The 144,179-nt window shown below is 32.5% G+C and overlaps 1 protein-coding gene and 1 pseudogene across 1 annotated transcript; both read left to right on the forward strand.

Annotated features, from left to right (window-relative positions):
• The first annotated feature begins 4,258 nt into the window (after positions 1-4,258).
• LOC123228794 lies at positions 4,259-90,013 on the forward strand (annotated as a pseudogene).
• A 52,694-nt stretch (positions 90,014-142,707) lies between these two features.
• On the forward strand, positions 142,708-143,625 carry LOC123229097 (ethylene-responsive transcription factor ERF023-like). The gene has a single exon (XM_044654677.1). It carries the CDS (start codon positions 142,828-142,830, stop codon positions 143,371-143,373), a length of 546 nt encoding a protein of 181 aa, XP_044510612.1. The 5' UTR covers positions 142,708-142,827; the 3' UTR covers positions 143,374-143,625.
• Positions 143,626-144,179: the final 554 nt, after the last annotated feature.

Consider the following 144,179-nt stretch of genomic DNA (forward strand, 5'->3'; position numbering starts at 1 on the left):
AAACACATGGATAACCAAGTCTTTACTGATTGCAAGTTAGGTATGTCATTTCCAATAATCAAGATGATATTGACATACAATACCAAAAATGCAATCACACTCCTACTAACCATTTTGTACACACATGGTTCATCTTCATTTTTTATGAATTCAAACTCACAAACAACTTTATTAAAATGACTATTCCAGCTTCTTGAAGACTACTTAAGTCCACAAATGGATTTTTCTAGCTTGCATACTTTGTCAATCTATCTAACAAGAACAAAACCATTAGGTTACTTTATATAGACGTCCTCTACAAGGTTTCCATTCAAGAAGGTAATCTTGACATCGATGTGAAAGATGTCATATTCATAGTATGTGGCTATAGCAAGCAAAATCCTAATAGACTTAAGCATAATGATTGACAAAAAGATTTCATCATAGTCATTGCTATACTTCTGAGTAAAACACTTGGCAACCAATTGTGCTTTATAGGTAACATGTTACCTTTCATATCAATTTTCTTTTTGAAACGTCATTATTGAAGACTAGTACATCAACGTGTTGAGTCAAGGGAAAACTAATTCTCTCTAGTTTGTGATATTCTCATATAGTACTTGTATACATTGAAGTTGTTTCATCTGAAATGCAAGAACTTCCTCATCATGATCAACCATTTATAATGACACATCATCCTGTCTAACATCTATTGTATCTTGTGGTTCAATTCTTGATTGAGTTTCATTCTTTCTTGAGAATAAATTCTTTCTTAAGGAATACATCAGTGGAGTAACAAAGACTTTTTGTTTTTTGGGTACCCTACAAAGATATACTTTTTAAACTTAGTGTTCAGCTTATTCGAAGTCAATTTTTTAACATAAACTTTATAGCCCCATATCATCAAGTAATCTAGATTAGGTTCTCACTTAGTCCATAACTCATATAAAGTTTTATCTATAAATTTAGATGGGACACAGTTCAATGTATAGGTAGTAGTTTTTAAGGTGTGACCTAGAAAGACATAAGTAGATCGGTAAAACTTATCATAGACTTGACTATTACCATCAAGGTCCTATTCCTTATTTCAGATACATTATTATGTTGTAGAGTATTAGAAGGAGTGAGTTGAGATATTATCTCATTTTCCTTCAAGTATTGTCTTGAATTTAGCACTCAGGTGTTCACCTCATTAATCATTTTGAAGGACTTTAATCTGTTTCCCAAATTGTCTTTCTACTTCGTTCTTGAATTCTTTGAATTTATTAAAGCATTCAGACTTATGTTTCGTTAAAAACATATAGCTATATCTACTGAAGTCATCAGTAAATATGACGAAGTAGGCTTCCCCATATCTCTATGCACTATCATAGGCCCACATATATCGTTGTGTATGATCTCTAACAGTTCAATCACCTTTTCATTATGTCTAGTGAAAAGTGCTTTGGTCGTCTTACCCAATAGGCACAATTTGCATTTATTATAAGAGTAGAAGTCAAATGATTGCAAGATTCTTTGTTTAAGAAGTCTTTATATATGTTTCAATCCTAGCCTAGTCTGCAATGCCACATATATGTGTTATTTAAATAATTCAATTTTAATCGTTTATTATTTTGAATGTAACACCCACAGGTAAGCCCAAAGACATTTCAATCTTCCGTAGTATTTTTTTTAACGATAAATGATTTCAAGCCCATGTATAGAGGTATACATGGTTGTGTATGATCAAAAGAAAGTCAATAAGTGGATCAAATAAGAAGTTGCCCTAGTTGTGCAACTAGGCGTACAATAGTGTATGATTCATACACGCCCATCTATTATGTCTTGAAGATAAAAATAAAATGTGATCAACCATATTTTTCTTAGATTTGTTTGCTTCCCAGCCACTCAAAAAGTAAAAGAGTGTGAGAGAAGAGTTTGTGGTTACCTAAGGAGTCGCGACCGATCACTAGAATTGTAATTGTTGTGCAAAAGAGACTTTGTTATCGAAATCCAAGTAAGTGGAATGACTTCCCTTGCTTGATCATTTTACAAAGTTCTTTTTGTTTATATACACAATCTAAGGTCTTTTAGATGTGATTGTGATGTTCGAACTAATGAAATGGATGCCATATGTGAATAGAACGAGTTACAAGCATGCCTAGTTTCTAGATTGTATGATGGTTATATGTTTTGGCTTAAAAGATCTTTGTTCTTAGATTTGATGCTATGAGATTTTGTGTAGGTGTGTTATGGTTAAAAAGATAGTGAAAATATTATGTCTAGGATGCTTAGAGATTGTTTTTATGTATTGACTTTATGTGTATCATCGAGATCATAATTGAAAAGGCATAAAGACCTTAAAGTGCAATTTCCACTTGTGTGTTATTCTAGAATTTTGAAAACCCAAAGATTCTATGCTTATTCTAAGGGGATAAATGCCTGGTTGTGCGATATGGGACATACACCCATGTATAGCTTTCCAAAAAATGGATGACGTGTGTTAGAGGACATGTGGCTCGTACATGTGTGTCCAAATGCATGGGATTATGCCTAAGTCACCTCCTGTGTGCACTTGCTCTATACATGACCGTGTGCCAAGTGTCATATGCTTGTGTTTATGGTTTAGGAGGCACTCGGGCGAGGCTTGAGATGCACACGACTATGTACCCTTAAACAAAGACAAAAGACGTTCATACCTCTAGGCTATGTGCATAAAAGGTAAGGGTTATGTAAGAAGGATACTAACCTAATAGAGGATGGGGAATTTAGGAAAGACATAGATGAGATGCCAGACTATATGAATTACAACACAAACTTAATTTAAGTTGAGAAGTTAGCAACCTTAAGGCTAATGTTACATAACTAGATAGTCACTAGCTATGCATGTAGTGATATTATTTGTTAAAGCAATAAGGCTGAATACCTATAAGATGCATCATGCACTTGACACTAAGGCTTATAGCCACTTAGTTTAGTTTAGGTGTGCATGGTAAAGATGTGGCTTTTAGATATTCCTCACATGATTAACATGAGACACCACATATGTACTTGAGGTAAAACCATCTTCGAATAGTCAATTGGCAGTTTCGATTAGCGTATATGGTAAGGGAATGAGCTACTATCAGAAATTTTCTTGTGTGATTAGGGTATCCTAGTTAGATAGACTATTAGGTTGTTTGGTATGTACACAAGGCACCATAATAGTTTTCTCCATGATATCAAATATGTCGACTCCAACTTGGGTCACCGTAGTTTTCGTGGATGACCTATGTTAGGGCACCAAGGTGTCGTAGTGTGACAATATTTAGATTACAAACGAAACACGAGTTTTACTACTAGATAGTTTAATAGCCATAGATGCTGAAAAGTCTCTACTTATTGAGTTTTACTCGTATGTTTCCTTTGTATGTTTTGTAAGTAGAGGAAAGTAACGGGGCATATGGGTATCTAGTGATCCAATGCATAACTACACGAGGAGAGAAGCTTTTATTATTTAGTTTATCAAACTCATATTTTTCATTATACTATTATAGTTTTATTATCATTATTATTACTGTTAGTATTTCCAAACATTTGGGGTTTTATAAACATTGATTTTATTACATCACCTTTTTGCATGTTTTAGAGTTTTGATCATGCATTAAAGTTTTGATGTGGCCCAATTGTGCACTTTTTTTTTTGTATATTCCCATCTAGGATATTTATCTGGAGAGAGATGTTACATTTATGGTATTAGAGCATGATCTTGGTACCCAAAAAGGTAATAAGTTTTATGTGTTTTAAAAATGCATAAAAAGTTAAGCAAAAAAGTAGCCCTTCATATAACGTTGACCACCTTTACATGTCTACCACTATAAGTATATTATGCCTGCTTTCAAACTAAAAGTGATATATGCCTAAAGGTTGTTTTGATTTCAAGATAAAGAGATCCAGGAGATAAATCAGAGATGCCCTAAAGGTCCCTAGTCAGGAGAAGAGTCGAGTTAAGGCCCAGGAAAAGACATTTGACGTGCCAATTGCACTTTCATTGATAGTGCTGCCATCCATCAAATTATGGAAGAAGTGTATGCCAGTATGGGGAATCTAGTCCAGGCCTATCGATGCTAGAGTAGTATTCAGAAATAGAGGCAACCTCTTAATAAAGTAAGAGGAGTGTAGAAACACCTCGAGTAAAGATGATGGTAACAGTTGAGGTTAGACACATTCTATTTACAACCTATCTAGTTGTCATCAGCCTATAAATTTTAAAACTAGTACAATATTAGAAGGACTGCAATTTGAAGAATGGTTTGAGGCAATGGAGGATGACAAGAATTTACTTGATAAAATCCAATATGTTAATCTATTACTGAAGGATGATGCTAAGGTTTGGTAACAGACACTGTATAGGACATATTGAGTTTTAGAGATGTCATAGGCAAATTTCAGACACGCTTTTGAGTTATAGTATGTTTTAGCTAATGTCATGTATATGAAGGCCCCAGAGTTCCTTTATCTAAGGTACAAGAACATGTCTGTCAGGGAATTGTCAAATAAAATAAACTCGTTAGCCAAGTATGCTCCTAGTGTGGCTGTTCTAAGAAAGGCAAACTATATGTATTCATGTGAGAACTAAGGCCATACATAGCCAAAAATGTTACGATAGGATATAATCCTCCTAAGACTTTTTCAAAAGGCCCTCGGTCGAGTACTAAGATCTAAGACTATGAGGCAGTACATGACCAGGAATAAAGAGTTATTAGTAGAGCTTGCACTACTAATCCTGGTAAAGAGATAGAGTTAATTGCCTATTAGTGACAGTTGAGAGAGAGGTAGTTGAGATGGTCTTAGTAGAGACGGTAAAGGTAAAAGACCCTTCCAGCCTAAGAATAAGAAAAACTGGACGAGTAAAAGACCAAAAAAAAAGGAGCAACCTAGACACAATGATTCCCTTATATCTTATAGGTATGGTAGGAAGCACACTAGCTAGTGTTTAGCTAGACAAAGAGTGTGTTATAGATGTAAATAGCCATGACATTTTGCTAGGCAGTACACAACCCTATCAAAGCAGACAATTGGGAAACGATACGCTCGAGTATTCATAGCTACTCAAACACAAGTAGATTCTAGCCTTACAATTGTGATGGGTCAATTACTATTTCATACTTGTCCTTTATATGCTTTAATTGACTTTGGTGCCACACATTGTTTTATTGCTAGTGGCATAGTTGAAAGATTAAGACTGAAGCCTTCAATTGTTCCCCAAATTAGAACAAAGATGTCAGATGGGGATCAAGTTCATAGTAGTTTAATACTGGTAAGAGAGACAGTCTTCCTAAGAGACTATACAATAGTTGTGGACCTGATAATCATAGACATGCTAGACTTTGATGTGATACTGAGCATAGACTTTCTGAGCAGATATGAAGTTGAAATAGACTATAAGAAACAAAAAGATTCAGTATGGATGATGGTAAGCAATCTTCTATAAAAGTGTTCCTATCATAGATTATTGCTCATCATGAGTTACAATAAGAGTTACTGAGAGAGTAAATTAAGATTATCATAGGACAGTTGGTAGGTCTCCAAATTTAGTTAGCCTTTTTGGATGAGATTCGTGTATCATAGGTTTCAGATGAGGAATGTCTACAAATCAGGTAAAAGATGACTAGAAATGTTAGGACTGAGTTCAGTATGGTAAAAGAAATCTTAAGGTTTTGAGGAAGAATACATGTCCCTTAAGAGCAGAGTTTAAGAGATAAGATTTTAGCAGACGGATACAATTCCCTTTACATGACCTATCTTAGGACTGTAAAGATGTATTAGAATCTAAAGAGGATGTTTTGATGGCCAGGAATAAATAATGACATTGCAAACTTTGTGCCTAAGTGCTTTGTGTGTCAGCAGGTTAAGGCTAAACATCATAAGCTATCTGGACTTTTACAAGCCTTTAATATCTTTAAGTGGAAATAGGAACACATTTCAATGGATTTCTTGGTTGGATTGTTGAAGGTTAGATATGGCTATAATGCATTATAGGTTATAATTGATCAGTTGACCCAGTCAACATATTTCATAGCAGTCAGGGACACTATGAGTATAAATCAATTAGGTGAGATCTATGTGAGAGAGATTGTTAGACTTTATGAAGTACTTAAGATGATAATATCAGATTGAGACACCAAATTTGTCTTAGCATTTTGACAGAGTATGCAGAAGTCCTTAGGTACAAGATTGGCATTCATTATAACATATCATCCCCAGACTAATAGATAGACTGAGAGAGTCAACTAGATCATCGAAGACATGTTAAGAACTTGTTGCCTAGATAGAAGCGTAGGTTGGATGGATGTGTTGCTGTTAATGTAGTTTACTTATAATAATAGCTACTAGACAACCATCAAAATGACTCTTTATAAGGCTTTTTGTGGTAGGAGATGTAGATCACTATTGCATTGGGATGAGATAAAAGAGAGAGATGTTTTAGCTCAATCATTAGAGCCCAAGCTGACCTAAAGGATGATTGAGGCTGTGAGGATAACCAAAGAGAGAATGAGGCAAGCCTAAGACTATTAGAAGAATTATGTAGATAAGAGGAGAAGTGATCTTGAGTTTTAGGTGGGTGATAAGGTATTCGTCAAAGTAGCCCCCTATAAACATGTTATAAGATTTGATAGGAAAGGCAAGTTAGCTCCGAGATTTATGGGACCTTTTGAGGTATTAAAGCACATAGGTAAGGTTGCCTACTAGCTTGCACTATCAATAAGCATGGATCACATTCATAATATGTTCCATGTATCACTGTTACACAAATATACAGTGATCCCATCCATGTGCTCAGTGTTTAGGATGTTAAGCTTGAAGATAATTTGGTCTGTGAGGAATAGCTAGTTCAGGTACTAGATAGGTAAGTTAAAAAGCTTAAACATTTGCTTATTCCCCTGGTAAAAATTTTTTAGAGGAATCACCAAGTTGAGGAGCCACATGGGAGGTTGAGCAGGATATGCAGTATAGATTCTCATATATGTTCAAGTGAATTTCATGGATGAAATTCATATTAAAGGGGAGGATTGTAACACCCACAGGTAATCTTAAAGGCATTATGGTATTTTCTTAGTTTTTTTAAATATGATGATAAATGATTTCAAGGATACATACCCATGTATGAAGGCATACATGACCATGCATGGTCAGCAGAAAGTCAATAAATGGATCAAATTGTGATCGCGACAAAATAGAAAGTTGCCTTAGTTGTGCAACTAGACACACAACTATGTATGATTCATACACGCTCGTGTATCATGTCTTGGAGATAAAAATAAAATGTGATCAACCCTAATTTTCTCAGATTTGTCTACTTCCCAGCCGTTCAAAAAGTGAGAAAGTGTGAAAGAGGAATCTGTGGAATTGTAATTATAGTGCAAGAAAGACTTTGTGGTTAATATCCAAGTAAGTGGAATGACTTCCCTTGCTTGATCATGACTTTTACAAAGTTCCTTTTTTGTTATATACACAATCTAAGGTAATTTAGCGTGATTGTGATGATTGAACTAGTGAAATGGATACCATATATTAATAGAATGAGTTATAAGCATGTCTGGTTTCTGGATTGTATGATGGTTATATATTCTGACTTGAAAGATTTTTACTCTTTGATTTGATGCCATGAGATTTCATATATGTGCGTTAGGGATAAAAAGATAGTGAAAATATTATGTCTAGGATACTTATAGACAGTTGTTATGCATTAACATTGTGTGTATCATCGAGATCGTAATCGAAAAGGCATAGAAACCCTAAGGTATGATTTTTAGATCATGACACACGGTCGTGTATGGCCCTATACATGCCCATGTCTCGTTCTAGAATTTTGAAAATTAATGATTCTACATTCTTTCTGAGGGGAGAAATGTATAGTCGTGTGGTATGGGACACACACATGTATATAGCTTTCCAAAATGGACGACATGTGTTAGAAGACATGTGGTTAGTACACGTGGATCCAAATGAAAGGGAATATGCCTAAGTCATTATGTGTATTGTGTGTATCATGTCTAGGATACTTATAGACAGTTGTTATGCATTAACATTGTGTGTATTATCGAGATCGTAATAAAAAAGACATAGAAACCCTAAGGTATGATTTTTAGATCATGACACATGATCGTGTATGGCCCTATACATGCCCATGTCTCGCTCTAGAATTTTGAAATTTAATGATTCTACACTCTTTCTTAGGGGAGAAATGTATAGCTGTATGGTATGGGACACACACATGTATATAGCTTTCCAAAATGGACAACATGTGTTAGAAGACATGTGGTTAGTACACGTGGATCCAAATGAATGGGAATATGCCTAAGTCATCTCCTTTTGTGCACTTGCTCTATACACGACTGTGTGTCGAGTGTCACACACCCGTGTATATGATTCAGGAGGCACATGAATGAGGTTTGAGAGGCACACGATCATGTACCATTAGACAAAGGCAAAAGATGTTCATACCCCTAAACTATGTGTACAAAGGGTTGAAAGTTATGTAAGAAGGATAATAACCTAATAGTGGATGAGGAATTCAAGAAAGATATAAATGTGTCAAACTATATAAATGATGGCACAAGCTCAGATTGAGTTGAATCTAAGTCGAAAAGTTAGCAACTTTAAGGCTAGTGTCACACAATAGGGTTGGATACCTATGAGATGCATCATACACTCAATGTCAAGCTGCATAGCCACCCAATTCAGTTTAGGTATACATAGTAAGGATATGGCTTTTAGATATTATTCACACGATCAGAGGGATGCATCGCATATGTACCCTAAGTAGGGGTCATCTTTGCATGGTTAATTAACAGTTTCAATCAACTTAAATGGTAAGGGAAAGTGATGCTATCTAAGTTTTAGAATATATAAACTATTTAGTTGTTTCATAAAGAATATCATTTAGCTAATGGTTACAACACCACCAACAATCCAAAATAAATATTCTTTTTGTCTAAAATAGACATTGAAACTAAGTTTCTAAAAACAGAAAGAACATAATAAACACCAATAACTAATGCAATAACACATGTTCCATTTCTAACTTATAGGTCAACCTCTTATTTGGCGAGCAAGCTACTTTGCCATAGTCCTTACATATCAAAACAAATATGAGAATCACATCCTGTGTCCACAACCCATGATGAATAAAAAAAATAGTTTATCTCAATGACAAACATACATGAAGTAGAATCTTTAACTGTCTTCTTCTTCTTGTTCTCTAGAAAGGCTTTATAATGTATCATCTAATGACCTACCTTGCCACAGTAAAAGCAGATAGCCTTGCCTTTCCCTATATCACCTATAGGCTGAGTAGTAATATCAGGTTATTTCTTTGCTTTGGGCTTGGGCTTAGCTTTGGCCTTGTCTTTGCCCTTAGCCGTGACTTTTGATACTTAGGCTTCAACCACAAGTAGATTAGTCAAAGTTACCTTTCGTACCTCTTGTTCAGCCTATTTAAGCACATACAACAACTCTTTAAAGGTTTTCTCCTTTTTTTTAAGGTTAAAATTCATAATGAAATTAACCCATGATTTAGGGAGAGATTTCAGCACTAAGGTAATGGCAAGCTCATTATCCATGATGAAATCCAAACTTGCCAATTGTTTAATGTAACTGATCATCTTGACAACATGAGGGTTAACTTGTCCTTCTTCAGAGAGTTTGCAATCAAACGGTACACTTGACACCTTATATCATTCATCTGTCACAGAAGTGACATATAACTCTTGAAAATGTGTAAGTATAGATTGGGCATCCATTTCCTCATGTTGTTTCTAAAGCTTAGGTGACATGAAAGTCGATATAAGACATTGAACTTCCACAAAGCCATCAAGATACTTATTAAAAGTATTTTTTCTTCTTGAGTGGCATTAAGACTTGGGTTAAGGGGCAATAACCCCTCAAGGATATACAACCTATTTTCTTGATGCAAAATAATTTGAAAATTTATGTACCAATTAATGAATTTGCTTCCAGTGAGTCTATTTTCTTTTTTGAGAATTGATCGATACATTAGGTTTGAGATGGTGATTATATGATGTATAATTTACAGATAAAAGAATCGATAATTTTATTTAATTATTAATATTCATTTTAATTATGGATTTAACAATTAAAATGCTCTAATTATTTTCCTCAAACCAATAGCCCTCACTATTGAACTTGGGAAGTTCCGATGAACTTTCTAGTAGATCAAGACCCTATCGTATTAATTCTTCTCTTCGCTTTGGCAAACAAGTTAAAATTAATCAAATGTGTAAATTTCAAATTAATCACCAAAGGACCACAATCTCAAGTCAGATGATACCCCAACAAATCATGTAACCTTAAATATGACTCTAGGTATAAGTACATTGGATACTATATATCTATTTACATCGACAAATGCATTCCCAACTTATGCCTTTAATATTCTATAGAATTTTAGAGTGTTATTAATCGACAGCGCAGCAGAATTAAAAATTTTGAAAATGATCAAAGATCCTAAAACTCATCCAGATACCTGTTTTAATGCATAGATTCAAAAACATGTTAAACACATATAGGGTGTTTTGAAATTATACCTGCTTTGTTGGCTCCTTCAAGATTTCATATGGCTATATAAAGATTGCTATCCAACCCTCTTGAGGTGGTGTCTTGGTATTCACATGGAGTACAAATGGGAGGCAATTCAAAAAGAAAGCTGTTAGGGCTTTTGTCGACTCATCTTGGAAATTGGATAACAACAAAGTGAGAAAAAGGTCACAACAATGGAAGTTTGTCCCAACAAGGTTCTAGGCATGAAAAATTTTGACTCAAACTAAACACTTTTATTTATAAGGTGTGCATAAATCTTAAGTTAGTTAGGATTCTAACTACTTAGATGATAAGGTGTCTAAAAGTTCTTATTAAATTAAGACTTTTAAGTAAGATTCTAACTCAACCTAAACATTTTATCAAATAAGGACTCTAAAGAATCCTTATTGAATTAAAACACCTTACCTACAAGTTAACTCAGCCAGTTGACTTACATCCATCATTTGGCCTTGCTCGGTTAGACTCCTAAGTAGGTCTAACTGAAACCATGCAGTGTATTTGTATGATGCCATGTGACACTGTGCAACCAAATGATTCCACTTAAAACATATCTATACATTTCTCTTTTTCCATGATCTAAAGATTGTCACCAAATGATTCTTGCCTCTTAGTTCATAATAACCCCTTAATGCATATGACCTATAAGTTCTCTATCAAACTGGTAGTGTCTAAATTCATATTAAATTCAAATAGAGACCAAAATTAGCCTCTAGCAAAATGTCATGGCCACCTATATGATAAAGTGTTAGTGAACATCTTTATAAGTTTTTACAACATCATAGTTACGTGCAATTCAATCCTTTCCATAACCGATATCTCTCGAAGTTGAGACATAAAAGTGTGTCATCTCAAAAGTTCCTCAATATGAGCTAATACACATTAATGTCTTATATAGATTAAGCTATAACTTCATCCCACTGTGGTCACAAATTTAATCAATCATGAATACCTTTTAGTATTTGCATATGAGATATCTTCCTCTATGCTCAAAAGTGATGAATCTTTTATTGATTAACCATAGCCTCCATGCATCTCATGATAAAACTAATCACTATCTTTATAATACCCTTATTATGACAATACGTTAGATAGTGTCAAACCATATGAATCCTTACACAAGATACTACAACAACCATCTATATGGATATCCTCCGGTATAGTCAATATGATGTACATGTTTACAACATGCACCCATATGCTACAATAAGCCTTTAACGAACAGCTTTGACAAGTTAGAAGTGTCACTAATTTTTAGTGAGGTCGCTCAACACTATAATAATCCTATCATCATTATATGTGCCCTTGGTCATTATAATGTTAGGATTATGGACATTTTTAGAATAGCTACTTAATGTGTGCATAGGGTTTACATGATCAATCTTTTGATCCCCTTGTCACAGTTTTACCATTCCAAGGGCATGTTATTCACACAATCATATAATAGGTAAACATATGAACTGAATAACTTTAATTCTTTTTATTAATTAATGAGATAAATTACAATTACAAATATCAAATCGATTGGCTCTAGGACATTTACCCTAACAATCTCCTACTTGCACTATAGCCAATCAGTCATGTATCTAATACCCTTCATAAACCAAAAAAGCATCTTTAGTCCTTCTCAGGTACTTTAGGATATTCTTGATAGTCATCCAGTGTCTTTCACTTAGATTAGACTGATATTTACTACAAACACTCAAGGTATTTAAGACATAAATCCTTGTACATAGTATGACATACATGATGCATCTTATAGTCGAGGCATATGAAATCCTACTTATCCTATCTCTGTCAGATTGTGAAGATGGTTACATCTTTTTCGAAAGATATACACCATGAGACATGGCTAAAATCCTTTTTTGGATTCTTTCATACAAAATCTCTTCAACACTTTGTCTATGTATATGCTTTGACTTAGGTCAAATAGTTTACGCTCTCTATCTCGGTAAATTTTAATCCCAAGAACATAGACTACTTCTCTTAAGTCTTTCATTGAGAAACACTTGGATAATCATGTTTTTACTAATTGCATGTTTGGTATGTCATTTCCAATAATTAAGATGTTATTAACATATAATACTAGAAATGTAGTTATGCTCCCACTAACCTTCTTATACACATATGTCTCGTCTCAATTTTTGACAAAACCAAACTCTCATACAACTTCATCAAAATGAATGTTCTAACTTTTGGAAGCTTGTTTAAGCTTGTTAAAGGAGTTTAGTAACTTGAATACTTTATTAGTTTGTTTAGCAAGAATGAAGCCATCTGTTACGCCATATAGACATCCTCTACAACACTACCATTCAAGAAGACAGTTTTGATGTTTATCTAAAAGATTTTATAGTCATGGTATACAACAATAGTAAGCATAATCCTAATAAACTTTAGCATAGTGACTAACGAAAAGATTTCATCATAGTCAATGCCATATTTTTGTGTATAACCTTTGGTAACCAGTCTTACTTTATAGGTATATACGTTACATTCCATATTAGTTTTCTTTTTGAAAACTCATTTGCACCCTATGGGTTTTACTCTTTTAAAAGCATCCACCAGAGTCCACACTTGGCTCTAGTACATAGAGTTTATTTTGGATTTTATGACATCCAACCATTTATCAGAATCTAGACTCGAGATAGCATTATCATAAGTTTTAAGTTCATTATCTGAGATGACCAATACATTGATATGCTGAGTCTACAACCCAAGATGAACAAGGAGAATAGTTTATCTCAACGATAAACATACTGAAGTAAAGGTTCTAGCTGCCTTCTTATTCTTGTTCTCTAGAAAGGCCTTGCAATATTTGCTCCATTAACTAGCTTTGCCATAATAGGAGTAGACAACCTTCCCATTTCTCACACCCCTCGTTGGTTGAGTAGCAATATCAAGTTGTTTCTTTGCCTTAGGTTTAGCTCTAGCCTTGGCTTTTCGTTTGCCCTTAACTTTGGTTTTAGGTACTTAGGCTTCAACCATAAGCACGTTATTTGAAACTATTGTTTGTACCTCTTGTTCAGCTTTTCTGAGTATGTATAGCTATTCCTTCAAAGATTTTTCCTTCATATGTAGGTTAGAATTCATAATGAAATTAGCCCATGATTTAGGGAGGGTTTTTAGCATAATGCCAATGTCAAGCTCATTGTCATTGATAAAGCCCAAACTTTCAAACCTCTCAATATAGCTAATCATCTTAACCATATGAGGGCTAACTTGTCGTCCCTCAGAGAGGTTACAATCAAACAAAGAACTTGTCATCTCATATCATTCAACCCTTGCACGAGTGTCATATAACACTCGAAGATGAGCAAGTATTGATGGAATATCCATTTCCTTATGTTGTTTTTGAAGCTTAGATGTCATGGAAGTCAGTATGAGGCACTGAACTTATACTGAGTCATCAAAATATTTGTTGAAAATATCTTTCTCTATCTAGGTGGCATTGGTAGCAAGCTCTTTGGGCAACGACTCTTCAAGGATATACAACCTCTTTTCTTGACACATAATGATCTAATGATTTTTGTATCAATCAATGAAGCTACTTCTATGAAGCCTATTTTCTTTTTCAAGAATTAATCGATACGTTGAATTTGACATGATGATTATTTGATTTACAATTTACAGATAAAGATAATTAGTAATTTTATTTATAATTAATATTTATTTTAATTATGAATTTAATTAAAATGCTTCCACTATTTTTCTCAAGCCAATAATCTTCACTACTGTACTCGAAAAATTTTGATGAATTTCTAGTGGATCGAGACTCAATAACATTAATTATCTGTTCACTTTGGCATAAAAATTTGAATAATCAAATAGGTAAATTTCAAATTAATTACTAAAGCCATGATTTCAAGTTAGGTTTTGGCCTAATAAATCATGTAACCACAAATGTGACTCCCGATTAGGGTTGGATTCAAACCGAACTGGGCTCTACTCGGCTCGATCGAGCTCGAGCCGAGCCCGAGCTGACTCGGGTTGACTCGGTATATTTTTTAAAAATTTTTTTATACAAAACGATGTTGTTTTGATCCTTATATATACACAAAACGGTGCGTTTTGATATGAAAAACGAGTCGAGCCGTTACTGAGCCGAACCGAAAATGAGCTGAGCCGAATTCGGCTCGAGTCGAGCTCGAGCCGAACTCGAGCCGGTTATTAAAAAACCGAGCCGAGCCCAAGCTGGCTGCGAGCCGAGCGGAGCTCGGCTCGAATCCAGCCCTACTCCCGATATTAGTAAGGTGGATAATACATATCTCCTTACATTAAAAAATGCATTCCCTACTCGTGTCTTTAATATACTTCACCTTTGCTTCGGTGAACAAGCAAAATGCACTAGTTAAGTTGCACCCAATGTGAACATCTTTTAATTTTCCACTTAGTAGAAGTGTAGCCTTTACTTTAGCGAACAAAGTTCCAACAAACAGGGGCTTAATTAGGGTATCATATTAAAAGACACCAATTTAATCTTAGACTTAATACTTAAATTGAGGGTTTCTGATTAATTGGTCTCATCAAATTTCATGTCGTATGTTAGGTGATATTTAAAAAAATATTGTAATTCACATCCATCCAACAACGTAAAATTAAAACGTTTTGGTACACAACCATAACTACTGTCAAACCTCTTGAGCTAAGAGAAGTCTGACTGGTCAACCTAGGTGAATATTTTATCTTCGAGTCTTTGTCTTCATGCTTGTCCTTTTTGCCTCCAATCTTCAATAATTACATGGCTTTTTCTCCTAGTTACATTATTCTAAAAAAATAAAATAACAACGTAATCTAAAAAAAGGGAAATAAGGCAAGACGCATAAACACTATTTAAGAATTACAACCCAAATAAAATAAAATAGTCATTCACATTGGTTCGTTGGCTGCGTACTAGGCACTTTGCATACATATATCCATACATACATATCCAATTAAAATTAAATTATAATTATTAATTAGTCAAGTGTTAAATTACATTTTTATCCCTAAAACTTTTCAAAATAATCGTTCAACCCCAAGACTCAAGGAAATTTTAGTTTTGGTTCCAATTCAATGAAACTTGAACCAAAAGCTAATTCCTAATCTCGAAGGGCATGCATACATCTTAGGAGGCATGTCGAGGGCATGATGGAAGACCATTGTACATGGTTTGCACAAAAAACAATTACAGCTTAGACAGAAAAAACTACTTAGCCATATGCAAGTTCAAGATATAGCAAGTGCACCAACGACAGCACACAACCTAGACAAAACTGCCCAGACGAGTGCCATTCAACTATGCACCAACTCATACCTTAGGAATGGGATAGGGTAGAGGCTACCCTACCACGTCACAATGGCTAGAGCTTAGGTCACCACCCGCATTGCCTATTGGATAGTTTCTATCCAACTGCACATTACAACATAGAGTAGTCTTGTTGTGCATGACACCACCCTATTTGGTTTTCATTCTAGCCGTGTAATATGGTGTTTCTAACCTCGATTTTTAGACCTTCTAGTGATAGGAAATTTAGGAGCCGTTATGTAAAAGCAAGCCAATCATCGTGTCTGCAATGGTGGCATGTAAACCATGCTTACATGACAAACCGACTACCAACCTTGAATTTAATTCTATATCAACAATTAAACTCAAGAAAATTTTAGGAATAATCACTCAATAGATTTAACACATCTTTACATTGTTCTTGAACTCAACAAATCGTGTGGCAACATGATTGCAAATTAAGTTTACCAATTTAAGGGTTTTGATTATTTATCAATTACATGCAATAACATATAAATATAATCAAAACTTACAAGTATATTTCGTGAAAATATGCCTAAACGGTTGCTCTGGTACTACTGTAGAGTTTTAGGGTGTTATTAACTGGTAGCACAATGAAATTAAAAATTTTAAAAATTTTCAAAGACATTAAAACCCATCTAAGATACCCATTTTAATGCATAGATTCATGAATAAGTTAAACACATATAGGGTGTTTGGAAATTATACCTACATTATTGGCTCCTTTAAGACTTCACATGGCTATGTAAAGATTGTTATCCAACCCTCTTAAGGCGATGCTTTGGCATTTATGCTAAGCATAAATAGGAGGTGATCTAGAAAGAAGGGTGTTAAGACTTCTGTCAATTGGATCTTGAAATTGGATCATGACCAAGTGAAAAGAAGGTCACGACAATGAAAGCTTGTGTCAATAACATTCTAGGTGTCAAGATGTGTGTTTAGAATGTATGTGTTGGTTTGTTCTTAAAAATTTTGACTTAAACTAAACATCTTAATTTATAAGGCGTGCATGAATCATAAGTTAGTTAGGATTCTAACTACTTAAGTGATAAAGTGTCTAAGAGTTCTTATTAAATTAAGAGTCTTAATTTAATGAAAGTTTTAATGCATATGAATCCTAATGATTAGGATTCTAACTCACCCAAAACTTTCTATCAAACAGGGACTCTGAAGAATGCTTGCTTAACTAAAACACGTAGCCCTCAAGTTAACTCAATCAGTTGACTCACATCCATCATTTGACCTTGCTAAGTTTAGCGGAAACCATGTAGTGCATTTGCGTGATGCCATATGGCACCGTGCACACCAACTATATCTAGTCAAAACACACTCATGATCTCAAGATGGTTGTCAAACAACTATTGCCTCTTGGTTCATGTCAACTCCTTAATATGTGTGAACCATAAACTCTCTATCGAATCAATAATGTCTGAATTCGAGTTAAATTTAGACACATACTAAGATTGGCTTCTAGCAAAGTTTCATGACCAATCGAACAATAAAGTGTCAACGAACATCTCTATAAGCTTTTACAACATCATATTTACGTGCAATTCAATTCTTTCCTTAACTGATATCTCTGGAGGCTAAAACATAGAAGTGTGTCATCTCAGCAATATAAGCTGATATACATTAATGACTTGTACAAATTAAACTACATACACATCCCACTATGGCCATAGATTCAAGTAGTTATGAATGTCTTTCAACATTTGCATTATTAGATATCTTCTTTTATGCTCAGAAGTAATGAATCTTTTATTGATCAATCATAACTTTTATGCATCGCACTATATGGCCAATCATTTCTTTTATGATAACTTTATTACAATGATACATTGAATAATGTTAAACTATACCGATCTTTACATGAGACGGTCTGGCAACCTAAAGTCGAAGGATCACATGCACCCATGGTGTTAAGAGGATTTGTTCCATAAACACTAGAGCAATCATCCATATGGATATCCTCAAGTGAGGTTAGTCCAATGAATACGTCTACAATGTGCATCCATGCATTGCACCAAACCATTAGTAAATATCTTTGATATGTGAGAATTGTTACCACCTTTTGGCATGGTCATTCAACAATCTGATAATCTCATTACTATTACATATGCCTTTGGTTATTGTAATGTCAGGATTATGGACATTTTTAGAATGACCACTTAATATATGCATAGGGTTCTCACGATCAATCTTTTGATCCTTTTATCATAGTTATACCATTCTAAAGACATGTTATTTACACAATCATATAATAGGCAAGCATATAAACTGAATAACTATAAATCCTTTTATCAATTAATGAGTAAAATTGTAATTACAAATGTCAAATCAATTAGCTCTAGGGCATCTTCCCTAACATATACATCACTTTTACTTTGGTAAGCAAGCAAAATACATTAGTTAAGTCGAACCCAATATGATCATCACCTAATTTTCTACCTTGTAGAGGTATACCTTTCGCTTTGATGAACAAGTTTCCAACAAACAAAGGCTTAATTAAGGTGTCATATTAGAAGGCATTAATTAAATCTTAGACGTAATATTTAAGTTAAGGGTTTTATTATTTAGTTTCATTAGATACATCTTGCATATACATTCTACAATGTAAAATAAAACGTGTCAACATACAGTCATAACTAATGTCAAACCCCTCAAGTAAAAAGGAGTTTGACTAGTTAATCTAGGTGAAACTTTATCTTCAAGTTTTCGCGTTTGTCCCTTTGTTAGTAGTTTTTAATTATTACATGATTTTGTTTCCTAGTTATTGAATTCTTAAAAAATAAAAACATCCTGTTCTAAAAGAAGAAATGAGATAAAGGTAGGACGCACAGTCCCTATTTAAGAATTACAACTAAAAAAATGAAAAATAAAATAAAATATAAAACATCAACAAAGTTCTTTGGTTGTGTACAGTGCACCATGCATACATACATCCATATATATACACACAAACTAAAAATGAAAATTTTAATTATTATCCCAAGTGTGAAATTATTTGTGGTCCCTAAAGTTTTACAAAATTACAATCCAAACCCAAAGCTCAAGAAAATCTCATTTGGACAAAATTTCAAAAAACAAGATTAAATCATAATTTTAAATTTTGTCACGCGTGCAAGTATGACATCCAATTATATATTTGGAATTTACCAAAATTCTAAAATGTTGCACAACTGTAGTCACAATTTGCGTATGGTTGGAAAAACCAATATGGATAACACTAAGGATAGATCATGGTTGGACAAAAATTGGTCCATCATGCGAAGCACCAAGAGAGAGGCATGGTTGGACAATTTGTGTAACCACGCAAATAACATGTGCCACTACACCAAGAGACAAGTATGGCTAGACAAAAACTTGTCCAACCATGCCACACACATGGTGCCAAGGCACCATGAAATAGTCACGGTTGAACTAAAAATTGGTCCAATCATGCATCATGCTTTAATCTCTAGTTGTGGCTTTTAAGGTTTCCAATGATGAAAAATCTAGAAAAACTCCCAGTTTTTGGTGAGCCAATCACTGAGGTAAGAAAATACAATATGTAAACCATACTTACTCTAACGACAAACCTTAGATCATGCAATTAACAAGATTCAAAGGTGATTTCATGTAATAACACAAAACCTATTGCATTCAACCAATAATTAAACTTGTATATGTCAACAAAACTTAAAACAAAAATCCAAGAATCATAACTCGATAATTTAACATAGTTTACATTGTACATGATACTCAAGAAATCATATTACAACACAATCACAAATCATCTTTACCAATTTTAGTAGTCTTGATTAATTCGATTACATGCAATCAATGTAGAAAATTAATCAAAATAATCAACAGGTATAATTTTCATGAATATATGTTAAATAGTGGCTTTGATACCATTGTAGAGTTTTCAAGGCACTAATAATAAAAAATGCAGTGGAATTCTAAATTTTAAAAATCATACAAACATAAAAACCTTGACTAGGATACCTTTTTTAAACATACATTCATAAGCAAGCAAAGAACTTATAAAGTATTTTAAGTTTTTACCTATGTTGATGGCTTTTTCAACTTTACATGACAAGAGAAATCACGTTATCTAACCCTTACGAGGCGGCGTCTTGGTATCCATATAGAGCACAAATGTGACAAAGGAAATCTAAGCAAAAAGGTTGGTATGGCTCTTGACTGGATTTACTATTCAAGTAGGAGGAGAGAAAAAATGAGTGAGTTATGGCTAAGGTTTCACTACTTTTTCGATCTTTCTTTATACTCAAATAATTGTGCCTTATATATATATATGCAAATGTCCAAGCTTTATTAAAATTTTAAGCATGTAGGATATCTTTCAACATATACACGGGTGGACATTCTTTTGTCCAACTATGTATGCCTTTATTTATTTATTATTTCTCTTTTCATGGTATTGGTTGTGCTATGCATTTGCATGGCTGGTACCATGACCACTATTTACCCAATCAGCACATTAAGTTATATAATCACGCACTTTTATCAAGGCATAGTCAAATCGAGTCCTCTCAATCCATTGGGAACCTAATCTATTCATAGTATTTCTCTTTCTCTCCTAAACACCAAGATTATCAATAAACAATTTACTCTTTTGAGTTTGATTTAACTCCTATATGTGTGTGACCCTTAAGCTCTATATTGAACCAGTAGTGTCTGAATTTTGGGTAAATCTAGACACAAACCAAAATTGGCCTCTAGTAAAGCATCATTGCCACTTTGATGATAAAGTGTCAATGAACATTTTTTAAGCTTTTATAACATCACAGTTATGTGCAATTCAATCCTTCGTCAACCAATATCTTTTAAGACTAAGATATAAAAATGTGTCTATCTCAGTGATTCCTCGATATGAACTGATAAACATCAATGACTAACACAAATTAGGCTATAACCTCATTCTACTATGGTTACAGATTTAAGTTGTCATAGATGTCATTCAATATTCTTATTTGAGATATCTTCCCTTATGTTTAAGAGTGATTAATCATTTATCGATCAACCATAATCTTCATGTATCTCATGATATAGTTGATTAATACCTTTATAGTTATCCCAATTATGGTGGCATGTTAGATATCAACAAACTATACCGATCCTCACACGAGACTATTTGGCAACCTTAAGTCAAATGATCACATGCACCCGTAGTATTTAGAAGATTTAATCCATAAACACTAGAGCAAATATCTATATGGATATCTTTTGGTTAGGTTAGTCCGATGAACACATCTACAATATGCATCTATGTGTTGCACCAAATTGTCTACAACAGCTTTGATGCGTGAGAACTGTCGCCATTTTTGGTGGGGTAGATCAACACTATGATAATCACATCATCATTACATATGTATTTATTCATTGCAATGTTGGGATTACAAATGTTTCTAGAATGACCACTAAATGTGCATATAGGATTCTCATGATCAGTCGTTTAATCCCTTTGTCATAGTTCTACCATACAAAAGGCATTTTATTTGCATGATCATATAAATAGTCAACATATGAATTGAATAACAAGCAATCATTTTATTAATTAATAATATAAAATTATATCCACAAATGCCAAATTCAATTGCTCTAGGGTACTTACCCTAACAATCAACACATTTCATTCCTATCAAGAATGACACAAGTACCAATCAATTTGGTCAAATTTATGTTAGAAAAATTGTGAGACTTCATGGTATACCAAGGATGATCATGTTAGATATGGACACAAGGTTTGTTTCAACATTTTGGCGAAGTTTATAGAGATCTATAGGTACCAAATTAGCATTCAACACCGCTTATCATCCTTAGACTGACAAGCAAAATGAGAAAATGAACCAAGTGATCGAGAATATGTTAAGGGCATGTTATCTGGATTAGAGCGCGAGTTAGATTGATGTATTATCGCTGATGGAGTTTACTTATAAGAATAACTATTAGAGGACCATTTAGATGGCTCTACATAAGACACTTTATGGGAAAAAGTGTAGATCGCTACTTTATTGGGATGAGATAGGTGAGAGAAATACCTTGGTGCAGGCTTTGGGCTAAAAATGACTAAGAAAATGATCAAAGATATGGGTTGATTAGGGAAGGATGAAACAAAACCATGATTAACAGAAAAATTTTGTTGATCAAAGAAGGCAAAACTTGGAATTCGATATGGGTGATAAAGTTTTTGTTAGAGTTACTTGCTACTGTCATGTAATAAGGTTTAGATGAAAAGGTAAATTGACTCCAAGATTTGTGGGACCTTTCAAGATTCTAGAACGTGTAGGCAAGGTTGCATATCAACTTGTGTTGCAAGTGAGCATAAACTAGAATAATAATATTTTCCATGCGTCATTGTTGTAAAAGTATATCAATAACCCAATGCATGTGTTGAAAGTTAATAAAGTGGAGCTTGAGTATAATTTAGTCTATAAGGAGTGCCCGATTCAAATTCTAGATAGATAGGTGATACAACTTAGAAATAAGTAGGTCCCTTTGGCTAAGGTTCTTTGAAAGAACCATCGAATTAAGGTGGCCACTTAGAAGGTAGAACATGACATGAGGTAGAGGTTCCCCCAGCTGTTCTAGTTAATTTTGGGGACAAAATTCCTTTAAGAGGGAGAAATGTAACACCCATAAGTAAGCCTAAGGTTATTTTCATCTTTTGGTTATGTGTCTATTGTTTTGCTTAAATAATTGCATATGTATGGAATTCATAACACACGGTCATGTGGGGAGGCCATATGCCCTTGAGTTTTGTAAGAAATAAGCAAATCATCTTTTCTTATTCGTTATTTTATCTTTGGCTAAGTCTGGGAGATATGCACACTTGTGTATAGGGTATGCATGCATGCATCGTCAGCATATTTGAAATTGAGACAAAGATACATTCCGCTTAGATTTTAGAACGTGGCTTTAATCATGCAATGGTATGCACGCTTGTGTACTACTGACTGGAGAGAAAATAAAAAGGGTTGCAAACACGTTTGGTTGAACTTTTATGCTAATTTAAAAAAAAAAATCAAAGCGTGTGAGAGGACTTTGGGTTCATGGAAAATGTAACATCTCTCTCCAGAAGTATTATCCTTCAGAGGAAAAATGTTACTAATTAATATCTAGGAGCGCAAAAAAAAAAAAACTTTAAAATAAACTCGTCACTAAAAAAGTTCAGAAATTGTTTTGTGAAAACTGAAAATTTGGAAGTGAACAAAACATGTGTATATCACATATAAAACTCATATGAAAGCATCTGAACACATGGAGTAATCATGTACATATCCTTAGATACAACTGTACAACTATTTGAAAATTATAATTGAAACAGGCCAGAAGTCAACAATATCATACGGCCATACACATGTAACATAAAACATAAATAGACTGTTCCAGCCCGGATCTACCCTCCTTGACCGAACTCTGCCTCGCAGCGATCCCAATCACCTGTACCTATAATCATGAAAGAAAACGAAGTGAGGGATGAAAACACTCGGTAAAAGGGGAAGGAATAAGTAAATTATCTCTTTTCCTATTCTTAATCACTCATAAGACTCAATCTTATGTAATAACCTCCTTAGGGAATTAAAGGAATAATTTGGCTCATCTTTTACTATTTGGGTCACATTTGTCCCATCTGGTGTCCATCTGATACTTTTGGAGGCTAACTATAGCGATTCAAAACTTTTCTAAGCTAGAGCTCTCTTTCTTTTTCTCACTACACCATCTCAAAATCTAAACTATGCTCTATTACGAACGGACCCTACTGTAAGTCTACGTCCTACTACGGACATGTCTTACTGTGGACATGCCCTACAACGGGTGGTGTAGTGTAAAGTGGCTCCTTATAGTTCATAGCAAGCATGCATTATCTCTTACTAGTTTTACTTTTATCTAAAACTGAAACTCATGCCTATTCCCCTCTTTCTTTTTAGGCACATAGGATACTATTGAGTATTCATAACCCACCAAACCATACTTTTGGGGTAACCTTTGAATCCTGAGCACCAAATTTTCTTTCTTTCTTGTCTTTATTTTCTTTTTCCTTCCTTTTTTTCCTTTCCTTTCTTTCTTTTCTTCCTTTTCTTTCTCTCTTCCCTTTTTTTCCAAAAACTGTAATTACTATTTATTTGATAGGGCAGTCTTTTTTATCAAACAATTTAATAGTTCAAACAGTCTCCAAATCATACAAACTATACACTATTGAAAAGAGGATTTATAGAGCTTTCCAAAGAGCTATAACAACACATAATTCATCAGACAAAGTAGTCAAAATGAGCTTTCTTTCTCTCTTTTTTTCTAAAAACTATAATTATTGCTCATTTGGTAAAACAATCTTTTTATTTAAGCAATTTAATAGTCTAAATGGTCTCCAAATCATATAAACTATATATCATTAGAAAGAGGATTTCAAGAATTTCTAACAAGCTATAGCAACACTCATGATTCATCAAATATAGTCAAAATGTAGGATGAAATCAATGGCAAAACTGTAAATATTTCTCAACTCTCTGCCATGAACCAAAATCACACACATAGATACTTCAAATGACAAAACAACATCTCGCAACTTCGAAACTCCTTAACCATTTCATTTAACTCAACTCAATCAAATATAAATGTCTATTCATAACTATATATGTATCTCTATGTTCCTTGTCATGGCCTTATCATTTATATATATAAAAACCTTTCTTTTTTGCTTCTAACCATGATCAATACATCTATATAACACAAAATCATCATCTATGGCATAAAACATGAGACGTAGAGTTTATTTAGCAAATTTAGGGGACACCAAGAATGATTCCACTTACCTTGCCTAAAGCCAACACTTGGAAACTTGCTCCCTCCTTTTTGCTTTACTTATTTTCTCACCAAGAACCACCTTAAATCACTATCAAAACACACTAACATATTCATATAACATACTCCAATATATAAACATAGGTAAAGGAAAAAGAAGAAGATCTTTTGGTTATCAAGGCCTCCAAAGTTCTTCCTGTCCTTTCTTTTCTTAATTTTTCTTCCAAAACCCCTTCAAATCCTTTACTTTCCTTTAAAAACAAAGAAAAAACATGTCTTTCTCACCAAGCTTTTGGAAGGGATGGGAAAAGGAAATGAAAAATGCATAAAATCCTTTTTTTTTTTTTTTTGTCCTTTATACTTTATATATATACATACATTTAGGCTTCTCTTGTATATGCATTTTTGGTTTTATGTCCTTTGTCTTTTTGTAGTTTTAGTTATATATATATATACATGCACACACACATATATCTGAACATATATATTTGAGATTGGAAATGTATCAAAGCAAAGCCATAAATGCCTTTGGAACATACCTAATGGTATTACAACTTTTCCCCCTCAAAAGAATTTCATCCCCGAAATTCATAAAAAATTGTCTGGGTACTTCTTCCTCATGGTCTGCTCTATTTCCCAAGTGGTATGCTCTATTTTCTGGTTTCTCTATAAGACCTTTACCAAAGGAATCTACCGATTCCTTAGCTGCTTAATCCTCTCGTCAAGTATCTGAATCAGTCTTTTCTTTATAACTAAAGTCTTCTAATAACTGAATGTCATCTGTATTCACAACCCTAGAATGATCACCAAGGCACTTCCTTAAAGATAAGACATGAAATACATCATGAATTCGATCTATACTGGCTAGTAAGGCCAATCTATAAGCTACTTTACTAACTCTCTAAACTATCTCATATGAGCCAATATATCTAAGAGCGAGCTTTCCTTTCTTTCCAAATCTTATCAAATGCTTTAATAGAGCAACCTTTATAAATACAAACTCACCCACATTGAATTCCAAGTTTTAGCGTCAATGGTCTACATAACTTTTCTATCGATCCTAAGCCTGTTTCATTCTCTGCCAAATGAGCTGGACATCATCGATCATTTTTTAGGTCAATTCGGGCCCAAGGGATCAGGATAACACATTTATCTCTCCTATCTCAGCCCAGTGGAAAGGAGAACGACACCTCTTACCATATAATGCCTCATAAGGTGTCATCTGAATAGTCACCTGGTAGCTATTATTATAAGTAAACTCTACCAATGGCAATATTTCTACCCACGTATCCAAGGATCTTTTGAGACTCTTCCAAAAAGCTCTCAATATGTCCTCTAAAATCTGATTAACCATCTCTATCTGCTTACTTGTCTAAGGATGATAAGTTGTACTAAATGCCAAATTAGTATCCAAAGATCTTTTGAGACTCTTCCAAAAAGCTAATACAAATTTCATATCACAATCAGATACTATAGTCCTGAGTACCCTATATAATTTGACAATCTCCCTAACATATAGTCTCCCTAACTGTTCTATAGTAGTAGTATCTTTGATAGGCAGAAAATAAACTAACTTGGTTAATCTATCAATAATCACCTAGATAACATTGCATCCATTATGAACTATGGGGATCCTACTGATGAAATCCGTGGAGATATTCTCCCATTTCCATTCTATAATATATAAAGGCTAGTAACCCTGAAGGTCTCTGGTATTCAGCCTTAATCTGCTGACTGGTGAGACATCTGGTAGAAAACTCACCTATATCCCTTTTCATGTCTAACCACCAAAAATGTCTCTTTAAATCCTGATACATCTTTACACCTCCAGGGTGGGCAGTATAAAGAGAACTATGAGCCTCTGCAAGAATCCTCTATCTCAATTTGGTTATCTAGAGAATACATACTTGGTCTCTAAATCTGAGAACTTCATTCAATACTTGGAAATCTGTCTCAAGACCTTCTTGGACTTTCTGAATTTTTATTAACACCACTTATCTCGTGTCTAAGCTTCTCGAATCTAATTTATGAGAGTATGTTGAATCTCTAATCTAGCGAAGGCTTCAATCATAAGCTCAATATGCTATCAGTCCATATCTCTCTGAATTTCTCTCTAGACTGTCAATTGTGATATCATTACTTTTCTATTGAGGGCATTTGTAACCATATTTGCCTTGCCCATATGGTATTTAATATCACAATCATAGTTTTTACTAACTCAAGTCGTCGACTCTATCTCATATTTAACTTTTTCTGAGTGAAGAAATATTTGAGGCTTTTATGGTTAGTATAAATATTACATCTTACCCCATACAAATACTGTCTCTAGATTTTCAAAGCAAAAATCACTGCTGCTAACTCCAATTCATGAGTGGGGTATTGGGTTTTGAATTCTTTCAACTGTCCTAAGTTTTATGCTATCACCTTGCCTCGTTGCATTAACACTAGTCCTAAACCACTATGTGAGGCTTTAATGTACAAATCGTACTTAACTCCCTTCTCTGGAAGTGCTAACATAAGAGTAGTAGTCAATCTTCTTTTCAATTCTTGAAATTTTGCCTCACAAGCATATAACCACTGAAATGGTATTGTTTTCCTTGTGAGAGCTATAAGAGGTTTGGCTAATCTAGTAAATCCCTCTGCAAACCTCCTGTAATACCCTGCCAAACTCAGGAAACTATGAACCTCCTTAACTGTCTTTGGTCTCTACCACTCGACTACAACCTCAATCTTACTAGTATCCATAGATATACCCTTACTGAAATCAGATGCCCTAAAAAGGTAACTTTATCTAGCCAAAATTTATATTTCAAAAATTTGGCATATAACAATTTCTCTTTTAGCCTTTGAAGGGTAAACCTCAAGTACTGCTCGTGCTTCTCTTAACTACGAGAATACACTAAGATGTCATCAATGAATACCACAACAAATTTATCCAAGCAATTGTGAAATACCTTGTTCATCAAATCCATAAATATCGTAGAGGCATTCGTCAATCCAAATGACATCATTACAAACTCAAAGTGGCCACACCTTATTCAGAAAGTTTTTTTTAGGTATATCTTGTTCTGCCATTCTTACTTGGTGATAACTAGATCTCAAATCCTTCTTGGAGAAGACCATGAATCCCCTTAACTGATCAAATAAGTCATCAATCTTGGGTAGTGGGTATTTGTTCTTAACTATGACTATATTTAGCTCTTTGTAATCAATGTACATCTTCATCGACCTATCTTTCTTTTTCACAAAAAGAATAGGAGCTCCTTAAAGAGAATGGCTGGGTCTAATAAAACCATGTTCTAACAACTCTTAGAGTTACTTTTTCAGTCCTTACAATTTGGTAGGGGTCATCTAGTAGGGTGCTCTTGAAATAAGCGTTATGCTTGATGTTAGCTTTATACTAAACTTAACCTTTCTCTCGAGAGCTAATCTTAGTAGCTCACTTAGTAACATATTTGGAAACTTCTGTACCATTGTTGTCTTATCAATACTCGAGCCTAACTCGATCTTGCTCATTAGATGAGCTAAATATCCAGTACACCTTTTTTTCAACATTTTACTAGCATTTAACATACTGATCATCAAACTTTTGATATGACCTTTATCAAACTCAAACTGATCTCTAAATTTCAGGCTGAATCTCATTTTCTTCTTTTTACAATCAATTTCAGCTTTGTATCTCCCTAAGAAGTCTATCCTTAAAATCATGTCAAAATCTAGCATTTTAAACACAATCAAGTCCACCAGTAGCTATCTACCCTGAATCACAACACTTTGTCTCAACAACATCATCTCACTAATAACTAACCTCTCATTAGACAACTCTATCATAATCCTTTAGGCTATTCTCACGGGTTGTACCTCTAACCTCTTAAGTAAACTCTTGGCTATAAAACAATGAGTAGCCCCATAATCAACTAAAACATAAGTAGAAGTATCAAGATAAAGAATTTGACCCGTGACTGCTGACAAGTTGGCCTCTGTTGGGCCTTAGGTGATCGTATAAACTCTGGTTATGGTCTTTCCTACTGGTTGCTGTTACTCTACTCTCACTAGGGTAGTTGTACAAAAACAGGTGATATGTCCAAGCTGATGACATCTGAAACAAACTGTCTGACTCATCAAACACACTCTTTTATGCTACTTCCTACACTTCCAACAAGTTGTTCTCTCAAGTCCTTTTTGTTTCTTCCCCTTTCTAGTTCTTTTTAATGCCTATAAATTAGAGAGGTCATTTACCCTTCCTATCTTTATCTAAAGGAATGCCTCTTTATGATAAAACTAAACCATTGCTCATCAGAGGAGCTACCATAGTAGTAAGGGGTATAACCATTTGCCCTGTGGTCTAATTAAACCTCCTCTTCACAAAAACCTTTGTCTTTAAAGCTCTATCGAAAGCTTTTGTATAAGTCCTAGGTGGTTGTGCCCTAGTCATAACATCTCGGGCCATCTCTAGTCTAGTCTATATACGAACTTCTGCATATGTCTCGCCTCTGTACTAGCTATCTCGAATGCATACTAGGACAACTGATTGAATTTCGTGGAATATTCTTTTACTGAATCTGTCTCTTAAATTAGATTAATAAGCTCTTAGGCCTTAAAGCAAGTAACATTAGTGCCTCTATACTTTGCCTTAAATTGACACCTGAACTCAGACCAAGTTATCTTTGAGACATTAGTCGTCTCTTTGACTAAGTTCCACTATATTATTGCCTCTGACTTGAAAAGATAAATGATATATCTCACTCTCTTTTGGTCAGTTATGTCAAATAGGGTCATGACACTCTTTACTGATTCTAACCACTCTTCAGTTGTTACTAGGTCATATGCACCATCAAATTTTTTAGGTTGGTACATACAAGGTAGGTTAAAAATAGGATATAGTTGAGTCCTCACTAGGGGTGTTGTAGATGCTAAAGTAACCTTCATTGTATCATATCCTTATGCTAGTAGTATGTGCGCCGTCTCACTTCCCTATGTAGGAGTACCTTTATTCTCTCTTATCATCTCTCTGAAAATCTCTCACACATCATGTGTACTATGTCCCCCCTTGGGTACCTAAGGAGTTGCTCCCTCACAATGACTCATTTGAGAGGGATCTATTGATGTTCGGATCATGGTTCCTGAAAATAAACTCATTAGTCCCATAAAACTCAACAGGTATAAGTAAAAACTTAACTTATGGTGATCAGCTACGAGGGTGGTCAGTATGGCTAGACGGTATTCCATCTCTGTTTTACTTGGACTACTTCATTTTATTTTAGAAAACATCTTTTGGGTTCCAAAATCAAGCTCTGATACCAACTTGTAACATCTCTCTAAAAGTACTACCCTCAAAAGGAAAAATGTTACTAATTAATATTTAGGAGCGTAAAAAAATATTTTAAATAAACTCGTCACTAAAAGAGTTCAAAAATTATTCTCTAAAAACTAAAAATCTGAAAGCGAACAAAAAACGTGTATATCACACATAAAAAATCATTTAAAAGCATATGAATACATGGAGTAATCATGTATATATCCCTAGATACAATTATACAATTATCAAAAAACTATATCTAAAGAAGGCTAGAAGTCAACAATATCATATAGTTATACGCATGTAACATAAAACATAGATAGACTGCTCCAGCCTAGATCTATCCTTACTAACCCGACCCTACCTCACAGTGACCCCGATCACCTATACCTACAATCGTAAAAAGAAAGGAAGTGAGGGATAAGAATACTCAATAAAAGGGGAAGAAATAAGTAGACTATCTCCCTTCTTGTTTTTAATCACTTACGTAACTCAATCTCACGTAATAACCTCTTAAGGGAATCATAGGAATAATCTGGCTCATTTCTTACTATATAGGTCACACTTTGTCCTATCCAGTGTCTATCGGATATTTTCTAGAAGCTGACTATAGGAATTTAGCATTTTTAAGGCTCAAGCTCTCTTTCTTTTTCGCACAACACCATCTCAGAATCTGAAATATGCTATACTATAAACATGTCATACTACAAGTAAACCCTACTATGGGTTTATGTCCTACTGCAGACGTGTCCTACTATCAATGGTGTAGCGTAAAGTTCCCCCTCATAGTTTGTAGTATATATTATCTTTTACTGGTTTTGCTTCCATCTAAAATTGAAACTCGTGGCTAGGCCATTTCTTTCTCTTTAGGCACGTGGGATACCATTGAGTATCCATAACCCACCAAACCATTTTATTGGGATGGCCCCTGAATCTTGAGCCCTAAATTTCCTCTCTTTCTTGCCTTCTTTTCTTTATCTTTTCTTTTTCCCTCATTTCTTTCCTTTCCTTTCTTTCTTTTCTTCATTTTCTTTCTCTATTCCCTTTCTTTCTTTCTTTCTTTCTAGAAACTGTTATTATTGTTCATTTAATAGGGCAGTCTTTTTATTCAAGTAATTTAACAGACCAAATGATCTCCAAATCATACAAACTGTATATCATCGAAAAGAGGATTTACAAAGCTTTCCAACGAGTTATAGTAGCACTCATGATTCATTAGATATAGTCAAAATAAGCTTTCTTTATCTCTTTCTTTCTAAAAACAGTAATTACTATTTATTTGATAGAGCTATCTTTTTGTTTTAGCAATTTAACAATCCAAACGATCTCCAAATCATACAAACTATATATCATTGAAAAAAGGATTTACAAAGCTTTCCAACGAGTTATAGAAGCACTCATGATTCATCAGATATAGTCAAAATAAGCTTTCTTTTTCTCTTTCTTTCTAAAAACTGTAATTACTATTTATTTGATAGAGCTATCTTTTTGTTTTAGCAATTTAACAATCTAAACGGTCTCCAAATCATACAAACTATATATCATTGGAAAGAGGATTTAAAGAGCTTTCCAATGAGCTATTGCAACACTCATGATGCATTAGATAAAGTAGTCACAATATGGAAAGAAATTAGTGGTAAAATTGTAAATATTTTTCAACTCTCTACCATGAACCAAAATCACACACATAGATACCTCAAATGGCAAAACAACATCTCTCAACTTCAAAACTCCTCAACCATGTAATTTAACTTAACTCAATCAAATATATATGCCTATTCATAACTATGCAAGTATCCCTATGTCCCTTATTATGGCCTTATCGTTTGTATATATATATATGTCCCTTATTATGGCCTTATCATTTGTGTATATATATATATATAAACCTTTCTCTTTTGCTTCCAACCATGACCAATGCATCCATATAACACAAAATCATCATTTATAACATAGAGTTTATTTAGCAAATTTAGGAGAGACTAAGAATGATTCCACTTTCTTTGCTTAAAGCCAACACTTGGAAACTTGCTCCCTCATCTTTGCCTTACTTATTTTCTCACCAAAAACCATCTTAAATCACTACCAAAACACAATAACATATTCATATAACATACTCCAATATATAAACATAGGTAAAAGAAAAAGAAAGAGATATTTTGGTTATCAAAGCCTTCAAAGTGCTTTCTTTCATTTTTTTTCCTTAATTTTTCTTCCAAAACCCCTTCAAATCCTCCACTTTCAAAAACAAAGAAAAAGCATGCCTTTCTCACCAAGCTTCTGGAAGAGATGGAAAAGGAAATGAAAAATGCATAAAATCCTTTTTTTTTTGTCTTTTATCCCTTTATATATATACATTCATTTTGGCTTCTCTCATATATACATTTTTGGCTTTATGTCCTTTGTCTTTTTGTAGTTTTAGTTTCTATACACACACACACACATATGAACATATATATTTGAGATTGGAAATGTATCAAAGCAAGGCTAAAAGACATAAATGGCCATAGAACTTACCTAAGGGTATTACAGGAGGTAGAAGGTGCAAGGAAAGGTTACAAAGAATTAAGCAAGGCCACATTAATTTTAGATTGCATCACCAAAGAAGGTAAACGTGCAATTCTATCCTAAACTTTATATATTTTAGAAGATTAATGATCGATTGATTTTTTGATAATGACATTTATGCTATATACTCATAATGGATGTATGTCTTTAATGAATTTTAAGGTTAGTCATTGTTAAACATGTAGCATATATTCTATTCTTGAATTTTGAATGTGTTGATGATGTGTGGGAAGGATTTTGTTGTTAAAGTTAATCTTGTGGCATGAGACATGTTGATTTTATATATATATATATATATATATATATATAATATGATGAAGAGATCATAGGAATAAAGGTGAGGATGTTATGTAGACTATTATCAAATTAATTCAGGATTTTTATTGTGATTGTGTGATTTGAAAGTCTTGAATTTTCTTCTGGCATGATAAATTTTACTGTACGTAGCTTAGTTTGGTTGTTTTATTGAGGGAGTACTATTGTCGATTTAGTGTGGTGAAGAAAGGATTAGGAACCAAGTGTATGGGATTAGGTATTGAGTTTGAATGTTAGTTTTGAAATAATACTTTAATGCATGCTTTTGAGTTTGGTAATGTGTTAGACTGTAGTGGGTGTGTGTTTAAGTGCTTTTGGTATATTCTTTGAAATATTGGCATAGGAGAAAAAGATTGGAAAACGTAGAAGTGTCATTGCCAAATTATGGAGAAAAAGATGCCACACACCTATGTGTCACACGGGTGTGTATATCTAGGAGAAATTCCCTATGTAGAATAATGCCACGAGAATGTGTATTTGGGAATAATTATAGGCCTATGTGGTATGAGACACACGGTCGTGTGCCCTACCTTAAGAATACACACATGTGTGCCTAGGGTTCACCTTATAGATTGGATAACACATCCCTTATGTGTAAGAGATACACATCCATGTACTTTTGGAAAAAATTGGAGAATAAAGATATGAAAGGTTAACAAGGAAATTAATAAGTAATGATATGAGTATGAGAGTATCATTATGGGTATGCTCAATTGTGTGGTGGACAACAGGTACCCTAACTAGAGCATATCTAAGTAGAAAACCGGAAATAATATACTATGCAATATGAACCATTGAATTATGTGTAGTGTGGTAATGAAAACAACAAGACTAATATATATATGATCTTGATACGCTTGGATAATTATCACCAACGATAGGTGTTATAGCATTTGGATGAATATGCGATGGTAAGGGAGGCTCGGGGTCTCACTACTTTTTGTTATGGTATCTTTAGCCCAAGCCTGGTCGGTATATATATAGGTTACACCTTATGGAAGACATTGGAGATGTTAGCTACTTTCACTAGACATCGAGGGCATCAACATACATAGTTTTGCACTAATTTCTAAGATGAAACTGTCATTGAGTAATAAGTGCTAGGCATCGAGATAATTCAGATAAACATATAGGATGCTAAGAAAACATCCGTAAGACCACAAATTGAGAATTAAAAGACATGTAAATATTATCATATAATGATTGAATTATATAGATTACGTACTTATTGTGTATCACTTACATGTGTTATTTATGTGGTTTTGTAGGCAGGGTTACGAAGCAACAAGCCAACAACAGGAGAGCTAGTAGGTCAGGTTATGGTAGTGCATGAAAATTGGGGTGATCTTTTCATTTTACCATAATATTGATAATTTATGTATTTTGAGTTAACTACCTTTGTTTATGCACGTTTTTTAAGATTGGACTTCTTAATATTGATTTTACCATGCACACAGATTTTATAATTTTATTCAGACTTTGTTATTTTGATTGGTAAAATAATAAGTGCACTTTTATGGGATTTTATTTGATGAGATATATTTGATTTGGATTCCTTACATTGAAAATTTTATTTAGACACGTATCTTCATATGTGTGTTCCGTATAGGAATATGTATCCAGAGAGAGGTATTATAGTTCGATCCAAAAGTTAAGACATATACTTTAAACATTCCCTAGAGTCAGTATGAGTAGAGAGATTTCAGGATAAGACGCACCAGTATCTCTAAGGAGTTTAATGTCAACTCTACATGATTGATATTAAGGGTTAAGATTAAGGACATTTTGAGGTATTCAGTAAAATTTAATAATAAAGTCTCCTACCTATTAAGTATTTTATCACTCACTCTCTTACTTTTGTGTGTGTAGGCACAGGTAACCGTGACAATTATGAGACAAGCGGTGGTCAGTGGATGTAAAGTAGGAAAGGCATTACCATCATTCTAATTTTTATCTGTTTTACTCCATGATGATATTTATTTCAGTTTTTTTTTATGTGTTTGACTACATATTATGACTTTCAGTTTATGTTTTATGGTTTAGACATCTTTTAAGAGCTTTTAACAAATTTTTTTATAAGGGTATTTTAGTTATTTAGCAAAGTTTAATAAAAAAAGTTTTATTTCATTTATCATATGAGTTATTACATGTTTTGAATTAAATGTATGCTCAAAATTGTCAATTGAGTGACATCGTCCTCCAAAAGGCATTAATTCAAGAGAGGGTTTACAAGTTGATATCAGAGCATGATTTTGTACCCAAAAGATGTTTTAAAATATATGTGTAGGCAAATAAAGTAGGAATGTAAGTCCCTCAAGTGCTACTAACCGCACTCACAATCAATCACTATAAATAAAGTTTTTATTATACTTGCTAAGCTTTTATAAAGATTCATAGTTATGGGTTTTTAAGGAAAAATAAGCGTGAACGAGAGCTATCACCAGAAATAACCAACTTGAAAACCAAATAAGTCAGAGTGAATGGGTAGTACCCTAGTTCTCTAAGCAAGTTTAAGTGCTCAAGATATCATAGACATATTTAAAGAAATGTTGAAGGAGTAAGGAGGTGTTCTAACTCAAGCTAATAAGTCGACATAGGTGATCTGGACATAAAATTAAGGCTCAATTGAGGTGACTTTTGCACTAATAGTAGTACCAACAGCAATACCAGTCAAGACTTAGTTGCATCCCATCTTTAACCTACCTAATGTGCACCAACCTAAAAAGTATTATAGTGCTAAGGACCTGATTGTAATTAAAGAATGGCTAGAGTTGGTAGAGAGTGGTATGACTTTACTTAGCATGACACATTAGGAAAAGATTAGATATTTCACCTATTTCTTCAAATCCAGTGTTAGGACATGGTGAAACCTAGTTTAAGAGACGATTAAGACTTCAGAGATGTCTTAGTCCGAGTTTAGAAAGAGGTTCAAGGCAAAATACAAAAGGGCAGATGTGACATGCATAAAAGCTTAGGAGTTCCTCACTTTGACTCAAGGAACAGACTCAATGAAAGAATACTTTAACAAATTCAATCATTTAGTAAGATAAGCCCTTGAGATAGCTAATACACAGATTTAGTGGATGAAGAAATTTGTATACCAGTTCGACCCAACTATAACCCAAGATGTGATAATAGACACATAGTTGCCTTTGACTTATAGTGAAGCCCTAACTAGAGCCTTGAGAGCAGAGGTATTTGGGAAAAGGATGTATGGCTAAACTTTGACTCAGTCAACCCCAATATCAGTACCAACCATAGTGCCATAATCAAACAGTAGTAATACCTCGACATAAAGTGATCCTCCTCTGGACAGGAAAAGGAAGAAACTATTCCAACCCAAGGGAAACAAGAAGGTTTGGAAGAGCAACAAAAAATAAAGAGGGTCTAAAATTCTAGGTTGTCAAAAGTATGGTAGGCACTACATGGGGAAGTCTTTAATTAGGTAAGTAGTATACTATAGGTGTCGTCAGCTAAGGCACATGGCTTGATCTTGTCTTTGGGCTCCAATCAAATTTCTTACTTTGGTACTCTTGTTTACATTTTGATTAATTGTAGTGCTACTCATTGCTTTGTAACTAAGAGTCTAGTTGAAAGCTTAGGAGTATAACTAATTAGGATGGCCTAGAAAGTCAGGATAGAGTTACCTAATAGTAGATCAATAATAAGTGATGAAATGTTGATAAGTCAAATTATAGAGATTCAAGATAAACACTTCTAGTAGACCTAATAGTGTTTGAGATGTCATATTTTGACATGATTCTAAGGATATATTTCTCAGGGAGAAATAGAGCTAAGATTGATTACTGACATAAGAAAGTCCAGTTTAGCCTTGAGGATAAAGACTAGTTAAAGTTCAGTGAGGGGCATATCATGAGCATGTTGATCAACACTAAAAGGCAAGAAAAATGTTGAGTAAAAGGTGTATAGGTTTCATAGCTCACGTGGCAAGTAAAAAAGAGATAGGCACAAGTATTGATCAAATGTTAATCGTTCAAAAGTTTTGGATGTTTTCTCAAAAAAGTTATCGAAATTAGCTCTTAAGCAAGATAAAGAGTTCATATAGAATTAGCGTCAGGTACAATATCTATTTTTAAGGCATCCTACAAAATGGCCCTACCCAAGCTACATGAACTTAAGAATGGATTATCAGATCGTGTTACTATCCCTAGGGAGCACCTATCTTGTTTGTTAAAAAGAAAGATAGGTTCATTAGAATATTCATTGATTATACAAAGCTAAATAAAGTAATAGTTAAGAATGAGTATTCATTACCCAGAATAGATGATTTATTCGATCAATTAAGAGGATCAATAGTGTTCTCTAAAATTGATCTGAGGTAGGGTTACTATTAGGTAGGGGTGGCTAAGTAGGATATGCTCTAGACAACCTTTAAGATGAGGTATGGTTACTTTAAATTTATGGTGATGCCATTTGGATTAACCAATTCCTTTATAGTTTTTATGGATTTGATGAAAATTGTATTCTATGACTGCTTGGACAAGTTTATAATAGTCTTCATCCATGACATTTTAGTGTACTCTAGGAGCCAAGAAGAGCATGAGTTATACTTGAAGTTTACTTTACACAGGTTAAGATAAAAGAAATTGTATACAAAGTCTCCAAATGTGAATTTTGGCTAGATAAAGTGACATTCTTAGAGCATGTAGTCTTAGCTGAGAGTATATCAGTTTACCTAAGTAAGACTGAGGCAATGCTAGATTGATAGAGATCAAAGATTGTCAAAGAGGTTCATAGCTTTTTAGGTTTAATTGGGTACTATAAAAGGTTTTTTGAGGGCTTCTCCAAGCTAGCAAGACCTCTTGCAGCTCTCATTAAGAAAGAAACTCAATTTCAATGGTCTAATTCTTGTAAGGAGAGTTTCCAAGAGTTGAAGAAGAAACTGACTTCTGTTGTCGTAATCGTCCTACTAGAGGATCAAATTGAGTATGATTTATATACCGATGGATCTCATGGTGGTTTGGGAGTAGTATTAATACAACAATATAGGGTGATAGCATATGTTTTGAGATAATTAAAAGATTTTAAGACTAGAGACCTCATTCATGACTTAGAGTTAGCGACGATAGTGTTTGCCCTTAAGATTTGTAGGCATTAGCTATATGGGGTGAGGTGCAACTTTTACACTAATCATAAAAGCCTCAGGTATTTCTTCACTCAAAATGAGCTAAACATAAAAGAAAAAAGATGGCTTGAGTTAGTGAAAGACTACAACTATGATATTAAATATGACCCAAGCTAAACAAATGTAATTATAAATGCCCTGAGTAGAAAGGTGTTCTTGTCATCGTTGATGGTTTAGAGAGAAAATCAATCAGATCTAGACTGAGAGCAGATTGAGTTAGTGTTTAAGGCTCTTACTAGATTGTAGATCAAATCCATATTGGTAAAAGAGATCAAGATAGCCTAGTTTGAGGATTATTGGTGTAAGTAGAGAATTTAATTGGTGAGTGTGGCAAAGGATTCTTGCAAAAGCTCACAGTTTTGTAACACCCCAGATTCTAACCTCGCTCGAAAATGCTAAACTAATTTAATCCATGACTTTATTCTAAATAAAAATAATTCTATAGCATAACATACTCTTATTCTTCCCAAAATAGTCCTAAAAGTAATTAAACATAATCACGTCTTATAAATAATAATCCATAATTATAATATTCATATACAATAAAATCTAGACATCAAGACTCTTCAATCTCTCAACTCATCTTGAGTTCCTCCTAGCTAATCTATAAAACTTATTCTACAAAATAAAGGAGATGAGGAGTGAGCCATCAACTCGGTAAATAAAAACAAACATAATAGATAATTTTTTAATAAATAAACATTGTAAAACTTCATTATTTTCAAAATAATTAGTCAAAGAATAAAACTCTTGATATTCCTTAACCATAACAAAAATAAAACATTTCCATAAATTATAAGAAAAACAATGTAAACAAGTTCATATTCATTATCCTAAGTAAAAACAAACATAAATATTTTATATTCATCAATCATAAGGAGAAACAAGATTCATCATTTGTCATGAGATAATCTTAAAATAATTCATAAACATTACTCATAAATAGAAAACATAAAAATTGTACTTAGCCTTTGTCACATATTGTCACATATATTCATGGTGACTTGGTCCGATTCTTATTCATATTCATCATAAGTCCGCAGGCTTTTCATAATTAATACTCTTTTTCATATTGGTCTGCAAACCCTTCATCGTATTTATATTCGTAACAGGTCTGTAGACCTTTCATCATATTCATATTCATAATTGTCAGCAAACCCTTCATTTTATTCATATTCATAATTGGTCCGTAGACCTTTCATCATTCAACATTGTCCCTGAATGTTTTATAATCCTGTCATATTTATTGATTCATAAATCTGTCAATTCCTTATCTCACTATGGACATTTGGCAAAACAATCTTATAAAACTTGTTTTTCTAACAATCTTTATCTTTGAAAAATATTAAAAAATCTTTATTCAAGAAATTTATTCAAATAATTTCATCTTAACAACCATATAATATAACATAAGTTTTCTTCTATAAAAAAATATCAAAACAGTTTTGAAAAGTATTTTAGATAAAAAGATTATATACTTCTAACATATAATCATAATATAATTTATCAATCTTAGTAAAAAGAATTTTATAACATAAATAATCACATAAACATTTTCCATATAGAACAAAAATCATTACATATTATATAAGCTTTTACTTACCTCAACAATTTCCAACTACGCCCTTAATCACCCAACGAGATACCAATATCTTCATGTTGTCCTAGCAATCATAATTTAAACTTAATACTATCAAATCTTAATCTTAGAAGTATCCACTAATAGCCTGTAAACCTTACAAATCATCATCCTAGTGTTAAGTCATACTAAACTCCATTAAAACCAACTATGCATATACAAGCTCTTCACTGGATAGTTATGGTTACAAGATTTTTAATAAATTAATCACTCGTCGTAAATTCACAAAATTTGGATAAATTAAAGTAGACATGTAATAAAATATTCATAAAACGTTTCAAATGAAACAAAGTTAAATTTATTTTCAAAAAGTTTAATAAAGATAGTGCATTAACACTATCAAAGAAACCAAATCTTTACTAGACAACCACTATTACTCAATTTTTGAAAATTTCTATAGGCAGTGAAACTTTATGAAATTTGGGCATAAATGACTAGCCATATAATACAATTCGTAGAAAAATCTTCAGATAAAATTGAATTCAAATACTTTATTAAAACGTTCAAGAAATTCAAATCATCAAATTGCCCAAAATGTAGATTTTTCTATTGAACAATCATTGCTCTATGATTTTTAATAAATTCTATAATCATAAAATATTTATGAAAATTTGATATAATTGAAATTTCCATAAAAATTTTCGATTACAAATAAAATAAATTTCCTCACATTTAATAAAAATAGAATAACAAACTGTCCAGAATTTTCAATTTCTAATATGCACAAACACAATTATTGACCTAACTATGATGCTAACACAATTTAAATTTAAATAATCAATTATCAGATAGAAGAAATTAAAAAAAAAACCCAAAATTTAACTTAACTAAATAAAATGAAATTGAAATATTAAACTTACTGAAATCTCTAGCCCTTTTATTGATTCAAATAACTCTACACCTCCCTCTTTTCAATTGCCAAGTGTAAAAATAAAAACTAACATTATTGTTTTTTTTTTCTTGTGAGGTCTAAACGTTTGGAAAAACAATTTTATAGTCTATAAAAATCTATTAAAAGGGATAAAGGTTCTTTTAATTATAATCAATTAATATCTTCTTATCTCCAAATCAATCTAGTCATATCTCTTCTTTCTATTTAAAAAAAATTCATCAAATCCTAAAATCTTTTTTTTTTGGTCAAAGATAATAATTCTTCCAATATATAATTTCCTTAATCTTGCTTTGCAACCATGTCTATTTAATCTTAGTATATCCTCATATCTTCTTTATCAAATAGTGTACTTGTTTCCTTTTCTCATTGTACAAAAACCGTATATTACAAGTTCTCTTTACATTACATATCCCAAGGGTATGAAGATGTATCAAGATTTGAGGAGTTTTTGATGGTCCTACATGATAAATGATATTGGTGGGTACTTGGTTAAGTTTCTCACTTGTCAGCAGATTAAGGCTAAACATGAGTGACTGTTAGGATTATTTCAGCCTTTGAGTGTATCCAAGTAGAAATAGGAACATATCTCTATGGATTTCACTATTAGGCTCTTAAGGGTTCAGATCAGTTTTAATATACTATTAGTAATAGTAGACAGGTTGATGAAGTTGATGCATTTCCTACCTGTTAAAGGCACAACCTCTATAAATCAGTTGGAAAAATTATATGTTAGAGAGATTGTTAGATTGCATGTAGATAGAAACACGAAGTTTGTGTCAACATTTTAGAAGAGTTGGCATAAATCCTTAGGTAGAAATTTGGCATTTAGTACAGTATATCACCCACAAACAAATAGTCAGACTGAGAGGACCAAAAAGGTGCTAGAGAACATGTTGAGAACCTATTGTTTGGATCATAAGGCAAGTTAGGTAGAAATGTTATGCTTGGTGGATTTTGCCTATAATAACAGTTATCAAGAAACAATTCAGATGACACCTTATAAGACACTTTATGATAGAAGGTGTTGTTCTCATCTACAGTAAGATGAGTTGGGTGAGAGAGACACATTGGTTCACTTGCTTAGACCAGAGTTAACTCAAAAAATGGTTGAAGATGTCTAGCTTATGAGCAAAGAATGAAATAGGCCCAAGATTGATAAAAACTATTTCGATCAGAGGTGTCAAGGCTTTTCAATGTGGGTGACAAAGTTTTTATCAGAGTAGTCTTTTTTAAACATATGATGGGGTTTGGGAGAAAAGGTAAATTGGCTCCCAGGTATATCAGTCTATATGAGATTATGGAATAGGTCAACAAGATGGCTTACAGACTTGTGTTATCAACAAGCATGGACCTTATTCATGATGTGTCTCATGTCTTATTGTTACATAAGTATATTGGTAATCCTTTCCATGTGTTAAAGACTGAAGAAATTCAGTTGCCTAAGAACTTCAATTATAAGAAGAAATCAGTTCAGATCCTAGATAAAAGGATTAAGCAGCTAAGGAATCAACAAATTCCCTTGGTCAAGGTGTTTTGGAAGAATCACAAGGTTGAAAAGGCTGCATGGGATATAGAGCAAATTATGAGAGAGAAGCATCTTAAGTTGTTTCCAGTGAATTATGGGGATGAAATTCTATTAAGAAAAAGGAATTGTAATGTTTACATGTATGTCTTGAATAGTATTTATGTTTGAGCTTATCTAATGCATACATAAGTTAGTATGAGTTAAAAGGTAGTGAAACACAATAGTGTATGGAAAAGCCATACCCGTGTGTCAATGTCACAACAGTTGGATAACATGGATTCTACATAAAATTTAAATTACACAACACACAACTGTATATGGGTGGTACACGCCTATGTATGGTGCTATAAGTTTCTAGTTTATAAAAGGCACATTGCTACATGTTAAGAATTATTATTCATAATCCTTAAATGCATGAAACTTTTAAAAGAAGAGAGAGAGAGAGAGAGAGTTTGATCAACTAGTTTACATGTGGCAATTTTGACTATCATTTTTCAATGATATGGAGAAGAGAAAGCTAGAGAGAAGAAGGCCTACTTATGTGTTTGATTCATACAAATTAGAAGTAAGTAAAATATGTTTCTCTTGATCATTATTTTATTGAATTGATCTTAAAGATTGTATGAGTATATAAGGGTGTTTAATATTGAGATTGAAGCATGATAAATGCATGAAATCAATTTGCACCATAACAGTTTGGCATTCAGATGACTTTGTGATGAATAGTAAAGAATCAAATATTAATACTAGATGATTCATGTTTTGTCATGGTATCATACAAGCTTTGGTATCATGTTATTTTAATGGTCGTTGTTAGTGATGACAGATCGCTATAGTGTGATGATTTTAAGGTTGTCATGTACGCCTCTTTACTCTATAGTGGCATAGCTTATATTGATTGTATTCTTTGTCCTATATTGAGATGATTTATGTTCTGGTATTGATAAAATTGTTAGAACGCATTATGAATGGATTATAGATATATTCGATATGGCTGGAATTGAAAATAATATGTAGAGACCAAATTAGGGTGCATTTTTAAGACTGCTTTTCTAAATTCTAGAATCGGTACATGACTGTATAATATGGGACACACAACCGTGTATGCGATCTCCAGAGTTTGGGTTAAGTTTTTTGGTAATTTGGCAACTATTGGATATTATTGAGTAGTAAGTGATTAATTAGGACACATAAACTTCTTATGTGTAGCTTTAGCACTACCATATCTGAATGGGCACATGCCCATGTGTCTAAGGCATACCTTTGTATATATAGAAAAATTACCACACAGGGAAAGGCTAAGAGGAAACGGTCATGTGCCAAGAATAAAAGGAAACACCCCCATGTGTCTATAGACACACTCATGTATATAGAACAGAATAAAGAAAAAAAGAAAGGGAATTAGGCTAAGAACTAATAGATCGTCCTAAGTGATAATACAGAGATCTTGGGTGTGTAGTAGTATCGCACATGCCAAAGAAATAAGCTTAGTAAGACATAAGATATATAACTAGGTGAAAGCTAAGACGAGCCTAAGTTTAGTTAAGGCTCAAGATGCATGTATGCTAGACATCATTGGATCATTATGAGAGGGCACCATGAGTATACTTTCCTTACATCACCCATAGTTGGACATTAGACCCGCAGTAGGGTACTTGCTAATAATAAAGTTCAGTTAATATATAGTTTGGTGTAATGGGATAGCAAGACAACTCATGTGGCCAAGTTGCCAAATTCTTGTATTTGATTTGGTATGATCGGCCTAGTATACAATTTAAGTTACATTTTTCAAATATGGATGCTTTCACTAGGTTAAGTATAGTTATGCCAAATAGGAATATGGGGAGTGTTTGCTCACTAACTAAGCAGTATACAATTTGATTTGAAAGTTAAGACATATAACCTAAACATTCCCTAGAGTCATTATGTACACAACCTCTAAGCTTAGTAGGCTATGTCATAACTGACCCAGCTTGACCCACTAGCACTTTTAGCCAAGTTAGCTACCCTCCAATTGTTGTTGGTTGTTAATATGTATTGGGTTGGGTCAACCCATCATGGGTAGACCCAAAATCCAATATCTCCCATTTACACATAACTAGAGAGATCTAAACCAAATACTTAAACATATAAATCCTATACAATAGTGCATTTTATACTTGTAACTGTGTTGTGCGACCTCACAAGCAACCAACACTTGGGAGCTTATTATTATTCATCTATTAGGAATAATATAGTCACTTCAACTTGAAAAAAATATAATATGTATCATTAGTTTCACTATACCCTGGACTTGCTTTATTACACCAATCTCTAGCTCTAATCCCTTAAAATAATTAAGTTATTTCCTTATGTATTCATGATTAGTCATATTTCACATATGATCAACAAGATCAACTAGTCAATAGATACATGCAATAGATAAGTCTTCCTCTTCTAATCAAAATTTTCAATTTAAACTTAGTTCTTTTTCTGGCTATATTTTATAGATTGAATTATATGTATCATAGGTGTCAAGCTAAGATAGTAAACACTAAGAAGAAATATCAATTAACATTAAAGAGTCTAAGGATAAACCTCATAAACTCCCACACAATGAGAAAACAAGGATTTATTCACTCACTACTTTTATTAGTCGACTTACTTATGCACATATGGTATGAAACATATGTTATAGTGTATATTCTCCATAAATGTCATACATTAACGTTATATAGATCTTAGTTCAATTGTTACATCTAGTGTCTAACTTAAGTTTTTAAACATCTTTAAACTTATAGGTATCTCTTAAAAACCCATATATGACATTCATAAGTTATTTGGATGTGTGGAATTCAAAATGGTCATTATCAAATATGTCTATCAATGATCTCATCTTGATTAATCATCAAGGCGATATTTCAACTTTAATAATTCTTTTCTCAAGAAATATGTCTTATTTTTGATCGTTTTCTCAATGCCACTTTTCTCAAGAAATATGTCTTATCTTTGCATGCTCTCTCAACACCAAAGGCATTGCTCATGTGAGTGAGTCAATCTCTAACTTGTGTGACATTATAATCTTGTTGAGCTTTCAAACAAAACGATGTGTATACAGTCAAACATTCAGAATGAAAATTCAAAACACAATGAACCTGAATTCATGGTTTTCGATATTATGTGACAAGTACAATGTATAAGTTTAACAACTTATCAATCTTAATATACACAATCCAAGAGATTTAATATATGAAAGATATACATCTCTCGGAATAGATTTGATTAAAGGATTAGCAACCATATGATACATAGAAATATATTATATGTCTACTTCTCTCTTGGAAATGATGTCTCTTATAGAATTGTATCTAATGTCGATATGTTTGGTTCTACTATAAAATTTGGGATTTTTCTAAAAGCTATATTAGTTTGATAATGATAATAGACATCTATTGATCCAACAATATTGTCTTGTTTACACAAATTCATAAAGAATTTTTTAAAACCAAACAGTTTCTTGCATAATTACAGTTTCAACCTGACAAGAAAAACAAATGTCTCGGTATGTATACATTATAGCATACTTAAGGCTTCCAATGACATTTGAATTGGGTACTTTTGACATTTTTGTTCTTTCATCTTTAGTTTTAGGTCACATCTCTTGGCTCAACAATTTTCCTTTTGACACAAAAGTATCAATGGGTTTACAATTTATTATATTGAATCGTTCTAGAATATTTCAAATATAATACTCTTATGATAATAGTAAACGTTTCTTTGAACAATCCCTTTTGATTTTAATCCCTAATATGTCTTCCCCAACTCCTTCATGTCAAAAATTCATAGACAACCATCTTTTAATGGTAATCATATACTCTAAATCGTTTCCAACTATTAACACATCATTTACGTACAAAGATAAAATTACAAATTTGTCATCAAACTCTTTCATATAAACACAATCGTCTTGACCAATCATTTTAAAGTCATAAAATATTATAGCCTTATGAAATTTTAAGTACTATTATCCGGATGACTGTTTCAGGTCATATATTGATCTTTAAAGCTTGCACACTTTGTAATCCTAACCCTTAACAACGAAACCTACAAATTGTTCTATGTAGATTTCTTCGTCAAGCTCTCTATTAAGAAAAGTTATCTTGACATTTATCTAATGCAACTTTAAATCCAAATGTGCCACTATAGCTAGAATTAAAACGGATTGAAATAAATCTTACAATTGGCGAAACGGTTTCTTCATAATTTATGCTTTTTTGTTGGATATAGCCTTTCACCTCAAAACTAGCTTTGTATCTATCTATTGAGTCATCTGTCTTACATTTGATTTTAAGAATCCACTTGTTCCTAACAAGTATTCATCCTAGTGGTAAGTCAACAAAAATTTAGACTTGGTTTATTTATATGGATTTCATCTTTTCTTCTAATGCTTCCTGCCACGTTTTCTTATCAAGGGATGATAAAACTTCTTTTATTGTTTTAGGTTCTTTATCATCTTGAGGAGTGGTAATGAAAACCTTGTTTCAATTTCAAAACGTCATTTGGGTACCTTTGGACAATTACTCTTACACAATTAAGGGTCATGACTTTCACTATTTAAAATAGGTTGGAGTCTCAATCCTATTGCTCTCACGAGGTTAAGTTGAATAAGGTAGGTAATTGAGGATCATTGCTCTTACTATTTAGAATAGGTTAGAGTGCAATCTCATCTGCTCCTACTATATAGAATAAGTAAAGGTGCTACCCTTAGGACTTAACTAATGGTCGATGAGATGTATTTATTTCTTATTCTTCTTCCATCTCATATAGATGAAGACCTTTATCAATATCACCCATATGAGGAAAAACATCCTCTATGAATATAACATATCTTGATATAATTTCAATTAATCTTCCAGCAAAATCCTCCCCAATGAACATATACCCTTTGGAGTGTTAAGAGTTCAGAGTATCTTGTAAAAACATGGAAGAAGTCATGGATAAACACAGTAAACCCCAAAAATCACAATTGATTTAACTCAGGTTTTCTACATATTCATAACTCATAAAGAGTGGAAGCAACTAAATTAGAAGGTGTTTAGTTAAGTATATAGGCAAGAATTAATAGCGCATCACCCTAAAAATTTAATGGATGATTTGCCTATGTCATTATTAACCTAACCATTTCCAATAGAGCTTTATTTCTCCTTTCCTCTATACTATTTTGTTGTAAAGTTTTTGGGATTGTTAGTTGCCTTACTATTTCTTTTTCGTTATATAGTTCCTTGAACTTTTCAAACAAATACTCAAGATTTTGGTCAATTCTCAAAGATTTCTTTTGTCTAATTGAATCTCAACCTTATTTATATATAATGTTTTAACTGATAGGAGATCAAATAAAAGAGACCAAATTGATAGTATAGTCATTTATTAAAGTAATGAAATATGAGGCACCATTCCTTGCTTTAACATTCATTGGACCACAAATATCTAGATGTACAAGTTGCATAAGAAGTTCAGCTCTCAAAGTTTTGCCATATGGTTTTCTAGTAGTTTTTCTAGCTAGACAATGCTCACATATAAGTAGATCAAGTTTTGTGAGTTTATAATAAACCTTCACAGGTCAATCTATTCATTTTATCTTGGCCAATATACCCTAATCTAACATGTCATGTATTTGCATCTACATCTATACTTCTACAAGTTACAAATAAAAAAAAACCAACATTATCATTATCATAATAAAAGGTGTCCAACACCATAAAACCATTCAATGTAAATCCAACCCCATAAAAATCAGTACCATTAAAAATTTTAATAAAGTTCTCAGAGAAATTCAAATTATATTCTAGTTTAAGTAGAATAAGTAACGACCAGATTTTGTCAAATATCTAGAGCATTTGGGACTTCATGTAGATGTAGGGTTCAACAAACTCGAAAAACTAATTTGCATGTGTTTATCCCTTTTTCTTCAACTGCCTACACAAATCCATCTTGTGTCCTTCAGAATTCGACAAAATTTTCACAAAAGTTCCTTTGTCATAAATTACATGGCCTATGGCTTCTAAATCTACAATTCACATTGGATGACATTTAATTAATTGCACAATACTAGAAATAAAAAATTCATAGCTTAAGGTAGAATGAGACAATACTTTTTTTAACTTTATGCATTTATAAGTGAAATATCCCTTGTTGCCACAATTATAGTGTGTCACTTTACTATTGTCTCTTTTTTCCAACACGTTTACCTTTCTTTTGTTGGTACTGCTTGTATAGTACTAGAAATAAAAAATTCATAACTCAAGGTAGAATTAGACAATGCATTTTTTAACTTTGTGCATTCATAGGCAAAATGACCCTTGTTGCCATAATTGTAGCATGTCACCTTACTATTGTCTCTTTTTCAAACACATTTAACTTTCTTTTATCGGTACTACTTGTTCTTGTTCTAGGGACTTGTAGAACCTCTTTCCCCTTTCTAGGATTGTGCCACTTACATTTGAAGTTAGAAAACCTCTTGGAACTTAACTCTACAACATATGCATGAGCACTTAGTCTAGTTGTCTCAAGGCACTTGTTCTCTAGCACAATATGGTAAGAAATATTAGCAAAAGTCCTTATATTCTCATTGTGGGTCATATTCACCTTCTTATGTTCCTAAATTACAGTAACAGATCATATTATTGCGTTAACTTATTGTTCATCCGTCAAGTTATGCTCAGTTGACTTCAACTCCATAATTATATTTGACATATCCCTCAGATGTTGTTTAGTTGATTTGTTAGGGACCTTTTTATATGTGTCAAATTTGATGATTGACTGCCTCAGTTTAGGGATAGAATTTCTTCCAAACTTCTCTTTCAAAGTCATCCTTATGGCATGTGTAATTGGGTATTACTGGTACTCGTATATCAGATCATCATTCGTGGAGTTAGTTAAGATACCACACACAATAAAGTCTTTCTTCTTACAAGCGTGATATACATCCATATCATGTTTGTGCTAGGTATTATTCAAGTTAAGTCCCTCATCCAGCTTGGCTTTTCCATAATCTTATTTACGGCTTCCAAGGTCTTTTGCTCATCTAGGACATAATACATATTTAAATGTCATATGTTATAATTATTGTTATTCAATTTCTCACCCTTATTCAAATCAACTAGTATATTCTTGGATGCTATGATTAAATAGACTACCAAGACATATCAAACACAACATTAACAAATGCAATTAAATGCACATCAATGGTCGTAATTGCGCATTAAAATTTAGAATATCTCACAAAAGACATATAATTCTGAATCCAATTGTATCAATATTAATTTTGAATGAGAATTTTGTTAAATCCTACTAATATCAGAATTCTCACATTTAACATTTATAAAATGTGATACAACAAATTCATCACAACTATGACCAGAACCCTTTCATTATCCCATACAATTCTTAGAGTCATTTTATCTATGATAAATTGCTTATATTGTTTGTGATAGGCCACGTGTCTTGTACTTCATTGATTTAGGAAAATAATGAATTAGTGGATTTTCTTACATTCATTACTATGTGTTGCTCTTTAGTAAGTTGTAATGCATCCACACAATCCTAAAAAAAAATTAACATTCTTGTCCTAAACAAGATCATATATAGCGAGAGTCCAATAGTTAGACATGTACATAAGTAGACTATATATCATCTCTTTTCTAGTTAAGACTTAAGAATATGCGACTTACTTTTAAGGCTATATATTTATGATATATATATATATATAGTCCCAACATGTACCATTAGACTATTAGATGGTCACATCTTATACTTAATGTAATGGTCTTTAGTCATCAAATTTGCATGATTTAAAAAAAATGTCTTTTGAAACACTGTTACGTGTTTGCATGAACTAAAATGAGGTATTACACACTTTTACGCACTATATGACCCACAGGATTTATTCCAAGCATTGAGCTAAGTATAAAATCATTGTCACGTAGCACTAGATAGTTCAAAACACTCTAAAGCATCAGAAAAATTAAGCCATGCGTTGTCACATGCCAAAACATGAACCCACACATCAAAATAGTGTTGCACACACTGCCACACACCAGAATTGAGCTTTACACACCTCCACGCGTTGTCATGTATTAGGATTGACTTGTTGTTAATCAATCATTGACCATTGACCATTGTCTGGTCAACCAACTTATGGGTGTTGATCATTTTGGAACACCTAGTTTACATATAGGTTGACCCGTTGACCAACAAGTTTGGGCAACCTAGGTTAGACAACCGAGTTTTCCTAACTTGATTGTAACTCACATCGCCACGAAGAACCCTAATTTCGGTCAGTTCAATTAAACATCTTCCAACCCATCGACCAATGACGAAACGATAGGGCTTTAAAAAGGCAGAGGCCAATAGTCATACTTGTACCAACTTCCAACGTCAATGTCGTTAGAATCTAGTGAAATGAAAGCAAGAAAGTCACGACTATATATAATGTACAATCTCGATTTTTCGTTGAGTCCAACCATATTTTCAATCAATTCGAGTTCGAAATCATGGAACATAATTCTAGGTATCGTGCTAACATGTTTCTAAGTCCTAATTTCATGCAATTCATTCAAATTTAGTTCGAACCTAAAAGTTCGAATTTCAATTAATTTATTCAAACCAAAAACACATAATCCAAAAATCATGTTGCAATTTTAATTTACTAAACAATAGGCATATATATTAACCCTAAGCTATGATACCAATGTAGGAAAAAACCTATCAATTATGTAAATCAAACATAGTCCCTAGAATTTGCGTTGTATTTGAGATGAATGTGATCCAAATGTGCTCCAAGGTTTGATGATTAATCATTTCCACAACACATTTTGCTTTTATATACTTTGCTTTTTTGGATTATGCAAATTTGAGAGGTTCTATATTTGGTGTTCTTGGGAGGAGAAAAGAGTAGAACGCATAATCGAATGTTTTGTAATTCTTTTAGCTTAGAGTAGTAGAGGGAATGTAGTTTTAGTGTGTGTATATATATATATGTATGTATGTATGTATGTTCAACTGTCAAGTCAATTGTCCATTGGCGGACAATGTATATTAGGTCAGGTTAGCCCGTCATAGGTGGACCCAAAACCTAATTAGTATTGTTATTATTATTTGATTTTTTTTAAAGTAATCTTTTATATACTTTATAAAATATTTCAAATCAAAAAAACAAAAACAAAATTTCATTTTCAAGAGACTTGAAAGAAAATTTCTTATAAATAACTTGTTGAATCTATTATGTATATTTTTTTTAGAAAAAAATAATCAGATTATGACCAAACAAATGAATTATTTTTCCAATATTTCCCAATAATATAAACAGAGATACTTGGATTATTATATGGCTAATTTATTTGTTCATAATTAAAAAATTTAAAGCGTTAACTTCTTTGCATTCTAGCTGACAAATAAATTATACAATTTAATTCATAGAGTACATAAATAAGAGCATATTCGATAAATAATTAATACATGGAGAATTGAAAAGGAAATTAATCAATTATTTTTCATGTAGTACAGCCATAAAAACAAGAGACTTTTTCTCAATTTTTTAATTTATTTTCATAATTCCCTCTTTAGGGTTAGGCCTTGAAGCTTGACAATTCTCCATAAACAAAAGCATCAAGAAAATTATTCGTCAACAATTTCAACAAAAAGCCAATATATATATATATATTAGATAAACAATTTGTGGAGGCTTGGCGGCAACAACGTAGACCAAAATTGACAGCCATGAAGACCAAAACTAGAGAAGTAAGAAATTAGGTTGGCTTTTAGAGAAAATTATTCATTATTGGCCGAAAGCCAATAAAATGAAGGAAAGTTTGTATAAATTTCATTTTATTGATAAAGGGTTGGAATTCATTATAGGCTAACATACATACATGAGCATTAGATGGATTCAAAGTCTACACTTTTGAATTTTCATCCATAACAAAAGTCTCATACATAATTTTAAATAAACTTCAAGTGAAGAAGCTACCAACTGCACATGAATTTGAAAATTACATAATTCCTAATCCAAAATCAATACTATTAATTTTTTATAATATAATTAAACAGTATTAATATTTGTTTTTCAATAAGAGCTAACTGGTTGTTGCTATTACTAGAATGTCAGCTAGAGCTTCCTCGTTAGTTGAGTTGAGTTGAGCTTACATTAAAAATTTATTTCAATAAATGTCATAACTATATATATAAAATATTACTGTTTTTCTTTTCTAACTTCTTCTCCAATTATTCTTTCTCTTCATGATCTCTTATATCTTTTTTCTTCTTCTTTAATAGCTTCTTCGATAAACTTATTGTCAATCGAGTAAACTGAGTTTGATCTTAAACTGATTATTTTAGATTTGAGTTAAACCCAATTCAATTTAAATCTACATATTTGGTTCCTTGCAAAGCAAATTGCAGGGGACGTCCCCTGCATAATTGTACCATTTCATTTCCCCACCTTTTTTTTTATTTTTTCAAAATTTCTCTTATAAATATTCCCTTAATCTCTCAACTCTCTCTCTCAATCTTTCAAACTCTCTCATTTATTCTCATTTCTCATACTCTCAATTCTCAATACTCTTTCAATCTTTCAAAGTCTTTTTCTCAAATTTAATTAAATTCTTTCTTTATTTTTTATTAATTACAATTTTAATTTCTATTATACAATTCATAATTAATTATAGAATTTATCTCTATAATTAATTTTATTTATTATTTATTATTTTTCATTATCTTTCATAATTAATTATATAATTAATTTTATTTATTATCAAAAAAGACAAACAGTGGAAATTCTTCAAGTAATAGGAGATTCGGTCAATATTTATATATATCAAATGTAAACGAAAATCAATTTGTAGAAGATTTTTCAACACAAAAAAGTGGAAACCAATATGTAGAGGTGGAGCAATAGTTAAGATAGCGGAGGTAAATGATAAAGTAAGAGGGTACTGTCGGCTATCGGATACGCAAAGATAAGAGAACTACGTACGCTTTGATTCTTCTAAACCCCAAAAAGATACGTAGGAAGTTTAATTGAAAAATTAAGTCCAAGCTTTTTTTTTTAAAATTATTATAATTAATAATTTAAAAAATGAATCAGGATCGTGTATTAGAATTGACGGTTCAATATCGATTTCGAACCGGGGTCATGAACCGAAACCATCGGTTTCGAACCGGGGTCATGAACCAGAATCATCGGTTCTGAACCGGTTACAAATCATTCTGTAACGGTTTCGGTTTCAGTTTCAGGTTCTTATTTTTTTCAACCATGAACTGACGGTTTTGAACCGAAACTGCCGGTTCATAAACCGTGGCCAAGACTACCAAAGGGCTAATAGCCATTGCAAAAGGGTACAAAATGACTTGGGCAAGGTCTGGAAAGCCTACAGGCTTGGCACGACCCACTATAGTTGTAGGTCGTACCCTCATAGGCTAGTCCAAAAAAAGACGTATGGGTTGGATCAACCCGCCCCTTACCTAAATTTAAATTACTATAGAAACCATAGTAGGGATATATATAGAGGCATCAATGGGTCATGTTGGGTCAGCTCCGATGTGGCCTACTGTACCTAAGGGTTGCGTTGAGCCTAAGGCCTGCAAAGTTGTAGGCTTTTGGGTCGGGCCAACCCATCAAATATATAAAGCCTATGACTTGACCCTATGTATATAGTAATTACTTTAAAGACAAATAATTTTTTAATTATTAAAACTGAGGACAATACTTCAAATATTTTATTGATAATTCTTCACTTATAGTGGAGGAATACTGTAGTTATATCATGACAAATATTTTAACAAACAAATAAATTTTTTTTCAAACTATATAGTTATAAATATAAATATAATATACATACCATCCATTTACTCATCCTCAACATCCAAATTTTTGAATTCTTGAAAGATATCTTCTCCGAGCCGATTTTGTACTTTGAAATCAATTTTGACCTAATCTTTCATGCACATGATCGTCTCAACCATGTTTGAGTAAAAATAGAATCATCTATCATCTAACATACATTGACCTACACTAAAAACGGATTTCGATGCTACAGTCAACATTGAAAAGATTAGTAGATCTCAGGCCATGACAATAAGCACAAGAAAAGTTTTTGCCTTTTTTTTCCACCATACCAAAACATCTAGTTTTTCAACACCAAATTGTTAAACAAATTCTAAATAATGGTTAATATTAATATAATTGTAAAACTCACCATAATTTGTATTTTGATTAGCGATCTACTAACTTTTGTGTAGGAGCGACCATATACGCGACTTTTTTGTGTCTAAAATACTAAAACTTACCTCTAATTCTAAACTTTGTCCAACCCTTTCATATTTTTGTTCATAAATATTATACATTTCTAATAAAAATTGTTGAACATTGTCAATGCAATTAATAGTGTTGGTAATTAACAAATTTTCATTAATAGCATCAAATAAATTTTTAACTCCTAATATTTTTTCCCTAGAATCTAAGATAATGGCAACAACATAAAGTAAATGAATTTTGTTCCAATATTTTTTAAATTTCTATTCCATTTGCTTAGATATATTTTGAAAAGTATTATGATAGCTATATTCTTTGAATATATCATTGATTTCTATCATACAATACAAAATTGAACAAGTGGTTGGATAATATACATCTAAGCAGTGGTTTGTGGTTGTCTTTAATGACTCTAACATGTTCATTAGAAGCATATCTTCCAATCATGATTTGTCAAAAAAAAAAAATTTCAAATCTTTTAGTTGGGTATTAAAGAACCGTGTTGTAGGTACTTTATACCCTCTCATACTTTCAACAAAGGTATGTTGAATTCCACCTAATTTTAACATCTTTTTTTAATTTTTTTCATCTTAACCTTATTGATTTATATAACTCATGATATGTTTGTATTCATGATGGGGATGATGAAATGTATACAATGATATTTTTAATTGTTGATGTCTCATTTTTAGTCATACTCAAACCATCTTGGACTATTAAATTAATAATATGATATACACATCTGATATGAAATAATATTCCATTAAATGGAATAGGTATATGATCAAACTTTAATTCAATAACTATATTATTATTTTTTGTATTATTTAAAATCATTGTAAAAATAGAATTATTAATTTTATATTCATAAAAAATATTTGCTAATATTCAATAAATTGTAAGACCACTATGTAGATATTTTATATTTCTAAATACAATAACTTTTTTGCATAATTGTCAATCAGAATTAACATAATGAGCAATTGCGCATAGATATCCTATGTCTTAATTTGTAATTGTCTATAAATCTGAAGTAATTAAAGTGGATATTTCTCCACTATGTGTCCAGAACCACTTGGATTGTCTACAGCAGTAGTGTCAGGACTAACGAATTGTGATGAGGTGAATGCAATTTGTTTTAATCTTTTAATTTCATATAATTTGTTTTTACAATAAGTAGTAACATGTCTATGAAGATGACCTATACCACCTGAACTTGCACATGTAAAACATAGACCACAGTATTTACACATTGCTCGATGAATTTGTTTTCTTTTGATCGTTTCTATTATTTGATGAAAGTGCTCGCACACCATAAACTTTTGTTTTTCTTTTTTGTCTGTGTTGAACATGTAATTATTCCACTTTCACTTATTGGTACTTCATCTGTTTCATATTAATCATCAATAATATCATTAATATTAACATGATAATATTTAAATTGATTAAAATAATGAGACCCGAATCTATCCGTAAAATATTTTTTATAAATTAAATTATAATAAAAAATTATAATTGATTGACAAAATTAAAATAAAAACGAAACTATAAACATAAAAAATTATTATTTCCAAATTTAGAGAGTTGTCATGCCTTTTTGAGCCGAGCCATTTTGGCTTGCCTCTACCCGGCATTTGCAATCTCTAGATATATATTACTTTGATTTAATTATGAGTACACTTGAAATAAGTAATAAGATCCAAAGCTCTTTTGTGATAGGGTGACAAGTAAGAATGGTGAAGGACACAGCAACACAAGCTATGAGAATGAGATTATTACATTAGAAAAAAGGCATTAATTAAATTGAAATAATCACTCACTTGTGCTTCTGCACATGCTTTTAATTGCAGGCTAGCTTTTCTTCTTGGATCCAATTATGGACATGCTTCTCCTTCACCCTACCCTTAGTTGCGCTATCGCCTACTGGAGCAAACGGACTGATAATGAAGAAATAAGATAAACTTGTAAGGGTAAATTAGTGATTACAGAATTAAAGAGAAATCTTAAGAGGGGCCCTTCCTTGACAGGCCTGCCAGAACACAGCTCAATTTCACAATACCATTACCAAATAAATCAAATCCACAAAAGTGATTTGCCTTGTTACTACACCTCTAACGTTACCGGTCAGTTTCAACCATTAACTTGACACTATTAAAGTCCCCAAAATTTGATCCCATGAAATTAAAAACCTTGTATCATAAAAAATCAGCTTAACTCATGAAAATTCAAAATTGATTTTAATCATGTTTGATTTGGACAATAATATTTTATATACAAATGATTAAGTATTTATAAATACAAACAAAACAAAACGAAACGAAATATGATGTGTATGTCATTGATGTTTTGACAATTTAAAGGATGATGGCAATGGAGGGAAGCGATGAAAGGAGGAGGTACACACGAGGAGAATGCCAAGAAAACCCAAAAAGGAGGAGTTGGTGAGCTTATCTGGCAAGTTTAAGAATAAGGGAGGGGCAAAGGCAGCTGTAACCAACTTGCAAATTTTGACCAGAAGAAAGTGAGTAAAATTTCACAGCCACAGCAGCTTTAATTTTACAATACAACTCAATTGGCCTCCCCTCAGAGTTTGGCTTTAAGCAGGGGTAATTCCTTTTCTCTCCTCAGAGTTTGGGTCTCTCTGCAAATCCTACAATTTAAAACAACTAGATAGTTTCCCCTCACTCTTTCGGATATTAACCCACTCCCATCAAGTATAGATTAGGGAATTTGCTCGTATAAATAATATTATATATACAAATAAAAAATATTAATGTGTATAAACAAATTGGTTTCCCCTCATAGTTTGAACTTTTTTTTTTTAATTTTTTGCAAGTATTTAAGATACTTGGACCAAACAAACTAGAAATTCAGGGAGAATTGAAATTTAAGGCTTGACCCCACTGCCAGCTCTTCAATTTTACCCTCACATGCACTGTTGCACAACTACTGAACACGGTCACTCTTTTTCTTTCTTTTGCTACTTGTTTGCTACAAAAGCAAAGGCTATTATCTGAATTGACAGTTTTTTCAAAACAAACCAAAAAAATGATTTAAAAATTTTTTTAAATTAAATTAAAAAATATAGCTTAATCCAATTTATATTATAATTTAGACATATTAAAATTATTTAATTTTAAATATATATTATTTAATTTTAAATATATATTATTTAATAAAATTAGTTAAATTATAGTTTTCAAACATAATATAAATATTTAAAATAAATATAAAATATATATTTACTATACATATAAAGAAAAAGGTAAAATAAATATTAAAAAAAAATTATACACGTAATTTTTTTATTGAAAATTTTTGTCAAATATAGCTATATATGTATTTAAAAAAAAATAAAGTTTACGATTTGCTTTGATTTGAAAATCACCGAAACCACTACATAAATTAAGAATTATTTTTCAAAAATTTATCAACCCAAACAAAATAATTTTACAAATCAAATTAAACCAAACCATGAATTTAAAACAATTCGGTTTGACTTTACGGTTTAAACAAAATTATGCACACCCCTACTTCATACATAACAATATCCCTATTACTTATTAGAATAACTATGTGTATAGTCCATGAGATTTGTGTTTAACATGATTTTCTTCAAGAATGCGATATCTTCGTCGTTTAGTCTAGTAACAGCAATATTTTCGATTATATAGGCCAAATGACTATTTTTAAGTCAATGTTTGATAAAACGATATATTTCCATTTTTTAAGTTTAAAAAAATTATTTTTTTGCCTGTATATCAAAGTTAATTATTAATTTTAATAGTTAAATAATATATATCATTTTTTCTAACTATTATAATAGGGTTAATATCAATTAAACCTCTAATAGGGCAAAAAAATTAAATTTAATCTTAACTACTTTATTTTTTTCCCTTTCCATTAACATTTGCCTTAAATAAATTTAAAAAAATTTCATATTGTCGACGACATTCATCACTGGCAAAGTTAAGAATCCTATTGATCTATGCAATTTTCGATTGAAATCATAATAATTTAGTGCAATTTTGACTAAATTTTATGTGACTTCAATTGATAATTGCATTGATTTGTGTGAATTAATTTTTTATTATTTTTAAATGAAAATTATGCATATTATATATTAAAAAATATATGTAATAAAATTTCATAGATAAAATTTTATTTATTTTGTGAATATTTTTATTTTTCAATAATTTTATGAAATATTTAAGAGACCGATGAAAAAATAATTTCATCAACTTTAGAGGATAAATATTGTTGATCAGTCAAACCTTGGATACGTATGCATAATTTGATCTAAATTATAAAATATCATTTTAGTTTAAAGTTTTTAATTTAAAGTTATATCGAGTCACCTTTATTAAAAAAATTGATTTTATATATATATATATATTAATGAGTATAAATTTAGGTATAAATATCATTATTGATTGAATAATTTTAAATTAGAGATAAAATGACAACAAATAACATGATAATGTGTTATTATTTATAAATAAATTTTTACTTATTATTTATATATATATAATACTATTCGTATTATAAATTATTAATAACAATCAATAACATAATAATATATTATTGAACATGTATCAAATCCAGTCATATAAATATTTTAAAATTTTGCTTTCATTGTGTTGGGTTTAGACTTATCTTTAACAAATTTATTGTGGAAGAGAAATGTTTTCTTTTTCCTCAAAAAAGGTCAAATTTCAAATTAAATAATTTAAAATTCAAACTCTTCTTCTCCACGTGACCTTTGTGACCTCCCTTTCTTCAATATCATTTTCTAAAGAAATGCAATAAAATGTTTATTTAATAGAAAGAAAACACTCATTTAGTGAGGCGACAAACATAATAATATACGTGTCATGATACGATTAGCATTACTAGACAAGTGTATATATTTGTTCTTTAAAAATTTATCAAAAAGAAAGTATGTGTGTGTGTGTATATATATATATATATATCCTACGTTTTCTATTTCTATAACCTCTCTAATGTAAAAATTTCTACCATAGTTTTTTCCTATAAGTGTTGTCATAACCCTATTTACAACAGTGAGTGGTTCTTTATATAATTATATGAATGTCTAGGAGCTTTATCTTAAGAGATTAATTTTTAAGGAGGTCTTATCCCTACCAATCTTTTCTGAGAACTTTTTTGGTATATATTCAATTACACATACACTTACTACTTTTTCAGGTTCCATTACTCTTAGGAATCTATCATTATGGTTGATATTAGTCTTTAATCTATCCCAATTCTAGTGCTAATATTCATTAGTGAAAAATATAATTATTGGTGCATTAAGATGAGAACGTCTTTTTAATCCCAAAATTTATGAGATATAGTTAAATTTGGGTTTAGTATTGAGGAAGAAACTTCCAGCTTTTCAAAAGTTGAACATAAGGTGTTGGAGGACAATTAGATGAAGGATTCATGGGCTCTATTCTCTTTGCAGTAGGTGCTATCAAATGATACATCTCCTAGAATTAATAGAGCTTCAAGTGTCAAAGAAGCTTGAGATATCTTACATGAGGAGTTTCATTGTAATGAAAATGTACGCTCTTCAAAATTGCAAAGTCATAGAAGAGATTTCAAAAATATTAGGATGAATAAGTTAAGAATGTAAATATCTACTATTCTAAATTGAAAGAATTAGTAAATCAGCTAAGAATGGAGAAAATATCTACTATTCTAAATTGATTAGTATCATTGAAAAATATGATTCTATAGTGACTGTAATTAAAGAAACAAAAGATATATCTAAATTATTAGTGGCAAAATTAATGGGTTTTTAAAAGCTTATGAAAAAAATGATAAGTTACCAAAATAAAGATTAGTTAGAAAGTGCTTTTTAATCTAAGTCCAATATGCACTCTCAAAAGTTGAAAACTCTTCAAGTGGAGAGCATTCTAAGAATACAGATAATAAAAAATATTCATCTTATGACCTTTGCAAAAGAACAAGCCATTTGAAGAAAGATTGTTGGTTTCGTGGAAAGTCAAAGTATCAAAATTGCCATAAATTTGGGCATGAAAAAAAAGATTGCTATTTCAAAGTAAAGCATCAAACTAATTACTCTGAAAACAAGGAAGTCTATAGAATACTATTCTATGTTTGTGAATCAGTATCTAAAGTAAAGAAAGATAAGTGGCTCATTGACAATAATTGTAACAACATATGACTGGTGATAAAGAATTTGTTGTGATATTGATATTTTAATCACATCACAAGTCAAACTAGGAAATGAAGCACTAATGGAAGCAAAAGGGAAAGACATGATAGCTATAGAAACAAAGAAAAGTATGAAATTCATTTAGAATGTTCTGCTAGTTCCCAACTTAAAGAATAATTTATTTAGTTGGGCCAGATGACCTAAAATAACTACTTTTCTACTTTGAAAGAGACACATGCACCATTTATGACAAAAATAATAAAAGTCCGATGATTGTAGTAGTGAAGATGAAGCAATGAAGCTTTCTTATCTAGTGAAGAGATGGATGTGAAGTAGCTATGAAGGCACAACATGATGACCTATGGCTATGGAATTGGAGATTTGGTCATTTTCACTTCTATGGATTAAAGATTCTCTATCAGAAAAATATGATAAAGAATTTACTAGATATTCAAGAAAAGGATGGTGTATGTGAGGGTTGTTTACTTGACAAGTAACAATGTCAATCATTCCCTTCAAAGAAGGCATGACGAGCAAACAAATTATTAGAGCTAATATGTATTGACGTATACGGTCCAATGAGAACTCGCGTATGTACTTCATTTTGTTCATTCATGATTACTCTAGAATGACATGGATCTACTTTATTCATAAAAAATCACAAGTTTTTAAAGTATTCAAAAAATCCAAAAACCATGTTGAGAAATAAAGTGGTCACTACATAAAGACACTAAAAAGTGATCCTTGCAAGGAATATACCTTTAGAAAATTTGAGAAGTTTTGTGAGGATGAAGGATGTAACACCCATTTTTAGAAGTATTACCATCTAAAGGAAAGTATTACTAACATTGATTATAAGAGCAACAGTTCAAATAAATAAAATAAACTCAACAAATTTAATAAAGGAAAAGACCAAATTGTCCTTTATAGAAATTTTGCATAAAATGTGAAAAGGATGTCATTACCAAGAAAAACAAGCAAGGTATTTATAAGTTGTCATAAAGCAATCCAATATATGGTTTATTGGAAACATAAAAATATCAAATAAAAATGACATAATTGCCCTCACTGCTCACGCCTACTGTAGCCTCGCACTGCATCCATCATTCAACTCTATCTTCTATAAAACAGACAAAATAGGAAAGGTTGAGTGATAAATACTCAGAGAGTAAGAATGTAAAATAAACTTAACTAATTAAACTTAGTTCACACTATACTAATCATCGAAAGTAAGTTATTTACTCCACCTAGATGACGTCACCTTTACTTGCCTATCTAACAATTGGAATCTAATGGGCCCTCCTGACTGCCTCACTACAGATCCTTATGTCACAAATCTAGATTGTATAGTCTACTTTCTATACCACTATCTAATTATGATCTATCTCGAGCCTACTATAACTCACTATAACCTACTATAGGTAATCAAGTTTTACTGCGAACCAACATATCTACTACAGGTGATGTAAGAAGTATCTCATAAGTGTCTTCTTATGACGACGTTAAGACTTGTACCTCTAACTATAGTACAGTCATATTAAGCATACATGCTAACTTGAGCTACTTGGCTATAAGCTCATAAGGCTTCCATCTTTATTTGCTTGAAAACTTGGTTATTGAGATAATATTTCATTCTATGGGTATTTGCTATACCATTAGAGTTCTAGGATTCATGACTTAACTCTTTATTCTACAAATTACACTACCCACGGTCATTTAAATCTAATGGATGATCATTCACTTCTTATTTATAATGAATGGGCATCCATGATCTGATAAATAGTCATTCATCATCCTTTAATGAATGTATATTTTCTCATTATTTTAGTTGTCTCTAAGCCCTAATGGTAATTCAGTCTTCTTACCCTGTGCATGGTCATTCATGTTTGATAAACAATTATTAATGACATCTAATCTGACATTGATGAATGATATGTAGTACACATGCACGTTTGTCAAACCTCGTTTAAAATAATTATAAGTCATGAATGGGCATTCGCTATCATGTAAATAGTCATTCACGATATATAAAAACATTATTCTAGGCATGGGTAACTGTTCATCCTAGACAAATAGTTGTTCACAACATTTCAAAGTCTAAAAACCTATTGTATCTCTAGGTTTACACACTACTAATAAAGTTTATACATTTCAACACATGATTTAATAAAATTATCATACCAAAGCATGTTAAAACACATTTTCATAACAATATTTTTTGAAACGTAAAGAAATGCATTGCAAATCCAAATCTTGTTTCTAACGATTCATTCTAACCAAAACATAATCTTTAGTGTAAATGTATAGATATCAGTATCAAGTCATCATCAACATAACAAAAAATTTCCATTTACAGTACTTCGGATCTGTTACCATCACTGCCATAAAATTTATACACATAAACTCATAGATATGTAGACATGTACTCATGAGTTAGCATGGCATAACAAACAATCAACATGTAATACAACAAAAAGCACACAAATTCATACACATCATCATCAAAATATGCTTAGGCATAATACTAGTAAGTCGAATCATGTTTCCTACTTACCTCTTTGTTGGATCAATAAATGCCCTAAGCTGTAGAATCCCTTCTCTCTCTATAATTTTCTTCTTACAAACAAAGTCGAAAGCCACTACTAGTAGCCAAAAATGGTAGAGTTATATTTCTTCTTTCTAACGCACCCCTTTACAAAATAATACAATTCGTGTATTTTGGGATAATCCCCCAAAAACCTGATAAGGTGCCTTTTTTAAAAAGAAATTTTTATAACTCAATGAATAGGTGTTCACCTTACGGGAGAACGATCATTTATCTTATTTAAAATTGTGTATGTGACATGGAAGGCCATGCACAAATGTTTATAGACTTATGAACGATTGTTTATAAGCTGAAATTAATTATTTTAATTTAATTCCAATTCATTTTGGTTCATAGTTAACATTAGTTAACTTTTAACACATAAAATGACTATTTTACCTTATTCTTGCATATAGGTGTTACAATTCCTCCTCTCTTTTTAGAATTCTATCCTTAGAATTTACTAGAAGTAGCTCGAGATTATCTTGTTCCATTGCCTTGGTAGCCTCTTCAATCTTGTAATTCCTCTAAAGGACCTTGACTAGAAGAATTTGTTTGTTCTAGAGCTCTTTGGCCCATCGATCTGGCATTTACACTAGTCTCTCCTTATAACTCAATCTGTTTGAGAGCTCAATGTCCTTAACTTTTAGCACATGTGAAAGATCCCTAATGTACTTATGCAATAACGAGATATGAAATACATTATGGATTTGATCCATACTTGTTGGTAGTGCAAGTTTGTAGGCTTTTTTACTAATCCGCTCAATTACTTCATAAGGGCTAATAAATCTAGGAGCCAACTTGCCTTTCCTTTCGAACCTAATGACGTGCTTAAAAGGGGTAACTTTGATGAATACCTTATCACACTCATTAAATTCTAACTCATATCGTCTCTGATTAACATAACATTTTTGTCAATCTTGGGCTTGTTTCATGCTTTCCCTTATTTTTTTTTACATCTTTGACTATCTTTTGGGTCATTTCTAGCCCAATTGACCACATAAAAACATTATTTTCACCAGTATGATTGAAATTTGAGATGTCTCATGCTGTCATTAGGTATCACAAATATTGATATACATTATTGCCATTGGAAATTAAGAACTTGACACCAAAATAACTTCAATGGACATCTGAGATATTAGGAAAACAAAAAAGTATCATGATAAGATTAGATATGGGACAACAATTGTAATTTATGGTTATTATTTATGTTATGTGTTTGGTGCCGCAAGGTCATCCACTTACTAAGTGTGTTTCACTTATCGTGTTCCTTTTATGGTTTTGCTAGTGGGAGTGTGGAACAGTGGAGTGACAATGAGGGAGCCAATGAGTTAGCTCAAAATGATGTATCAGGCAAAGGCATTTTAGTCATTTGGATTGTTTTCATGTAATTGGATTTATTTATGTTTACTTATGCACTATAGTTTTCATGATTTAGATTTCTGTAACACTAATATGTATGCCCTAAAGGTTGCTTGTATCCATTTATTTTTTATTGATTAAGTATGCAGAAATCAAGATGCATGGTTGTGTAAGGATGCCACACGCCTGTGTATGTGGTGGCAAGGGGTAAAATGGTCTCTTCTCGTGTGATATGTGAATTTTGATTAAGCTTGGAACATATGCATGCCCGTGTATATTAGTACACACGCTTGTGCACGGTCAACGCATTTGAATTTCAGATTAGGAGTAGTTTTGTAGTGATTTCAAAAACTGTCATTATTCTATAACAACATACATGGTCGTGTATGAATAATACACAATTGTGTATCACTAATTTTAGTGAAAATAAAGAGTCCAAATGCATTTAGTTGGACACTTCGTGTATAATTCACCAAAAGCAGAAGGTTTGAGAGGCTTGTGAAAGCTTTTGGGGCTAAAGAAATGCAAGGTAAACTAATGAAACTGACCTTGCCATGTGAAGATGCACTTCTAGTCTATAGAGGAAAGGTAAGTAGGATGTTATTCCTTTGGCTTGGACTAAATTTTTTTTTATCTATTATGAATATGTTGTTGGCTATTGTGTGATATGAATATGAATAGTGAGATGAATGATTACCATGATGATGATTTGGTTGGAGTTATTGTATTTGTTAAATTGGCTCAATTACTATAATTTGTTCAATATTTATATATGTATTTATGTGTTTGAATTTGATGTTGTCAAGTTGGATACTTTATAGATGGATTTTTAATTCAGTCTTTATTAGTAGTTACATAGAGTAAGAGGTTATGTTTGAATAGGGAAAGAATTAGAAATATTATGAGGGATTTCAATTGATCTTGCGTGATAAAAATGTTTTTGTGACTTATAAGGGTATAAGCTTGCTTTAGAATGATCTTGTGGTTGAAATGTGTGAATTTAGAGTCTTATGAATTAGGTTTGGTAGTTGAAAACTATAGTTCAAGTAAAGCTAAATTTTGGAAAATTGATGCTACACACTCATGTGTCACTTGACACATGGTTGTGTACTTTTAGGGAAAATTATCCTTGTGTAGTTTAAGACCACGGGTGTTTTAAATTGGGGATGGATACATGCCCATGTGATATGAGACATATAACCATGTATCTTACACTAATTTGTATACTTGTGTATGACACATGAATGGTAGTATACTAGAAAAAAGTACACCCCCAAGCATGATTGACACATGGAGAATTGCAATGAACATGTATAAGTTAGTAATACTTTAGCATGATTATGAAAAATGGCTATTATACCCTTATAAAGGATTAATGAGAGAGAAATATATTTTAAGGCCCTAATGAAGGCTAAACTCTATAAAGTGATTAAACATGTGTCTAATTATGTGTATGATGACACGAAAGGAACATTGGGATGCTCAATTATTTGGACCATGACATAGACTAAGATTAAAACAGTTTCGAGTTGAAAGCACTAACGATGTACTATGAGAAACTTACCATCAAGCTATATGCAGTGTATGTTTCACTAAGCTTATTATAGCGTGAATTTGTCATTGGGCTATTAAGGCTGGTGCTTAAAGCCAAATGAATTTGACATTTGTATATGTAATTTTATATTAATAATTAATAAAAGATTTATTGTTATTCAATTTATATGTTTTCTATTTATATGACCATATGAATAACATGCTCTTAGAATGATAGAATTGTGATTAGGAGATTAGATGACTGATCATGAGAACCTATGTACACTTTTAGTGACCATTCTAGGAACATTTGTAATCTTGACATTACAATGAGCGAGGGCACATGTAATAATGATAACATTATCATAGTGTTAAGCGACCCTATCAAAAATGGTCACAATTCTCATGTGTCGTAGCTATTGTAGACATCTTGGTGTAATACATAAGTATACGTTGTAGACATGTTTATCAGATTGACCCAACTAGAGGATATCTATATGGAAGATTGCTATAGTGTCTATGGAATAAATCCTTTGAACACCACGGGTGCATATGATTCTTTGACTTGAGGTAGCCGGACTGTCTCATGTAAAGATCAATATAGTTTGACACTATCTAACATGTTATCATAATTGGGGTAACTATAAAGGTAGTGAGTAGCCATATCATAAGATTCATGGAGGCTATAGTTGATCAATAAAAATTGGTCACTCTTGAGCATAAGAGAAAATATCTTACATAAGAATACTGAATGATATCCATGACTACTTGAATCTATGACCACAATAGGATGAAGTTGTAGCTTAATCCATATTAGTCATTAGTATGTATTAGTTTATTTCAAGGAATCACTAAGATAAACATATTTCTATGTCTTAGCCTCAACAAATATTAGTTGACAAAAGGATTGAATTGCATGTAACTGTGATGTTATAAAAGCTTAAGAAATGTTTACTGACATTCTATTATCTGAAGGGTTATAATGCTTAGCTAGAGGCCAATTCTGGTTTATATCTGAATACATCCTAAATTCAAACATTATCGATTCAATAAAGAGTTTATAAGTCACATGTATATAAGGGTTGATTAGAACCCAAATGTGAGGATTATTTGGTGATAATCATGGTGTTTAGGGAAAGAGAGAATCTAGTTGACCATGCTTTGACCAAGGTTCACTTGGTGTGCATGCTTAATTATAAAAGCATGTCATGGTTAGAAAAAAGATTATCTAGTCGTGCAAGGCATAAAGCCATTTCAGGCAGCACATTTGTGGTGCCACTCATACATGGCTTGATAAATGTTGGGTGACACATTTATGCGCCACCCATGCAAGTCATGAAACATATCAGTTATGCATGTGTGTTAAAGGTGTCGAGTTTGGTTGAAATCCTTGTTGTACTCGGACACCTACACATATTTAAAGCGTGTGTTAAAATTACAACAAAAGATAACATATATACAATAGAAACACTAGTTGTAGGTTTTCTATTTTTCTCTCCTTCCCATAAACACATATAATCTAGTGAATACTAAGGCGTTGCCTTTTAAAGGTTGGGCAATGTTCAATCTTAAGTCACGTGAAGATTTGGATAAGCCACCAATGTAGGTATAAACCTAAAACAACCTATAAGTGCTTTCATGATTCATGAATATATGTTCTAAAATAGGTATCCTAGTTACAATTTTTGGGATTCTTTGATTTTGAAAATTTTAAATTCCACAACACTGCTAGTTATTAGTGCCCTAAAAACCCATAATAAGTTATATGTAGTGTGACTTGTCATCAAGTTGTGTGTAGTGTGACATATCACCAAGATGTGTGCAGTGAGTTTGTGCTATCAAGCTTTGTATATTGTGATGGTGAAAACAATACGGTTACTATATGTGACTGTCTATATGACCTTAACTCTAAGCCCAACGGGCATATGTATATAGTACATTATATGGATGATATCGAGGATGTCACATGTTTTCACCAAATGTCTAAAATGTCATTATACATTGTTAACTATAAGTCATTAAGGATAATATTATAATGAAATTAGGCATAGAATGTTGAGCTACTCAGATGTGTATCTAGGATGTTAAAAAAACATACGGAACACCATAATATGGATAGACACAAACACTCGGGAAATATTATTTGATTTTGTGTTATGTGCTTTTTACTTACTAAGTGTGTTTCACTTTCTCTGTTCCTTTGTGATTTTTTAAGTAGAATTATTGAGCAGTGGGGAGGTGGTAGAGGCAATGAGTTAGCTTGTGATGTTTCATGATGTGATAGGCACTTTCATCATTTACGATTACATATTTTATTTATGTTTGTCTATGTATTAACTTTGGGATTTGGACCATTATATACCGATTGCTGTGAACTTGATTTCATATACATTGATTGGATTTGTATAATTCATTGACATTTGTTTAAATGCACTTTTGGGGATTATGGGCTTTAACTATTTAATATACCATGCAATTAGTTTGTCGTTGCAAATGTTTTACGTTAACATAACTCATCGGGTACATATTTCGGGTAAGAGTATGTATCTGGGGAGAGGTGTTAAATTTTTGGTATCAGAGTATGGTTTTGAAAACCCAAAAGTGGTAAGTGTCTATATGTGCATAAGTAATTGGGTAACCCTTCATATAACATTGGTTGTTTTTGCTCGTTGACTGTTGTAAGTATAATATAACCTGTATTTGAGTTGTGGTATATGTATGCTTGAGCATGTATGATTCTACAAGAAGAGGAGATTTAGGAGACTCATGGGTGATAATTAGAATGCCCTTATCCTTAAAAACAGTTAAAGAGAGACTCAAAGATAAGCCTCTGGCACAGTTATAATGCCACAAATTTATACTTTTTTGATTAGACAGATTGTTTAACAAATTCTCTAGAAGAATTGTGAGAAGTCAGAAAGTATGACATATCTAATAGAGCTCCCTCTTATTAATGAGCACCTACCAGTTATAGATATATCACCCCAACAAGGCAAAAAGATTAAGAGAACTATATTTGTTAGTGGTAATAGGGGACAACTCTACCTTATACGACATTAGCCCTCAAAGTTTCTAAATGGAGTAAGGTTAGGGTTAGTTTTGGTTAAGGATTGGGTTAAGGCAATAGAGGATGTGTGAGAGTCTTTGAGGACACAAACCAAAAGAGGGTTTGTTACGCTATTTATTTACTAAGGGTCGATACCAAGATATGATGATAGGTGTTGAAAGATATTTGACATACTAATATGATAACTTAGGTTGAGCTCCAAAAGGCCTTTGAGAAAGAATTCATGGCACTTGATATTTTATATATGTGGGCATAAGAGTACCTTAATGTGAGGTAGGAACATATGACTGTGAGGGAATTCTCTACTAAACTTAATGTATTAGCCTCGATATGTTTTAGGTGTGGCCAACACTGTTAAAGGAAAAATAGAATTCTTCATCAATAAGTTGAGGTTAGATATTGTAAATGATGTGTTGACAAGAGATAACCCTCCCAAATCTTATACAGAGGTATTAGATAGACCCTAGAGGTTAGAGGCTATAAGATTGAGGATGACCAAAGAGAAAGAGATGTTTGAGTAGTATAGATCTATAGCCTTAGTCTCGAGATATGATTAGACAACCTTGAGGTATGAATAAGCAATATCAGGTGGTAGCCATAAGGGTGGAAGCTCTGATCCCATAGGTAAATGGAGGTAAATGGAGCTTTTAGTCTAGAGAGTCCAAGAAAAACTAGAAGAGTAAGAGGTCGAGGTGAGATGAGTAACCATGACAAGAAGACCAGTTGAAATGTGATAGTCCTCTTCTTTTTCATCTACTTCTTATGAGTCAAAGAGAATTTGATTCTCTAATGCCTCTCAAATAGTTATAAACCATTTATAACGAACTATAATCAGAATAGAATTGAACACACTTTTTCTGAAGTATTTGAACAAAATTCAAGCGTTTTACAAACAAAGAAAATAACATGGGGAAGTTAATATTACTTCTACAAGTGGAATAAAGAAGAACCAAAAGTAACCCCGAAAGGGTCCAGAAGTTAGACTAAAAAAAAAAAATTTCAAAAAGGTTAAGACTAAGATAAATAAGGCTAAAGCCAAGGGGTAGTGTTTCCATTATAAAAGGGATGAATACTAGAAGAGGAATTGTCTTCTTTACCTTTAAAGCTTTAAGGAAAAGAAGTAAATATATTTCCTTCATTTGTGATAAAATTTGAGTTAAATGTTAATTCAAATGATCAATCTTAGATATTAGATTTAGCAGCTACATCTCACACATGTGTATCATTGTAGGACTTGCATAATAGTTATATGTTGTCGAAGAATGAAATTGTTTTGAAAATGACATATAAAGCAAAAGTTCCAACTAAAGTCATAGGAAACTGTTCTCTAACACTTCTATCTAGACATATTTTGAGATTTGTACAGAGTTTTTCATTTTGTCGAAAGTACAAGAAATACAATTTCTGTATCTATTCTATGTAAAAATGGTTACTATGTACATGTTAATAGAAATGAATGTTTGATTCATTTTGGAAATTCTTTAGTTGGCAAATTAGTAAATACAAATGGCTTGTATGTTTTAGAACTGAATGATATAAGTACTATGAATACTGTCACAAATAAAAGATCTCGAGAAGAAATCAACCCGAGGTTACTTTAACACCATCGATTAGGTCATATAAGAGAGACAAAAGGACAATGAGATTGGAAACAAATGGAATTTTGAATTCATTTGGTTTTGAACCTTATCTAACTTGTGAATGTTGTCTTTAAGAAAAAAAATTACCAAATCACCCTTTAAAAATAAAAGGGAAGATCCAAAGAACTGACATAATTGGAACATTCGAATGTATGCAGACCATTTAGTCAATTGGCAGGAGGTGGTTTCCAATATTTCATCACCTTTACTGATAATTATTCAAGGTATGGGTATATGTATTTGAAAAAATACAAATCTAAATCCTTTGAAAAGTTCTGGGAATTCAAGAATGAAATAGAGAAACTATCTAGAAAAAATATTACAGCTTTAAGATCATATTGTAAAGGTGAATATTTGAGTATAAAATTTTGAGATTATTTGAAGGAAAGTGGAATCATATCTCAAGTGACTCCTTTGTATACACCATAGCACAATGGTGTATTAGAAATGAGGAATCATACCCTATTGGATATGGTATTGTTTATGGTAAGTTTTTACGGACTTGTTGATGTCATTATGGGGATATGCATTGTCTTTTACTATGCCATATTCTAAATAAAGCACTATCCAAATCATTCAGAAAATATCATATGAGATATGGTATGGCAAGCCTCCCAGTTTCAATTATCTTAAAATCTGGGAATGCACAACTTATGTTAAATAAATTAAAACTTATAAGCTAGATGTTAAGTCCAAAATAGGTTAATTTACAAGATATCTTAAAGATTGTTTAGGATATTATTTTACTTCCCAACTTATCAAAGAATTGTCATCAATAGAAATATGCAATTTTTAGAGAAAAAGTTCTTACAAGAAGAAGATTAAAACTCAAAGAAAACTTTGAAGAACCTTAAATCAAATAGGTTGGGCCATAAGAGGCCTCTAAATAGACTTTTATATATGGTGTACCAATTTCAATTCAAATATCTTCTAAAGTATTGAGACCTTCGAACATATATGAAATTTCTGCTTGAGTAAGATTTTTAATCTTTTTTAGTAAAAGAAAAAAATCATGTTAAAGATCCTAGAAATTATAAGGAAGCTATATTGGATATTGATTTAGGAAATGACTAGAAACTATGAATTCTAAAATAAAATCTATGCATGTTAATCAAGTATGAATGCTTGTTGATCTATCTGAAGGATTGTTCCTATAGGTTATAAGTGGGTTTTTAAAAGAAAGATCAATCAGGATAGACAGATAGAAACCTACAAAACTCGACTTGTAATAAAAGGTTATACAAAAAAATAAGAGTTAGATTATAAGAAAACAGGGGTAAGGATGAATAATCCCATAGGTTTTGTAGCCGCTACTAAAAGACATAAGGCTGAGTACTCCACTGCTTTAGAATTAGCAAAAGACATTTTATGTGTAAGTTCATATCTTAACTTGGTGTAGTTTAAAACATGGCTTATCTAATAACTACATTCTATAACAATACTTGTACTATTGCACAGGCAAAGGACCTAAAGGCACATAAGAAGTCTAAACATATTCAATGAAATTATCACTTTTTAAAAGAATTTGTTGAAATTGGAGAGATATTAATAGAAAAGACATTGTCAGCAAAAAATGTTACTGATCCACTTATAGGGTTTTAGGGTACCATTAACTAGTAACGCAATGGAATTAAAATTTTTTGAAAAAAATCAAAAATCCTAAAAACTGTCTAGGATACCTATTTAATGCATAGATTCATGAACATGTGAAACACATATAAGGTGTTTAAAAAATATACCTACATTGTTGGCTCCTCCAAGACTTTTCACATGGCTATGTAAATATCACTATCCAACCCTTTTGACGTGGCGCCTTGGTATCAATGTGAAGCATGAATAGGAAACAATCCAAAAAGAAAGCAACTAGGGCTTCTGTTGACTGGATCTTGTAAATTAGATTGCAACAATGAAAGCTTGTGTCAACAAGATTCTAGGTATAAAGATGTGTGCTTAGGATGATGTGTTTAGGATTGTTATGTTAAAAAAACTTGACTCAAACTAAACACCTTTATTTATAAGGTGTGCATGAATCCTAAGTTAGTTAGGACTCTAACTACTTAAGTGATAAGGTGTCAAAGAGTTCTTACTAAATTAAGACTTTTAATTTACTAAAATTTTTAATATATAGGAATTCTAATTAAATTAAGAATCGAACTCAACCGAAACTTTCTATCAAACAAGGACTTTGAATTTATTGAAAGTTTTAATGCATATAAATCCTAATTTAATTAGGATTCCAACTTAACCTATACTTTCTATTAAACAAGGACTTTGAAGAATCCTTGTTTAACTAAAACACCTTACCTACGAGTTGAACAGGTCTAGTCGAAACTATGCAGTGCATTTGCACGATGACATGTGGTATAATGCATACCAAATGATTTTAGTCAAAACACATCCATATGTTTCCTTCTTTCCATGATCTTAAGATTGTCTTTAAACGATCCTTACCTCTTGGTTCGTATCAACTCCTTAATATGTGTGACCCATAAGCTCTTTATTGAATCAGTAATGCCCGAATTTAGGCCAAACTCAAACACAAACCAAGATTGGCCTCTAGCAAAAGTGTCATGGTCACTAGATAACAAAGTGTCAATGAATATCTCTATAAGCTTTTACAACATCATAGTTACGTTCAATTCATTCTTTTTATCAACTGATATCTTTTGAGGTTGAGACATAAAAGTGTGTTTATCTTAGCAGTTCCTCAAAATGAGTTAATACACATTAATGACTTACACATATTAAGCTACAACCTAATCCCACTTTGACCATAAATTCAAGCAGTCATGAATGTTTTTCAGCATTTGCATATGACATATCTTCTCCTAAGCTTAGGAGTGATAAATCCTGTATTGATCAATCATAACCTCCATATATATGATGATATGGCCATTCACTACCTTTATGATACCTATGTTACAGGATACATTGGATAATGTCAAACTATACTAATCCTTACATGAGACAGTATGATAACCTCAAGTCAAAGGATCACATACACTCGTGGTGTTTAAAGGATTTATTTTATAGACACTAGATTAACCATTTATATGAATATCCTCTAGTTGTGTTAGTTCGATAAACATGTCTACAACATACACCCATGTGTTACACCAAACCATTAGTAAATAACTTTAACACATGAGAACGGTTGCAACATTTCGATGGGGTTGCTCAATGCTATGATAATCCCATTACCATTACATGTGCCTTTAGTAATTGTAATGTTAGGATTATAGACATTTTTAAAATGACTATCTAATGTCTGCAAAAGGTTCCTATGATCAGTTGTCTAATCCTCTCATCAAAATTCTACCATTCAAAGGGTATGTTATTCATATAATCATATAATCATATAATAGACAAACATATGAACTGAATAACTAAAAATCTTTTTATTTATTAGTAAGATAAATTATAATTATAAATTTCAAATCAATTGGCTCTAGGGTATCTACACTAACAATCTCCCACTTACACCATAGCCAATTAGTCATGTATCTAATGTCTAATCCTGCTATGTGCTTGTCATGCTTTTATTGAGATAGAGGCTTTATTAATGAGTTAGCCAAATTGTCATCTGTATGAATCCTCTTTACCTAATGTCACCTCACTAAATAATCTCTCGAATAAAATGATATCATCCAGAGAATATGTTTCGACATCTGATGAAACTGTGGTTTATTTGCTTAGGCAATCGCTCCATTGTTGTAGCAATAGAGCTTAATCGATTCAACAATGCTTAAAACCACTCCAAGTTTTGTCATGAACTTTTTGACTATACAACCTCTTTTATTGCTTCTGAAAAGGCAATATACTAGACTTTATTGTAGAATCAGTCATTATACTTTGCTTAGAGATTTTCTATCTTATTTCACCACTATTCAAACAAAAAACAAACCTAGATTGTGATTTAATGTCATCTAAATCAATTTGAAAATTGGCATCACTATAGCCTCTAATAGTGAGTTCAGAATCCCCTTCATATACCAAGAATGCATCCTTAGTCCTTCTTCGGTACTCTAAGATGTTCTTGATAGCCATCAAATGTTTCCCACATTAGATTGATATCGACTACAAATGCTCAAAGCGTATGAGATATCAAGTCTTGTATATAGCATAGTATATATGATTGATCCTATAACTAAAATATATGAGATTCTACTTATTTTATCTGTCTTAGATTATGAAGATAGACATATCTCTTTTAAAAGATATACACTATGAAACATGGGCAAAAATTCTTTCTTGGTTTTTTCATAAAGAATCTCATTAACATCTTACTATGTACATGCTTTGATTTAGGCCTAACAGTCTATGTTTTCTATCTCGGTAAATTTTAATCCTAAGAATATAAACTGTTTATCTTAAGTCTTTCATAGAGAAACACTTAGATAACTAAGCCTTTACCAATTGCAAGTTAGGCATGTTATTTCCAATAATCAAGATGTTTTTGATATACAATACTAAAAATGCAATCACTCACCCACTAACCTTCTTATACAAACATGACTCGTCTTCATTTTTGATAAAATCGAACTTTCATATAGCTTCATCAAAATGAATATTCTAGCTTCTAGAAGCCTACTTAAGCTTATAAATGGATTTTTATAGCTTGCATACTTTATTAACCTATCCAACAAGAACAAAACCATCAAGTTACGCCATATGGATGTTCTCTATAAGGTTATTAACATTTATCTAAAAGATTTCAAGTCATGGTATGTATCAATAACAAGTATAATCCTAATAGACTTAAGCATAGCAATTGGTGAAAAGGTTTCATCATAGTCAATGCCATATTTTTGGGTGAAACATTTAGTAACCAACCATGCTTTATAGGTATGCATATTACCTTCCATGTCAATTTTTTTTTTGAAAACCTATTTACACCCTATGGGTTTTACTCATTCAGGTGCATCCACTAGAGTCCATAGTTAGTTTTAGGATATAGAGTTTATTTCAAATTTTATGGAATCTAATCATTTCTCAAAATCTAGACTCGCGATAGTGTTATTATAAGTCTTAAGTTTGTTGTCAGAGATGACTAATACATCATTGTGTTAAGTCATAAGAAAACCAAATCTTTCTAGCTCACTCTATACTCTTGTAGATCTACGTAGCTCTTATATGCTCTAAAGTTGTTCATCTCAAGGTTAAGGAACTTTCTTATGATCAACCATTTATGATAGCATATCATCTTATCTAACATCTATGGTATCTTATGGTACAAGAACTTTATCGAATTCCACCACTGATCCTCTTGAGAATAAATTCTTTCTTAAGGAACATGTCAATATAAGCAACAAAGGCTTTTTGCCCTTCATAGTGGTAGAAACAATATCCTTTAGTTTTCTTTAGGTACCCTATTAAGATACACTTTTCAGAGTTAGTGTTCAGCTTGTTCAAAGTCAATTTCCTAAGATAAGCTTCACAGCCTCAAATCCTTAAGTATTTTAGATTGGGCTTTTGCCCAGTTTACAACTCATATAGAGTTTTATCCACAGATTTAGATTAGACATGTTTTAGTGTATAAGCAACAGTATCTAAGGTATGTCCCTAGACAGAGATGGGTAGATTGGTAAAACTCATCATGGACCTGACTATTTCCATTAAGGTCTTATGCCTCTATTCAAATACATCATTATGTTATGGTGTACTAGAAGGAATGAGTAGAAAGACTATCTTATGTTCCTTTAGGTATCTTCTAAATTCAACATTTAAGTATTCACCTTCACAGTTACTACAAAGGATTTTAATTTATATCCCAAGTTACTTATCTACCTCATTTTTCAATTCTTTGGGTTTATTAAAGCATTCATACTTGTGTTTCAACAAAAACACATAATTATATTTACTAAGGTGATTAGTGAATGTGACAAAGTAGGCTTCCCCATATCTAGCATGTACTATCATGGGCCTACACACATTATTGTGAATAATCCATAACATTCAATTGCCCTTTCACTGTATCTAGTGAAAGGTGTTTTGGCCATCTTACGTAATAGACATGATTTGTATTCATCATAAGATTAGAAGTCAAATGATTACAAAACTCTTTGTTCAAAAATTCTTGATATGTACTTCGATTCTATGTGGTCTAGCTTGCAATGCTATAGATATGTGATATTAAGTTCATTTGTTTTCAAATGTCTATTATTTTGCATATTGAGAATTTTAACATGCAGTTTTTGAATGTACCAATCATTATGCAAATCAGCCGTTCCATAAAGTATATTATTAAAGCTAATGGTTAAATTACTACTAACAATAAAAATGAATATCATAGTCTCTCATTTGGTAAGCAAGCAATCTATTATACTACAATTCCTGTATATTAGAACAAATATGAGTACCATGTCCTATGTTTACAACCTAGTATGAACAAAGAGAATAGTTTATCTCAATGACAAACATACCTAAAGTATAGACATCAACTACTTTCTTCTTCTTATTTTCTAGGAAGACCTTGCAATGTCACCTCCAGTGTAGAAGCAAACAACCTGCCCTTTCCCCATATCACCTATTAGCTAAGTAGTAGTATATAGTTGTTTCTTTGCTTTGGGCTTGGGCTTAGGCTTTTCCATGGCTTTAGCTTTGCCTTTAGCCTTGGATCTAAGTGCATGGGCTTTAACCATAAGCACATTAGTTGAAGCTACCTTTCATACCTCCTGTTTAGCCTGTTTAAACATGAACAACAATTTCTCAAGGGTTTTCTCGTTTTCGTTTAGGTTAAAGTTCATGATGAAATTAACCAATGATTTAGAGAGATATTTTAGCACTAGGTCAATGGCTAACTCATTGTCCGTGATAAAGCCCAACCTTGTCAACCTTTCAATATAGCTAATCATCTTGACCACATGAGGGCTAACTTGTCCTCTTTGAGAGAGTTTGCAATCAAACAATGCACTTAACACCTCATATTATTTAGCCCTCGCACGAGTGGCAGATAACTCTCGAAGGTATGTAAGTATGGATGAAGCATCTATTTCCTCATGTTGTTTTTGAAGCTCAAATGATATAGAAGTTAGCATAAGGAAATGAACTCCATAGAGTCATCAAGATACTTATTAAAACTATCTTTTTCCTTTTGGATGAAATCAGGACTAGGCTTATAGGGCAACGACCTTTTAAGGATATATAACCTCTTTTTCTGATATAGAATAATCTGAAGATTTTTGTAACAATCAATGAAGTTTCTTCCAATGAGCCTATTTTCTTTTTTGAGAATTAATCGACATGTTGGGTTTGACATAGTGATAATTTGATCTATAATTCACAAATAAAAATAATTACTAATTTTATTCATAATTAATATTCATTTTAATTATGAATTTAATTAATTAAAATACTCTCACTATTTTCGTTAAGCCAAGAACCTTTATTATTATACTTAAAAGGTTCTTCACGCTTGTCCTTTCAACCTCTAATATTCAATAATTACATGACTTTATTTGCTAGTTACATTATTCTAAGAAAATAAAATAAAAACCTAAACTAAAAAAAAGAGGAATTAAGACAAGGCATGCAGACCCTATTTAAGAATTACTATCCAAAGAAAATAAATAAAATAAAAACATTAACATCAGTTCATTAGCTGTGTACTAGGCACCATGCAAAAATACATCTATACATACACATCCAATTAAAATTAAATTTTAATTATTAATTAGCTAATTTCTAAATTATTTTTTATCCCTAAAGCTTTACAAAATAATTGTTTAAGCCCAAGACTCAAGGAAATTTCAGTTTTGTTTCCAATTAAATGAAATTCGAACTAAAATTTATTTCTTAATCTTGAAAGGCATGTAAGCATCTTGGAAGGCACGTCTAGGGCATGATGGAGGACCACCATACACAGTTTACACCTAAAACAATCATGACTTAGGCAAAAACGCTGCCCAACACGTGCAAGTTCAAGGTGCAACAAGTGCACCGATAGTAGCCTATAACATGGACAAAATTGCCTAGACAGGTGTTTTTTGGCAACACACCAACCTATACCTTAGGAGTAGGACAAGGCAGAGGTTGCCTTACCACATCCAAGTAGCCAAAGCTTAGGCTGTTACCCTCATTGTCCCACATAATAGAACTGTCCTGGCATGCAGTATGACATGGAGTAGCATTGCCATGCTCGACACACCTTATTTAGTTATTATTCTAGTTATGCAGGGTGATATTTTCAACCTCAATTTTTAGACTTCCTAGTGAAGAGAAATCTAGAAGCCATCATGTAAAGGTAAGCCAATCATCGTGTGAGCAACAGTGGTGCATAAATCACGCTTACATGACAAATCGGCTATTAACCTTAAATTTAATACTACATCAACAATTAAATTATGAAAAATTTAAGAAAATTTGCTCAATAAATTTAACGCATCTTTACATTGTTCTTGAACTCAACAAATCGTTCGACAACACGATTGCAAATCAATTTTACCAATTTTAGAGTTTTGATTATTAATCAATTACATGCAACAACATATACATATAATCAAAACTTGCAAGTATATTTTCATGAAAGTATACCTAAACGGTGACTCTAAAACTATTGAGGGTTTTAGGGTGTCGGTAACTGATAGCATAGTGAAATTAAAAATTTTAAACAATATATTGAAAATCCTAAAACTCATCCAAGATACCCATTTCAATGTATAGATTCATAAACAAGTTAAACACATATAAGGTGTTTAGAAATTATACCTGCATTGTTGGCTTCTTTAAGACTTCATGTGGCTATATAAAGATCGTTATCCAACCCTCTTGAAGGGTGTCTTGGTATCCATGCATAGCATAAATATGAGGAAATCTAGAAAAAAGGTTGTTAGGGCTTCTGTTAACTAAATCTTGGAAATTAGATCATGGTAATGAAAGCTTACATCATAAGATTCTAAGCGTAGAGATCATGCTTAGGATGTATATGTTTAAGATTGTTCTGTTAAAAAAATTTGACTTATACTGAACACCTTCATTTATAAGATATGCATAAATTATAAGTTAGTTAGGACTTTAACTATTAGGTGATAAGGTGTCTAACATTTCTTATTAAATTAACAATCTTAATTTATTGAAAGTTTTAATACATAGGAACCTAATTAAATTAGGATTCTAACTCAATCTAAACTTCATTTCAAACAAAGACTTTGAATTTATTAAAAATTTTATTGCATAAGAATCCTAATTAAATTAAGGTTCCAACTTAACCTAAACTTTCTATCAAAAAAAGACTTTGAAGAATCTTTGTTTAACTAAAACACCTTACCCACAAGTTAACTCAACTAGTTGACTTGCATCCATCATTTGGCCTTGCTTAGTTAAACTCCTAAGTAGGTCTAGTCAAAACTATGTAATGCATTTACATAATGCCATGTGGCATCATGCTCAATGAATGATTTTAGACAAGACAAATCTATATGTTTCTCCCTTTACATGATCTCAGGATTGTCATCAAACAATCCTTACCTCTTAGTTCATATCAACTCTTTAATACGTGTAGCCCATAAGCTTTCTATCAAACTGATAGTGCTTGAATTCAGATCGAATTTAGACACAAACCAAGATTGGTCTCTAGCAAAATATCATGGCCATTCAGATGACAAAGTGCCAATGAACATCTCTATAAGCTTTTACAACATCATAGTTATGTATAATTCAATCCTTTCATTAACTGATATCTTTTGAGGTTGAGATATAGAAGTGTGTCTACCTCAATTGTTCCTTGATATGAGCTAATACACATTAATGACTTACACAGATTTGGTTACAACCTAATCCTACTGTGGCCACAGATTCAAGTGGTCATGAATGCCTTTCAATATTCTTGTATGAGATATCTTTTTTTGTGCTCAAGAGTGATGAATCATTTTATTGATCAACCGTAGCCTCTATGTATCTCACGATATGGTCGTTTATTAGCTTTATTATACCTCAATTACAATGATACGTTGGATAGTATCAAACTATATCGATATTTGCACAAGATGATCTTATAACCTCAAGTCAAAGGATCACATGTGCCCATGGTATTCAGAGGATTTGTTCCATAGACACTGGAGCAACCATCCATATAGATTTCTTTTGATAGGGTCAGTTCGATGAACATGTCTACAATGTCCACCCATGTGTTACACTAAGCTATCAGCAAACAACTTTGATAAGTGAGAATTATTGCCACCTTTCAGTGGAGTCACTTAACAGTATGATAATCCCATCACTATTACATGTGCCCGTGGTCATTGTAATATTAGGATTATGGATATTTTTAGAATGACCATTTAATATATGCATAGGATTCCTATAATCAGTTGTCTAATCCCCTTATTACAATTTTATCATTCTAAAGGCATGTTATTCGCACAATCATATAATAGACAAATATATAAATTGAATAACTATAAATCTTTTTACTGATTAATAAGATAAATTATAATTACGAATGTCAAATCAATTAACTCTAAGACATTTACCCTAACAACACTAACTAAGGTGATAACACTGAAATAGTTGTATCATTATCTGGAGAAGATGGGTATGAGTTATAACAATGAATGACTCTAGTGCTACTGAAAGTTTTGTTAGTGTGTGTCTTAGGAATTATTCGTGTTGTCAGTTTTAGGGCATTTTATCTAATATATATATAAAATAAAAGAAAAGGTTTTTTTGTTCATATACGTAAATTGCTTCCTTTACCTGTATTTAAATATTTGATATGTACATGAACTATTTGGATAATACATTTAGTAAATAAAACTGAATTATCAAATTGTTTCCTAAGAATGTGATTTAAATTTTGCAATAATATCACATAGTAGACATATTAAGTACCTTCGTTAAATAATCATGAGATGATATTAGTGAGGATGATGATGATGGCTATATCATTTGGCATTGGTATGGATTAACAGTTAGTGAATCGTTTTTCGAATGTGATCAATAACCATAAGTCACGTGGTTATTATATCATAGTCAATGACTTATCGTGTGATTGTGCTTGCATATAAAGTAATCCTTTGACCTGAGATATCATAGTCAAATTCGATACGGATATGTGTGGTATATATGATATATAAATACGGGCTAATCATATTCCATATGAAATGCCATATTGGTTATATGTCATTTGTATGCGTTGACGAATATGATTAAGATAGGATTTGTTGACTCAGAATTATTGGATTTAGGACATCGATAAACTCGAAGTTCTTGAACAAATATTGAGAAATATAAGAAATCAAAATCTCTTACTAGAGTATAATATAAGTAATATGAAAGATGTTCATGATGATATGTTTTGAATATATCAATTGACGATTCGTAGAAAATTGAAACTAGGGTTTTGACGAACTATGAGCCCAAAATCAATCAAGATTGGACAATGGAAAGATCTTAATTACATAGAATGTACAATTAGGAAATTGGGTTTCATGCGGGGTTTCTTCATCATGGTTTAGGGGCTATAGCATAATGTTAGATGTTTATCATGTTTGTTGAGTTTTTGGATCCATTTTCAGATCATGGTCATTGAGTTTTTGGATGCATTTTTGGATCACCTAAAAAGGGCTCATGGCTACACCATGGTGAATTTAAAAGGTCATACTAATAAACCAAACATTTTAGAGAGTGCAGATTAATTTTCTGAGATTGGTTAGCACCTTCCAAAAGGTAATAAAAGTAAAATCATATAAATTGTTATATGGATGTGAAAGTAGCATTTTAAGAGTTGAAATATTAGTGAGATAAAATTAGGATAGCTAAAGTATATGCTTGATATACATGCATGATTATAGTTTAAATTAAGAATTTACAAGGATCAAATAACAAATACATATTTGTTAATTAACCTACCACTATATAAATAAGCTATTTGTTCATTTCAAGTAAACTAATTCTCTCACTAAACAAAAATGCTCTCTCTTCTCTCTACTTCTCGGTCAAAGGAAGTTTTAGCTTAGTTGGCTTGATTTTTTGGAGGTTTAACACTTGGAAGGCTTTTTCCATCAACATTCATCAAAGGAAAAAGCTTGGATTAGGTAATATTCTAATCCTTTTTATGCTTGCTTCTCCAATGCATTGATTCTTGCTTAAAACATACATGCATGTCATTTTTGCAATAATTTTTTTCTTTATAATCCTACACTAATTAGTGGCATCTTCCTTTAGAGGGCAATACTGTTAGTAGGCAATGCTATAGGTTGGCATTAGAGTATGATTTTGGTACCCAAAAAATGTCCTAGGGATATGTGTAGCCAAATAAAGTGAGAATGTAAGCTCCTCATACCAAGTTGACTATACTTGTAGCTAAACACTACAAATTAACTTTAATTACTGACTAAATTTTTGTGGAGACCTATAGTTATAGGTTTTTAGGATAACGAGGTAGACCAAATGAAACATTATAGATAACCAGATTGATAACATATAAAAGACTTAAAGTAAGAAGACAGTCCCTCAGTTCCTTAAATATGCTTAAATATTGAGGATATCAAGAATCAAATCAGAAAGGTACTAAAGGAGTAGGGAAGTGATCCAGATCAAGCTAGTGAGTCAGCTTAGACATTGTCGACATAGGTATAAGACTCAATAGAAGAGACATTTGCACAAATAGTAGCACTAGCCAAGACTTTTCTATATCATATTTTTAATCTATCTATTATACGCCAACCTAATAATTTTGGTGGTGTAAAAGACCCATTACAACTAAGAAGTTGTTGAAATCAGTTGAGAGTGCCATACCAGGAAAATATCAGGTATACCACCTATTTCTTTAAATCTAATGCTAGAGCAAAGTAGAAGCCAGTCCTAGAGATGACTAAGATTTTAAAGATGCCCTAGTCAGAGTTCAAGAAGAGATTCGAGACCGAGTATAGGAGTATAAATATGACATGCATCGGGGCTCAAGAGTTTATAGCATTGACTCAGGGCATAAATTCAATGAAAGAGTATTCTGACAAGCTTAATCATCTAGTTATATATACTCCTAAGATAAACAACACTGAGATTGCGTGGATGGAAAAGTTTATGTATGGGCTTGATCTAACTATAGCTCGAGATGTCATGATGGGTATATAACCACCCTAAACTTGTAATGAGGCCTTAAACAAAACCCTTAGAGTTGAGGTGTTTATCCAAAAGATGTATGGTCAACTTACACCTATGCTAGTACTAGCTATTGCACATGTCTTAACATTAATACCCCTGTTAGGTGGAAGTAATGCCCATATTCGAAGAGGTCCTCCTATAGACAGAACAAGAAAGAGGTGATTCTAGTCCCAATGTAACAAGAAAGGCTGGAAAAGCAATAAGAAATAAAGGAAGCTAGAGATTCTTATGTGTTAGAGATGCGGGAAGCATAATAAAGAAGAATGCTTAACTAGGCAAACTATTAGCTTAAAATGTCATCAATATGGGCACATAGCCAAATTTTGTCCTGAGGCTCCAATTAAAACCAAACAGCTAGTAGGGAAAGCTATTTCCTGAGTGTTCACCATCACATAGAGACCCATCAATAGTAATTGGTTTAATTTCTTACCTTGGTTAGATTTCTTGGGTCTGATACATGACTGTGTGGTATGGGACACATACTTGTGCATGCAAAACCTAAAAAAATAGATTAAGTTTTTTTACGATCTGACAACTGTTAGATGTCATTGATTATTGATCAGTCAACTAAGGCATGAAGGTTACTTGTGTATGACTTTAGTACGACTATGTGTGGTAGGAAATAACTAAAATTTACCTCTAAGAGTTTACACGGTCACGCCAGTAAGGAATCTAAGGAGTGGTTTCATAATGGCTGAGTAAGTCATAGTTTGACCTAAGAATTAGAGCATATATCATAAATGTTCCCAAGTCTGGTATGAGCCTAGAAATAAGGTATAAAACCAACCACCATCTTAAAAAGAGTTAATGTCTGACTTTGGATGACGAAGAAAGTATGGCTCAAGACCAAGCGTATTTTAGGGATTATGTAAAATTAATAGTAGAGTTTGATACTTTCTAAGTTTTTTATCACTCACTCTTTTATTTTCATGTGTGCAAAATATAGGTGATCATGACAATAGTGGGATGAGTACTGGTTCGTAGGCATAGAGATAAGGTAGGCATATCTGTCAATTCAAGATGTTTTCAATAATATGATGATGTTTCTCTCTACAATATTTGTTCAAAGGTATAGGAACAAGTATTTCTAAAGATTATGCCACGTTGGTTGAAATGTGAAGTAAGGCTTTTATACTCAACACCATAATTTGATTGAAAAATCTTGATTTTGGAGTTAAGTTGGAGCTCAACTTGTTCTTGAAAATGAAGGAAATAGAAATGTAGACCAAATTTATGATTTAAAAAATAGATCTAGGTGTTATTTGTATATAGAGAAGAATGATGGTCAAGATGAGATCCATTGACTCAAAAAGTATTGGATTCTGAATATCTACTGATTTGATTTGGATTTGAATTCTGAAGCGAACATCGATAAATATTAAAAATTGAATCTCTGGTTAGAGTATAATATAAGTTATACGAAGGATATTTGTTATTACATGTCTTGAATATTTAAATCGATGATTCGTAAAGAATCGAAATTAAAACTATGACAATCCATGAGTTTGAAATCGATCTGGATTGAATAACGAAATGATATTACCTATATGAAATGTACGATTAGATATTTTAGGTTCGATGGAGTATTTCTTCATCATGGTTAAGGGTTATGACACATTGCTAGATGTTTACAATAGTCGTTTAGTTTTCAGATACACTTTTGAATTGTCCAAAAAACAACTCACGACTATGCCATGGTAAACTTAAAGGATCACGCCAATAAACCAAGCTTACGATAGGGAGAATTAATTATCTAGAGATGACTAGCACCTTCCGAGGGATAATAAGAATCATATAAAATGTTATATGGATGCAAAAATAACATCTTAAAAGTTAAGTTGTTAGTGAGAAGAAATTAATGTAGCTAAAATATATTAGATACACACACACACATATCTAGATGACAAATCTTTAAATCAACATTTTGGTGGGCCAAAAGTAGAATTTTGAAAAACTACAACTAACCACTATTATAAAAAAATGAAGTTAATTCATTCAAAGTGAGTTAGTCAATTTTAAACTAAAATTTCTCTTACTAAATTACAAAACTCTCTTCCCTCTCTCTACCTCTCAACAAGGATTGTATTTTAGCTTGGTGGTAGACTTTATTTGGAGGTCTTGCAAGTGGGAGGCTTATTCCATCATTCTATATCCATATAGGAGGCAAAGACATAGGTAGAATCCTTATCTCTTCTCTCTTTTGCAAATGCATGTTTTGATTTTTTCTCTCTTGACATATATGTTTGTTTTGTATCTATTCTCTTCACCCAATCTTTCATAATCAAATGATAAGTTATGAGATTTCTTGAGTTGGTATGGGTGACAAAGAAATGGTTGATTTTAATTAAGTGAAAAAGGTATATAACAATGGAAAAGGACTTTTATAACAATTTTGAGAGATGGACACCCAAGTCTTTGGTGCCAAAGACTAATAATCGGATTAAGATCAGAATTGTTACAAAGGGAAAGATTATTACAATCAAAACAAGAAGAATTGAAACTAACTCCAAGGGTTGAACTTGAGTACTGAACATTATTCTTTGCAGCTGTAGTTTTATTGTTAAGGCTGAAGTGATAAAGCCCTCCATCAACAGTTCCCCGAAGATGAATTTGCTTGATTGTTCGATCCTTCACACAACAAAAATCAGAGTAAAATTCAAAGAAGACATTATTATCTTTACATAATTGGGAAATAGAAAGTAAGTTCTTTATAATTAAAGGAACATGAAGAATATTTTCAAGGTAAAGAACTTGTTGACTAGATCAGAAGGAAGTACGACCAATATGTAAGATGGGAAGGCCTTGACCATTGCCCATATGGATTTTCCGATGCCAGTGTAACTCGAGCCAATTCTGAGATTGCTAAGATCATTTGTAATGTGATTTTTTGCCCTAGAGTCAGGGAACCAACATGTCTCATCAACATATTCAGGTCGAGATGCCACCATTGCAGTGATGTTTTTTTATTTTCTTTGTGTCTAGTACTGTTACCATTTTGATTCTGCTATGGATTTATCCCAGTAAAAGATACATCAAACCTATAGTAGCATTTTTACACCATATGTCCAGCTTTGCCCTAGAGTTGACAAATAGGCTTATTGTGATTTTGTGAAAACCTGCCTTTAACTCGTCCTCTATTTTGGTTATTGGTGCCATGACCATAACCATTTGAATTTGTATTCATCAAAGGTTGTCTTGAATGCATTTCCACATTAGCAGACATGAAATTTTTTGAATTTGAGTTACGGAGTACACGAATTTTAGAAGTGAGAAGAAAGGAACACGTGGCTTGAATGCTTTTTGAATCTGGACTTGGAGAAAGGGCTGCAACTATTGGTTCATATTCAAGATCCAAACCAACAAATTGATCTTCTTCAGATATAGGTTGTTTACAAGAAGCCAAATTGTCGCAAATTGTTTTCATTTTAAGTAGATACTCTTTCATGGTAAGATTTCCTTTCTTCTGTGACTAAAGTTGACACCACAAATTAGACACTTTCACAGTCGATTGTGCCGTAAAGAACTGAGTGTCTGCCTTCTAGAGTCCTTCTGCAGCGAGGCAATAAATTAGGACTTACAGGGGAGAGAATCTAAGAAGTCAACAATTGATCTTGACATTGATAGGAAATAAAATTAGGACTTAGTTTATGTGTGCCATTGATAAACTTTGGAGGAGAAGGATAATTCCAAGGAATGAAGTTTTCAGGATCATACCCACGAATTGAAATCAAAATTTGTTGTTTCCAGACCAATAAATTGTTATCGTCGAGCCTTACCATCACCAATTGATTGGACGTGTTAACGAGCTGAACTAACAATGATGTCGTGGAGGAGAAAACTAAAAGAGGCACTTTGGCGGTGCCCTCATGTTCATTGTCGTTGACTGAATGAGTTGATAGCTCTGGCGAGGAAACTGAGGCAACTTGATAAGCTATTGGCTCTGATACCATCTTAGGAAAATAGAGAGAAACAAACTACGAATGAAAAGAGAAAATTCTGCATTATTATTCAATGAAGAAGCATAAATATTTTTGTACAAAAAGGAGGATATAACTTATATGCGTAACAAGATTATCATTCTCTCTAATTCATTATGTAGTGTTTATCTCTAACTCTCTCTGATTCTTATCCTTGTAGCTTTTGGACAACGTTCATCGTTGGTTCTGTCAAGCTTTCTGTAAGCACAATCTCTCTCTCGCTCTCACCCCCTAAATGACTTTTTGCATCATATTTGAAACGAAACTTAACTTCTATTAAAACTAGCAATATGTAACAAAACATATATAATCCATTCATTTGATTTGTTTTAGGGTTTTATATTACTATCAATTCAAGCTCACCTCCCTCAACTAAGGCCTCCTCAATGCAACATGGTGACAGAGAACTAGAATTGCGAGGAGGCAAAAGGCTACAAGAGTTTGATATTTTATGTGGCATTATACCTGTTGGCTTTGGGAAGTTGGTGTTTGAAGCCAAATATAATCTCTCATGGGGCTCATCAATTCAATAAGGAAGAATCCAAGAAGCTCTCAACATATTTCAATGTTGCTTATTTTGATTTTTGCATGGGGGAACTTGTTGCTTTAACAGTTGTCGTTTGGGTTTAAACACATTCAGGAATGGATGTTAGATTTGGAGTTTCAGCAGCTGCCATGGCTGTGGGATTAATCAGCTTGATTCCGACCATATATGAGATTATCCTTTTGCCTTCTTTCAAATATCATTTGAATGTTGTCTGATTCAGATTATTTTGTGAGAAAGTTTATTTTTGTGCCTAAATGAAACTTCAATCTGTGGGCTCATCCTTGGGCACTAAAATGTAGCTAGCTCCAATAATTGGTGAAGTGTTTGAATAGGTTCATCACCAAATGATTCTTTGCTCCTTTTGAATTATATATAAATAATAGCAATTTGCGTAAATTTTTAATTGAAAAAATTCGCTTTAACTCCATGATTAATTAATTTGTATTTTTTATATTGTTTTTTAATCAGGTTTTTATTGCCGCAATTACAAAAAGAAAGCAAATTTGCCCTTCAAATAATGAGATGCTCCATGGAAGCCAAATATACGTTATCACCAAACGTCAGAAGCCTCACCATATAGAAAAAGTTCACCCTGGTCAGTAAAATAAAAATTAAAATAGATTAATAGCAGATTATACAGAAAAAAAAAATATAGAAAATAATATAATCTTCAACTCCTCTTAAAAATATTTTTGACATAACTTTATGTTAATTGGTGAAGTATGAGGCTTTTGTTGGAGATACCCTTACCTACATGAATCAAATATAAAGCAATAATTCTTTCACATATTTATCTCAAAATGTATAGAAAAATTAATATGGAAAATAATTAATTACATTGTTTTATTTGTAATTAGATTAAAGATTGTAGCTGATTTCTTAATTAATTGTAATTTTTATAATATGAAACGTTGTTACAGATTTCTCAACAAGGCTTGCGTGAAAGTGCAACAGTGAACAAGTAAGTCCATGGAGACTAATTTTCAACACCATTTTAGCACAGCTTCAAACATTCTCAGTTCAAGAAGGAAGTGCTATGAACACAGGAATTACAAATTCCTTTCACATCCCTCCTGCTTCTCTGCAATCCATCCTTACATTTTGCTAATATGCATCCTCCCTCTCTGTGAAACTGTCTTCATTCCAGTCGCGTGAGAAAACTCACCAAGAGAGACTCGGATCTCTCCTCTTCAAAGGGTTGGAATTGGGCTCTTTTTGGCAAAGTTTTCAATGGTTGCAGCTGCTTAGTAGAGAGAAGGAGTAAGAACTTCAGCCCCAGATTTCAATGAAATTCTTTCAATCTTTTGGATTGCACCACAATTTCTCATATTTGGCTACAAGCAATCCTTAGAAGGGATACAAATGCGGTCCTTTTTTACTGCCATGACTTATTGCTCCTACTCATTTGGATTCTATTTGAGCTCAATTCTTGTGTCTTTTGGTTAACAAAATAACCTCAAGCTCTTCTCAAAGTGGGTGGCTAAGTGAGAATGACCTCAAGAAGGATAAGCTAGACTTATTTTATTGGCTTTTGGCTGCCCTAGGTCCCATCAATTTTTTGAACTTACCCTTCTGGTCAAGATGGTATTCTTATAGTCCATCTTTATCACTCACCACTACATCTACAAGAACTCCACACCGATATCATGAAGAAGACTTAGAAAACCAAAAGCTTCCTGACCTACAAGCATCTTAGAGTTGATTAATTAATAATTATGAAAAAGCAAACTCTAGATAGGTTAAATGAGTTACATTAATATAAGTTTTGACCCACTTAGTGCTATGTAAATTGAGATAACCCTTGTGTTTTAATTAGTTCTTACGTTCACTTTGGGTTTTTCTTTTTTGGGATAATTGACAATGTAAAGGAGGACTATAGTGTGTGAGGGTCCCAAGTAATTGTGTCTTTGAGTTGTTTTCCATGAATCTCTGATTTCCAAGAATCTATGAGAAAGTTAGGCCTAATTTCATCAAACCAAACAAGATTCAATGAACTCTATATCTTTCTCTCCCAGCTAGCAATTCATTGTTGTTATATTTTAATGGGGGTTGTTTACACTTTCATCCTTCAGGTTATGTTTAACTTGCTCTGCCTGGAATTAAATATGAAATACAAGCACTCTAGTTTATTCATATGACTGATGTTAGTGTTTGCTCATTTTGTTAGCATTGTAAGTATAATATGTACACTTCAAAAACCCTTCGAGGCTTAAAAAAGTGGGCTAGCAATACCAAAATCAATCATATGATAAGACTGAAGTGTTTGTATCCAATAATGTTAGGGAAATTTGCAACAAGCTCCATGTAGGCATTTTGTGGCCTTGAGCAGAGGAATAACAATTTAAAAATTTTCATTAAACAATACAAACACATCGCAAAACCCTCTTCTGGATCATCCTCATGTTTTTAGAACTAAGCGTAGGTCTATTTCTTGGTATTTACACAAAGCACGTATAGGAATAAAGGCTAAAACAACACATGAGATCTATTAGAATTTGAGCATGGTTATGTTGTTTGTTTGAGAGACACATAGGTCACTTTTTCTGCTATGGCTAGGTTTTAAAGAACCTTTTTAATGTTGTCTAAAACCAAGTCGAAAAAGGAGTAACACCTTCAACAATTTCCAAATTATATGTGTTAAGCAAATGATATAGTGAAAACAAGAAGACTAGAAGGCTAAAATAAAGCTCCCATCCTATCTCATTACCTAACTGTGAGTGATATAGCTCGGTAATCCCTACTCTTTCTTATCAGATAATGATTCTACCTAAAACCAATCAATAAAAAAGTCATATTCAACCGATTGGATTATCATAGACTAGTTGAGTTAAGCCAACTACTTAACACTCAATCCTCATTCTAGGGTAGAAACTTATTATGAACATGGAATTTCCTTGAAAATTAGAGCACCCCCTTCGCTTATCATATTCTCTAATGGATGAAAAGAATAAGCGAAAAAAAGTAAAATACAAGATAAAAGGGATAACTATCCTTTGTAAGATAGATGGTTACTGAGTGAGAAGAAAGATCGTGAGAAAGAAATGAAATCAGACATTTTTTCATAATTGCCTTGGTCAACTATGAGATACTCAACTTATTCTTTAATAGATTCATCTATATAACATCTGGTGGTGATCTCAAGGGCACGTTTCTATCTAGGTTAGTCTACAAAGTCAATTGACTCACATGAAATTAGGGGTGAGTTTTCACCGAGCTAATCGCTTAAGTCTATAGGCTACCTTTCCTATCCATTACTCTATAAGGTTTACTTTCTTTTTCCTTCAAACTGAGCTAAGTCTTTAGTTTAAGTGGGTTTAGCTAGGTCATTTTGCGTGAATCCTAAGTTAGTTAGGATTCTATTTATTTAGGTGATAAGGTGTCCAAGAGTTCTTATTAAATTAAAACTCTTAATTTATTGATAGTTTTAATGCATAAGAATCCTAATGAAATTAGGATTCCAACTCAACCTAAGCATTCTATCAAATAAGGACTCTGAAGAATTCTTGTTTAACTAAAACACCTTACCCATAAGTTAATTCAACTAGTTAACTCATATCCATCATTTAGCCTTGCTCAGTTAGACTCCTAAGTAAGTCTAGCTAAAACTATGTAGTGCATTTACATAATGCCATGTGGCACCATGCACACCAAATGATTCTAATCAAAACACATATATATGTTTCTTTCTTTCCATGCTCCCAAGATTGTCGTCAAACAATCCTTGTCTCTTGGTTCAGATCAACCTCTTAATATGTGTAACCTATAAGCTTTCTATCGAATCGATAGTGTTTAAATTTAGGTCAAATTTAGACACAGATTAAGATTGACCTCTAGCAAAGCGTCATGGCCATCAAGACGAGAAAGTGTCAATGAACATCTCTATAAGCTTTTATAACGTCACAGTTACGTGTAATTCAATAATTTCCTCAGCTAATATCTCTCGAGGCTAAGATATAAAAGTGTGTCATCTCATTAGTTCCTCGATAAAAGCTAATAAACATTAATAACTTACATGGATTAGGTTACAACCTTATCGCATTGTGACCATAGATTCAAGCAGTCATGAATGCCCTTAAGCATTGACAGAAGAGATATTTTCTCTTATGCTTAGGAATGACGAATCCTTTATTGATCAACCATAGCCTTCATGCCTCTCACGATATGTTCAATCACTACGTTTATGATACCTATATTGTGACGATATGTTGGATAGTGTCAAACCATATTGATCCTTATACGAGACAGTTTGGTAATATCAAATCAAAGGATCACATGCACCTGTGATGTTCATAGATTTGTTTCATAGACATTAGAGTAACCATCCATATAGATATCCTCTAATGAGGTCAGTCTGATGAATACGTCTATAATATACACCTATATGTTACATCAAGTCGTTAGTAAACATCTTTGACATGTGAAAACTGTTGCCACCTTTTGGTGGGATTGCTCAACACTATAATAATTTTATCATCATTACATGTGCCCTTATTCATTGTAATGTCAGGATTATGGATATTTCTTCTAGAATGGTCACTTAATGTATGCATAGGATTCCCACGATTAGTCGTTTGATCCCCCAGTTATAGTTATACTATTCTAAAGATATTTTATTTGCACAATCATATAATAGACAAACATATAAATTGAATAACTATAAATCCTTTTATAAATTAATGAGATAAATTATACTTACAAATGTTAAATTAATTAGCTTTAGGGCATCTACCTTAACAAGGAAAGGCTTTTTTGTCCTCAATGGTAGGCGGAGGTTGTTACCCTGTGGCAAACTCAAAGTGGCTTAAATTTGTTCAACGGGAAGCTCTTTGGTTATTGAGTACTAGCAGCACTAAGTAATATCCAACAATTCCAATCCTTATAGTTTGTATTAAAGTGTCTTAAGTAGCCGTTAAAGAGTCCATTTAATCTTTTTATGTAAGCTTTCAAAGATATACCAACATAGGTATCTTACCATCAGATATTGATAATCGTCTTCTAACATTATTGACCTATAAATATCGGGTTTTCATTAATTTCTCATAACATAAAAATTTTCATCATAAAAAAGAACCTGATTTCCAACCTATTACATTGCATTACCAAAAGAAAAAAAACTTTAAAAAAAAAAAAGATTACTCTTATGACTTGAAATGAAACTTCCTCAGTGATAAAAAGGAAACAACGATTGATTCCTATGGAGCATACAAGAATAAGAAGATTTAATTGGATGATGAATTCTTATGTGGTCTAAGAAAATCAATGGTTTGCTTCTATGATTTCATTTATATCGAATCGTAATATCAAAATAGCTTATATAGTCATGATTCAATTCAAGTCCATTGACTTTTTCTTTTTTTCTCATTTTTCAAATCTTATTAGAACAGTGGAGCAGTAAGTTGACTTTATCAATTCATAATGGGTATTTATAATAGCCATGTAGCAAGACATAAAATATGAATAATAAAACACAAGAAGGAGAAGGAGTATAACCTGGAGTATGAGTTTACTACATTTATATATATTAGAAATATATCTTTAATTAGAATAATCTAGTATCTCATTCATTTCTCTGTTACAACATGGTGAAACAAGGTTCGAATGAAAGAAAACAATAATATGAATTTTAGGCCGAATTTTCCTAAGATTGTAGTTGAATCAGTCAGAGCATTGCCTTGTCAAGGGGAAAGCTATGGGTTCGAGCCCCGTTAGTCTCGACCAAGGCTAGGGCCTATCAATTTCTCTCTTCATTTTCTACGAAGAAGAGAGACAAAGAATAGGATCTAATTCCCAACAGGAGGATCTTTCTTTCGTTTCATATTTTTCATTAGAGAAATCAAATCAACGAATCTAACTGATAATAATGAGTATCGATTGATAGAAAAGAGACATATGTAGGTTAGTACAATCAGGGGTATCACTATATTCAAGATTCAAAGAGATAACATACTGGTCTGGCTTTTTTTGATTATTCCTAATCCATACAATAAAGGAGCAAAATGGATTTCCTAAGAACACAATAGTTTTTTTTTTTTAACGATACTTAACATAGTTACCCTGACAGACTATTTTTCAGATTCAACCTACCCTTTATTCTGGCTTCAATTTTTTGTAACCTATATGACTAATTAGGGACAATATATCTATCTTATAAAAAAAATGAATTGCAACATGATGCTAGACGTATGTGTCCTAGTCTAAAGAAGGGGAATACTAATAAAAGATAAAAGATTTGCTCCAATTTCTTGTGATTTAAGACTGGAAAGGAATATAAAATTAAAGAAACAATAAGATAATGAGATTATGGAAGTACCAAGCATTTATTGTTGTTGCACTATTTATTCTAGTTTCTACTGGCTTTTTTATTGTATTTTATTGATTAATAAAAGTGAAAAGTATAGTAAGTATAGTAAAACCTTAAGTCAAAGTCAAAATTCATTTAAATGAAAGTTAAGTTCTAGTTATTTATTAGTTCTTATAAATGATTAAAGAAATGAAAAGGATTACAATTTAAAATCTTAAATGAAATGATTGGATTGAATTGAATCCAATACAATTTTAATTGTGGTAAAAAAAACTAGATGCACCTTTCTACCACTAAAATTGGTCCAATTTGAATGTCTATTGCCTTTTTCTTCACCTCTCCTTTGGAACTCGAGTTGATCCGAATTCTCTTATTAGTATATGATTGTTAATTACTTAACTTAATGGTTATAATGCAAAGGTAATTCTAAATTCTTTCTCTTAGGAGACTACTTTTTTATCCATAGTGTCAGGTGATATAGGACTCTACTCCTTCTTTTCTTCTTTTTTTGTATACGAACCTCTCGTAAACCTGAAAAGAGATGGAAACTTCAACTATGAAGAGTTGCCAACTTAATCGATATCCTATCCCTCATACTAATTTTGTAAAAGAAATACGACATGTAAGAAAGCCATATTGCTATCTTTCGATCCACCAGGAATCTCGTATTCATTGTAATCAAGTTAGACTATTTGGTTGGTACAAGACTCACCTAGACAGGATACGTGATCTTCACCAATAGCCATTCTTATATCTTAATGCTAAAAATAGAATCTCTTAATGCCCTTAGAGTTATTGCTTTTATAAATGTAGTTAAGTTTCAGAACAACAACCTAATCTCAACAGGAAAAAGGAAAAAACATGCACAACTACAAGAAAGGTAAGCGTCAAAGAGGTGTTATCTCTTATACACAAGTGTGTATAACATTATACAACAAAGGTACTTTCCTATTTTGTTGTGAACCTTATCTTATCTTGAATTTGAATTCTTTTGACAATGCACAACCATGTATCCTTTCATTCATACGCGTGCACCCCATTAAAACTCACCATTAATTACAATTAAATCTAGAGAGAAAAGACTTATTTGCCCTTGGGCTTACTTGTGGGTAATCAACCAAATTCAAGGGCATGCATAAAGATAAACTAAATCCTTAATCCCAATATTTTGGTTATCAACCAAATTCGTGTGCGTGGATAAGGATCAACTAAATCTTTATCTAACTATGCAATCAATGTATGGTATCAATTGTGCTAGGCTTAAATTTATCTAATTAGAGAAATCTAGCCCTTTAATTTCTCATAGACAACCCTAACCATTCAAGATTATTTTACTTAAGTCCCTGCGTATCATAAAATATATTTTTGGGTTTAAAGGCCTTTCCAAGACTTGAAAACCTCAATCTAGAATCTGAGTTATATTTGACTTGGATTCAACTCAAAAAATCCTTTGCCTCTAGAGTTTGATCAACTCTTTTTGTGTGTGACCCATAGGATCTTTACTAAGTCAGGAGTGACTAGATTCATGTTGGGCTTTCAATCTGGTATCTGCTCTAACACAGACTAAGATTGGCTTCTAGCAAGGCATCATAGTCATCTGATTAGTAGAGGTTAGTATGTGACTTCTTTAACCTATTAGTAATATGGTTACTTATATAATTCGATCATTTTGTTATACGATATCTCTTTGAGGTTGAGATATAGATAGAGTATCTCCCTCAAGACTACTCGATTTACATAGACTGACTTTTATCAATGATCATAAAATATTGAATTAAACATAAACTTAATCCAACTGTGGCCATATATTTAATTAGTCATTGAATTTCATCAATAGGCCTAATTGAAATCAGCTCTCATGCTTGAAAGTGACAAATCCTTTATTGGTCTACTATAGCCTTCATACAGATCATGATATGGTCAATCACCAACTTTCTAGTAATCCATTAACTAAATTACATTGGGCTAGTGTCATACCATACCAATACTTGTATAAAACGGTTCGGTGATCTCAAGTCTAAGGATTACATATACCTTCGTTCATTAAAAGGATATTTTTCATACATATTAGAGTAACCATCCATATATTGCATCAAATTGTCAACAAACAACTTTGACATATAAGAACTGTTATCATCTTTCAATGAGATTATTCAATACTATAATGACTCTATCACTATTATTCGTGCCCTTAATCATGGTAATATCAAATTTACATACAGTTTAAGAACAAATACCTAATGTAAACTTAGGGTTCTCACAATCAAGTGTCGAGCATTAATATCCTCGTCACAGTTTAACTATTTTTAGGATAATTATCTACTTTGAATAAAATAAAGATGATATAAAAGTCATGTTTATTAATTAAATCTCAAAATTACATAAACATCAGTTGTGATGATTCGCTTTAAGGTACTATCCTAACAGTCCAATGCTAAATTATAACTAGAGATAAGGCCTCTTTATATTTGCATCATTTTGTTGCCAAAAAAGGAAAAGATGTGAAAGTGAGTAGTAGGGTTGTGCTTTGTGCTAACTTTTATCAATGTTAAGTTCACAAAAATTGCATAATCTTTTGATAGCATAACTAATGCACTATGAAATGAATCACAGCCTATGCAATGGCTTCTATCTTCTTTGCTCTAACATTATGCACTATGTAAGAAAAGTAAAATTTATATTGGAAATGGTAAAAAATTAAAACAACTTTAGCCCAATATTTTCTTTAATGTGTTGAAAAAAAAATCCCACATTCTATTTTGTTTTTCAATTGCTTTTTATCTTCACTTAGAAACATGTCTTATAAATTTTTTTTGCTTTTCCCATGTCCCATTTGATGCAAATGCTAGTATACATGTAAAAGAAAATTGCAATTGTATAGGTAAAAATACTCTCTTTTTGTATATATATCTATATAAAATTATGGCAAAAAGTAGAGATACTCTTGTTTATTTATACTCGCCCTTTGTGAACATTATAGTTGTTGTTCGTAAACAATTTGTAGATACTATCAATACCAAAAGACAAAATTTGGGCAAAAAATCACAAAAAACAGTAAACTTGTTTTTTTAATGTTTATTGACATAAAATAACACGAGTCCAAATTAAAAAAAATTTAGATGTATTTGAGTATTCTCAGGCGTGTGTATAGTTAATTCTTTATTATGAACATACACTTTTAAAATCACTTCTAATGCAAAAATTAGTTTAATAAAAAAATAGAAACTGCATAAACAATTGTGCAACCAATAAGAGATGTCCGTTTACAATAAAGAAAATTAACATAGGAAAAGGGAATCAGACTAGATGTTTATAAGGTTCTCTTAATAGATAGTACAAATATTTTGGGTACATAGTAGTACCCAATGTACCAAGAGATTAGATAATGTTAGGCCATAAGTTATGTATACAGTGAAAACTAAGATAGATTCGAGGTGATTTGATACTCAAGATGCATGCATGCTAAACATATATAGGATCATTATGAGAGGTCAGCCTGAGTATATACTGCTTACACCGCCCACAGTTAGACATTATACCCATAGTAGGGTACTTATGTAAGATTTTCAAGATGCCAATAACTAGTAATCTTTATGATCATTATGAGAGGTCAGCATGCATGCTAAATTTTTAAAAATAAAGTAATCTTGAAAACCTCAAACCAAGATACCCATTTTATGCATATAATTCATGAATATACAAAACACACATAGGGTGTTTTAAGATTATACCTATATTGAAGACTCCTTCAAAATTTCATGTGGCTTGAGATAGTATGTTATCCAACCCTTAGGAGGCGACGTTTTTGTATCCACATGGGTCACAAATATGAAAAAGGAAAATCCAAATGAAGAGGTTGTTAGGGCTCTTGACTGGAAACTTTGTGTTCACGAAAGAAAGAGAAAGGGTATAAAAGCTTATGATGGCTAGGGCTTCTATGTTCTATGTGATGTGTATAATTTAAAACAAATACATACCTTTGTATATATACATAAGTAGTGTATATGCATAGTTATATGTCCAACCATGCACACCTCTCCTCTTATACACATGCAAGATTGGTACCACTTATGTGTGCCAACCGATATATCCTTTTTTACATGGTGCTATCTGGTTTCATGCATGTGGAATGACCAACAGATGCTTCACAAAGTTGCATGGTTGGCTTGCATCTTGCATGGTCATGCACTTAATCAAAGTATGGTCAAATTAAATATTTAAACCCTAACGGGCAAACCTAATCCATTTGTAACTCTTTTTCATTCTTAAACAATAAAATTATCACCAAATAACCTTTGCCTCTAAGTTTGATTCAAATCCTTTGTATGTATGACCCATAAGCTCTCTTTTAAGTTGATAGTGTTCGAATTCAAGTTGAATCTAGACACAGACCAAGATTGGCCTTAACAATACATCATGGCCACCCAGATGATAAAGTGTTAACAAACATCTCTTAAGCTTTTATAGTATCACAGTTACATGTAATTCAATCCTTTCATTAACCAATATCTTTCAAGGTTGAGATATAGAAATCTGTCTATTTGAGTAGTTCCTCTGTATGAACTGATACACATCGATAACTAACATAGATTAGGTTAAAACCTATCCTATTATGGCCACAGATTCAAATAGTCATAGATGTATTTCAATATTCTCATATAAGATATTTTCTCCATGTATGTCATGATATGGTCAATCATTACTTTTATTTTTACTCTAATTACGATGATACGTTAGATAACCTCAAACCATACCGATCTTTACATTAGTTAGTCAAGCAACCTCAAGTCAAAAGATCACATGCACTCATAGTGTTTAGAGGATTTATGCCATAGACACTAGAGCAATCATCCATATGGATATCCTCCAATCGAGTCAGTCTAGTGAACACTTTTACAACGTGTAACTATGTGTTACACTAAGCTATCTATGGCAACTTTGACACATGAGAATTGTTACCACCTTAGTAGGGTTTTTAACATTACAATAATCTCATCATCATTACACATGCCTTTGTTCATTGTAGTGTTAGGATTACAAACGTTTTTAAAATGATCACTTAATGTCTATATAGGGTTCCTATGATCTATTGTTTGATCTTCTCATCACAGTACAACCATTCTAAGGATATGTTATTTGTACAGTCATATAAATAAATGACATATGAATTGAATAACAAAAAATCTTTTATTAATGACTAATGTAAAATTACAACTACAAATGCGATTAGCTCTAAAACACCTACCCAAATAATCTCCCACTTATACTATAGCCAATCAATCATATATCTAATTCGTATCCGACTACATGTCTATCATGTTTCTACTATAACAGAGGTTTTATAAATGCGTTAGTCAAATTGTAATCTATATCAATTCTTGCTAACTGTATGTCATCTCATTGAATGATCTTTCAAATTATGTGATAAGTACGTGTTTGGACCTCTGATGAGACCATGGTTCCTTTGCCTATGTAATTACTCCATTATTAATGCAACAGAGCTTAATCGTCTTGATAATGGTTAGAACCACTCTAAGTTTAGTCATAAACTTTTTGATCTATACAACTTTTTTTATCGCTTTTAAAAAGGTAATGTACTCAGACTTGGTTGTAGAATTAGCCACTGTACTTTGCTTAGAGCTTTTTCAACTTATTACACCATCATTCAAACAAAATACAAACCTTGATTGGGATTTATAATCATCTTGATCAGTGAGTTTAGATACCCTTCATAGACTAAGAACACAATTTTAGTCTTTGTAACAACCCTCTTTAGATACATATGTTTACCTAGAATATGATCTAAAAAGATGTGTACAACTTTTTTCCATATCTTTAATCTCATCATTTATTAAACGTTTTATTTTTTGGATGCTTAAATATTTATGATCATGCATTAAATGATTAAATTTGAAATTAAGTAGTCGAGTTGTGCAAGTTTTTTCGGATCATATTCAAGGTAAGGGTATGTATCTAAAGAGGGGTGTTACATTTATTCACTTTTATATTCAAGTTCATCTTTTTGCACACTTGAATATTTATGATCATGTATTAAATGATGAGATTTTAAATTAAGTAGTCCAGTTGTACACGTCTCTTTAGATTACATTTCAAATAAAGGTATGTATATGGAAATGAGTGTTGCAATTCTTCTTAGGTATTTACGATGTTCTTCACAATTGTCTAATATTTTTCACCTAGATTAGATTGATACCTACTACACATGCTCAAAGCGTTTGAGATGTTAATCTTAGTACATAACATGGTGTACATGATCTATCCTATAGTCGAAGCATATGAGATTCTACATATTTTATCTCTTTCAAATTATGTATATAGACACATCTCCTTTGACAGATTTACATTATGAGACATAGGTAGAAATCCTTTTCTTAGATTCTTTCACATTGAATCTAGCCAGTACCTTGTCTATGCAACTACTTTGACTTAAGCCTAACAGTCTATGCTCTTTATCTCAGTAAATTTTACTCCTAAGAATGTAAGTTGCTTCTCATAAGTCTTTCATGGAGAAACATGTATAACCAAGCCTTAACTGATTGTAAGTTCAGTATGTCATTTCCAATAATCAATATGTTGTTGACATACAATAATAAAAATGTAATCACACTCCCATTGACCTTTTTATACACACATGGTTTATCCTCATTTTTTACGAATCCAAACTTGCAAATGGCTTTATCAAAATTAATATTCCAACTCCTTAAAGCTTACTTAAGTCCATAAATGGACTTTTGCACCTTACATACTTTGTCTGTTTATCTAGCAAGAATAGAACTATTAGGTTGCATTATATAAATGTCCTCTACAAAGTTACTGTTTAAAAAAAAAGTTTTAACATCTATCTAAAAGATTTTATAGTCATAGTATACAACTATAACAAACATACTCTTAATAAACTTAAACATAACAATTGGCAAAAAGGTTTCATCATAATCAATACTGTGTTTCTTGATGAAACCTTTGGCAACCAATCATGCTTTATAAGTAAGCAAATTACCATCCATGTCAATTTTCATTTTGAAAACTCAGTTGCACCCTATGAGTTTTACCTCTTCAAATCTATCCACCGATGTTTATACTTGGTTCTTGTACATAAAGTCTATTTCAAATTTCATAGAATCTAAACATTTTTTAGGATTTGGACTTGAAACAGTCTCATCGTAGGTCTTTGATTCATCATTATAGATGATCAGTACATCACCATGTGGAGTAAGGAGAAAACCAAATCTTTCTAGCTTGTTACATACTTTTGCAAACATGCGTAGCTCTTATATGCACTAAGGGTGTTCCACTTGAGGTGGAGGAACTCCCTCATCATGATTAACCATCTATGATAGCATATCATCTTATTTGAAATCTATGGTATCTTATGACATAAGAACTTCATCGAGTTCCATTCTGCCCTCATTGATTCCTTTGAGAAGAAATTCCTTTTCAGGAAGCATACTTGTGTAAGCAACAAAGTCCTTTTGCTCCTCCAAGTAATAAAAATAGTATCCCTTAGTTTCCTTTAGGTATCCCATAAAGATACACTTTTCAATCTTGGCACTCAGTTTACTCAAAGTCAATTTCTTAACATAAGCTTCATAGCCCTAAATCCTCAAGTAATCTAGATTAGACTTTCACCCAGTTGATAACTCATATGAAGTTTTATCTATAGATTTAGATAGGACACGGTTCAATGTATAAGCAGCAGTTTCTAGGACATGACCCAAAAAAATATAGATGGATCAGAAAAACTCATTATGAACCTAACCATTTCCATCAAAGTCTTATTCCTCTGTTCAAATAAACCATTCTATTGTGGTTTACCAAGAAAAGTGTGTTGAAATATTATCTCATTCTCCTTCAGGTATTCTTTGAATTTAACACTTAAGTATTCTCCTTCTCGATCATTTCAGGGGATGTTAATTTGTTTCTTAAGTTGCATTTCTACATCGTTCTTACACATAGCCAAATTTATTGAAGTCATCAGTAAATTATACAAAGTAGGCTTTCTCATATCTGTTATGGACTATTAAAGACCCATACACATCACTATGTATGCTCTCTAATAGTTCAGTTACCTTTTCACTATGTCAAGCAAAGGGTGTTTTGCCCATCTTACCTAATAGGTACGATTTGTATTCATCATATGACTGAAAATCAAATGATTACAAGACTCTATTTTCAAGAAGTCTTATCTAGCCTAGCCTGTAATGCTATAGATATGTAGTATATATATTATTTGATTTTAATTATTTATTATTTTGCACATTGAGAATTTCATTATCAAGTTTTAAAATATATAAATTATTATGCAATTTAGTTGTTCCATAAAAAATATTATTTAAGTTGATGGTTATAATATTGCCAATAATCAAATATAAATATCTCTTTTTATCCAAAACACACATGGAAACTATGTTTGTAGAAACATAAAGAACATAATAATAATCTTTTAATTCTAAAACTAGCCTAGTGGGCAACTTAAGATAATAAACCCTTATAGCTAATACAGTAATGCATGCTCTATTTCCAACATGTAAGTCAAGTTCTCTTTTGGCAAGCAATATACTCTTCCACAGTCCTTACATGTTAGAAAAAAATATAAGTGCCACATCATCTATCTATAACCTAAGATTAACAAAGAGAATAGTTTAGCTCAATGACAAACATGCTTAAAGTAGAGGTTTTAGCTTATTTCTCCTGTTTTTTATTTATAAAGACATTGCAATGTCTCCTCTAGTGCCCTGTCTTGTCATAAAAGAAGTAGGCAACCTTTCCCTTCCTAACACCACTTGTAGGTTGAGTAGCAATATCAAGTTACTTCTTTACTTTAGGCTTGAGCTTAGCCTTGACCTTGCTTTTGCCCTTGGCATTGAGTTTGGGTGCTTAGGCTTTAACTATAAACACATTACTCAAAACTACCTTTCATATCTCTTGTTCAGCTTACCTAAGAATGTATAACAACTCCTTAAAGGTTTTCTTTTTTTCATTTAGGTTAAAATTCATAATGAAAGTAACCCACAACTTAGGGAGAGATTTCAACACTAGGTCAATGAAAAACTCATTATCCATGATAAAGCTTAAGCTCACCAATTGCTCATTGTAGCTAATCATCTTGATTACATAAAGGTCAATTTGGCCTTCCTCATAGAGTTTGCAATCAAATAGCGTACTTTACATTTCATGTTGATCAACTTTTGCACAAATGTCATACAACGCTTGAAGGTGTAAAGTATGGATTACACATCCATTTCCTTATGTTGTTTTTAAAGCTTAGGAGACATAAAAGTGAGCATAAGACACTGAACTTCCATGAAGTCATCAAAATACTCTTTAAAAGTATCTTTATCCTCTTGGTTGGTATTGAGACTAGGTTTAGCGGGTAACGACCCCTCAAGGATGCACAACCTCTTCTCCTAACATAGAATAATCTAAAAATTTTTATACTAATCAGTGTAGTTACTTCTAATAAGCTTAATTTCCTTTTCGAAGATGAATTAATACATTGGATTTGACATGGTGATCTTGTGATCCACAATTTACAAATAATAAGTAATTTTATTTAATTATTAATGTTCATCTAAATTACGGATTCAATTAATTAAAATGTTCACATTATTTTTCTCAAGACAATAACCCTCACTATTATACTCAGAAAGTTCTGATGAATTTCCTAGCGGACTGAGACCAAATTGCATTAATTATCCTTTTCGCTTTAGTGAATATGTTCGAATTAACCGAATAGGTAAATTTCAAATTAATTACCAAAAGCTCATGATCTAAACCTAGGTGTTACCCTAACAAATCATACGACCTTAAATATAACTCTCAGTATTAGTAGATTGGATACTGCATATCACCTTACATCTACAAATGTATTCCCTACTGATGCCTTTAATATACTTTACCTTTGCCTTAGCGAGCAAGTAAAGTACATTAATTAAGTCGGACCTAATATGATCAACTTCTAACTTTTTCATTTGTAAGAAGTTTACCCTTCATTTTGGTGAATAAGGTTCCAATAAACAGGGGTTAACTAGGGCATCATATTGGAAAACACCAATTAGATATAAGATTTAATATTCAGACTGATAGTTTTATTAATTAGTCTCATCAAATTTTAGCTTACACACACATTTACAACATAAAAATAAACATACCAGTACATAACTATAACTAATGTTATTATATAACCATAACTAACATCAATCCTACACATACATATGTAGGTGATATTTGTAAAACAAAACCTATACTTACATTTACAACATAAAAATAAACATGTCAGTACACAGTCATAACTAATGTCAAACCTCTCGACCCAAGAGGAGTTTGACTAATTAACTTATGTCAATCGTCATATTCGAGTCTTTGTACTTGTCTTTTGTCTCCAGTCTTCAATAATTACATGGCCTTATTTCCTAGTTACAAATTTCTAATAAAATAAAATACAACCTAATCTATAAGAAGAATGGAGATAAAGTAGAGCACGCAAACTCTATTTAAGAATTATATGTAAGGTTTTAAGGCGTCGTTAACCGGCAATGCAACAAAATTAAAAATTATAAAAAAAATCATATAACCATGAACATTATACCCATTTTAAAACATATTCAACATGAACATGTAAAACATATATATGGTGTTTTAAGGTTTACACCTGTGTTTGTGGCTCCTCCAAATCGTCACATGACAAAGAAACGAATGTTATCCAACCCTCATGAAATGATGCCTTACTATCCAAATAGAGCACAAACACAAGAAATTGTTCAGGACAAAGGGGCTACTAGGGCTTTTATGTGTTGACAGTTGTGTTCACAAGAAGAAAGAATTTAAAAAAAAACCCAAGTGGCTAGGGTTTTCTGTGAATGAGTTATATTTGAGTAGTGCTCTATTTTGCTTCTCTTATTTTAACTCATACTTATTATTTATACTTTTGTATAGGTGTCTAAGTGCAATAAGATTTTAACTCATATTAGACACATCTACACACGTGCATGGGTGGTACACTTGTATGCCATTTAACACAGTTTAAACCATGCATGGATGGGCACTCAAATTGACCACTCGATATAAATCTTGCCTTGCTTGGTTAGACAATTCCTTATCGAGTCATGCTAAGTTGCCATCTTACATGGAGCCACATGGCATCATGCATACTAAAGGATTTTGGTCAAGCATGGTCAATAAAATTCTCTCTTTCCCTAACCACCAACATTGCCATCAAATTATCCTTGCCTCTGGGTTTGATTCACCCTATATGTGTATGACCCATAAGTTTTCTATCGAAACAGTAGTGTTTGAATTTAGATTGAATTCAGACACAAACCAAGATTGGCCTTTAGAAAAGCATCATGGCCACCTAGACAACAGAGTGTTAACGAATATCTCTTAAGCTTTTAAAACATCACAGTTACGCATAATTCAATATTTTCGTTAACCAATATCTCTAGAAGCTGAGACGTATAAATATGTCTATCTCAATAGTTCCTTGGTATGAACTGATACATATTAATGACTTACACGAATTAGGTTACAATCTTATCCCACTATGATCACAGATTTAAATAGTCAAGAATGTCATTTAGTATTCTCATGTAAGATATCTTCTCATATGCTCAAGAGTGATGAATATTTTATTGTTCAACCATAGCCTCTATTGCTCTTACGATATGGTCGTACAAAATCTTATGATACCTTAGTTACAACGATATATTGGATAGTGTCAAACTATATTGATTCTTACACAAGACAATCTAACGACCTTAAGTCATAGAATCACATGCTCTTGTAGTGTTCAGAGGATTTATTCCATAAACACTGAAGCAACCATCCATATGGATATCCTTTAGTAAAGTTAGTCTAATGAACATGTCTACAACGTGCTCCTATATGTTACACAAAACTATGTATAAACAACTTTGACACATGATAATTGTTGCCACCTTTCGGTGAGATTATTCAATACTATGATAATCTTATCATCATTACATGTGCCATTGTTCATTGTAATGTCAGGATTATGACCGTTTTTAAAATAGCCATTTAGTGTCTCCAAAGGCTCTCACGATTAGTCTTTTGATCACCTCATCACAATCCCATCATTCTAAGGGCATATTATTCATACAATCATATAAAAGGACACATATGAATTGAATAATAATTAATCCTTTATTTATTAATGAATATAAAATTAAAATTGCAAATGATAACTCAACTGGTTTTAAATCACCTATCCTAACAATCTCTCACTTGCACTATAACCAATCAATCATATATCTAATGTCCAATCCTGTTTTCGCTGCAATAAAGGTTTTATCAATCAAGTAGTCTAATTGTCATCTGTATCAATCCTCTATAGTTGTATATCAGCACACTAAATAATCTATCAAATTAGGTGATATCACGTAAGTGTATGCTTGGACCTCTGATGAAACCGCGACGTTTTTACCTGAGTAGTCACTCTATTGTTATCGCAATAGAGCTCAATCGGTTCAGTGACACTTGGAACCACTGTAAGTTTAGTAATGAACTTTTTGATCTATACAACCTCTTTTCTTGTGTCTAAAAAGGAAATATACTCATACTCTGTTTTAAAATCAACCATTATACTTTGTTTGGAGCTTCTTTAGCTAACTACACCACCATTTAAACAAAACATAAACCTTGATTGAGATTTAAAATCATCTCGATCAGTTTGAAAACTGGCATCATTATAGCTTCTAACAGTGAGTTTAGTATTCCCTCAATAAACCAAGAACGCATCCTTAGTTCTTCTTAGGTACTTTAGGATTTTCTTGATAGTCATCTAGTGTTTTTCACCTGGATCAGATTGATATCTACTATAAACGCTTAAAACATATAAGATATCAACTTTAATTTATAGCATAACAAACATGATTGATTTTATAACTAAGGCATACGGGATTCTACCTATTTATATCTCTCTCATATTATAAAGATGGATATATCACTTTCAAAAGATACACACCATAAGACATAGGCAAAAATCCTTTCTTAGAATCTTCCATAAAGAATCTCTTTAACACCTTTATCTATTTACGTGCCAATAATCTATACTCTTTATCTCAGTAATTTTTAATCCCAATAATGTAGGTTGTTTCACCTAAATCTTTCATAGAGAGGCATTTGGATAACTAAGCATTTACCAATTGCAAGTTTGGTACATCATTTCTAGTAATCAAGATGTTATTGATATACAATACTAAAAATGTAATCACGTTCCCACTGACCTTCAGATACACACATAGCTCATCTTTGTTTTTGATAGAACCAAATTCATGTATAACATCAACAAAACGAATATTCCAACTTTTAAAATAGGCATATCATTACCTAAATGTGCAATAACGAAACTGAGAAATAATGAAATACATGAAATGTCCTATTATAATAAAAAATATAAGATTGTCCTCGCCTTCATGTAGTACCATGAGCTAACCCGATGTTATCCTACTGCTCCATGACACTACCTACAAAACCACAAGAATGGAACATGTGAGTGGAATACACTCAATAAGTAAACAATCTCATACATCCACATATCTATAAATCCAAATATCAAATTATTTGGTGTTCTATGTTCATCATTCTCTTGTCAGTATGAATGTTTATCCAATATCCATGATGCCTATCCAAAATATCATGATGCCCAGTGCTTAAATCCATATTAGTAGTGTCATCATGGATGACTATGTAGGATCGAATGGCCTAAGAGGGGGGTGAATTAGGCAATTTTAAAACTATCTTTACCAAATTTGAGAATTAAAACAATTTATTCAAATCAAATAATGTTGCCTATTTTTAATCCAATGTATGAAAATAACTAAAATATCTCAAACAATCAATACAATCAAAATAACATAACATAAAATATAAGTTTAAGGGAAGAGAAAATCAAACACGCGATGTATAGTGGTTCGGCTCAACCCGGCCTACGTCCACTCCTCCAAGCTTTCTCCCTTGGAGTATTCCACTAATCCTTGGTTGACTAAACCTCAACCAAGCTTTTCTTCACAGCCAAAATAGCTTCCAAGGTGCTATTAACCTTTACAAGTGTTAAAGCTCAATTTCTCTCACTAGAAATTTGCTACTCTCTCCAAGAGTGAACCTCACTCTTTTATAACACGAATTTTAGTATAAATGTTGAAATATGATCTCTCTCAAAGTGTATATAAAAGTTAAAGCTTAGTACAACCCAAAGCAAATGAAATTACAAAGTGTAAAAGCAAGGGTTTTGATTAGAGAGAATAATTTGCAAGTCAATAGCTCAAAACTAATTTGCTCTCAAATATATGAAAGTTCTTGGTGGCAAAAGTTCTTTTAGAACGAAATTCATTGGGTTTATATAAGGGAAAATAAGGAAAGTTACCGTTGTGCACAAAGATAGCCGTTTTAATTTTCCAGAAAACGCACAATTCGGTCGACCGGATGAAATTCGGTCAACCGGATGTGACGTGGCACTTCCGTGGAGCTTACGTGGCACTAGCCGTTGGAAAAATTCAAACCAAAATTCGGTCGACCGAATTTAATTCGGTTGACCGAATTTCTGAAGCCAAAATACATGGCTTCTGAATAATTCGGAAGCTGATTCGGTCGGTGAAATTCGGTCGACCGAATTTTATTATATTTTACCCCCTGGATTTTCAAAAACTGCAATTTGACCCCTAAATCTTTGAAAAGTGACAATTTAACCCAATTTTGAAAATTCTTTCAAAACCAACTTTAAGATATGAAAATGTGGTTTACAAAACTTCATCATTTTAAAAGAATTAATAAACTTTGGTGAAAGAATTGGCTTAAACCAATAAGTTTGAAAAACGACATTTTAACCCAAAATGTGAAAGATATGAAAATGAGTTTTCAAGTGAGCTATCCCATGCAAATAAATATTCTAATCAAAACGAATGCTCTATATTACAAATATATCTACCTAACACTTGAGCTTTTCTTCAAATCTTCAATAATTCTTCAATTGACTCTTCTCTTTCATTTCCATCTTGAAACTCCTTCAAGTGCATTAGATAAATCCTTGCAATCTAAGCTCACACTCAAGTAAAATCATTAGTCAATATGTTTAGGGACATATTAGTTTGTTATCATCAAAATAAGAGCATAATGACTCCTCAAGTCAACAATCTCCCCCTTTTTGATGATGACAAACACATATGCACTTCAAGGAATTTAGTAAAATATATCAATGAATGTATTTCCTTGAAGTTAAGAAACACTTGATTTTTAAAAAAAATTTGCAAGAGTTCGCCTTAAAAAAAATCAAGTTTCCTCCCCCTGAATATATGCAAATAATAATATGTTTAACATTAATCTCATCAATCACATATATCCTCATCAAAATATCCACAACATATATACCTTTATCAAGATATCCACAATATCAATGAAAGTATCAATCATCAATCAAACTTTTCTCCCCCTTTGTCATTATCAAAAAGAATAAGGCAATTAATAAAATGAGATAAGCAAAGAGATAAGGGAAAAGCAAACGATCACAAAAATGGTCCAAAAATAATCATCAAGACAATGTCAAAATATATCGATACTCATCCAGAACCATAGCAATGCATAAAGACAATGTCTAAACCAGCAAAATAAGATGTCTAAACCAGCAAAATAAGAGTATATAATGAAAGTCCATACATAACAAAAAGATAATGAAAAATATAAATAAACTAAGAAGGTGGAGGAAAACGACGAAGAAGCTCAGCGATGCCTCCTCGAAGCTCATCCATGCCTCCTCGAAGATCGGCAATACTGGCACGAACATCAGTAAAATCAGACCGAACCTCAGCACGAAAATCAGCAAAATCTGAGCGAACCTCAGCAAGCTCTGCAGATAAAAGAGATATACGATCAGCAGCTGAGGCGGTGGTCGGCTCAGCAGATGAACTCGCTCCAGTAGCCATCCGAGATCTCTTGCCAGAAGTACGTGCCTGGAACTCAAAAAGGTCTCGGTCCTCATCTGCCTCATCGTCAGTGTCATCAGTATCAGCTGGAGCAGCAGGTGCCTGGGGCTCAGCATCCATATCAGCGCCTAGATCGGCGGCAGCCTCTCCTCCACCAGGTACTAGCTCAGAAATATGACGCCAGACATCATTGTGCTGTCGGAAGCCCATAGCACGGAGGTTTGAAGCAGTATAAGGATCAGCAGCTGGCTCGATATCTGGCTCCTCAAGGAAGGAAACGCCCACCTCCGAAAGAATCAATGTGATAATAGGGGCATAAGGGAGAAGATGGGTGCGATGAGATAGTGTGGAGACCATCAAATCAAAGATGACATGACAAAGGTCTATAGGAGACCCCTGGAGGAGATGTGAGAGCAGATAGAAGTCAACTGTGCTGACTTCATTGAAATGGCCAGATTTTGGGGCAAGAGTATAGCCAATTATGTTATGAAGTAGACGGGCTGATAGAGTGAGATGCCTATGGGGTGGACGAGAGACTATATCAAGGTTAGGATTGCCTGTCATAACTCGAAGGGCATCAAGATATAATGGGTCAGTAAAATGCCACCCTCGGGGGGGAAGAAGAGGACCACGAACAACTGGAAGACCTAAGGTGACACGAAGGCTAGCAGGAGAGAGATGAATCTCATGGCCTCGGACGAAAGAGGTGGCTTCATTATGAAGCCGATCAAACACCATGTTCGCATAAAATTCACGAACAAGGGTAGGATAGACAAAACCACCTAAGGTGACAAAACGAGTCCATCTTAATCTATCAAAAAGAGGCCTAAGGTGGAACTGTGCGAGCAAGTTAAAATCGACTCGTCGAGTTTTACACAAACCACGACGACTATAGCGTTCAGCAAAAGTCGCGGCAGCTTGGGCGGAACAAAAACGAGTCTCATCAAAGGGAGCCTCGGAAGGCTCACCTTGAGCAATAGGTGCTAAAGAGCTAGTTCTAATATTTCTAGGAGGCCTAGGGGAACGCCTAGCACTACTACGACGAGTGGTAACCATGATTGCAAAATACGATAATATACACAATAACTACAAAATCTAACGACTTATGCAAACAGATTACAAACTGAAATTTTAAAGGATAAAACAGAGAGCTAGAAAGGAAATACCACACAAAACACGATGAAATGTGACAAAAAGAAATGCTACGTCAAATGTACGTATAAGGGCAGAATCGTCATTTTGCACAAATGAACCCGAATTGGAAAACTAGCTGCACACCGCAGTAGGAGAGGATGAGAGGATGACAGTGGTGTATTCGGAAGTAAAAAGGGTCGACCGGAAGGGGTATTTTTGGAAACAAATCCGAAAATGGGTATGGAATTTGGGGGTTTTTGATGGAAAGCTAATGTGGACAAATTGATGCTTGGAACTTGGAAGAAGGATGCCGGGAGTGATGATTCTGTGATCAATTTGATGAAAACTCAGCAAAATTTGAGGATTTTGGATGAAATTTAAAAAACCTAGGGTTAGGGTTTAATGAGATTTTGGGGAAATTTTTGGGTAAAATATAGTGTTTTGGAAGGGTATTTTGGTTTAAAACAAGTAGAAATGATGTGGGGAATTGATTTGGTGCAACAATGTCAAGCTTAAAGTGGATTAAGCAAGAATGGAGCAAAAGAGGTTGAGAGAAGCGGAAGGAGGGCTGTAGCAGTTTGCGAGAAAAATGAAGAAAAATGCCCTTTTTACGCTGGAACTCGGCCAATTCGGTCGACCGAATTCTGGCCAATTCGGTCGACCGAATTTTTCAGAAAATCCGGTCGACCGGATTTTGCAATTCAGCAGCCGAATTTGCAAAATTCTGGTCAACTTGTTTTATGCATTTTGCTTTCTCAATTTGAACATATATGAGTCCAAATGATTCAACTATGCACTGTTGATTCAATCATGCATGAAATTCAATGCAATTTGATGCAAAGATGTGATGAAAACTTAAATCAAGCATATTAAGATCAATGCAATAGTAATTGATACAAAAAGAAGCATCAAATATGATCAAACATTAAAATAAAGCATAAATCATCTATTGACATTTTCAATTCAAGCAAAAACACCATAACCACAATGATATGTAAGTGCAAATGCTAATATGGTGATTCCATGATCCCAAGTTCACCTCTAAGTTTGCAAAAACGTTCTTCTCCAAGAGGTTTTGTAAAAATATCCGCAAGTTGATTTTCGGTGGATACAAAGTCAAGGCAAATATCACCTTTTTGAACATGATCTCGAATAAAATGATATCTAATTTCTATATGCTTGGTTCGAGAGTGTTGAATGGGATTTTTGGATAAGCTAATAGCACTTGTGTTGTCACACAAGATTGGAGTTTTAGACAGGCAAACTCCATAATCCCTAAGGGTTTGTTGCATCCACAAGGCTTGAGCACAACAACTACCGGCGGCAATATATTCCGCTTCCGCGGTTGATAAAGCTACGGAGTTTTGTTTCCTTGAAAACCATGAAACTAATGCATGACCTAGAAAATGACAAGTACCACTAGTACTTTTTCTATCGACTTGGCTTCCGGCAAAGTCGGCATCCGAATAGCTCACTAGGTCAAAAGAAGTTTCTCTAGGATACCACAACCCTAAAAATCTAGTGCCATGTAAATATTTGAAGATTCTTTTTAGGGCTTTTAAATGAGATTCCTTGGGACATGATTGGAATCGAGCACACAAGCATACACTAAACATAATATCGGGTCTACTAGCCGTCAAATATAAAAGAGAGCCAATCATACCTCTATACATTTTAACATCAACATTTGGCCCACTCTCATCTTTGGTGAGCTTGATAGTTGAACTCATTGGTGTGCTTGAAGCTTTTAGTCCTTCCATGCCAAACTTCTTTAATAAGTCCTTGATGTATGAAGATTGGTTGATGAAGATACCCTCTTTGCTTTGCTTGATATTAAGTCCGAGAAAATACTTGAGTTCTCCCATCATGCTCATTTCAAATTCTTTGCTCATGAGGTTAGAAAATTCTTCACACAAAGAGACATTAGTAGATCCAAAAATGATATCATCAACATAAATTTGAACTAAAAGAATATCATTTTCTTTTCTCTTAATAAACAATGTAGTATCTACTTTTCCAATGCAAAAGTCTTTTTCAAGCAAAAATTTACTCAAACGTTCATACCATGCTCGGGGTGCTTGTTTTAAACCATAAAGAGCTTTTTGAAGTTTAAAAACGTGGTTTGGGAAATCATGACTTTCAAACCCGGGAGGTTGTTCAACATAAACTTCCTCCATGATAAATCCATTTAAGAAAGCACTTTTGACATCCATTTGATATAAAATAAAATTTTTGGAACATGCAAATGCCAAAAGCATCCTAATGGATTCTAGTCTAGCAACCGGTGCAAAAGTTTCTTCAAAATCTATTCCCTCCTCTTGGTTGTAGCCTTGAGCCACTAATCTAGCTTTATTTCTAACAACCACTCCGGATTCATCCATTTTGTTTCTAAAAACCCATTTTGTGCCAATAACGGATTGATGATCCGGACGAGGGACTAGTTCCCAAACATTATTTCTTTCAAATTGATTTAGTTCCTCTTGCATGGCTAAAATCCAAAATTCATCATTTAATGCATCATGAAATGTTTTTGGTTCAAATTGTGAAAGAAATGCTAAGTTATTACAAAGATTAAAAGATGATCTAGTTTTAACACCTTGATTTTCCTCACCAATAATTAATTCTTTAGGATGAGCATTTGCATACCTCCAAGCCTTAGGAAGATCTTCATCTTTATCTTCTTCATGTTCTAACTCTTGTTTTGCTTCATCCTTATCATCATTTGGTGAATCATGAATTTCCGTTTGGTCACCATTTTTAACTTGATCATCATCAATATCAACTTGCACACTAGTTAAAGGATTAGATTCATCAAAAATAACATGCATGGATTCCTCAACTACTAGTGTCCTTTTGTTAAACACTCTATATGCTTTGCTAGATGATGAATATCCAAGAAAAATACCAATGTCCGATTTTGAATCAAATTTTCCTAAGTTTTCTTTTGTGTTCAAAATAAAGCATTTGCATCCAAAAACTTTAAAATAACCAATATTTGGTTTTTTGTTTTTCCAAAGTTCATATGGAGTTAAATCTAAAGATGGTCTTATTAAAACACGATTTAAAACATAGCATGCGGTGTTTACGGCTTCCGCCCAAAAATATTGAGGTAAAGCTTTTTCATTTAACATGGTTCTAGCCATCTCTTGAATTGTCCTATTCTTTCTTTCAACAACACCATTTTGTTGGGGAGTTCTAGGACAAGAGAATTGATGTTCAATACCATGCTCATCACAAAAGTTTTCAAATAAATGATTTTCAAATTCTCCCCCATGATCACTTCTAATGCAAGAAATATGCATTTCTTTTTCTTTTTGTATTTTCTTGACAAATTTTGAAAATGCATGGAGGGCTTCATCTTTTGATGCAAGAAAAAGTACCCAAGTGAATCTTGAAAAATCATCAACAATAACAAAAGCATAATGTTTTCCATTTAGGCTTGCGGTTCTTGAAGGACCAAAAAGATCAATATGAAGAAGTTGTAAAGGTCTAGATGTAGAAATATGAGTTTTACTTTTAAAAGAATTTTTTGTTTGTTTACCAAATTGACATGCATCACAAATTTTATCTTTAATAAAGTCTATTTTCGGAAGACCTTTTACAAGCTCCTTCTTGGAGATTTTTGAAATCAAGTCCATGCTAGCATGACCTAATCTTCTATGCCACAACCAACTATTTTCATGCAATGCGGAGAAACATAGATTTTCATGAGATGCATTTTCTACATTTATAGTGTAAACATTTCCATCTCTATTTCCTACACAACTTGTTTTTCCATCATTCATATTTTCTATAGTGCAACTATTTGGCTCAAAAATGACTTTAAATCCTTTATCACATAGTTGACTAATACTAAGGAGATTATGCTTAAGACTATCTACCAAAAGAACATTTTCAAAGATAATATGAGAGTTGTTACCAATATCTCCAATGCCAATAATTTTACCCTTCGCATTGTCTCCAAAGGTGACATGACCTCCATCTTTCTTGCTTATTGTCGAGAAAAGTGAGATATCTCCGGTCATATGTCTTGAGCAAGCGCTATCGAGGAACCATTTGCTTTTCTTCCTTTTATTTTTAGGTTCCTAAACACAATGGAAGATTCAAGAATTTGACTTAGGTACCCAAATCATGTTGGGTCCTTTGTGGTTAGTTTTTGTTCCCTTAGGAACCCACACTTTCTTAGTGCCCATATGATGTTTCTTTTGAATTGGGCAAGATGATGAGATATGACCTTTATTTCCACAATAATTGCAAGTTATATTTGATTCACTTGAAGTTGAAGCTTTAACAAAATAATTTTTTAAATATTTTGCCTTGATAAAAGGTTTATAACCAAGTCCTCTTTTGTTTAAGACTCCCCTTTGCACACCAAGCATTTTATCAAGAATGTCTTTTCCATTTTTAAATTTTAAAACTATTTCACTTAAATCTTTTGCTCCCCTTTTTAAAACTTCAATTTCATTTTCTATAATTTCTTTTTCCTTTTTGGCTATGCAAAGATCATTTTCAAACTTTTGTTTTTCTTTTTCAAAAATGGAATACTTGTTTTCTTCATTTTCTTTTCCTTTAAGCTTAAGGATTTTTTGGTTAAGATTTTCATTTTCTTTCTTTAAGGATTCATTTTCCTTTTCCAAATTAAAATTCTTCTTTTTAAGGGTTGCATTTTTAGACATGCAAAGAGCAAGTTTTTCATTCATCTCTTCAAGTGTATCATATAACTCTTCATATGAGGGGTTTTCATCTATCTCATCATCTATGTCATCTAAATCATCAAAAGTATTAGATGAGTTAGAGTTAGTTACCTTATTATTTGTAGTTGCCATGAAACACATGTTGGCCACTTCATTATCCTCCCTTTCGGATTCACTTTCATCGCTATCATCCCACGTAGCTTTCATTGCTTTCTTTTTCGATCTACCAATTTTGAGGAGAGGGCAATCATATTTGATGTGTCCCGGCTTCTTGCATTCATAGCACACAATTTGTTCCCTCCTTTGTCTTTCTCCCCTTTCACCTTTAGAAACATCCCTTTTTATGAAGTTTCCATTTCTTCTTAGCTTTCTATTCCTTAGAAGCTTTCCAATCTTTCTACTCAAGAGTGCAATGTCTTCATCTTCATCATTTGATGTCTCCTCTTCCTCTTCTAGGAACTTTTCATTCTCTTTGATTGATGATTTGAAGGCAATACTCTTTTTCTTCTTTTCCACTTCTTCAATTTGTCGTTGCTTCATAGTAAGCTCATGAGTGAGAAGTGAACCTAAAAGTTCTTCAAGAGGTAGAGTCTTGACATCCTTTGCTTCTTCGATTGCCGTTACTTTGGGATCCCAAGAGGGAGGCAAACATCTAAGAAGTTTCTTGACATTTTCTTGGTTAGTATAAACTTTGCCAAGATTTTTCAATTCATTCACAATAGTAATAAATCTATCAAACATGTCACTAATGGTTTCATTTTCATTCATCCTAAACAACTCGTATGAGTGTGTGAGCATGCTAATTTTAGTCTCTTTGACTTGTGAAGTCCCCTCATTTGACACCATCAATAATTCCCAAATTTCTTTAGCCGAGGTACAAGCTTGTACCTTGTTAAAGTTATATTCATTTAATGCACAATATAACACATTCATAGCTCTAGCATTAATGGCAATATTCTTCTTATCTTGAGGGGTCATTTCTTCCCTAGTTTTGGGCACTTGTTTTCCATCCACTTCTTTCATAGGAACAAAAGGTCCATCTTGCACTACATCCCACAATTCATAATCACTTTGAAGGAAAATCGACATGCGATTTTTCCAATGGGCATATCCGGTGCCATCAAACAATGGCGGTCTATTAGGGGCAAGCCCTTCACTAACGGTATGGGATTTTCCTAGGTTCATGGCCATTGCTCTAAACGGTTAAGTTTATGATAATGAGCAACCAAGCTCTGATACCAATTGTAGGATCGAATGGCCTAAGAGGGGGGTGAATTAGGCAATTTTAAAACTATCTTTACCAAATTTGAGAATTAAAACAATTTATTCAAATCAAATAATGTTGCCTATTTTTAATCCAATGTATGAAAATAACTAAAATATCTCAAACAATCAATACAATCAAAATAACATAACATAAAATATAAGTTTAAGGGAAGAGAAAATCAAACACGCGATGTATAGTGGTTCGGCTCAACCCGGCCTACGTCCACTCCTCCAAGCTTTCTCCCTTGGAGTATTCCACTAATCCTTGGTTGACTAAACCTCAACCAAGCTTTTCTTCACAGCCAAAATAGCTTCCAAGGTGCTATTAACCTTTACAAGTGTTAAAGCTCAATTTCTCTCACTAGAAATTTGCTACTCTCTCCAAGAGTGAACCTCACTCTTTTATAACACGAATTTTAGTATAAATGTTGAAATATGATCTCTCTCAAAGTGTATATAAAAGTTAAAGCTTAGTACAACCCAAAGCAAATGAAATTACAAAGTGTAAAAGCAAGGGTTTTGATTAGAGAGAATAATTTGCAAGTCAATAGCTCAAAACTAATTTGCTCTCAAATATATGAAAGTTCTTGGTGGCAAAAGTTCTTTTAGAACGAAATTCATTGGGTTTATATAAGGGAAAATAAGGAAAGTTACCGTTGTGCACAAAGATAGCCGTTTTAATTTTCCAGAAAACGCACAATTCGGTCGACCGGATGAAATTCGGTCAACCGGATGTGACGTGGCACTTCCGTGGAGCTTACGTGGCACTAGCCGTTGGAAAAATTCAAACCAAAATTCGGTCGACCGAATTTAATTCGGTTGACCGAATTTCTGAAGCCAAAATACATGGCTTCTGAATAATTCGGAAGCTGATTCGGTCGGTGAAATTCGGTCGACCGAATTTTATTATATTTTACCCCCTGGATTTTCAAAAACTGCAATTTGACCCCTAAATCTTTGAAAAGTGACAATTTAACCCAATTTTGAAAATTCTTTCAAAACCAACTTTAAGATATGAAAATGTGGTTTACAAAACTTCATCATTTTAAAAGAATTAATAAACTTTGGTGAAAGAATTGGCTTAAACCAATAAGTTTGAAAAACGACATTTTAACCCAAAATGTGAAAGATATGAAAATGAGTTTTCAAGTGAGCTATCCCATGCAAATAAATATTCTAATCAAAACGAATGCTCTATATTACAAATATATCTACCTAACACTTGAGCTTTTCTTCAAATCTTCAATAATTCTTCAATTGACTCTTCTCTTTCATTTCCATCTTGAAACTCCTTCAAGTGCATTAGATAAATCCTTGCAATCTAAGCTCACACTCAAGTAAAATCATTAGTCAATATGTTTAGGGACATATTAGTTTGTTATCATCAAAATAAGAGCATAATGACTCCTCAAGTCAACAGACTAAAACCATATTATGTATGTTGATGTCCTAGACGCTTGGTGAAAAGATAAGACATCACATATGTTGATCATAAAGTGTACCAATTACATGTTCTAATTGGGTTTAAGGCTATGGATATCATATCATAAGGCAGTGAGATCTCAAGTCTCTCTTATTGTCACACATGCATCTCAAATGTTTTAATGCCCATCGTTGGTGCAAGATCATATAAAGGTATCAACGTCACACAGACTTGCCCTGTTGCTTTCACTATCACATTATATATAGCTTGATGGTTCTAAGTATGTAATACATCATTTTTTGGTTTCAACTTAAAACCACTTTGGTTGGGTTCCATGTCATCATTTATATAGTTAGGTAGACGATACACCCATATTAGTCTTCGTTAGGGCTTTGTATCTTTTTTCATCAAAATCCTCTTATATAAGGTAGAATAGTCATTTCTAAGCTCTTGCATTCACTTCGAAAACTATAAACTCTATACCTTTATTATCAATTTTTCTCAAATGTACACAGGTGTGTATACTTATTTCACATGACTTTGAACCTAGACATATGAGGGTGTATATAGTCGTGTGTCTTATATCATATAAATGTATGTCTTTTCCCAAATCCAAACTCTCATGGCATTGCTTTACACGGGGAGAAGGCATACAGAGATATGGCATCTTTTTCCCAGAATATTGAAATCCCATCTCTGTATTTTCTTAATTCTTAATACTCTCAAATAACACTTCTAGAATACACCCAAAGGTACTTCAATACACATACACAATGTTTTAGCATCACTATAACCTATTAGCAACTCAAAATCATGCGTTATGGTAATATTTTATAGCCAATAATCAAACCTAAAACTCAATCATATAAGTTTGATTCCCAAATAACATTTCCACAATAATAATCAATAATGCCAACTTCATCTAGTAACATTACCATACCGACAAGCAATATCAAACCCTTAAATTGCATAATCAAAACAACATCCTTAATTAATTCAAGTGCAAGTATAGCTTTCTTACTTCCACTTCTCTTATCTCATTATCATTGTAAACAACAGGTACTCTATTCACATATACATAGAATTATTATAATAATCAACATGTATCACACCATAAAAATTACTTTACAATAAGGATTCCTCTTAAACAACATTAACATATAACAAAATCAAGAGTCAGCCTATATTATATAATTAGACCCATGAACCTCAATCATTTGAAGAAGACATACATTATACAGGAATACATAACACACAAACTCATCATCACTAAATCAACCCAACACTCATCATCTGAAATATATATAAAAATGGGGACGTAATCACCTACTTACCTTTCTTGGCATTGAAAAGGTCTTCATGTGGCCTTGAATAGTCCCTTCCAATCTCCTCATACGTCCTCTACCTTCAAAGCACCCAAATCCTCTCTAAATTCTTTAAAAATATTCAAGTAAAAATCAGCCAAATGCATTTGCAACTCTTTTTATTTTCTTTCCAGGTGGTAGTACATGGCTATGTATGTCATTATATGACTAAAGTCACATTTTTAAATCTCCACAAAATTCATCCTTATCTTTGAATTCAAATTTGTTAACGATACACGAGCATGTGCACCCTATGCACAAACATGTATCATGTCCAAACTTGGTTAAATAACACATCTCACATAAAAAATACCATATTACCTTTTGCCAAGTCACACATGAGTGTGCAGCCTCCCAACACAACCGTGCATCCCAAATTTCATACATAATAATTAAATTCTCACACATAATTTCTCAATTCAAGAAAAATACAAAAATAACCTTAGGCATATCTATGAGCGTTACATTTCTCTCCCTTTAAAGAATTTTGTCCTCGAAATTTACTCAAACAGTTGTGGAAACCTTTGTCTTGTATCCTATTCCACCTCCTAGGTGACTTCTTTGACCTAATGATTCCTCTATAGGATTTTAACTAGTAATACCTACTTATTGCTGAACTGATTCACCTATCTATCCAATATTTAAATTAGGTGCTCCTCATAAACCAAATTATCTATGAGCTCTAAGTATTCCATTGACAACATATGAGTCAAGTCACTAATGTACTTATATAACAATAACACATAAAATTGTTAGTAGATACCCTAGAGACAATTGATTTGACATTTGTAATTGTAATTTATCTCATTAGTTAATCAAATGATTTATAGTTATTTAGTTCATATGCTTGTCTATTATACGATTGTACAAATAATATGCCCCTATAATGGTAGATTTATGACAAGGGATTAGGCATCTAGTCATGGTAACCTTAAAAACACATTAGATGGGCATTCTAGAAATGTCCATAATCTCAACATTACAATGACCAAGGGCATATGTAATGGTGATAGAATTATCATAATGTTGAGTGACCTTACCAAAAAGTGACAACAATTCTCACTTGTCGAAGTTGTTTGTTAATGGCTTAAAGCAACACATGGGTGTATGTTGTAAGCATATTCATCAAACTAACCCTACTAAAGGATATCCATATGGATGGTTGCTCTAGTGTATATGAAACAAATCCTTTGAACACCATAGGTGCATGTGATCCTTTGATTTAAGGTTATCAGACTGTCTTGTGTAAGGATCGGATGATTTGACACTATCTAATGAATTGTCATAATATGGGTGTCATAAAGGTAGTGAACAACTATATCGTGAGATACATAAAGGTTGTGTTTGATCAATAAAAGATTCGTTACTCTTGAGCACAAGAGAGGATATCTCATATGCAAATGTTGAAAGACATTCACGAGAGCTTGAATCTATGGACACAGTAGAATAAGGATATAACCTAATCCATGTAAGTCATTAATGTGTATCAACTCATATCGAGGAACTATTGAGATAGACACACTTTTATGTCCAATCAAGCAAATGATGGATGTGAGTCAACTAGCTGAGCTAACTGGTGGGTAAGGTGTTTTAGTTAAATAAGGATTCTTGAAAGTTTTTGTTTAAAAGAGTTTAGGTTAAGTTGGAATGCTAATTTAATTAGGATTCCTATGCATTAAACTTTCAATAAATTCAAAGTGCTTGTTTGATAGAAAGTTTAGGTTGAATTAGAATCATAATTTAATTAGGATTCCTATGTATTATAACTTTCAATAAATTAAGAGTCTTAATTTAATAAGAACTCTTGGACACCTTATCAGCTAAGTAGTTAAAATGCCAACAAGTTTCCATTGTTGTGATCTAATTTTTAAGATCCAATCAACAAAAGTTGGAGGAACTTTCTTTTTGGATCACCTCTCATTCATGCTCTAGGTTGATACTAAGGTACCATCTCAAGAGGGTTAGATAAAGATTTTTATATAGCCACGTGATCTCTTGGAGAAGCTAACAACGTAAGTATAATTTCTAAACACCCTATATATGTTTAACATGTTCTTGAATTTATGCATTAAAACGGGTATCATGGATGGGTTTTAGGATCTTTGATGATTTTTTAAAATTTTTAATTCTGCTACCCTACCAGTTAATGATGCCTAAAACCCTACAAAAACATATTTTGTTTCTAGTCCATACTCGCTAGTAACACAAGTCAGTAAGCAACCTTACCCACATGGTTCAAAATCTCAAATGGTTCCACAAATCTTGGAGCCAACTTACCATTTTGTTTGAATCTCATAACATAATGGTAGGGGGCAATTTTGACAAAAAATTTATCACCCAAGACAAACTCTAGGTCTCGCCTCCCTTAATCAATATAACTTTTTTGGTGATCTTAATCCTATTTCAACCTATCACTGATTAATCTCATATACTCAATCATTTTTTAGGTCATCTCTAGCCCCCAAGTTTGCGCCAAGGTGTCTTCTTTGCCTATCTCATCCCAATGAAGTGGTGATCTACATTTTCTCCTATAAAATACCTTATATGAAGTCATTCAGATGATTATTTAATAATAGTTATTGTAAGTAAACTCTATAAGTGGTAACACATTCAACTAATTCACTCACTAGTCTAGGCAACATGCTCTTAATATGTCTTCGATCATCTAGTTCACTTTTTCAATATGTTTGTCAATTTAAAGATCATAAATAGTACTAAATGCTAACCTCATACCCATAAACCTCTGTAAACTCTACCACAATGTTAAAAAAAATCATGTATCCTTGCCTAAGACAATCGTCTTGGGTACCCCATAGAGCCTTACTATCCTTTGATATACACCTGACCTAATTGATTGGTACTTGTGCAATATTTCACAGGGATGAAATGTACCGACTTGGCCAATCTATCCACAATGACCCATAAAACATTATGACTAGCTCTGACCCTCAGTAAACCAACCATAAAATCCATCAAAATGTGCTCCTATTTCTATTTAAGAATACACAGTGGTTGTAACAATCCTGATGGTTTTTTATGCTCAGCCTTAACCTACTGACACATTAAACACTTGGCAACAAAATCTGCTACATCTTTCTTCATACTAGACTATTTGAAAGATTTCCTCAAGCCTTGATAAATCTTTACACTCCTAGGGTAGATAGTGTAAAAGGGAACAATGAACCTTCATCAAAATCTTATTCTTTAACATATTCATATTCAAAGCACAAACTCGACTCTTGAATCTCAAAGCATCATCAATAACACTGAAATCTAACTCAACTCTTTTGGTAACTTTTTGCCTCATTTGATTACACCAATCATCTAATGACTACCTACATGAATCTCATCCAGTAAAGTTGACTAAATCTTTAATCCAACTATTAATCTAAAAATCAACTCTATCTAATTTTTTTCTTTATTTCCCATTGCAACTCTCAATAAACTATAATTTGAGACAACATCACCTTTCTACTCAAGGCATCAGCTGCCATGTTAGCATTTCCTTAATGGTACCTAATATCACAGTCATAATCCTTGACCAACTCTAACCTCCTCCTCTGTCTCATATTTAATTCTTTCTAGGTGAAAAAGTATTTAAAGTTGTTATAATCTATACAGATGTTGCACTTAACTGCATATAGATAGTGTCACAATATTTTCAATGTAAAAACAGCCATAGGTAACTCCAATCATGGGTGGAATATCTAATGTCATACTCTTTAAGTTGTCGGGAAACATAAGCAACCATTTTCCCTCTTTGCATCAATACAACTCCTAATCCCTGAAGAGAAGCACCTGTATATAAATCATAATCCTCACCCTCAGTTAGCACTATCAAGATTGTTGTTGAAGTCGATCTCTCTTTTAGCACCTAGAAACTCCTTTTGTAGGCATCCAACCATTTTAAGGGAATATTGTTTCGAATTAACTTAGAAAATAATCAAGCTAATTTAGCAAAGTCATTCATAAATCGTCTATAATATCCTATTAATCCTAAGAAACTTTGTACCTCTTTGAGTGTCTTAGGCCTCTGCCACTCTAGCACTGCCTCTATCTTACTTGGGTCCACTAAGATACCATCAATTGATACAACATGATCTAGAAACACCATACAATCTAACCAAAATTCACATTTAGAAACCTTGACATACAGCTGTCTATCTCTCAGCCTCTACAACACAAACTTGAAGTGTTACTCTTGTTCTTCCCTAGTCCTAGAACTTAACAAAATATCATCAAACTATCAACAACACTGTCCAATTTGACTATTTAATTAAATATATGGATGTTATTGGATAATTTTGAATTAAAGATAAAATAATATTCAATTACATGATAATACATCATTTAGATATATCATCTGAAGAGTAGTATTATATGTACAAATAATGTGTACAACTTTATATACAAACAGTAAAATGTCACAACTTTATACACAACCTTCTGAGGGCTAGTGTAGTAACTATACACTCTTGAGCAAAATGACTAGGCTACTTGCACCTAAAACAATGTCTCTATCCAACCATGCATTCACTAGTATGTTTATGACCATATCTATGGTAGGCAAGGATCTTCTCTCACCTTTGTTACTGTTGTTTCTTAGGCCACTTATCACGACTCAGTATTTTACTCTTACAACCCTTTCTAGAATCTTAAGACTAAAGGTTTATCTTACCTCAGTTGTTATAACCACGTATCTCTCAATTGCCTTCTGAGGTGTACTAATCATGTCTCAAGGCTAGTAGGGTTGATATGTATCTCTCTTTTTTCTTTCAGGTTATCCTTAATCTCATAGCCTCTAATCTCTAAGCTTTGCCTACTACCTATATGTAAGATCTGGAAGGGTTATCTCTAATCAATACATTCTTAGCAATATATACACAGAGCCAATTGATAAAGATCTTTATTTTCACTTTATCAATACTAGTCACACTTAGAGCATATCAGGCTAGTGCATTTAATCTAGTAAAGAATTCTTTAACTGTCATATGTTTATGTCTCAAGTTAAGGCATTCTTGTGCCTTGACATACATCACATCCACCCTTAGGAACTTACTCTCAAAAGCCTTTCTAAACTTAGCCCAAGCCATAATATCTATCTAACGGGCATCCTTGAAAGCTTGCCACCATACTTTGGCATCGGTCTTCATTAAGTAGCTAGCATATCAAATCTTTTCATGATCTATTATCTCAAACAACTTCATGACCTTTTTCACAACCTCTAACCAATCCTCAGTTGATGTCTTATCTATCTCTACACCATGAAACTCTAAGGGCTAATTTCTATGCACTAAATTGTAAATTGGGTGGATTTGTCCCTTATTACCACTTACAACCATTAGTCTTTGAACACCTTTGCCTAATGTCTTTTGCTAAGACAGTAAATCAAATATAGGTGGATACTGCTTAGCTAAAGGAGGTGCTTGTGCGAGGTAACCTATATTCACTAAGGCCTTATAATTAGCTTAGAAGACCTCTTGTATGATCCTTTGAATAATGGCCTTACAACTTGGTGTGTTATAACTGCACCCGATGTTTGTCTTTATGCTACTCTATAGCTTTCTTCCAAGGTTAGGACCTCATCAACATTAGTATTACCTATCAATCTCCTTGATCTCCTCATCCTAAAACCACACACAAAGCATCAGTCAAATATATTATTATTTAAATATAGGTTATCATAATATTTATAGCAATTGGTAGATAGGTGTAGTCAGTATCACATGAGGGGTTGTCAAAAACAGTTATACACATTTAAAACACTATTGGGTTCCCCAAAATTATACTCTGATATAAAAAATATAACACCCCTCTCTAGACATATATTCTTATATGGAATGTGTATCTAAAAAAACGTGTCAAACTAAAACTTCACATGTAGAGAATTAATGCCAAATATATTTTATTAATGAAAATCCCACAATCCCAAAAATGTATTAGTTATTACATGAATATCAAAAATATAAATCCAAAAAAGCATATCATTAGTTAATTAAGTATTAACAGAAATGAGAAACAACAAAATACATGAAATGCCCAATTGTAATACAAATGACAAAATTATCCTTACCTTATCACTATCACGAGCTAACCCATTGGCTCCTTTACTGCCACCTTACTACTCTATGTCTATGCCCATAAAACCACAAGAATAGAACACGTGAGAGGAATACTTTCAATAAGTAGACAATCTCATACATCCACATATTTGTAAATCCTAATATCAAATTATCTGGTATTCTATGTTCATCAATCTTGTGTCAACATGGATGTTATCAAGCATCCATAATGCCCATCCAAAATATCACAACGCCTAAAGCCTAAATCCATATTAGTGGTGTTATCATAGATAACTAAAACCACACGATATGTGTTGCCATCCTATACGCTTGAGTGAAAGTATATGATATCCTAGATATCGATCATAAAATGCACCTATTATACATGACGACTAGGCAGAGGGTTATGGAAACCATATCGTAAGGCAGTGAGACCTGACCTCTCTTGCTATCACAAATGCATCTCGGACACTTTGAGACCCATCATCGGTTTTGAATCATCTAAAGGTATCAATGTCATAGATTTGCCTTATTGCTTTTACTACTACATTACACACAGCTTGATGGTTCTAAATATGTAAAATATGTAATATATCATTTTTTGATTTTGACTTGAAATCATTATAGTTGGGGTTTATGTTGTGGTCCATATAGTTAGGCACACCTATATTAGCCTTTGCTTAGGCCTTGTATCTTCTTTCGACGAAATCTTCTCGTATAAAGGTAAAATAGTCATTTCTAAGCTTATAGAATTTCACTTTGAAATTCTATAAACTTTTTATACCATTATTATCTATTTTCGCCAAATGTACACAAGTGTGTGTTCTGTACACAAGTGTGTGTTCTTCACACATGACTTGGAACCTAGGCACATGGTTGTGCATTTTTAGGGTAAGGCACATGATCGTGTGTGCCATACCACACAGACATGTGTCTTTTCCCAAATCCATACTCTCATAGCATTGCTCTACACAGTAAGAATTTTTCTCCTAAAGGTACATGGTTATGGTTAATAGGCACACAGGCATGTGGCATGTTTTTCCCATAATATCGATATCCTATCTTTGCATTTTCTAGATTCTCAATACTCCTAAATAACACCTCCAGAATACACTCAAAAGTATTTCAATACACACACAAAAAAAGTTTCAACATCACTCCAATCTATTACCAACTCAAAATGATGTGTTATGGTGTTATTTTATAACCAATAATCAGACCTAATACTCAATCATATAAGTTTGATTCCAAAATAACACTTATATAATAATAATCAATGCCAACTTTATCTAGTAATATTACCACACCAGAAAGCAATATCAAATCCTCAAATTACATAATCAAAACAACATCCTTGATTAATTCAAGAGCAATATGTATAGCTTTCTCACCTTTACTCTTCTTTTCTCATTATAATTGCAAATAACAAGTAATCGATATGCATATATATAGAATTATTATAATAATAAACATGTATCACACCATAAAAATTACTTTACAATAAGGATTCCTCCTAAACAACATCGACACATAACAAAATCAAGAGTTAACCCATATTACAAAATTAGATCCATGAATCTCAATCCTTCGATGAAGACATATGTTATATAGGAATATATTGCACATGATAATTAACCTAACACTCACCATCTGAAATATATATAAATATGGGGATGTAGTTATCTATTTACCTTTCTCAACATTGCAAAGGTCATTATGTGGCTTTGAATAGTCCCTTCCAATCTCTTTGTGCTTCCTCTACCTTCAAAACACTTAAACCTCACTTTTTCTCTCTAAATTCTCTAAAAATATTTGGGTAAAAACTAGCCAAACACATTTATGACTCTTTTTATTTTCTCTCTAGGTGGTAGTACACGAGCATGCATGTCGTTGTGCAACTAAAGCTATGTTCTGAAATCCTTATGAAATGCATCCTTATCTTTAAATTCAAATTCACTAACAATACACTGACATGCATACCCTATGCAGAGGTATGTATGGTGTCTAGGTTTAGTCAAATAACACACATCACATGGAAATGACCATTTTTCCCTTTACCATGTCATACACGGGCATGTAGCCTCCTTACACGATCGTAGATCTTGAATTTCATATACAATAATTAAATTCTCACACTATAATACCCTCAGATACGTTTCAGGGGTATTTACGTCTTTTAACCTTGTTTTGAGATACTTCCCTTTTTTTTAAATATATATATACACTTTATGTATGGGTGTGTTTATATAAATATATATATGTATATAAATACAAAAAGAAAAAGAAAAAGAAAAAGAAAAGAGATAAAGAGAAAAAGGGAGATAAAGCTTAGATAAAGAGAAAGAAAAGTCAAAAAAGGCATCTCGTACCATTTTTCCAACAAGATATAATAGAACTCATAATTCATCAGGTAAGGCAGCCAAAACGAGGGATGAAGTCAGTGGCAAAACTGTAAATTTTATGCAACTTTCTGCTATGAACAAAATCCCACACATAGACATCTCAAATGGCAAAACCACATTTCTCAACTTCAAAATCATCATTTATAACATAGATCCAAGGAACCAAAAGCCTAAAACATGTAACATATCAAGGATAACACCCCTTACCTTATTTCAAGTCAAATCTTTGCAAGTCGGCTTTCTTCTCTTTCTTTTGTTTCCTTTAACACCAAAATCACCATAAATCAACACCAAAACATACTAACATATTCATATAACATGCATCCAATATATATATAAACATAGGAAAAGGGAAAAAGAAAGAGATCTTTTGGTTACCAAGCTCTAAAAGTGTTTCCTCTTCTTTTCTTTCCTTACTCTTCTTTCAAACTCTTCCAAGCATCCAAGTTCCTTCTAAAAAATGAAGAAAACAAGCATGAAGGGGCTGATTTTTTTGGAAGGGCAGAAGAAATGATGGAAAAATGGTATGAGATGCCTTTTTTGACTTTTCTTTCTCTTTATCTAAGCTTTATCTCCCTTTTTCTCTTTATCTCTTTTCTTTTTCTTTTTGTATTTATATACATATATATATTTATATAAACACACCCAGACATAACATATACATATATATTTAAAAAAAATAGGAAGTATCTCAAAACAGGGTTAAAAGACGTAAATACCCCTGAAACGTATCTGAGGGTATTACACTCACATGATTACTTAATTCAATCAAAAGACAAAAATAACATTGGGCATACCTATGAATGTTACAAGCCTCCCCAAAAGTGAACATACATGTTGATAAAGAAGCACAACCGTGTATGTGTATTAGAAGGTACATAGGAATGCAAAGGAAATACATGCCTATGTGTGTGCAATTAAGGTAACACAAGGGTGTAACTTCTATACAGACTCGTGTAGGTGCTAAGAAATAGAAAGGGATCGTTTTACCCACAGACTATATGCAAGGAGGGGAAAAGAAAAAAATAATAATAAAAAGACCTTAGCAAGACAAAATAAGATAGTTGGCTATAGAAAAAATGCCTAATAGTGTGAAAGATGGCATTAACCCTGATCGAATCAAATTTAGGACAAAAATCAAGAAAGTTAAGAAAAGTGGTATACACCTAAGTAGCCACTAACTAGATGTATGAATGGCTAGATACATGAAAACAATAAGGCTATATGAGAGATGGATACTCATAAGATGCACCACGCACTTTGTGACAAGAAGTAATAGTCAGTTCAGTTTAAGTATACATGGTAAAGGATAATGACACTTCAGTTAGTTTCTCATGTGGTCAGAGGGATGCATCATATACATGCTATGGTAAGGTCCATCCAAGGATGGCTTTTTAGTTAGCAGTCCTATAGTATGTGTATGTGATAATGGAGGAACTATGACTAGTTTCCCTATGTGACTAAGGTATCAAAGGTAGTTAGCCTAATAGGTCATCCGACATATGCACAAGGAACAATAGTTATTAGACATCAAATATGTCACACTACTTTTACTATAGCATCAGATATGTCAAGATCAATTAAGGCCTCAATAGTCTTTATGAAACAGCCTATGTTTAGGGCATAAAGGTGTCAAGTTATGATAACATTGAGATTTAATAGTAGAGCACCAGCTATAGTTTTATGTTTTATGTAAGGTACCCAGAGGTCACTTAATTACTGACTAATTTTTCACTCACAGGTTCCTTTTGAATGGTTTTACAGGTAAAGGTAAATAACGAGGCATGTGAGGGAGTTAATGGTCTAGTCAAGTAGTTGTATAAGGGTGGGGGGGCAAAATCATCATCTTTAAATTTTATGGCATTTCATGTACTTTATGTTTTCAGTTTGAGACTAATGGATATTTATGCATTGTTTCAACATATTAAGGTTTCTTAGATATTGTAATTTGGAACAATATAATTTATGATGATGAAATTTTGTGATTTGATTGCACCTTTTTACATGCATTTAAGTTAAGTATCTAATATCATGTTATATTTCTATTGTTTGGATTAAGAAAACAAGTTATACACGTCTTATTAGGTCATATTTTATAGATGGGTTTGTGTCTAAAGAGGGTGGTTACAACTAATGATATATTTAGTGTTTGGATTTTAATTATCAAGAGAATTCTTGCTTATTTAGTCAAAGTTTAATAGATCTTCCTCTAGCTAGTGATAATTTTGGAAAGAAGTGTTACAATATGACTATTGGATAGAGATTTGAATTCATTGACATTCGCAAAGGATATTTTCTTTTTAAAAAACACATGTGAACAGTCATGCATGCCTAATGCATAGTCATCCCTAACAAGTAAATCTTCTTTTAGACAAAATCAACTTCAATCAAAACCCTAACAGCTGATTTTTCTTCTTGCACAACATGTTTAAATAAGTGTTCTTTTCCAAAGAACGATCGTTTATAGCTTTACATGTTCAAATCTTCAAAATTCTAGAGTCATGAATGTTAAGCACAAACAGAAACTTGAATAGCTAAAATTTTGCATATGAACTGGTATCTTTGGCTTTGTGATGGGCATGCATTGACTTTGCCTTTGACTTTTTCATAATGCACAACGACTTATGAATGAGAAAATTCCTTGTGACTTTTCTTTATTGATGATACTTGGGTGTGCCTCACTCTAATACATGAGCAATAATTTATGTTTAACTTTTGGTCATGTTGACTAAGCTTAATTTGGAACGGGGAAAGATGTATGATAACTTTTCCTCATGATTGACTTATAAATGGAAATACATAAGTGTCCTTCTTTTAACAAACAAGCGTTCATATCTAATTTGAAGCATTCCAAAAATCATGAATAGGGAAGCACACAGTCTCATTCATCTTTAAGCATGAGGATAATTTGTTCTATAAATGAGAATCCTTCAATAATGCATGGTCATTCATTGAGTCTGTTTCTACATATTTCGAGTTTGGTCCATTTGGTAATGTTTTAAGACATTTCTTTGACATTGTTAGGTATTTTAACTTTGTTTTAATCATCATTAAAACACCAAAGGGTCTAACCAAATCAAACTCAATTAAGAAAAAAAGTAATAGTGTAAGGGCAAACTAGTAATTTTATCATCCATAAATCATTAAAAAAAAACCATTTTCATATCACACCTTAATGTCTTATACTTAATATTTTAACCTTTTAATAGGTTTAAAACTTTGTAATTCAATCCCTACAAATTTTACAAATCCTAACCCTAGTAATTGGAAACCACTTTCACCATTCACAAAATTCATCCTTTCTTTTAATAGTGATGAAGTCATAGCCTCCAAAGTTGGAGAAGTCATTTTTCAAGTCATTTCCACTTATTAGGGAAAAAATGAGAAGTGAAATAAGATGTCAATGTCAAAAGGGCCTTGAATGTCAGTGTCTTTTCTGTAAAACCTTTGTGAAAAGGAACCTGAAAGGGCGTGAATAGGTTATTTAAAAAATTTGTACCCTTTGAAAGCACCTCTAATTGATTTGAGATGAAAACAATTAAAGCCAAAATAAATGTTGAGCAATAAATGATAGGCAATTACTAAAAGCAAGTGCAGGAATAGAGTTTAGAATGGTTCAATTTATAATGGTTTAAAGCTATCTCTTGCAAGCTTCCTATGTCCACTTCTCCAAGTCAACCATTTTGGAATTCCACTATCTCTTAAATAATTTTTACATGTAATTTGTTTAGGTTACACCTAATACACTAGTTCTTCAAGATTGTGCCCTCAAGAGTTTGATTACAAGTGAGATTAAGTATTATATTGCCTCTCTAAGGCTAAGAATATGAAATAAGAAAACATAGTCTCTCAAAGAATTTCAATGTAGGCTTTATAAGAGTGATAAAGAGAAGAATGAGTATGTAAGAATGTTCAATATTTTTCTAAAATACTACTTGAAATGGAATAGAGTTGTTATCTTATAAAATTTTCCCATTGGAAATGAAGAGAAGTTTTTCTTTGAAAAATAATGCATGAATGAGCTAGACACCTTAGAGGAACAGTTGGTATTGACAAATTCAGCATATGGTCAATCTCGATCAACATTCTCAACGGTCAATAATAAATGCTCCTGCCACTAAGTACTAATTGGTATATTTGAATGTGTCAATCATTCATAGCCTTAATCTCTAATTCTTCAAAATTCCAAAAACGTGTATGAAGAAAAACAAAGTTGATGAGTGACCAACATCCTTAGCAAATTTCACATTATGAAGGTTTAGATGTCTACATGAACAGTCTCGACATTTTCATTGACTTTGATTGGTCTATTTTTTTACTTTGACTTTGTTGACTTAGAGTGAGTGATTATGATACAAAGTGAACAACTTGTTTTGTGCTTGAAATTTGTCTGGAACAGTTTGTACTCTCTTTGTGCCAGTAAGTTAATGCCAAATAGAGTTTTTACAGAATTCCAGAGGAGTAAATGACCTTATGAATCAGTAGTGCATGAGTTGGCTACCAAAAAAGAATTTAGCCTTGCCCGATCATTCATACATGACTACCAATCATTTGTCATTTAGTTCTTGTATTTTTCACAATTTGTCTATCTTTGTAATGTTCTATCACATTCCATAGACTTGTTAGATATTCTAACTTATATTTTTATCATCATCAAAACACCTAAGGGTCCAACAATGTCTCCCTTTTTTATTGATGACAAAAACTAAGTTGAGATCAAAATGATATTTCCAAAAATATGTCAAATTTTGAAAATTTGAGCTCTCCCTTTGTAAAAGCTTAAGGCTTCTCTTTAATTTTACACTCATGTATCATATATTTAACAAACTCAAAAAAAAAAAATTTGATATGGTGTCCTTTGTTTGTATCTCATACCATTCTCTCTCTATTTTTAATTAACAATAAAAAATATATCTATCAAGAACATCAATCCATAATATTAATTAAGCAACAATGCTAACAATCAACCATAAAAGGCATCATATAAATCATCATCAAAGTAAACATATTATCATCATGGAACAAAAATATAAGTTATCATCATAGGTCTATCAAGTTAAACATAAAAAAAATGAATTATCAGTCATGCATAAGAAAATGATAATGTGCCACAAAATGATGCAAAAAGTCAAGAAATATGATGAATGCAAGATGAAAAAATGGACAACGATATTTCTCAATCTATTCTCGGAGTTCTTGTTAGGAGTAAGCTTGATCTTCATTAATTTCATCTTGCCTTTGCATAATTTGAGCCTAAGTCTAAATGGTCTACTTCCATCTCTGATAAAGTTCATCTTGGCATTGAAGAGAGGTTGAATGATGTGCATCATTGTGCTCATACCATTCATTTTTTCTTCTTGCAGATTCAATTAAGTGTGAACATCTTCCATGCTAAGATTAAGAGACTGAAAACCCTCTCTAATGAAGCTCATCATATTTGTGAGCTAACTTTGAATGGTTCCCTTTGATTCATTCTCAACTCAATGCCTTTTTTCAAGTCTCAAATTGGATTTAAGAATGTCATTTGGTGGGAAGTGAGGTAACTCAAACTAATTTGCATTTTCTTACTCTGGAGGAGAAACTTCTTATGCAGGTTCTTGTACTAGAGGTGGAGCCTATTTGGTATCCCTTATACCTATTTGGTATCTCCCAATGCATATGTCTAATTATTTCCATCATTTCATCAGTTATACCTAACTCAATAAGGATAGGTAAAAAGAGGCACTTACCAATACCCATTGACCGTTGGCTAATGGATTCCAATACTTCTTCCTGGTCATCATCCCAAACCAAATATCATAATAAGATGGTCAACGATGACTGGAAGAGGTGTTCTTGGTTCATAGAGCTATTTCTCAAGTTAGCAACAACTTTTCAATGACAAAGTTCGAAAATAAAGCAAGAGCAATTTCAAAAATGGATCGAGAATGTTATGGATGCCAATAGATGTACAAATATGTGCTTCATTTTGCATGAAAATAGTGATTTGGGAAGGAAATACAACAGTGGTGTGATGGCTAATGTTTAAAATGCCTTGGAACAAAAACTTATAATGGTTTGCATGTCTTTAAACATTTTTAAAGTCAAGTGAATGGTTGGTAATAATTAGGAGTATTGATTGTTACTTATACAAAATAGTTGCAGAATGTATAAATTCGGTTGACTGAATAGATGAACGAGTTGCATAATTCATGAATGCTCATTCATGACTGAAATCTAGATTTTTGAAAAAAAAATTATGCAATTTTGTAAGGATAAAAACACCTCAAGACATGAATCTTGGATATTTAGACCTATTTGAGGACATTCAATATGATTCATATTATAATCAATTATGAACACAAGTTCAAATTGATTCGACTCAAGTTCGCTCAGTGCATTTATGCTTACATGAATGTAAATGCAATTTCACTCAATCATTTTCATTTATATTTCTTAAGATATGCATATACATCATACAAACAATCAAGATAGCATATTGATTCAACAAAATCAAAACTTATATAAATAAGAGCACTAAGTACTTACTTGATTTGCATTGATCATACCAAACTCTCTTTGAATGAAGAAAAAATGATCCTTATCAAGAGGTTTAGTAAAAATATCAGCAAGTTGGTGGTTAGCATTAACTAATTCAATTCAAATATCACTCTTGCTAACATGATCATGCAAGAAATGATATCTAATGTCTATTTACTTTGTTCTAGAGTGCAAGATAGGATTGTTGGAAAGTTGAATAAAACTTGTATTATCATAAAAGATTGGAATGTTTTTCATTTCAAAACCAAAATCTAAAAGTTGTCTGATCCATAGAAGTTTTGCATAACAACTAGCTATGGAAATGTATTTGGTTTTTGTACTAGATGTTGCCATTGAATTTTATTTCTTTGAAAACCATGAGACAAGCATATTTCCTAAAAATTGATAAATACCACTTGTGCTCTTCTTATCTATTTGACATCCTCTAAAATTGGCATCTAAAAATGCCGATAATTTAAACAAGGATCACTTAGGACAACATAAACCAATGTTTGGAGTTCCCTTAAGGTTTCTTAAGAATCATTTCATAACATTCAGATGTGATTCCTTAGGATTCACTTGAAAACATACACACATGTATACACTAAACATGATATTAGGCCTAGATATGATTAAATATAAAAATGCTCCTAGCATGTTTCTTTATGTTTGGTTTTGACACTTTTACCTCTCTTATCTGTATCCAATTTGAGTGAAGTGCTCATAGGAGTAGGTTGCTCCTTGGCATCTCACATGTTAAACCTTTTGAAAAGGTTTTTGACATACTTGGCTTGGTTGAGCAAGATTCCTTCCTTTATTTGTTTGATTTGAAATCCTAAGAAGTAGTTACGCTCTCTTATCATGCTCATCTCAAATTCACCCTGTATCATCCTAGAAAAGTCTCCATAAAAAAACACATTAATAACACCAAAGATGACATCATGAATATAAATTTAAACAATTAAGATGTCTTGCATATGTCTTTTTATAAATATGGTGGTATCCATCTCTCCTTTTGAAAAATCGTTTTCAATTAAGAAAAAACTCGACCTTTCATACTAAGCTCTAGGAGCTTGTTTTAAATCATACAAAACTTTTCTTTGTTTAAAAACATGATTTGGAAATTCATGATTTTCAAAATTGGGAGGTTGTTCAAAATAAACTTCTTGAATAAAACCACTTATTGAACAAAACCATTTAAAAATGCACTTTTAACATCTATTGAAATAGTTTGAAGTCAAAATGACATGCATATGTAAGCAACATCCTAATTGTTTCTAATCTAGCTATGGATGCTTAAGTTTCATTGAAATCAATACCTTTCTCTTTAGAGTATGCTTAGGCAACTAGTCTTGCCTTGTTTTGAACAACAATATTGGATTCATCCACCTTGTTTTGATATACCCATTTTGTGTTGATGGCGAGATGATACGTTAGCCCTGAAACTAGTTCTCAAACTTTGCTTCTCTTAATTTGATCCAACTTGTTTTACATTACAAATAACCAACTCTCATCTTCAAGAGCTTCTTCTACCTACTTAGGCTCTATTTGTGACAAGAATGCTATAAATTGGCATGTGTTCCTCAATGAAGCTCTTGTCCTCATTCCTTGGGTAGGAACTCCAATAATCTTTCATTCTTTCACTTTATCTTTCACCTTTGGATATACCATTTCTCTTTGAGGTTCTTGAGGTTGCATGAGTTTATCTTTTTTTATCTTCAACCTCAATTTGATGATCTTCTTTCTCTTCTTTTGATTGAGATGAATCTTTGATTCATAGATCCTTCACAAGCTTAATTCATTTCTCTTTTTTACACACTAAGAAGATTTATCAAATACCACATGTATAGATTCTTTAACCAAAAGGGTTCTTCTATTGAAGACTATGTAAGCTTTGGAGGAGGTAGAGTAACCTAGGAAAATTGCTTTTTCTGACTTGGTATCAAATTTTTCTAAGTTATCTTTACCATTATTTAGCACAAAGCACTTAGATCCAAAAGGATTTGAAAATATGCAATACTAGGTTTTTTCCCCTTTGAATATATCACAAAAAGTCTTTTTAAAGATTGGCTTAATCATGACTCTATTTATGAAGTAACATAGAGTATTAATAGCTTCACCCAAAACTTAGGTAGGTTATTTTCACACAACATAGTCCTAGCCATTTTTATAAGTGTTTTATTTTTTCTCTCAACAACTTCATTTTGTTAAGGTGTTTTAGGTGTCAAAAAGTTATGATCAATGTTGTGTTCATACAAAAGGGTTCAAATTTTGAATGTTCAAACTTTTACCATGATCACTTCTAATACTTGTAATTACATAGCCTACTTGGTTTTGCAATTTCTTAACAAATAAAACAAATATATGAAATGTGTCACTTTTATTTGCAAGAAGCAAAACCCAAGTAAATCTTGAAAAATCATCAACAATTACAAAGCAATAATGCTTTCAACCAAGACTTGTGGTTATAAATGGTCCACACAAATCCATATGTAAAAGTTGAGGGAGTCTTGAAGTTGAAACACAATTCTTTGTTTTCAAGAAAATTCTTTTTGTTTGCCTTTCATACAAGCATCACACACATGATTCGTTTTGAAAACTAGTTTTGGCAAACATTTTTACTAAATCTCTTTTTGAAAGCTTTTGTAAAACATCAATGCTTACATGTCCTAATCTCCTATATCATAGCCACATGTCCTCCTCCTTGGTTGACATGAGAGGTAGGTGTTTAGATGTAATATCGTGTAAATATATAATGTACAAATTAGAATGCCTGTGCAAATATATCATGCATTTGTGTTAGCATTGATAATTTCACAACATAAAGAGTAAAAACTAATTTTGAAGCCTTTATCACACAATTGATTTATACTGAGCAAATTATGTTTAAGGCCTTCAACAAGCAAAACATCATTTATAGAAATGGAAGAGTTACTCATGGTGTCAATGTCGATCACTTATCCCTTAGAGTTGTCCCTAAAGTTGACATTATCTTCATCTTTGGCCTTTAATGAGGAGGATAGGCTTTCATCTCAGGTTACATGTCTTGAGCATCCACTATCCAAATACCATTTGCTAGAGGATTTCAAGGAAGATCAGTAGCATACCTCATCCTCTGAATCACTTTTAGCCATGAAGCATATGTTGGCCTTTTCGTCCTCAAACTCACTTTCATCACTTGAGTCATTACTTCCACTCCAAGTAACGGTAAATACCTTCTTCTTGAATCTCTTTCTTATAGGACATTATTGGCAAGTGTGACCTAATTTCTTGCACTTATAGTAAATGATCTCGTTGTTGCTCTTTTTGCCATCTTCCTGTCCTCCTCTTTATCTAACAAATCCTTTTCCTTTGTTCCTCTTTGTCTAACAAATCTTTTTCCTTTGTTCCTCTTTGATCTAGATAGGAATTTGCTAAACCTCCTAGCTAAAATACTCACATTGTTTTCATCCATGGAAGAGTTGCATTCCTCTTCTTCTTTATTAACTACTTTCAAGGAAATATCCCTTTTTGCCTTGACTTCCTCTTCTTGTGGTTTTCTTTTCATCTCATAGGTGAAAAGACTTTTTATGAGCTCATTCATTCCCATCTTGCTAAGGTCCTTAGACTCCTCAATTGCTGTCACTTTCATAGTCCAAGAATCTAATAAAGATCTTAGGATTTTCTTTACTAGTTCAATCATCTCAAACCCTTTTTCAAGTCCTTTGGGTTAACTAGGTTGGAAAATCTCTTGTACATATTGGTTATGTTCTCTCTAGACTTCATTTCAGATAGCTCGTATTCCCGAAAGAGAAGTTCAATCTTTGACTCTTTGACTTGACTTATCCCTTCATGTGTGGTTTAGAACATAATCCAAACTTCTTTTGTGGGCTCACAAGTTGATGCCTTATTAAATTTTGTATCATTAAGAGCACAAAGCAAGATGTTAATAGATTTAGCATTTAAGCTCATTATCTTCTCAGTTTTATCATTAAAATCTATTTCTTTTTTGGGTTCATATGTCTTATGGTCCATTGGCACTAAGTCCCATGTTCAATGATTCTCCACAATTTAAAATTAGTGAACCTGACAGGAAGCCTATTCTAATTTTCTATTAGGTATAATTTGTTCCACAAAACGAGGTCTAGTGGTGTAATGCCCTTTGACAAAAATGGGTGTAAAGGTACTAGCCAGTTTGAAAATCTCATTTGACTATAAAAATCATTAAATTTAAAAAAAAAAAAAAAACTAGAGCCCAAGGTCTGATATCAATTGTAAAACCTTTTTGAATTACTAAAAGGAACCTAGATGGGGGTGAATAGGTTCTTTAAAAAATTTGTACTCTTTTAAAGCACCTTTAATTGATTCAAGATGAAAACAATTAAAGCCAAAATAAATGAACACAACTAATTCAATACAAGTAGACAACACAATTAATAAAAGCAAGTGTAAGGAATAGAGTTTAGAATAGCTCAAGTTATAGTGGTTTAGAACTTTCTCTTGTAAGCCTCCTAAATTCACTTTTCCAAGTCAACTATCTTAGAGTTCACTATCTCTTGAATGATTTTTACATGTTGTTTGTCTAAGGTTGTGCTTAATACACTAGTCCTTCAAGATTACGCCCTCAAGAGTTTGATTACAAGTGAGATTGAGTATTAAATTGCCTCTTTAGGGTTGAGAATGCGAAATAAGAACACTTGGTCTCTCAAAGAATTTCAATGTAAGCGTTATGAGAGTGATAGAAAGAAGAATGAGTATGTAAGTATGTTCAACAATTTCTAACCCTTCTTCACTTGATTCTTGTTTGTTTTTTTTTTTATAGTAAAAATACTACTTAAAATGGAATAGAGTTATTATTTTTAAAAATTGTCCTGTTGAAAATGAAGAAAGAAGTTTTTCTTTGAAAAATAGCTCATGAACAGCTGATACCTCAGAGGAATAGTTGGTACTAACAAATTCGATGTATGGTTAATCTCGGTCAGAGTTGCCAATGGTTGACAATAAATGCTCTTGTTGCTAGGTACTAATCGGTACATTTGAATGTACCGGTCATTCATAGCCTTAATCTCTAATTCTTCAAAATTCTAGAAGCATGAACGAAGGAGCAAGCAAGTTGATGAATGACTAGCAAATTTTGCAATTTGAATGGTCTAGATGTCTACATAAACGGTATAGACATTGTCATTGACTTTGGTTGCTCTATTCTTTGACTTTGACTTTGTTGACTTAGAGCAATCGATCATTATACCAAGTAAACAACTCGTTTTGTACCTAAACTTTGTTTGGAACAATCTGCGCTCTCTTTGTACTAGTTAATACATGCCAAATGAAATTATTCCAAAATTCCAAAGGAGTGAACGACCTTATGAACAAGCAATGCACAAGTTGGCTACTAAGAAGAATTTAGCCTTCTCTTGGTCGTTCATACACGAGTATCGATCGTTCATCTTTCAATTCTTACATTTTTCACAATTTGTCCATCTTTGTAATGTTCTAACACATTATATAGACTTGTTAGAAATTCTAACATATGTTTTTATCATCATGAAGATGTCTAGGGGTCCAACACTTTCTACTTCTAGCGTTGGTGGAGTTGACACTGAATAAAGCAAAAAAGGGAAGATCAATGAGTATGAAAATTGGATGACATGCCAAAATCGATGTCAACTTCATCCAAAAGAAAAAAAAGTGAAATCAGTGCCTGTGGAAGTCAACATTATTGTTTCAACTTCGAGTGTTTAGTGTGAGATCAATAGGATAAGATGCAAGAAATCGAATAGACATCATATGAAGTTGAAAAAATATCAGTGGAATTCAAGTCAAATGAAATTCCTAGTGGTGAAAGAAAGAAGAGGATAAAAGTGAAAGAAAAACAGAAGAATAAGTTATTAATGAAAATATGATATATAGATTTTTAAAATTGTTGATACTGTAAATTTAAAAAGTAAAATAGCTAATAGTTTTATGATGATTTAATTTTGTGATACTCTATCACATTCTCTTTCACCAAGTTTGATTTTTCTAAAAAGAAAAATTGTGAAGGCCAACTCCTAGTGGGGAGATGTAATCATTCTTAAATAAATTATAGGCTAAAAGACTTATTCCCACCCAAGGTTTGTTGTATCACTAAATTAATACACATTAAATATTAAAAATTTAAATATTCATCCATGTTCTATTAAAATTAATAGTTATAGTTAAATTCTAGAGATAAAATTATCATTTAACTCATTAATATATTAATAATAATTAAATATTATCTATTTCCTCTTAGATTTAAAAAACTAATAATTTTTCTCAATATTAAACTTTAAAATATTACATTTTCCTCTAGGATTTCTTTCTTCTCTCTTTCCCTTTTTAGACATTGTCTCTAACCAATTTCTCTTTTTCTCCCCTTTTTTGGTATTGTGTCTAAATGAATATTGACGAAGATGATTCGTATGGAGACGACGTTGAAAAATGGGGAGGGAGAGAAAAACCCACTAAAGACAACATAAAAAAAAGGATGGAGGAAAAAAAAAGAATCTTTAAAAAGAAAAAATATAATATTTTAAAATTTAATATTAAGAAATATTATTAATTTTTAAAATTTTAAAAAATAAATAATATTAATTGATTCTATTAATTTTAATCATATAAAAATAAATATTTATTTTTTAATATTTAATAAATATTAATTTAAGAATGGAACACATCTGGGTGGGAATAAATCTTTTGCCTAAATTATATTAAAGTTGTTGGAGTACCGTTACCTCTTTATCCAGTATTGAGTTACGGTCAAACCAAGTCACAATGAAGCTTCTATGAAAGAGGCAAAATGGCAAACAGATTGAATGCGATAAGGATTTTTGTACATGGTATTTCGTGTAACTGTGGACTTGTGAGGACGAATTAAAGAGTCAACATGTTTGTGCTGATTATGATGAAACAGGTTCGAGAAGTGGCAGATCTCATCCCAATTTTTGCATCTTATTTATAGTTTTTATATTTTATTAACTTACAAAATAATACAGCTGGGATTACGCGTTTCATTATTGATGTGATTGTCATTCATGCATCTTTCATATATCCTTATCATATTTACTGTAACATGACCATATTATCCCTACATTATTTCTAATCAAATTTCAAGGTATATTAAGTTTGCTTCACTGTCAGTGTACGTTATATGAAAAAATTAGTGAAGGATAAAATCGTTATTTACATACCTTTGATTAACTTGTCTCGTTCACATTGTACTTGAAATTGTCCTTTTCAATTCATAAATCTTTATTATAGTAATCTTGCCAGCTATCTTCTCTTCACATCCCAAAAACATTCTCCACCTTATATCACAAACCCTCTTCACAATAACACTCAGCCAACACCTTCTTCAAACACTTACTAGACTAGACTATCATTCTCATTTTCATGCCTTTAAAACAGCAAACGAAACCCGAATCCAGAAAAAGGACCCGCCAAAACGACACCCAATTTCGTGGAGTTCGTAAACGGAGATGGGGCAGCTACGTTTCTGAGATAAGGCTTCCGGGTCAGAAGACCCGAATATGGCTTGGATCATTCGGGTCAGCGGAGATGGCTGCCCGGGCTTATGACTCCGCGGCTTTTTTCCTGAAGGGAAACGCTGCGAGTTTGAACTTCCCTGACTTGGTTGAGTCGTTGCCCAGACCTGAATCCTGTTCGAGGAGGGATATTCAGGTGGCGGCGGCCAAAGCGGCTGTTCAGGAAGTGAGTGCGAGTCGGGTGGAGAATGAATGTTGTGGGTCGGAGGGTGATGACTGGTGGGAGTGTGTAGAAACGGCGTCGTTTGAGGAAGTGAAGATGCGTTCTGAGGTGAGTCAAATGAGGTTTGACTCGGTTGTTGAGGAGTTCCACAGTTTAATGGATTGGGAGAATGAGATTTTGTTGGGCTCTTCTTTAGAAGGCTTTTATTATGAGGAGGGCTTTTTTTATTAGGTTCTAGCTCCATATGTATATATAAATATAAATATATATCTGGAGAAAATATGGATTTGATAGTGTTTTCAAATTTAATTTTGTGTTTATATCGAATTCGATAACATTATATAATATGATTGATATTGATATTTTGTATTAAGATATGGGATAAGTTTTCATGTATACTTGTAATATCAAGTGGTAAAGTTGACCATGTATACAGATTTTATGTATAATGGGCATTATTAAGCTAAGGTACATGTTGTATTATATTAATTATTGACTAGGTACTGTTTAGGGGTTTGCTTGCATATGTCAATTTTATTTGGTTTGGTTTTCAAAAACTCAATATGCAATATTTTAGGATCCTAGATAAGTTATAAATTCAAATTAAATTGTATTTTATTTGCATCAATTCATGTTGCTAATGTACCAACGAGGGAAAGAAAGCAGCTTCATTAAATTAAAACTATGTACTTCCGGTTTGGGAAGATTGAGTCTTTCGATTCATTAAAAAATATCCCAAAGGGCAGGAATGAACTTGGAAGAGGATATTTTCGTTACGAAGCACGAGAACTAATTGATATGTGGTCTTCAGTCACATCGGTAGGGAGAGAGGCTCTGCCAAGTGCCTGACCTTGGGAGTTCTACACCTAGAGAAGCAAGCAAAGTGGGTCGGACTGGCCTGGGACTCAATTGAAAAAAGCGCTATTATTAGTTCACTCAAGGTAAGTTATGACAGTGATGGTGAAGATTTGATGATGGATTTTACTATCTGTGCAAAATTAATGCAAAGAGCAATTTAGATATAAAGTGATTTTTTA

Source organism: Mangifera indica, chromosome 11, assembly GCF_011075055.1.
Source record: "Mangifera indica cultivar Alphonso chromosome 11, CATAS_Mindica_2.1, whole genome shotgun sequence".
In the NCBI taxonomy this organism is placed as follows: Eukaryota; Viridiplantae; Streptophyta; class Magnoliopsida; order Sapindales; family Anacardiaceae; genus Mangifera; species Mangifera indica.

Bases quoted from the DNA above. Each gene is read 5' to 3' on its own strand.
- LOC123229097 (XM_044654677.1), top strand. From the start codon at position 142,828: ATGCCTTTAAAACAGCAAACGAAACCCGAATCCAGAAAAAGGACCCGC.